The sequence below is a fragment of the Poecile atricapillus genome, chromosome 4 (assembly GCF_030490865.1).
Source record: "Poecile atricapillus isolate bPoeAtr1 chromosome 4, bPoeAtr1.hap1, whole genome shotgun sequence".
Lineage (NCBI taxonomy): Eukaryota > Metazoa > Chordata > Aves > Passeriformes > Paridae > Poecile > Poecile atricapillus.
This window is the reverse complement of record NC_081252.1, coordinates 8521036-8663648: the sequence shown is the minus strand read 5'-3', so window position 1 is coordinate 8663648 and position 142613 is coordinate 8521036. Positions and strand designations below refer to the sequence as shown.

The 142613-nt window shown below is 42.3% G+C and overlaps 3 protein-coding genes and 1 long non-coding RNA gene across 9 annotated transcripts; 3 read left to right on the top strand and 1 right to left on the bottom strand.

The window, feature by feature from the left end:
• Window positions 1–34798: 34798 nt before the first annotated feature.
• On the top strand, window positions 34799–48800 carry QRFPR (pyroglutamylated RFamide peptide receptor). Of its 2 annotated transcripts, none has more exons than XM_058838774.1 (6): window positions 34799–35461; window positions 43477–43635; window positions 44215–44276; window positions 45047–45282; window positions 45579–45676; window positions 46609–48800. In XM_058838774.1, exons 1-6 carry the CDS (start codon window positions 35122–35124, stop codon window positions 47010–47012), a joined length of 1299 nt encoding a protein of 432 aa, XP_058694757.1. In that variant the 5' UTR covers window positions 34799–35121; the 3' UTR covers window positions 47013–48800. The 2 variants fall into 2 exon arrangements, with proteins under 2 accessions (XP_058694757.1, XP_058694758.1); XM_058838775.1 differs by having other exon boundaries at window positions 45632–45676; window positions 46609–46748.
• Window positions 48801–51499: 2699 nt separating this feature from the next.
• LOC131579185 (uncharacterized) lies at window positions 51500–80521 on the bottom strand. Its single transcript, XR_009277659.1, has 3 exons — window positions 80476–80521; window positions 80015–80211; window positions 51500–53396 (listed from the first exon to the last, which is right to left on the bottom strand). It is a non-coding gene; the product is annotated as an uncharacterized LOC131579185 (long non-coding RNA).
• TNIP3 (TNFAIP3 interacting protein 3) lies at window positions 56445–105439 on the top strand. 5 transcript variants are annotated; one of them, XM_058838776.1, is made up of 14 exons: window positions 56445–56998; window positions 70794–70819; window positions 72357–72442; window positions 79180–79312; window positions 85159–85245; window positions 86740–86829; window positions 87399–87464; window positions 88362–88493; window positions 90615–90743; window positions 92973–93089; window positions 95429–95554; window positions 97005–97166; window positions 99705–99765; window positions 104637–105439. In XM_058838776.1, the coding sequence occupies exons 1-14, from the start codon at window positions 56995–56997 to the stop codon at window positions 104666–104668; spliced, it is 1251 nt and encodes a 416-aa protein (XP_058694759.1). In that variant the 5' UTR covers window positions 56445–56994; the 3' UTR covers window positions 104669–105439. The 5 variants fall into 5 exon arrangements, with proteins under 5 accessions (XP_058694759.1, XP_058694760.1, XP_058694761.1 ...); XM_058838777.1 differs by lacking the exon at window positions 70794–70819; XM_058838778.1 differs by lacking the exons at window positions 56445–56998; window positions 70794–70819 and adding an exon at window positions 65153–65539.
• Window positions 105440–136727: 31288 nt separating this feature from the next.
• NDNF (neuron derived neurotrophic factor) lies at window positions 136728–141177 on the top strand. The gene is made up of 3 exons (XM_058839024.1): window positions 136728–137152; window positions 138144–138268; window positions 139118–141177. The coding sequence occupies exons 1-3, from the start codon at window positions 136974–136976 to the stop codon at window positions 140506–140508; spliced, it is 1695 nt and encodes a 564-aa protein (XP_058695007.1). The 5' UTR covers window positions 136728–136973; the 3' UTR covers window positions 140509–141177.
• Window positions 141178–142613: the final 1436 nt, after the last annotated feature.

The following is a 142613-nucleotide window of genomic DNA, read 5'->3' as shown; positions in this document are numbered from 1 at the left end:
CAACTGGTAAGTTTTCAAAAAGATCATTTTCAGAATATTTTTCAACAAAATAAAGTTCATTAATTTTTTACAACAAAGCTGCTGATTCGATGTCAGTTTTTAAGTATGGCGGGCCCAGCTCTACAAGCAGACCTGTGGGAGCTGTGGAACAGCAGCTGAAGATTGTTCCCATTGGATAAACCCAAGAACAAAGGGGTGGCCCATGGGAGCACTTCATCATTCTTAGTTACTCTTTAAAACCTTTCTTGCTTTCTTTGTTACTAGAAAATGTGATATAAATAGCTGTCACTTCAAAGGCTTCAGTTGTGTCTTGCACAAAGTTCAAGTTTCATTCTTACTCTGCACTTTCTTCATTCTTACTCTATGAGTAATATGTAAAATACAGGAAAAATTTAAAATGTTTTCTAATTCACTTTCTATGTTTTACACTGGATTAGTTTTCTTCAGTTACTGGATGGATGGAAAATTATTTCTTAAATTACTTCTAATCAAATTTTACATCTGTAAAATTTAAACCCATGTGGCATAATAAAGCAGAAAAAGAATTTGCTCAGAGAAACACAAAAACTGAGCAAGATAAATATTGATAAATCACTGAAAAACAATTTTTTCATTTAATTATGTGCAAAAGATCACTTTAAATGGAATGTAGAGTTGGTGTATCAGTGTTCTGCTAATAGTGTTTTCAGTTTTAAGAATTTGTCATTCACAACATGAACGTTTTCAGTTTTACAAATGAAACTTAAATAACATGCCAAAATCATGAAATTTTCTTCCTTTAGTGAGGAATAGAATACAAAGCTGAGTGGCCATGATATGTGGATAGAAAAATAACTCTATAACTTGCAGAGTAGTTATAAGAGTAGGTGTGAATTTTATTCAGTGCTGAGGTGCATGGGGATATCTCCTCCAAAAAGCATGCACACTTTTTTGATTTGGTTTTCTCTTTTTGTCTTTTACAAACTAGGGTTACACAATATGCTTAATACATATTCATTTCCTAACCCCACCTGTCCTCACTTCCTATTACAATTAGCTCCATGCCCCTTTCAGTCTTTTATCTATTTTTTGGGGCTTGAAATTTTTCTTTCTGGCTTGAGTCCAAGGAATTCCTTTTATTTTGTGGTGCCTTTGTCTTTGCATCTTGTTTGTGTGTTCTAGCTCCTTGTCTTATCTTGCAGTCTGACCCTATTCCTATTCTTGTGGATCAGGGTGTCAGGGTATGATTTTTGTCAAAACTCTCCTTTTTAGTCAAGCATTTCCTTTATGTTTATTTCCTAACTCTTAATTACTCTGTTTCAGCCATTACCTTTAACTGTGGGTTTCTGTGCCCCTTACAACATAGAATCTGAGAGAGTAATGTACTTTTGAGCAGACACATCATTTTGGGAGCCTATTTTTATCAGTACAGTGAAATGCTATTGTGAGCACATGAAGAGTAAAGTCTGCTAAATCCATGGAGAACTTTCTTCCTGGAATTTTGGAGAGTGTGCAGTAAAATAGGCATCTCTAACAAGAAAAATATCTGAGGAAGTAAAATCAATGAGAGGTAATGTTGAGGATTTCTAGTACTGGAAAGTACTGAATGTTATAAGGCCCTAAAGTTTTCTTTCAGATGAATTTGATAATAAATTAGATCTTGGTTTGCTATGGTCAGAAAGAGAGAAATCAGTGATGGCTGAAGCAGCAGCCAAATTACAGTGTAAGAGCTGCTCTGATGCAAATATATGTATCATCCTTTCCTGGGGTTAGTTTAGTTGGTAGTGTTAATGTTTGCCGTGGTGCCATGTGGACCTGGCCATAAAATGCAGCTATTTCCCATTGATTCCTTTAGTTCTGCCCTGGAGATCCTACCCCCCCAGGACAGCAGCAGGCACAGACTATTTCCTTATTTATATCAACATCCCATTGTCATGTTCAGCATCTCAGTGCTGGCATGAAACAGCTTTAATTGCCCCGACAACTGAACATGCTGAAACTCAGGGCACTGCTGGATGTCACACTTTACCTGCCTGCACTTCACTTGCTGGGGCTGATATGGCTCAGGGCAGCAGCTGAGCGAAAGCTGATAAGCTTTGCTGCTGTCCTGAAGGGATGTGCAGTTAAGGCAGTTGTTTGGTGCGGGATGCTGAGGTAAATTCCTCTGGAGGTCCACATTCTGCACCAGCAAGAGACAAATTGGATCCCGACAGATTTCTTCCTTTTACACTTCAGCTAAAGAAAAATAGCTTTTTATGTGGCGCAGCGTTAGCAGCTTTGGGGAGTGGGATGGGATGGGAGGGAGAGGGGTAGGAGCAGCAAGTAAAGACACAGGGTAAATGTGAGCTCCTGGCTTAGTTTGCAAAGCAAATTGGCATTTGTCGTTACAGATAACGAGTCAGATAACGAGCAGGACTGTGGGCAGGTAGCATAACGAGGAGAAGCAAGCAGGATTATGGAGGAAATGTCTATAGGAATTGACAGCAGGTTTTCCAAGTGGAGACAGGTAAGACTTTTATGATTTGGAGTTATCACTCAGTATGGAATCTAGGCTGGCAGAATAAATGGCTGGAAACGCACAGACAGGAGGGGAAACAGCAACAGTGCACATTAGAAACAGTGAAATCCTATTAGCAATGAGCAACGTCAGTGGGGTTTGTGAAGGTTTCAAACATCTGTGCTCTGAAAAGTCAGACTGGAACATTCAGGGAAACAAATTTTCAGACAAATGTAATAACTTGATTTTTTTCTTTCCTTTGGAAATATTGTAATCAGCCTTTTTCACTCCACAGAGTTTTCTGCTCGTGGGAGAAAGAAGGAACTCCAGAAGAGCAGCATATTGAGTGTGAAATGAGTGAAGCTTCTCTTCACCACTTAAAAGGTAAAGCATTTTGAGCTGGTAAGAACAAAGTCTATTGAGTGCTGACTCTGAAGACTGTGATTACACGCAGAGAGAAAAAATGAAAGGAGGAAAAATCATGCTAAATAAGATGCTTCAGAGGAAACATTTCAGATGATGGATACCTATGCTATTATTTTGCAAGCATCAACTGTTTTCTGTTATTAGTGTTAGATGAATCAACCCTGGAGCAGATTAAAATGTCCACTATCCCAAGTTCAAGTGTGTGCATAAGAATTTCAGAGCACTGTCCTGCACGAGGGCATGCCTTTTGAAATTATAATTAAAATAGATGGTCTTCCTTTCATAATGATCCAGAAACCCAGAAACTACACTAGCAGCTTGCTGGCTCCTCAGCAGCTGCTGAAGCCCCTTCACATGAGCAGGCAATGTGGCTCTGCCAGCACAGAGCTCAGTGCAGGTTAATCTATTTGGCCATATTATTGCTGCAGTCAATCTGCTTCTGGTTACCAGGCTGAAGGCAGCTCAGAGACCTTTATACCCTGACACACACTGCAATATTGCTGTTGGTTTCCAAGAACTCTTTATGAACCTGTTATAGTTGGTAGAGCTGTGACCTTGGCTTGGGAGCTATTTCCTCTGGTACAGCATCAGCCAAATTCTGCACTGTCTCTATATGGACTCTCGTGGTTAGGTTCTTTCTCCTCTTGAACTGAAATTGATAAGGTGGAGGCTGTTTTTTCTTTTGTTCGGACTTGGTTGTTTATTCTTATCAGCATTACATGTATACAAGGTACAAGGAGCTATGTGCACTAAGATAGAAAGGTGCAAAATGGCTAACAAAGTATTTTCTTCAAGGTCTTTTATATGTCCATTTACTCAATTAACAGATGCCAAGTAAATCATTTTTCTTAGTGACCCAATGACCCAACACTTAGGTGCTGCACTGCGGCATTCTCTATCCAATCACCTACTACTAGCCAAAAACTGCTAGAAGATGAAGAAGAATGAGGACAAGAGATAACACCCCAAATCCTCCATCTTGTCTACTACTTTAAACTCCAAACTTTAACTTTTTCACCCAGTGACAAAATAAACTCTTTAATTTACACATTTACACTCCTAGCTTTTCTATTTAACTATAACAGTTGTTTTCAGGATATTATATGACATTCAGTGCTTTCTTGGATGTCAGAGCCAGGTATCAGAGATAAGGGCATACTCTCTGTGCCTCTGACTCCAACACCACACTTTTCTGTTTTGCAAGTCTGTGTGAATGCTCAGAAGGAAGGGAAAAAAAAGTCGTGTTTTTATTCTTTAGCTTTGCTCTTATGGACTCATGGTGGAAAAAGTCTCTTGCCATTAAACCAGAACATCTGAAGTGAAGGTGCTTGGATCAAGTTGTTTGGGAATCAAACTGCATTTTTGATGTGAGATGTGACATGTCACTTCAAAATTTCATTCTAATGATAAGTGGGTCAACTGTCCCAAAAAAGACACTGTAGGTTGTTTGACTGCGAGGAACAAAGATTTGTATTGAACTTTGCTTTAGGTCCTTTCAAAATGTTGGAGACTCAGAACAGTACAAAGGAACCCTGGTGATGGGAAGGTGTTGAGACAACAGGAGGAATGTGTTTAGTGGGTGTGGCTGGGAATGGGGTCAAACTGGTTACTGCTTTCAGCTGACCAGCACATGCTTGGGGTTTTGTTAATTTTCCCTAATTAAGGGAGCCTCTGCAGCTCTGGTCACAGCCACAGGAAAGCAATTGCCAGTTTGCTGATGACTTGCTAAATCTGCTGTGCCTCCAGATGGAGGAAAGCCAAAATCTGAATGTTTAATAAATGCAGGTTATGCACATGAGAGATGGTTGAATGAAACTGTGAGCAATCAGTGTTCCATGCTCTGTGTGCCCCAAGGAGCAAGAGAAATCTCCTCAATGTAATACAGCCTGGAAAATATAAAAAGCATTTGTAAAGCTGAGCTTGAACTTCTGGAGGTTCCTGAACTTATCAGCCATCAAAAACTTTGGCTTCTCTATTGACGCCAAGCCTTTTACAGTTGCTTACCCTGGAGTTGTACAGTCTAGTTTCTGATCCTGACATATGGTTTAGGGGGATGAACATGGGGCAAAAAAAGTTATTAGGAGAGAAGTCACAGCAGGAAAATGTGCTGACAACTATGAAAAAATGGGTCCTGTTTTAGACCTTTTAGTTGCTATTAGCAGTCTGTCAATGACTGCGCAGCTCAAATGAAAGTAAGCCAGGGTAACAGAACTGGTTTTCCAAACAATTTACTTTGATTTTTGCTTGTTTTGGTTACATCCCAAGGAAGTTCTCCTGTTGCTGTGGCTGTGAAAGTCGATATCTGAACGTCAGAGAAACAAATATATTTTCTTATGTAGCTTTGTTAAATAAACAATAGGTATTTAGTAGCCAAAACAGCAGATCAGGGGCAACCTATTTGTGTATTTTAACAATTTGAAAATATCTATTTGAAACAGCTTTTGAGTAGTTGGAGACTCTTAATATAAAGGCATTTGAATAACAGTTAGCATTACTTGTATTATTATATTTAGTTTGGAAAAAGGTGCCAAATAAAAGGTGAGATTTTACCAAATGTTCCCTTCAAAAAGGAAATTCCTGGGACTGATGGATCCGTGAGTCAGCCTCTATAACATTCACTGGCACTGACTCAATTGTACAGACCAGCAGCCAAATCATATTTAGAGAAAAAAAAATATCCAATGTATGCTGGTTGAATTTAGTTGCTTTTCTTCACTTGTGTGCACTTCAATTTTAGGGGCAAAAAGTCTTTTAAAGTGAAGAAGTTGACAGTGTGCAGTCTATGAGAGAAAAGGAAGGAAAGCCAGCAGCACATAGCGAGCCGGAGGTTTTAATTCTTGCCTTCATCTTTACTGGGTTTTCTGGGTATACAGGCAGTACACACATTTTTACTGTTGTCTCCTTCCTGATTGCACCATGCCCTGGTCAGCCCAAAATCTGTGCTTCACAGTCACTTTCTCCAGTTGTTCTGGGACCTTTCTCCTTGACCTTCTGTCTCATGTCTGGCACTACACTACTCTGCAAGTTTGAGTGGGATCTAGGCAAATAAGAGGTCTCTGACCTTCAATTTTTTTTCCATTCTCCATACACTCGCATACATCTATCTGTGTCTCTCTCTTACTTTAAATGACCATATCTCTCCCCTTTGAGAAAAAAGAAATTGGTGCTCTGTTTAATGCTAACTCCCTTATTGTGTTTCAAGCTGATCATTACAAACTTCTTCATTGAGTGACAACCCCTTTGGTAGCCTTTGCAAATTTCACTTTGATGGAGTGTGTTGAGAGCTCTGTTTAACATAGTACAGCTCTCAGGGCATCTAGCAGACTTGAGACTCTAAGTCTGACTCATCTTTATTTGGGCTTCACAGTTTCTCAGACATCTTGCAGTGTTATCAGAGCTAAGGTACTTTCCTTTCAGATGTTTTCTCTCCTTAACCTTATAGATTGTTAAGGTACATTTGGCATCTGTGGTAGAAACGTGATTTTTCCCACTGTGATTTTCCCATGCACCCCACCTTTTCCTTTCCCTGTAAAATGGCCTAACCATACAGCCTTGCTTTGGTTTTCTCCTGAGAAGCTTGTGCCATGGGCTCCCTTCTTGCCCAGCTGACAGCTGGGCCTGTGCTTCACTTGGCCCTAGGCCTGCCTGGGGTGTCTCTCCAGCAGCAGATCATTGGCCTGATTTGTGATTCCGTGTTGAAGCCACAAAGGGCTGGCAACAGGCTTCTGTCTGGTTGGTTGATCTGTGTGTTACAGCTGACTTCTTGTTCCTAGTCAGATGGGAAATGGTGCTGCCTGTCCACTGCTGGAGGGAGCTGCCAAATGGTGCTTTAGACAGCTGCTTCTCCTCACCACAGAAGCAGAGGCATGATAGATAAAATGTGGATGTATCTGATCTGATTTGGAACTTTCTGAAGGGCCTTTATCATTGCCTTGGTGATACCAATACCCTAAAAGGTTGGAAATGGTGCTCTGACACCCCACCTTTCATGGGTGGGCTTCCCAGCTGCTATGGGGCTCACACAGCCATGTCACCCCTTTTCCCCAGTGCCACTGGCAGGAGAGCAGCCAGGCTGTAAAATCCAGGAAATGTCCTCCTCTGTCTCAAGCTCCTGAGAGAAGCCTATTATTCCTTCATTTATTTTGCAGGAATCTCAAGGTTGGATAAAACTCAGTCCCTGTGAGTACTGTGAGTGCTTAAATTATTCTGGGCCATGCCTGCACCTGCTTCTGGCTGCGCACAGAGATTGAGAGTTAACTCCCACTTAAAAATCACTTCGAGGGGCAAAAGCTTTTTCTACTTTGTCCCTGTTACTTTCAATTAATTTCTGAACATCTGTGAGATAACCTTGAGAGAGGCTTAGAGGAATATAAAGATTCTTGACAAACTGTTCTCAGGTGAAATAAAAAAAGTAAGTTTTCTCAGAGATGAGATGCATCTTCATGAGATGCTTTTCTTACTGTTAAACAATGGTCTTCATTGTCACTGACAAGCTAGTTTCTCAAAATAAATGTGTGTTTATCTTTCAGCAATTATTACTGTAACTGCTTTGTATCAGTGATGCATTTTTTTAAATTAAGGAGTTACACAATAAGGCAGCAGCTCAGTAAATGGAATAAAAAGGAGTACAAAAGCTGAAATCATAAAATGCTTGAGAAATGTTGGTTCAGTTGGTTTGGTTTTGGAGGAGCTAAAATATCACTGCTGTTGAGTAATAATGTGCAAAACAAAGCCTTAATTTACATTCCAAATTCCCTATCTGATTATGCATAGGGAAGTTTGAATCTATATGTTCCTTGGTATTACATCTGACTTGTATTAATGATTAGGACAAAGAACTGGAGTTGAATTGAATTGTTCAAATTCTCTGAGCACACCATGTGGAGTAGGTGCCAGAAGCGTGTGGGAGAATGAAAAACTCAGTATTTGTTTGGAATGATCTTTTCAAACAGGAGGAGCAGTTTGAAAAGAAAAAACATACATCAACAGGTCCTAATTCCAAGCACAGTGTTTAGGAATAGCAATGGCATGGGGAGAGCTGGCTGTGGAGTGTTTCTACAGAAATGGATGGCAGTTTTTGGGAAATTCTGTAAAAATAAAAATGCTCTTGAGGCACGTGCATGAGATTGTTAGCCTGGGTGGGAGATGAGTGAGTTGTTCTGCTTAATTAGGGCTTGCCCTAGGGGATGTGGTACCAAAACCTAGAGCATCTGGGTACCAAAATCCAAGCAAGCTGTGCACCAACTGAGGACTGTGTAGACAGAGGAAAAGAGTTGTTGAAAGGGTGAGAATATGACTTATGACAAAGATGAATCAAATTGATGTTCTTCAGCTTGAAGAAGAGAGGATTTAGAGAATCCATCCTTTGCTCCTAATTACAGACTGTTGCAGTGTGGAAGAGAATGGCTTGTTCTGCCTAGCTGCTCTAGGTAAAGCAAGTCATGAACAGGCTTAAATTGAAGGAAATTAGAGGGTGCTTTCTTGGACTTTTCAAGAATACAGAAATGTTAGCAAGGATTGGAATGACTGAGATCTGTCAGGCTCTGAAGCCTTTAAGAACAGGCTGCAGAAATACATGTCAGGAATAATGTGTACAGCTGATCATGCCCCAGGGCACAGAAAAGGAATCCTTCCCAAGCTCACACTTTGGCCCTGAATTCTGGGGGTCTTACTGCCTGTGCAGCTTCCATGTGTTAGGCAACAGTGGTGAGCAGGAGTGTGAGCAGACTGGGTGACGTGTATATGGTAGAATTTATCAGCTCTTGATAGATGATAACTTTCCTATAAGTCACTTATACACATCCTTGGCCCCCTCCCCAAAATCTGTTGCTTTCTCCACCCCCAAATGGCAGTTGCTCTCCTTAAAAATGAAGAATCTACAGTTGCTGAGTTGCTTGTGATCTCAGCAACCACACATCTCAAATGGCCTTTCTCATTCATCTCCCAAACTGAAACGAGATGAAGGTAGGTAGTGAGTTATTAAAAGCTTATTTGGGAAATAAAATCTAACCAGGTGGAGTTGGAGTCCTGCTTGCTCTGTGCTGGTGTGTGCTTGCAAGTCTGCTTCAGGCATGAAGGTTGTGTGCTCCAGAGAACTGAAACTTAAATCAAGTGTAATGGCTACTGCTGGTTTTCAATTTTTATGCCTTCCAAAAATGCTGGCTATTTCCTCTACACCTACCTACCTACCTGTTAGGCAAGCTGGATTTACTCTTCTGTGGGGTGAGTGACTTTTGAAAGGTTCTTTCAGGCAGTAAGAAACTCAACATGAATATTTCCTGGAATAAATGAATGTTAGGCTTTTCTTCCCATTCAAAGGACAAAGTTCTAGTTTTTCAGGCTTTTAGTATTAAGAGACTTTCTTCAGGTACCTTTTTGTATAAACTGAACAATATTTCTAACTTTTCAGTGAAGACTCTGACCTCTTTAAGGTCTCTGGAAGAACTGTGAATCAGATTTTATATTGAAAATTTATTATGAAATGGGTAGGTGGCCATAAAATGCCGTGTTAGATGAACTATTCACTGCAACGCTTGAACAAGTTGCTAACGTTTCACTCTTTTGATCTATTTTATGTGGTAAAGAAGACAATATATTTCATATTTTGATAACTGCATTCTAAATTCATAAAAGTACAAAGAAACAGGACTTTAAAAGCAGAGCCACAGCAATGTGGGCTTCAGAACTCATTAGGAGGGTTATGGGAAATTCAGGCTGCCTTTCACTCTGCAGCTGGCCCAAAGATAAGGAGTAGTTCTGAAATTGCTAATGTGGAGTACGCTGCATCCCATTAACTTGTTTGTTAATGCTGTATTAATTTGGAGCAGGAATCCTCTATAGTTAAATAAAAACTGTTGGGGTTAGGTGAGGAGATCAGCTGCCCAGGGACAGGAATAAACTGAAGATGAAAAGATTCACTTTGTCCTCCTTCTGCAGGTCAGTGATAAAATTGCTCTAAGTTCTTGACTTGCCAAAAGCACCCTCAATTGCCCTGAAGTAAAACCTTAATCTTCACATACCCAGTGGAATGACGGCAGAAGGTGAGTTGAATCTCCATGTGTGATGACACCTTCCGTATTCACTCTCACACTTTCACATCACCTTGTCTCTCTGTGTTTCCTTAGACTTGTGTGAAGTCCATTCATTCTCCTGGCAGTGTCATGGCTCTAAGCAATACACAGGATGCCTTTCATGCTTTCTTTCATGTTTCCTCACAGGGAATGACTAGCATCCTCATCTGTTTCATCACAGAAAAGGTGTTGCTTTACAAAGGAGATGATGTCAGGCTTAGGAAGGGTGTGAGACTCTATTTTAAGAAGCAAGCTAGCTAACTTGATAAATGCATCTCTCACTCCAGGCACACTTAAATTTTTTACTCATTTTTAGGACGAAATTCAGTTGAAATTTCTTCTGAAGTTCTAAAACATGCAGAAAATTTCTTTCTCTGTCTATCAATCTGCTGTTATCAAAGCTGGACAAAGTGGATGGAATGCAGTATTTTGAAAGACTATTAGTCCAAATACTCTTACATCAAAAGTGAAATCTCTGAAATAATGAATATGAAGCTGTCAAGAAGCCTCTAGTCAAATATTACAAACTGAGGCAAGTGTGTGATTTCAAATAAGCAGCTGTGCTTGTCAGCAGTCATTTTTCTGTGAACATTCTTTTGAGATGGGACATTGAAATGATTTCTAATTTTTCCCAGAAGATTTGGAGCAAGTTTTGTTATACCTTTTAAAAAATGTTAGGATTTTAAACATTCAAAAAACCTAAATGACCACTACCTCTTGTCCTGGTCAGAATTACAAATTTGTTGACTGCACATTTTTTCTGGAAAACATTTTGGTCTTCTCAGTGGGTTTTTACTGCCAGTTATACTTTCAGGCTGATCACTGTATCTTCTCCAACAATCTCCCATTTGATGTTGAAACTCAGTATTATGCACACAAATCTGAGGAAGGAAGAATTACTAGTAAGATGATTTTCTATGCTGAAACAGTTTTCTCTCTAGTTGAGCTATAGTTTCATCCCACACACATTTTTCTAGCCACAGTAATGAAACAGAAATACCTATGGTTCAATAACACTACAAATGTGACTGACAGTACTGAACAAATTAGGATAAATGTAGCAATTTTCTAACCATATTTGAATGTCCTTTTTGATAATTAATCAGCAAGAGCCCAAATAATGTGTTTCTGTAGCTTTTATCATCATGGAAAACATGCTCCTATAATTGCCATTTTGATCTGTGCTCTTACTCCTTACTCATTGTTTTGTTGATTCATTATTTAAAAAACCTGAAAAAGCAAAAAACTAATTGCAGCCATCCCTAAAATATAGACTGCTTAAGCACCAGTGGTATTTACAGGATGTACTCAGTGTCTTGTCTCTCCGTTTCTTCCTTTTTAAAATGGATCTTTTGGGCTTTTTGTTTTTTTACAGTCTGAGTGTACTGAGAATCACAACTAAGTTATGACATGGTATGGATAAAGTTGCTCATCCCCCCCGTCTTTTTTGTGAACCTTAGATTTTGGTTTAAAGAATGTGATTGAATCAGTCAAAAACTAGAGGAAGATGGGTGATCACTGGCAAAATAGTTTGAAATTTGCCTTTCTTCCCTGTTAGACTGAAAAAATGACTAAACCTGTTATGGGCATTTCTTTTCATTACCTTGGAGAAGGCAGAAACAGGAGCCTCTTTGGAGGGTTATTCCTGCTCCTCTTGGCAAAGCAATCGGTGATGGGGCTAGAAGTGGAGTATCACTGTCTGGTTTAAAAAATGTAAGAGACATTCAGGACTCTGAAGGAGCTAAAGCTCAGGCAAATACCTCTTTAAAGTCACCAAAGGTAACTATTACATGTTTTTGTACTTCTCTTGTTTTCTACACTCATATTATCCTGAAACAGCAAAAAATTGAAAATCTAATTAAAAATATAACTCAGAGCATAACATTCTGATCAGGTAATATAAATTGCTGCGAGAGCAGAGAAGCACAGCTGTTAATAAATAAGCTAATCATTCATTTAAGACCCCTCTAATCTACACAGAGATTTAATATCAAATCTTGAAGCACAGGATGAAGAACAGTGAGTGTTAACACCTTCTAGAGTATCTTTTTATTGGTCACAGCTGTGCTTTTTGCATCACAATTTTGGAGTCAAGCTCTGAAAACTCCAGCAATTGTTTTTTTATTTGTTTGTTTCAAGACTACAAGGCTCTTATGCTGATGTTACTGAGAAACACTGCATGGTGTTTAAAAGGGAAATTTCTATTGTTTATTTACATAGTTACTGAAAGAAAAAGATGTGTCTTATAGAGTAGCAAACACACTTTAAATTGCTTCTTGAAGAATTTTAACTTACTTGCAATTCCTTCTCAGGCTTTTTGAATGGAATTATTTATTATTCTTGACAGTTGCATGTGTGGGACTATATAGATGTTACTGAGAACACTGCTTGAACAAAATGAACGAAGCTAGCTCATTGAGATGAAGCTTCACAAATCAATTAGGTTTTCGTTGTCAGCAGTGCTAGAGAGGGAAAGCCCCACTTGAGCACGCTTGCTTGGCAACTCTGAAAGCTGTTACCTGGAAATGGTGTGATGATGATTGCTGATTTGCACAGTGCTTCTGCCTGAAGAATTAAATAGCAAGGAGCTGGAGGGGAGAGAGGGCTGAAAGCTGTGTCTTCTCTCCTCAAGAGTGTGCATGTCACAAATTGTTATAAACAGGTCCCTGCTAGTGAGTTTTTTATTTAGATTTAGTATTAAGCAAAACACCTGTGTAAAAGCCCCTAGAGCCACTTTGGCAATAATTAGATTTGCAATTGCTGCCCAGCAGCACAAAGACAAATGTACCAATAAATAAATTCTGCCAGCCAGTGCAGGTGAAAGCACTGATTTAGCCTAGTAGATGAAAATAGAAGAATTTCACCCAAGCCTTTAATTTCCACAGCTGCCCAGGAAAGGGTGTTGAGCCTTTCTGGAGGACTCTGGCTGGGGCTGGTGTGATGTGCATAGCTGTCATCTTTGCTGAAGCCAAGCAACTCATGGGCATCATGTTGTTATGGTCCTTTTCCATCAACCTGTGGAAAGGGATACTACTTTTGAGGCCTGGGAATGGTTGTTTTTTTACCAACAGGATGCTCTTTTACACAGAGTAGAGGGTGAGTTTTTTCTAAGATTCCAAAGGCACAGAAGTTTCAGAAGTCATAGGTGTGTGAGCATTTGTTTTCTTGCCATAAAGAAAAAAGAAGATTATCAGCAGGAAAGAAACATCATTTATGTTCTTAAAATTAACGATATGAGGAAATTCTGGTTTTCTAGAAAAAAACAGAAATAGGCCCTTTAAATTTAATGCCAATTTGAGCAGGATTTTTTTCCTGTTAGTTTCCCTGAGAATTCAGTGTAATCCCTAGTTTATATGCAAGTGGGATATGCATGGGTTGTTTACATGAACTGGAGTATGGATGGAGGTCTGTTTTAAAATATGGAAAGATTAAAAATATATAAACCAATTTTTAGAATGCAAGACATCTTTGAGATGTTTCCTTATAAGTAGAGACCTTGTACTCTGGATGTAAATTGAGGGAGCAGAAGGGGTTGTGTTACACACTGCATGTGTTCATGGCTAAAAGCAAACCTCAGGTAACCGAATTGTCTCAGCCCCTAGTAAAGGAAAAGGAGATAATCTGGATGACATTGTAGCTGCTGAAGGCTGGGAGTGAGTGTGCACAGAGCAAGAGCAAGGAAGGAAATTTCACGAAGAGGTTGCTAGCAAATTGTGTAAACAGTATCCTGTACAGAGCATGCCTGTGCTGGCCCACGAAAAGGCAGCAAGTGTGACAGGGAAAATAGAAAATGATACCTTGAGGGACTTGTATGTGCTTGTGATGCCCCTGAGGAGCTCTGCAGCAGTCATAAAGTAGTGCTGGTTAAATGAATAAATAGTAAATGCTATGTTAGTATGATTTCAATAGGAATTGGCACGTAAGCTACACTTTTTAAACAAAGTATCATTTTGATACATATCACCTGATGATGCAGTAAAATAAGTATCGAGTTCAATGGCTGCTATTTTAAGGTGCATATTTAAAGCTGCCCTCTTGTTTTGAGAAGAGTAGCACTGGTTTCAATACAGTGTTTATGCTCCTGTTTTACTTGCAGATTCCAATGGTTTCTGAGAAAATTGGAAACAACAAATTGCTAAAAAATGCAGATGCAAACTAAGACTGGAATTCATGATTTGAATCAAGCTCTAATGTTCAGCAATTTGAAATCGTGATTACACGAGGTAATTGGAGTTGCTTCCCCTGTTTCTCCTGAGTCACTGTGGGTCTATATTGAGACAAAATCTTGTGGAGGCTCTCCTGTCGTGGCCAGGAACACTTCATTACTCAGCTGTGAGTGGAACAGAATCCATTTTCCTGCCATTCTCTGGCATGCCGGGACTGAACTTAGCTTGAGATGAGGCACAAGATTCCAATGGGACAGACCTTTGAGGTGGCACAAATGGTTATTTTTCTGGTCTTTCCCCGACATTTTTGCTTCATGTATAGGCTCAGCTTTGAGCATCTTCTTTGAGATGAGCTGGAAATGAATTTGCACCACAGGGATCCGTCAGATTTCCACCTTTCTCTGAAGCCTGGGGAGCGGATCTCCTGCAGGAACTGCTAGGGCTTCTGTCACTCAATCACTTCTACACTGCTACTGCCACCTGAGGAATAATTGTCTTGTCCCTGTCTGGGAAACAGGAGCTTCCTGATAGCTGCAGCACTTTAGATCAAGTTCTCTGGGCTTTGTGTAGGTGAGTCTGAGGGAAACCAGAGAGGAAGTGATTTTCTTCCCTTAGATTTTGTTAGAGGATACGAATGAATGGATACATCATAATTTACCAAAGGCAACTTGTGCCCTTATTCTGAACAAAGGCAGCTTGTGCACTTCCCTTTCTCCAGGAACACTTTGTCACAGCTGGGAGCCCCCCTATGGAGCCTCCAGCCCCCTGTGGTCTCTGCAGAGGGTGGTGATGCTGCTGAACTCCAGTGTGGCGGATGAGCACTGTATGCCAATTGCCTTGGATAATAATCCCTGTGAAGGGAGCAAACCACACCTCAGCTGGAGCTGCCACAGCTTTGGGAAGCCAGCGCTGTGCTGCTCACACAGTGGCAGCCATGAGGGGACAGAAATGCCACTGGCTAATGAGTGAGAGCTGTACAATGCAGGCAGCCATTAATGAAGGAAAGCAATTAAGAATCAGTAAGCTTTTCTGAAGCTGCATTTGATGTTTGATTTAATTATTTTTAGCAGACGGTAATTCTTTTGTATGTCTTGATAATTCTGTACCTCTCCTTTATGGTAAAATGAATAGCTGCAGCTGAATTTTAGAAGAACCAAGGCAGCAGGTGGGCTGTATTGAACACCCATCAGTAAAATGTAATTCTAAGCTGTAAGAATAATGGCCTCCAAGAGCAGAACTAACATTCCCTCTTAAAAAAACTTTTAAATGAAATTAAATTCTTAACTAATCTTTCAATTTAAGGAACAAGTGATTTTTTTCCCCCCTTTAATTTAATGGAAGCTTTGATTTTTGTGTGACAGATATGAATGACCCAGAGTAACTATTTCTTTCCTATTTCCTTTTCTTTTGGTCCTTTTCTCTGCATCCAAAGGAGAGCAATGGAGCTGGTGAAGGGTCTGAAGAGCAGTTGAGGAAAATGGGGGTGTTTAAGCCGGAGAAGAGGAGGCTTGGAGGGACCTTATAGCTCTCCACAACTGCCTGAAAGGAGCTTGTAGCCAGGTGGAGGTTGGTCCCTTCTCCCAGGTAACAAGTGACACAGGACAAGGGGAAACGGCCTCAAGTTACGTCAGGGGAGGTTCAGGTTGGATATTATTAGAAAAAATTTCTTCACCCAAAGGGTTGCCAAGCCCTGGCACAGGCTGTCCAGGGAAGTGACGGAGTCACCATCCCAGGTGTTTAAAAGATGTGTAGAAGTGGCATGTAGGGACATGGTTTAGTGCTGTCCTTGGCAGCGCTGGCTGAGTGGATGGTCTTAATTTAAGGGTCTTTTCTGAGGATGAAAATGCCATTCATGACCTTGAAACTAATTGCAAAGCAGTATGGGATCAGCTGGTAATCTCAAACTGTCTCCAGTATTTTTTTCATCATGATTGCTGTCAAGAGACAAAGCAGGGGCATTGTTATGAGTTGCAGCACATGTGGAAGCAGTGTCCTACTGTGTTTTTTGGAAACTTGTAGTTCGGAACTACAAGTATTGGTGAACTGCCTTACTGATGAGACAAGGTGGACTCTAAGTCACATCTATTAAACACTCCTGTGGTGCTTAATAAAAATAAACGTCCAAGAGAAATGTGGGTATTGCAGGTTCTCTGAGCTGGAAAGGGAGTGTTCTACCCAGCATTCCTGTCTGGACCCTGGTGCTGCTGTGAAGTCCCAAAGCCAGGGAAGTGTTCAGTTGTACCAAACAGGGTGCAGCAAAAGCATTGATACATTTCTAAGAACTGAAATAATAGAATGTTTTCACGGGTTATTGCCATTCAACTTTTCTCAGTTGTTCCTGTAAGAAAATGACACCTGCCCTTGCAGATGAAGAAGCTGCTGAATGCCAAGACCATCTCATAGTGTGCCTGTTGGGAAGGGTTCACTCTTTTTTGAATTGTGGGTGACAGCATCAAGTTGCCATCAAGGCTGCTGCTGCCAGAGGTTTGTTTCAGGACAGACTTTCATAGAAGTGCTCAGTAACAAGAATATTTGCAAAAAGATATTAGTATTTCCAGCAATTTAAAGTATTTCCTAATGCTTTATTGATGATTAATGTCAAATATGAGGAGGTGGCTATAAATGTTAAGCAGGATAGCTTTATTAGTTTTTTAAGATTTTATTTTAAGAAAGAGATGCTGTGTTGTCGTGGGACTATATGCTTTTAAAAAACCAGAAATGATTATGCCTTCCTGTGACCAAAGTTTCAAGAATTATCTGATGAAGAGGCTGCCAGTAGCTATAAATTTCAGGCAGAAAGAAAAGCAGTGATTATTCAATTCAGCAGTGGGGAGGACAATGCCTAGTTCAAAATTAATGGAGCCCAGTGTTAAAACAAAAGCATCTTTCAGGGAAAATGAGTCTCTCCTGAAAGCAGTGAGCTTATGGAAGTGAGCATCACTGCAGGAGTCAGCAGTTCCCCAGTTTGTCACAGGTCTGTGACAGCAAACAGTATTTATCTGCTGTCCTTTACCCCGTGTTTACCTAATGACCCAGAGCATTGGAATAGGAGCAGTGCCCTCTTCATGGACAGGATCAGAAATAAATGTTGTCACAAGTATAGACGGTCACATTTCCATCTGGGAACAGTTCTCACTCAGTGGTGTGCCGGAGGGCAGGTGTCTGAGCTCAGCAACTTTTCTGCACCATCACGGCCTCCGGGTGAGTTAGATCACTGTGATCTCACCAAAGGCTTTAAGAGAGCTTTGTAATCTGCGGCTGCACAGACAAAGGAAGAAACGAATCAGAAAGGCAATCACTTTGTAGCCATTCAAGAGAAACACTTCTGAGAAGTGAGCCTGACTTTATGAAATCCCGTGACATTTCAGGTCTAGGAAAAACCCTGTTTGTCAATGCAAGTATTAGTGCATTGCAAGAGAGGTGTTTCTCTGGGGGATAAGTATGAAAGATAAACTACTTAACTCCAACCTAACAGTTCAAAACTTCTTTTACTCATTAAACTGGGGGAAAACTCTGGAAACTTTGATTATAGTTATGCAAACATAATCCTGTAAGGGTTATTCTTGCTCCTCTATGACTGTGTTGACTAATGAAAATGTGTGGAGTTAATGCTTTCAAAATGGATGGTAAGGGTAAGCATGGTACTGTTCTCTTTCCCTGCTCTCAGACTTCATCTCTCTTGGTGGTGCTAATTCCTCTCACTGTCTCCAAAGCATTATTTCCCATGTTCTTTTTGTCTGCTTGACAATGTGTGTTTATATTAGTTTTCATATGCAGACTTTTCAGGTGCCACTCAGATGGCAGCATGGGAGGACACTGCTCTCAGAGGGAATGAGGCAGATTCATTTAAGCAACCCAAAAAGAGGGGCTGCTCTTCACTGGGCTGAGTGATTGAAGATTTAAATGTGGTCAGTCATTTCCTCTTGTATCTTTTCTGTTGCCAAACATAACAGTTTTTAAGGAGAACAAGTTTAGATAAGGTATACCTGTAAAAACACAAGGACAATGTGGAAAAGAAATCTTGCAGTGTAGAACAGGATAGTAATTAGAAGTGGTTCCAGCAGCCAGTTGCCATTGAAATCATACAAGTACATACTGTTTTCTGGGAAAATAATTTCAGCTGAAAACAGACTGCCTGCAGAAATCACTCTTATTGATTTTTTTTTTTATTGTTGTTAGCATTATCAAAAGTTTGGAAAGTTAGAGAAGGAATGAATACTGCCTCAAGCATTTGACTCTTACTTTGCCTCTCGGGATTGGTGACATCTCCTGGGCCAGGCCTATGTGAAGCCTGTAAGGCATTGCCAAACAGCTGCTCTTTTCATTAAGTTGCTGCTGCTGGCAAAGCAAGAGTGATTATCTCTTGAAATTAATGCTCTGTAGATATTTTCTCTATAATTTATTCTGAGCTGCCTTTTCAAAGTAAAAATAATAATTTGAAGTTTGAAAAGGAAGTTATCATAGGAATAAAAAGGTTTCGTGACCAAAACCAAGTTTTCCCAGTTTCCTGGCAGAAATGGCATCTGCATGCATACAAATGTTGAAGCTAGAAGCAGTTGGCAAATGCAAATTTGTGGCCTTTTTTCTCATTTCCCAGTGTGACAGAAGCATTTGCTGATTGTCATTGGAAAACCACTGGAATGCTTGTTGAATTTATTGCTAGCCACAAGTGATCAAAATGCCTGATCCTTCTGCTTTGTGCAAGTCCTCACTGTTTGGACCTAGCAGTGGTCATTCATACCCTGGTCACCTCCAGTTGTGTGATTGGATGTCCTTAGGAAAATGGTACCTTTTGTCCACAGGAACCAAACAAAATGGCCTGACTCTTTCAGAATTTGTTTTCCAAGAATATACTGCTGCTGTGTTCACAGTCCTGCAGATTGTCCTGGCCAACTTCCAAAGCCAGTTTAAGAGTTAAGGTACCAACCTTTAAAAAAATTATTTCATAATTTTATAAGGTAATGGCACCAGCCATTATATACATTATAAACATACAAGGGTATATTCTTGTAATAATTTAAATCCTAATTTAAGTTGCTCTGCTTTGGGTTGCTGTCTCAGTGGTAGGGTTGAAATCCATGAATACACAAAACAACTGTGCAGCAGGGAGGCAAAACCAAGAGTTTGTTAGGCCAGGCTTGCCACCAAAGCAATTGCTTCCTGAATTTCATCTGAAATTTGAAAACAAAGTTGCTTTGAATTCCATGTCAACAATTGTTGCTGAATCAATTTTTGGCATGAAATGAAAAAGCTGTGGGTTGTTTTAAACCTGAGTGCCTGTCAAGCCTCCTCATCTCTCCAAATCCCTCAGTTAAAGGATGGTAACTTAGAGTTCTGAGAAGCATTGGAAACTTGTGTATACCTTTGTTCCTGGTGTTTTTTAATAGGAAAGGTCTTGCAAGGTAAGCCTATAGTTACCTGGCACTTGAAAGTAGGGTGCCTGGAGAGACCAACTTGAGTTACATCTTACAGTTTCACTGCAAATTCCAGTCAAAATTGGATTCCAAGTGCTATTTGGTTGGGGTTTTTTTGTTAAATTTTAATAACTCACCATAAACATAGATGATCCAAAGAAATTGGATGACATTTCCAGCTCTGGTTGGAAGATGCTGTTAAAATTAATCAGTCCTGTCACTGTATATTACCTAGAGCTGAATGTAAAAAGCCTGGAGAGAGAACACAGTCAGTCTTGTACTAGAAATTAGTAATGAACTGTAAGAGAAAGAGAGCATTTTCTGAAGTTTTCAGTCTTGGCAAGAATATTTATTGTTAGCTGCAGCTGTCAAACTATTTACTGAAAATATACTAGCCGTGAGTACAGACTGCGTACCGTAGGCAACGGCACCAGATCCTAATCATTATTCTGGGATAACAAACATGATGACTGAAATAACTTCGCTAATTCAGGGAAAAGCTGCTACCACAGCTCCTTGAAACAAACCATATTCTTTGAGCTGCAATTTTTGGCATGTAGAAATCGGTGAAAAGACACAGTTATATAAATCTAGGCTGACCAAATGAAATCCCATTTTCAGAATCACAGTCACATGGGTTTGCTAAAAGGAAACCTGAGAATTATTTTCCAAAGGTGGTAGGCATTGTGTACAAGGTTAACATGCATTAAAAAAAAAAAAAAAGGTGATTCGGTCCTCCTACCTTTTCTTTTTAAAATCAGACTAATGCATAAACTTGAGTTAAAATGTATAAATATGCATTTTTTAGATATAATGGAAATTTTATTGCCCCAGAACTCAGTTTTATTAGTAAATGGTGGCATTTGTATTTACCACATGACATATTGCAGAATTTAAAGATATTTCCTGTAGTCCTGGTGTCCCAATCTAAGTAGTTTAATAAGGGCTAGCAGATGAATCGTAGGAAGGAATTTCCTTTACTTAGGTACACAACATGGGCCTATTGTTGTATTGTGTATTACCTTGTTTCACAACAGAGAGAGCAACCCCGTGGCTCTTACTGCAACTTTGAATTCAGGCTCAGCCAAAAGAAGCATTCATTGGACAATGTTTTAAGCCTAAAATATTACCTTTTTCTAAATTTTTTTATTTTATTTTAAGGATGTAGTAAATTCAACCCACAGAAAAGGCACGTGTGGAATGGATCTACCTAAGAAGCAAGTACAAAGTAATTCCCACATGCCAGCTAACTAGAACATGTTTTTGACACTACTAGGCTCAGCCTGTGACAGCATGAAGGAACCTTGGTTCAGAGGTGTTTGCCTTGTCTATCATCACAATATTACAGTTTTAATTACCTGTCAGTGTTTCTTAGGAGCTTATTCACGTTTCAGGTGTCCTTTCTTGTGGTACCGCTGTGCCAGCACTCACTTTGGGGCAGCCCTGTGACAAGGAAGGCTCAGCCTGGCTACCGTGGGCTACCTGTGAGAGATGTGAGACAGGACAGGGGAACAACAATTACAGCTACTTATTGATGACAGATTCCCAAAGGGCTGTGGTTCTGGAAAATGATTAGGGCTCTCTCATTCCCAGAGGGTTGAGAGCTGCACTGTGGTCAGAAGAAAGCAAAACGTTGGGGATTTAAGGAACAGAGGGCAAAAAGGGATACCAGGCCAACCTAGCACTTGCTGTGTGACATGCTGTTTATTTATGCTGTATACCTCAGCTCAATGAGTCATGCCTTTAAATAAGAACAAAACAGAACTGACAAATGACACGTGTGAGGTTTCCTCCAGAGTTATTTTTTCCAGTAAATGGCCGACAAAACAGTGTCTGAGGGAGAAGCTGACAGCTCTTTCCAAGCACACTAATAATGCTTGAGAGGATGAGCAGCTACTTGAAGCTGGGAAAAACTAATATGGCTCAGGAGCAGGTGGAACAGGTACCACTTTCTCCTGAAACGTTTCTTAGGTATCTGGTTGCCTGTGGTGTTTCAGGCTTTCAGCTTGTGCCTATAAGAATATTTTCAGTGAACCATATTAAAATGGAAAAGAGGTCCAGTCTTGGGCTCTGTGAGATCGTGAGAGATGGCAAGAAAAAAGTAAGTTTTTTGCAGTGCACTTCTGTAAAAGCTTCACATGATAAGGCAGGGTAATCTCTGGAGTTAGCAGTTTTATGAAGCTAAGAAAAGATGGATGTGACCCTCTCAAATGAAATCTTGACATCTGGCAGATGGTTCTCTGAAGATCTCTAATTTTATCAAGTGTTAAATGCCAAGTGTCTGATTGCCCTGGTACTTATTTTGCCTCTGAATTAAAAAAAAAAAAAATCCATAATAATGTCTTCTGGAAAATAAACTCTTTGTTTTCACATGAAAACTATAAAAAAAGGACCTCAATGATACATTCCTGAAAAGTCAAAAGATAAGACTGAACAATGAAGATTGATGTAAATCAGTGTAATTTAAAGCAACAGGAAGCAATGATGTTTTCATACCCAAATTTCCTGTCATTTAGCATTCATACTTAATTGGTTTGCAAAGAGCAGCTGAGCTGCACTGAATAATAACTTTTGTGGTAAGCTGATTTGCAGGGAAGCCGAGTCTACAGGACCTATTCATAACAGTTGACTTGGACAGCTATCAAAAAACCCTGTTACCAATTCCTCAGGCAGTGATTTTCCTCATCCAGTGGTTTTCATTCTTTACAATGTTACTGCTTAATTACCAATTCTAAAAATTCTATTTTATATTTAAAAAACGTAATTATTTCAAATGCTATTTTAGGTAGAAAATGTATTTAGGCATAACTCTACAAAAAGCTGCAGGCTTTTTATTCAAAAGAAGTAACTTCAAAAATCTTTTGTGCACTGAAATAGCTTGTCTGTCATAAACTTGAGGATGTGGAAGTCAGAGATATTAGAAAATACTATTTTCCTGAACACAGGTAAAGTTCAGCTGTATCATTTAAAACCAGTGGTAAGTGAAAATGCCATTTCCATGTCCAGTAACCACTTCCTGCTCCCTCTCTGCTCAATCCCATGTTTATTCGTCCGTGTCCCACCAGCATGAGGTGAAGCAGGTTCCTGCCATTTGTGAACATAACTCATAAATGGGACCTTGGCCAGAGGGCTTGGGGTTCTAGACAGGAAGTCAGCTGGAGCCGTGCACAAGGGAGAAGACTCCTGCAGGCATCCTGCTTTTCCTTCAGTCTTCCTTGAGCCTCAGTTCCTCTGGTTATTGTGTCCTCCTGATCTGTTTTTCCCGAGCAGATCAGAAGCTGTTTTGCAGCACTGGCCCCAGCTCAGCTGTCACCCATCACACAGCTCCTACTCCATTTCTTGTGCCAGGGCTCAGACTGAAGCAGCAGCTGATGTCAGGTAGGCTGGATAGTGACACAGAAGGGACACTTCATAGTTGGACTTGGTTATGTCTTAAAAGTTTTTCTTTCTTATATTTAATGACCCTTGTAGGTTTAGGATGATTTTTATTTTTTCTGAATAACAGTAAAGGAAGGGCAATTTCCAAAGCTTGTCAAGTGTTGTCAGCCTAGAACCTGAAGTTAGCAATGAACAAAAACGTCAGACATTGAGATTTGGCAGCTTGCTGGAGCTGGGAATGACAAGGTATGATGTTTATTAATGAACATCTCAAGTTTTTGGTCTGGGTCAAATAATTATTTTTTTTTCTTTCCTTCATATTTCTTTAATGTTTCAACATAATAGACTTAACAATGATCTGGAAGCCTAAACATTATTTGGCTTCTCAGAATTATGGGTTTAATATTTTATGCTGTAGTCAGCTTGAAAAGAGAGAACATAACCAGGGAAGTTAATTTGGTTTTGGGCTTGTTTTGTTTGTTTGTATTAAAGAAACAGCCATGCTCACTTCACCAGCCTCTGTCACTCAGTGTTATTCTTAGACTCTTGTTTTCTCCCACCTTTAGTCATGCATTTCCAACCTGAAGAGTTTTGGACATGGGAAAACTTGGTCTCATTAACCATCCCTCTCCACACCTTTTCCAGCTTGGCTTGATTGTCTTTAAACTGAGTAATCAGAACTGCATTTCACGTTCAACATCTTGATATTGCATAGGCTGATGCATTGATAAGGTTTTGTAAAAATGTTGACTTTTCCTGACTTTAGAATGATTCCACACATGTGTTTGTCCCAGATGAGTTTTTCAGCTTGCCAGCATGGGATATGGGGCATGGTGTTAGGAAAAGGAGCTCATTAGGTGAGAACCCTTTTCCCCCACACTGATTAGGGGCACACACTTTATCTTATGCAAGAGCTGATAAAAGAAGAGCAAACCTATGCAATGAATTTCTCATGATGGGGGATTTGGAATCTAGTGGAAAAAGCACTGGTCTAATGCCCAGGTGCCAAGCCTGCTTTTGTTTATGGAATAACCTTTAGGAAATCATCTCTCTATGTCTCAGCTTCCCCCTTAACAGCATTTACTGCTCTCCTTGTCAAGCCTTTGAATGTCAATCGATGACAGTCTGTGAGCCTGCCAGGTTGCATTCCAGAGGCATCACAAGCATTGCCTTTAACTGTTGTCATTATTCTGTCCTTTCTAAGGTAAGGAAGAATTCCTTGTAAAAACCTGTCTTTGTTCACCAGTGTTACGCCTGGGACTGCAGCCCTGAGTTTGTTCTGGATATGGGAGAAATGGGAAAGCTCACAATTTAGGAAGACATTTCTAGGAATTTGCTGAAGAGAAGTTAATGCACTTACCTCATCTGTGGCCCCCTCAAACACAAAAGCTTGTCCAAGACTTACTTGTCCAAACAAATCAGCTGTTTTGGAAAACTCCTTGCACTGCTAGGGAAGCATGGATGGGGTTCTTAATATGAAGGTTGTTTAACTTCTGAGAATTTGGGAAACCTCTAACTGGTGTGCTGGCCTAAGACTTTTTGATTTACTGGATTTTTTTGCAAAATGTCTTTGCCTATTTCAACTAAATAATTTGTTTACCCAGTAAATGACTTGGAAGCATTCATGGAGCCATGGTCAAAACATTCCTTGAAAAAATATGGAGTTCTCTGCCACTGATTCCTTAATAGGCTGAATATTTTCTGAACCTTTTTCCCTATAAAATTATCTAGAAGTTCATGGTGAGCAGTGTACAACATAACAATAGCTATGAAATATTAAATGGCAAAGATTTGATTCATAGTTCTGTTTTTCTTGTCTCTGTTACATTCAGGAGAAAACTCCTTAGATTTATTTCCTGGTGTTCACTTTGTAAACCACTCACATTCGTACAAAACAAAGACCACAGTGGCCCTGAATTCATTCCTGTAATGTGAAAAGTAAATGGTGCCAAAAATGCTCATTGATACTGACACCATTTAAAGATCAGATTGTTCCATTGTACTTCATTAAATTTAAGATTCTCAGGATATTTTACACAATTTAACCCTCAATGCTGCTTTTTACTTCCTCGTCTTTTTTTTATCCTTGGAATACTCTGAAGAAGTTGTTACCTGTGCAAATTACTCTTAGGGATAGTTTAGGTACCTACAAAAGCTTCCTGATTTTTAATACCACAAAATTAAAATAAAATTGTCCAAAATCCAGGTCCTTGGTGGTTGCATCTACCTAGGAGAGCGTTTTTTTGCAGTTTCAGCCTTAGACTGAAATTCTGTGATAGACGATGAAAATCCTACACGTCTTTTTCTAGTTGATGATGACATTTGCTTATTCAATGCTTGAATATTTTTAATTCTTTTGTAACTAGATTCACTTTTAACCTGTTATTCAAAAGCAAGATATAACCCAGTGGTGCTTGAAGGGGGAGATAAACTCTTGTTTTGCCCACAGGGACTGTGAGAGTGAGATCCTATCCCTTCCTACTCCTGTTCTTTCCCCTCAGTCTTCTACCTGCCAATGCTTTTGCCAGCCCAGTGACTACCTCGTTAATCTGCTGTGACTGTGTGACAAATTGTACCTCTTCCTACTGGTAACCTTATGTGGTGTTATGTGACATTTGATTCATGGAGATGTGTTAACTTTAAATTATCCAACCTGTCCCCGAAGCCATCACCATAATCTTTAGCCAAGTGGAAAACAACCCCCAAACCCTTAAAAGCACAAAATTCAATTGCTTCTGTATGCTGTTGATCCTATAATTTTAAATATCCTTTCAGTTAAATGTCCTAAAATATATATTTATAATTACGCCCTGGAATCTGTCTGTGCTTTGAAATCTGTGTTTTTGCACATACATCCCCTTCTTTAAATTTTAGTTTTGGGGATAGCAGGTGGTAACAGCAACACAAGCAGCAGAAATGTGCTAGCAAAAGCCTCTTGCTGTGTAGCACATGATACCACCCTGCCTAGCTGATGTTATGCAAAATATTAGAAAGGAAGAAGAATGTTTTAATATTCTAATTGAAAGAAAGGAATTGTTCATTCAGAGCAAGCTGATCTAATTTAGAATAACATAGGCTATATGAAATTAATCACATCTAACTAAACCATGGTGCAATAGCATCACAGGAAGGTCACCAGTCACAACAGTACTAAAGAATGCTGAAATGATACCCAGCTTACAGCCAAAGAGCCTCATTAGCACTCACATGAGCCCCATATTGCTGGGCCTGGGATTTATCCTTGAATACCATGTGGATTGTTCGAAGTAGAGTGGTGCACAGGGTGTTCATTTCAAGAACTGATTTTGTTTTAATCCTTTCTGAAATACTGTGATTATCTTTTAATTAGGAAAGTGCTGCCAATCAGACCAAACGTGAGGGGGATAGAATGTTCTTGGGTGTAATGAAACCCTCTGGAGTTTAGAGAAACAAATTCAGCTGCTCTCAAATCATGGCAAAGTAGCAAACTCCCAGATCAAAAGAGTAGGAGTAGCCACTTCCTGCTAGTTTCCTAAGTGGTGGTGCCTTTCACTGGGGCTAGTACTTGTTAAGCCATCAGATGGTTTTTGAAAATCTTTCATAGAAGAGGTTTTAATTACCTTGTCAGAGAAAGTGCAGATTAATCACAGTAGGAAGACTCTTACATGAAAACAAGCCTGAGAGTCTAATTCTGATTTCATCAAAAAGGATAAGAAATATTTTATCTCCCTGTGCGCTGTCTTCATTCACTCTACTCTGAAAGCTCTTTTGTGGAAGGGAATTATGAGGCCAAACAATACTACCAAATTTTATTAATGCTTTTATGTTGATCTTCCCTAGCTGTTTCTGTTGCAGTCTGTATTTCCAAGGTTTCTTATTCTGTTCGTCAGATTTTTTCCCCCAAGTAATTTCTCAGCAGCACTCTCTTGCATTTGAAGTGGTTATTTTTCCTTTATAAATCTATTGTAAGTTGTAAAAGGACTTCTGAAGGGTTGCAAATACTAATATAACATAGAAAAAATCATGACATGGAAGTGAACATGGCATCTTCTGTTTACCTGCTACTGCTTGCATTTGGTCCAACAGGGGTTGTGATTTTTAAGTGTTTATGTAAGACAAGGGTAAAAATGGAGTCAGTCAATTGTTTTGCTCCACAGTGTGGAATATGAGGCCTTTAAAGCTTGTAAAATTTCAGAATACACATGGACTACTTAGCAGTACCTTTCCAGAAAGCAAAAGCCATTCTTGGAGATGCAGCAGCTATAAAGCATGAAATCCACTATCCTGAAGCAAAATATGGATCGTTGCCATGAAATTGCCAGCGGTGAACTCTGCTGCATATCTCGAGCTCTCTTGGTGAGCATTTCAAAAGATTTTTGGTGAATAATAAAGTCTTGACTTGGCCAGAAGGTAGGATTCTGCTATCTTGCCTGCAGAAGTTTAATGAGCTCATTTCACCTTTTAAAGTATATTTTCTAACAGGGATTTCTTCTTCAGAAATAATTTAGGGTCAATTATATTACTGAGTACCTGAAATACAGAACTGCAGTATTATATTCACTACAAAAGAACCTTCCCCGAGGTGTTTTTGGTATGTGAAAATGAGAGACTGAAATTCTGTCACACAGTTATAGGTGAAAATAGCTTAAATCTCTACTTGACAATATGAAATTAATGATTTTAAATAGAAACATTTAAAATTATTGACAGCATTACAGCATGATAATCTTCATACCATAGTATTTTAATAAGAATACACCAAATCACAACTGTAACTTAAATTTAAAATGCTAGTAACATTTCTCATAAGTGCTTTTTTTTTTTCCAAAATCCCTTTTCAATCCCTCTAGCACCATATTCTTCACGTCCCTGTGGAGGCTCAGATCCAAAGGATCTCTCACTTTTGACACCTAGAACTGAATCAGTTTTTTTGTGATAAGAAAGTCTTTTACCTGAGAAGCAAAAGATCCAGGTCACTGCAGTACAGACATTTAACACTGCATTTTGCAAATGACAAAGCTGGGTACTAGCATCAATAGAGAGGAAGAAAATGAGAATTGGACTAGCAGAAAATGAAATTACTGTTACATTTTGTATTTCTTGAATGAAAATGTGGAAATCACTGTGTCTGCTCTTAGATGGAGAATTAATCTGGTGCAAGATAAATAGCATCCTAACAGCTAAAAGCTGTGCCAGGTAATTGGCCTTTTACAATTAGGTAAGGTTTCATGTGACAGTCAACCGAAGTCTTAAAAAATACTACAAAAATACTTACTTAAAGTGACAGAACAAGCAAAGGGTATTCAGACTTTCAAATATATTTTCAGCTGAAAGATTTTAGATGAAAGAAAAGAGTTGCTTTTGCAAACCTTTCTCAGTAAGTGCAAATGAGATTAACAGGAGGTTTAGAACAGATTTTTGGGTACATGTCATCTGGAAGTCATTGAAAGAAGTTAAAATTACATAAGGGCCACAAGGAGTGAGGATATTTGGTGCTGTTACCATTGTCTCCTGGTGCTCTGGGAACAGAAAAAGATTTGTGGTTGGCCAGGGAGAACACTGCTTCCTGTGGGATCTGTGACTATTCCTAACAAATGGGACTGGGCCAGGGTTTAGACTTGGTATTAAATCAGAAGATGAGGAAATTTAATTTCATATCTAGGCAAACTGTGGCAGTTGTTAACTGGTGTCAAAAAATTGCTGGTTTTCTGTGTATGTGGATAAAAGAGAATACCAATTGGAATTGTCTATAGAAATGGAAAAATTTAGTGAATTGAGGATGGATGAACTTCTGGTCAGCACAAGGAAGGTACTTGAAAACCTAATCAATATATGGCTTAGTATTTTGGCATGTATACATGTATATCAAATGCTACTTGCACATCATCACTGGCTATTTTTTTAAAAATTAAACTCACTCTTCAAAAAAACCACAAACCCTCACAAGTTAAATATTTTGTATATGTTATTTTTTTTTTAAGTTGTGAAACTGTTGACTGTTTTATTTAATTTTTTTTTACTTCATTTGCATGAGGAAAGGGAATAGGGGAGAAAAGGAAGAAAAATAGAAAAAGCAAGTACATTAAATTATTTCCCTTGAGCATTATGCTTGCTGCAGCTTATTTTTGATTCCACAATTTCACTAAACATTGTTGGCATGACAAATGGCTGGAGGAGTCAGTGTCTGAAAAATAAATCCTAGTCCAGCACAGACTTTGTTAAGAAAAGTATTTCCAGTAGAAAGAAAACTCAAGGAAGGAGCCCAAGGAAAGTTTATCAGAAGGTGAGCTAAGAGCAAGTGGAGGTAAGTGTCACATGCACCAGGAACTATGAGAAATGTGCTTCTTTGGAGGGAAGGGAACAATTTCTCTAGGTGGTTTTAAAAGGCTCTTGCTCAATCAACCAATGCCAGCTGTACAATTTGGGATAGAAACTGTAAATCAAATAACATCAGAACAGCCTGAGCAACAAAGTCTTGGGCTGGGTGAGTAAGAGCCTGCACTGGGCTGGGTGGCTACTTTTTCTCTAGAACGTCAAGTTAGTCTCTGTGTTAATTCTTCACAGCTGTCACAATGGCAGGGTCCCACAGGGAACTGTTGGAGTACCTGCAGCCTGTTGAGGTTGGGCTTCCCAAGCTTAAACAAAGACCAGTTTACACAAGCAGTTCTTTGTAATTGAATTGCTGTATCAATTATGACCAGCAAGCTCTATGGGGCTGTAAGGTTTGTGTTCTCCGCCCCACCATGCACACACTGTGCATTAATATCACTGATAGGAGAGGCTGGGTAATAAAGCTCCGTGGGGATCCCTAAATCTAAAGGTGCAGAGACACGAGGCTTCACAAGAATAAAGATTAGCAGCCAGCAGTGTTTATCAGCACAGCCACGCAGTGGGAGACAAAACATTTGGAGTTAAGCCAATGTGCTAAGTTAACAAAATTTATTTCTTGTTCAGCCACTCCAACGTATTTTGCAGCTGGGTGCTACTCTGCTTTTAGGGATTTACGCTTCCCTTCATAAATATTGTTTAGTGGAAGCTGCCTGTCTCCACAAGTGATGGAAAGTAAAGCATGCATGACGATGAGACAATAGCCAAAATTAAGTATACACTGATAAGACCAACTTTGAGCTGTATCCTTAGATACCAAGTAAAATTCTAGTCCAATTAGTGTCGAGTTTTCCCTTTTCCAAGATAATTTATGGTTTGGCTAAGTGTATTAAAGCATGTAAATCTAAAGTTGAAGCTTTAGGCTCAGTGCTCTCTCCAAACATATATTCTCAACAACAGCAAATGCTTTATCTAAATTTATCTCAGAGGCTGTTTTAAGAATCACTCCACTTCTGACCTAATCTAAAATTACCTAATGATGATGGTAAGCTGTTCCATTGCTTTAAAGATTCATCCTAAAAGCTGTGGTACTGATCTGGATTAGAGGGGAGTTCATCCCCAATGTATCTACCAAAGGATCCAAGGCCAGGAAGGTTAACTAGTCATTAATTGCAGTGGCTGTTTAAAAGTTGGTGACATGGATTTGAATTGTCTCTTGCAAAGTATTTCCAGGGAATGAAAGAGGAGGAGGAAAGAGATTCATTGTTAGTTTTGCCATCTCTTTTGCCTGAACTAGTAGAAGATCGCATGAGTAGAGATTTAGAAGGGGGAAAAAAAGTGTTTTAAAATTTCTGGTTTAGGATTATACAGCAAGTATGTGCTTTTTCAGTGTTCCAAATGCCTGCTGTTCACAGTTTCTACAAACTTCATGCTCAGTCGTCAAAACTTATGCAAAACTATGAAGGCACATTCTTTGTTGTCGTCCCTTTTTTCACAGCAGCCAGACGTGGATCTGTTTGTGTGCAGTTAGAAGGGAAAAGGAGTGCGAGTACAGCTTCTTTCCTCTCTGTGAGAGAAAAGGTTGCTCACTGACTAACAGGATCTCTCAGCCTGCAGAAAATCCACTGTCTCTTTTGAATGAGGAGGAAGTGTCATGCAGATAAATCATGTAGGCAAAAAACAAATGAGCATATGGTGGCACGAAGCAATGAGTGGTTTTGACAGGAGTGCAGTCTGGTACAACACACATTTCACAACTTTCTGTGCTTATCAGCCTGTCTGTTTGTGATCAAAGAATATACAATCCTTCAGAAGCCAAAGGAGAATTACACAATTTTTCATCTGTGTTCAAGTTGCGAGTTTTTTCCACTGGGATTCTAGACACAGAAGTAAAATATTTCTAGCCACTTAATTAGTAGGAGGCTTAATTATTTTTCAGTTAAGAATAATGAGAAATGCATTGTTTCCATGTACTCAATTATTTACTAGATGATTTTGGGCTTTTATAAACCCTGCTTTATTTTTGTAAATGCATCAGTTTAATAATTAATTGTCAAAGGAGCAGAATGGTGCCTTGTAATTTATTATTATTATGTACAGGCTACTAATAGGTTTGTTGGTTTTTTTGTTTTTTTAACAGCACGCTATAGGTTCTCAAAACTTAGAGCAGAGATGAGTTTGTTATTGCAAAGATTATATGAGGGCATGAGCCATGTCAGTTTGATGCAAATATTGGAACTCCAAAGACTTCAGTGGTACCAGGAGTGCATTTTGGAGGTTGCTGATGAGAATTGGGAAAAACCATCATCAAAATCTGAAAGCAGTCATGCAGGACAAAACAAGGTGGGTGGGTGTGTACATATTTTGGTGAGCAAGGCAGCAGGGAAGTTGCTCAAATCTTTGAATTAGGAATGTCAATCAAGGAAAAAAAACTCCTTTTGTTTGACAAAGCAGTTTCATACCTTTTTTGGTTAAGAATACTTGCTCAGCTTCTCTTTCCAGTTCTAGCCAAAGCAAAAGTTTACCTGGCTGGTGATTTCACTGTGTGGGAAGAGTCAGGGCAGCTCCACACAGCTCTGCTTTGTGGCTGCAGGAAGCAGCAGGAGCTGGAGCAGTGGGGTGCAGGATAAAGGCAGAACAGAAGGTGCTGCGCTGAGGAGTAAACACTTTTCACTACCTGCCAATTATTTTGTAGCCCAGGGAAGCAGAGAAGTCATTTCAGTAATTTCAACAGGTTTGAGATGAGGTCACCTTTTCTAACTCAACCCTTTTAACTCCAAATACAATTTCATCCAAGTCAAGGAGCTGAGAAATACAGTTACTAATGATTTGCCCTACAATCTATATGATGTCTCTGCTCTTATTGTTTCAGCTAAAAGGATGGATAATGCTCAAAGAAAAATGAAAGTTTCTGTAAGTCCTATATTTGTCTTCTCCATGTAGGTAAGTATTAACAAGAAAAGTTGTTTTTAAAATGATCTGCTTTTCTTTGCATGTAAAAAACCCAGCTAAATCTGCACTAGATGCAATGGCACCATTCAAATGCCTACAGCTTCAAAATTTGTTTATATTCTGTGGAATAACCACTCAGATGTTGTTCATTTTTAATGCTCTTTGATTACTTGTAATGAGCAATCATAGTAATAAAATGAAGATATATGAAAAAACAAATGTCCATGCTAACCATAAACTCAGATTATATCTGCAGTATTTAGGTGAGGGCTTATTCCCATTTATTTGTTCCTGATACACTTGGATGCATTTTACAGCGAGCAATGCAACACAGCAGTCCACGATGACAGAATGGCCTCCTGCATTGGCACTTTATCTATGATAGGAATGAAATCTGCTGAAACACATCTGGCCTGTTTCTAATAGAAGAGCTCCTAAATGAGGCTTCTGTTACCAGCACAAAGTGGAGGGGGAAGAAGGAAAAGAAACAGAGGTACAGGAAAGGATGTGTGAACAGAGGACATGAAGGTGGCTTCAGGCTGTACCTGCTGTAGTTAATGGATAGTTCAAGGGAAGGTGCTGGGAAAACTGACTTCCAAAGAAATCTGTCTGAGTGATACGGAGCACAAGCTCAGCAGGATCATGATGGGGATAAAAGACTGAGTTCTCTAGCCAACAAGGCAGGCCTAAGGGAATGTGAAAGGGCTGTCAGCATCTAAGTCAGTCTGATGAGTATTTGCCTTCCAGAACAAGGCTTAGATAGCCTGTCAGAGAGGGAGCCTGATGACATTGGTCTCAAGTGAGAAACGCACAGCAATGCTGCGCCAAAGAAAAGTGACACCTCCTCTCACCATGGGATAATAAGCACAGTCTTTGCCATGGACCTGCACCTTAAGAGAGGGTTGTCAACACTTGGAGGACAGAAGCAGCACAAGTTAGTGCAGGCATTGGAACTTCTCCCCACTGATTTCCACTTAACACAAGTTGTTTTTCTTTTTTCTTTTTCAAAGATGACACAAGATATCTTTGGTCTTGTTGAGCATATTTATTCTGCTGAAAAGGAATTGGTGGTGAACTCTTCCTTCTCCAATTTTCCTTGGCAAGCCAGAAACTCTATAAAAAGACATCTTTTGCTAGACTTTTCTTCACTCTTTTCTAGAGTTCCCTTGTACAGGTAAAGTGACGTACCCAGGGCATGGAGCATTTGTTCTACACAAAATCTAATTTTGCAGCATTCTTCCTGGTGATGTGGTTTCCCTATGGAACATCTATCTCTGTGGGAGTGGGAAGTGTTGCCAGAACAGGCTTCCGTATTGTTATTGCCTTCTCTGGATATATTTTGGTAATTTCTTGTGGAACTGATTAAAGCAAGTTGTTTTATAGTATCAATGTATACATTGTATATGATACAAAGGGAATATTACCTGTGCTAGTGAGTAAGCCGTACTGGGCAATTTATGTTAGGCTGGAAAATAAATCAATGCATATTTTCAACTTGGTCCATCTGTTAGACCTTAACTGTCATTATTATTCATATTTAAACTGCAGAGGCATTGTTTTTGCAGACGGTGCAAAAGTAGTGCACCTCAGTAGCCTCCATGACCTTACCTCAGTAGCCTCGCCAGCCAGGTTGTAGGGGATGGAATTCGGTCACATTTCCTCTGGCAAGAGTGGTTGTACTGCTGGGAAAGGGGACTTCAGGAGTCTCTGGTCCTCTCAGTGAAGTTCAGAAAACTATTTTTCTGTTCGAGCTTTGGGGAGGGCCTCTAGTGGCATTGGCACCAAGGGGGCAGGAAAGGCAGATAAAATCCCTGTGCTGTCTGGTTTGGGCTGGGCATGAACTAGCGGCAGTCTGCCCTGCTGTGGGTGGCATGAGCCTCCCCTCACGCAGGAGGCCGTGTTCCCCACACTGTCATCTCTTTCTTTTCCCTCTCAGCCTGATCCCAACGTGAGGAGAGGTTGGTTTGGGAGTTTCAGCACCCACCTTGGGCATTTCGAGCCTGAGCATCACCAGTGAGTGATGTGCAATGCTGTGAGGGAGGGCAGCGATGGGAGGGGCAGCTATGAGGGGGTCCCAGTGCAGTGGGAGGTTGGGGGGCCCAGCACGGTGAGGGGACAGCTGTGTGAGGATCGGTGAGAGGAACCTGTGAGGATGTCCTGGAGCTGTGAGGGAAGGGAGGGTCCCAGAGCTGTGAGGGGCAGCTCTGAGGGGTTCCCAGAGCTGTGAGGGGCTGTGAGAGAGTAGCGCGCTGTGAGGAGCGTTCCCAGAGCTGTGAGGGGTTGTGAGCGGGGTTCCCAGAGCTGTGAGGGGTTGTGAGCGGGGTTCCCAGAGTTGTGAGGGGTTGTGAGCGGGGTTCCCAGAGCTGTGAGGGGTTGTGAGCGGGGTTCCCAGAGCTGTGAGGGGTTGTGAGGGGTTGTGAGGGAGCAGCGGCGCTGTGAGGCGGCGGGGGGGGGGAGGGGAGGTCTGAGGGGAGTCCCCGCGCGCCCCTTCCACACAGGAGCCGCCTCGCGCCCATCCCGCTCCGCCGCTCTCGGGTGGGGGGAGCGGGCGCGCGCCCGGCGCTGATTGGCTGCCGCCCTCCGTGGCCGCACGGCGGGCTGCTCCCGGCTCTACGCGCTCTCCTCTCCGCCTTCACCTCCGGGCTGCTCCCGGCTCTACGCGCTCTCTTCTCCGCCTTCACCCGCGGGCTGCTCCCGGCTCTACGCGCTCTCTTCTCCGCCTTCACCTCCGGGCTGCTCCCGGCTCTACGCGCTCTCTTCTCCGCCTTCGCCCGCGGGCTGCTCCGGGCTCTACGCGCTCTCTTCTCCGCCGCCGCACCGCGGGGTCCGACCCGGAGGCACAGTGGTCCGGCCATGGCGGGGCGCGGGTGGCGGCGCTGAGGAGGTTGAGGGGAGTGTGACGGGGGGCGGGTGTCGGTCCCCGAGCGGGCGCCATGCAGTCCCTGAACATCACCCCGGAGCAGTTCGCGCAGCTCCTGCGGGACAACAACGTGACGCGGGAGCAGTTCATTGCTCTCTACGGGCTGCAGCCTCTGGTGTACATCCCGGAGCTGCCGGGGCACACCAAGGTGGCCTTCGTCCTCATCTGCGTTCTCATCTTCGTCCTGGCGCTCTTCGGCAACTGTCTGGTGCTCTACGTGGTGACCCGCAGCAAAGCCATGAGGACCGTCACCAACATCTTCATCTGTTCCCTGGCGCTCAGCGACCTCCTCATCGCCTTCTTCTGCGTGCCCTTTACCATGCTGCAGAACATCTCCTCCAACTGGCTCGGCGGTGGGTGCCGGGGTCGGGCCGGGCTGCAGCGGGGGGCAGCGGGCAGGACGATGAGGGGCAGCGCCGCCGCCGAGACCTCCGTTTCCCCCGTCTCTGAGGGAGCCTTCCTGCCCTCAGTGAGGGAACCTAACCCTTCCCGTCCCCTGCGAGGGATGCCCTCTCCATCCCTCCCTCAGGTTCTCTTAAAATAACCCAGTGCGCTTTCCGGCTTGTATTCCTTAAAAGTTGCTGTGTGCGTGTGGGAAGCGGTTCGTTGTGTGGAGCTGGCCAGGAAGCCTTGCAGTACTACTTTTTCCTTTTTTTTTTTTTTTTTTTTTTTTTTTTGTTTTTGTTTTCTTTTCTCTCTAGTTAATGGAATATGTCTGGCAAATGAGATATCAGTCTTTATACAGCTTAAGTTCCTCCGACAGCTGTCTGCTCGGAGACAGACCTCATTAACCTTTTGTGAGGAAAATAATATCTGTAGAGGAACAGGTGACTGAGAGAATATTTAGAATTTATGCTGAAATAACACATCTTTTTAATTTTTTTTTAAGTTCTTGTTTTCTTGGGGGCTATGCTGTATTCCTGTTGATGTGAACAACCTTTTGGCAAAGCTTCCTTGATGCATAGAAAGAAGGAATTTCCGCCTCACCCCTTTTCTATGCATCCCATTTCCAGCTAGTAAAGAGTAAGCAGAAACAGGTGCAGTAGAACTGCATATGGTATTTATCTTCCTTTTTTTTGTTCTTAAAACAGTGCTTGACAACTATAAGTGGAAAAATAAAAGGCATGGTTTTGTGGCAAGTAGCAGACAACACCTTGTACAACCACAAATTGAAATATTTTTCAGAATATTTCAGAATGATCAGGAAAGATGTTGATGAAGTGACACATTTATGTTTCAGTTTCCAAGGCTGTTTGTTTCTGTTGTTTGGAGACAGTGAAGGTTATTGTCAGAACATGAATTCCAGAACTTCTTCCAGACAAGATTGCTGGGTGGGAATTGACAGGTCAGAGGAGACTTGGCGCACTTGTGAGAAATGGGCTTTATTACAGAAACTTCAGTGAGAAGTGATGAATCCAAAGCTCTTGGGACTACTGATAGTAAGGACAACTGTGCTGTTTTCTTATGAGCTGTTTTGCCGAAGATAACCTTTGTAATTCTTCTTTCTCCTAAGGAAGGCTCTGATCTGTCAGCTTGACCAAACACCTGATTAGAATCAACTGAAGCCTCCATGTGGGGTGAATTACAGGAGATAGGGCATGGGCATGTGGAACAGTGTGGGGAAAATGTGTGTCTTTATTTACACTCTGTTACTGAGGGTGCCTGATAAAAATCTAGAGGTAGTGAATGTTAAAAGGTCTTGCAGAGTTAAAACAAATCTCAGGTATTCAGTATTTGGGTAGCTAAAGTACACTGTTCTCTGGGGATTACTGTATTTTTTGCCTGCCCTCTTTGCTGCGCTAGAGCATTTTTGGTACAAGTGAATCCGCAGGTCTTCTGATCTGGTGAGATCATTACCTTGAACTGACACAGTGTTGGGAGGACATAGTATCATTGCTGGGTGTTAACCCTTTACTCTGGGGGATAGGGGGTGTGAAGTAAAATTGAGGAAAACAAATACGTGATGGTATCCCAAGGGTATCTGGTTCCTGATGGTTACATGGTGAAGCGTGAGTGGTGGTTACAGTTGTGCTGCAAATCACAGCCTGCCAGTCCTGGAGGAGTCTTTTCCTTTCTGGCTTAACTGGTTTAATTTGCCTTTAGGCTTTCATTTTGGAGTCTGAAAAAAATCTTGTTCTCACCCACTGTAATGCAACATCACTGAGTAGTGCAAGATTCAACTCTGTTATAAAAAAGGTGATTTGACTTGTGATATATCCTTGGTGGACAAAGTGGCGCATCCTGAGACACTTGATGCTAGAAATTTATTTGGGATTCTGAGCCTTTAGTCACTTCATATCTTGATTTACTTGCATCACTAAAACAAGCATCTGTATTAGGCGGTGTAAACTGAGATGTGTATGTTTTGTATTTGGCTTTAATTTAGAACTGGGTCTTTATACACATTTCGTATAGGTGTGTTTGTGTTTCTTCCCTTCAGAAACCCACAGAAGAATGGGAGAGGGGAAGAGGGAGCTGCAGACACTGTAATGCAAACAAAAGAACAGCCACAGTTTGAGTAACTGAAGCTGTGACTTCTTCTGTGGTATTTCATATATTATTTTTATTATAATACACTCTTAACTTCACCTGCAGTTAAAAATCTCAGTGTGCCTCACTTTGCCTGATGATGGAGCAGCATTAACATAGACCCTTTAATTATATATGGGTAGCAACTGGAAGCAGCACCATATTGACTAAAAATTAGGTTTGAATTGGTCCTGCTTCTGATTCTCTGATCTCTTTAAGAATCTGTGTAGCTGTGTGAGTGTAATAGTGACAGTATATGATTTAATTCCAAATTTAAACTTTGCAGCTGAAATGGCTGTGATTTCTAGGGGAGCTTGGAATGAAAACCCAGCACGCTCACCTCTCTGTAATGCAGAAGAAAATGAAGATTGTTGCTTTGTCATAAATGATCTCTGGGATCATATTTATTGATAAGAAGGGTGAAATGGGAGCTCAAGTGGCAGTAAATAGATGCATACAGCAATAGCGTGTCTTGGTGCAAGTTGAAGCAGTTGAGGACTTGCTCTCATATAGTCCTAGGTGTGAGGCAGCAGCAGTGGTCCTGTCATACTGATGACAGCACTATTGAAGATAAATTTGGGCTTTTATCTCTGAGTCAAATATTACAACAGTTGCTTTGTTTCCTGACACTGCTTAGTTAGCAGAGTGTTGTCTTTACAGAGCTGCCTGGGGTGACGAGAGGATTAATTTAATGTTGTGTAATGTAACAGTTCTGGAGAAAGATAAGGGCACCACTTGAGCTTACAACACAGCCAGCACCATGCTACATTTTTGTGAATTTTGCATCTTATCAGTTGGAATGGGTATTCTCATGACAGGTGTCAGAGGGTGACTTTTACCTGTCACTTTGAGAGCAGTGAGTCATCTGACACACTCCTGAATACTGAAGTGCCCTCGTGTATCTTGTCTGGCCTCCAGCTGCCACTCAGGAGAGGGGTGGGTCTTCTGTATGCTGCCTCTCGATGTGACAGCTTCCTCTTCTCTAAAGGCTTGGTGAAAAATCAAACCTTCTACCCAGCTGAGTCTTTAAGGTGCTGTTACCAACTGCATTGTGTCAAGCAGTGTGTTGTTACCTTTTAGAACTTAGGTGTGTGAGAACACAAACATTCCTTGCTGAGGGATGAGAGGTGAATCTTGCATCTATACCGAGAGCTGATGTAAAGCGATGCATTGCCCGGGTATGCAACACCCTTAGGGGTATCATCTGTGTGATGATGAGTGATGTGTACTGCTCCAAGTTACAAAATGTGAGGAGAATCAACTTGCTTGCTTCAAGTGAGGTGGAGAGAGCTCATTACCAGCTGTGATAGAAATTCCAGTGCAAGGGCTTGATCAACAGCATTTTATCAGAGGAAGGAGCAATTTTACTTTTATCAGAGAATCGTTTCAGGCTTTTACTTTTGTTACCCTGATGAAAAAGTGATATTTGAAATGACTAAATCACAGTTCCAGGCACAATGTCCGATAAAAGGAATAAAACATTGCTTAAGGGAATGCAAGTTATAGTTGCAGTCTCTGAATATGTTATTATTGGGAAAACTAATCATTGCTTGAATAATCTATGCAGTTTTTAGCAAGCAGTGAATAAGGAATACTTTCAGCCCCTTGAAAAAGAGAAGCAATTAGTTATTTTCACTCCCAGTGTTCTGCTGCAAATGATTTTCTTTCCCAGTTGGAAGTGGTCAGTATTAGATGCTGCAGAGCTGTCTTGACTGCCAGTCTGTTGGAAGTATTCTCTGAAAGCCTAACACTGTGGAAGTTTAAACATTCTGGTACATAACTAAGATATTAATTAAAGTGTTATCATTATTTAAACTATTCAGAAGAGTCAACACTTTCCTGTACTGCCACCAGTGCAGAAATTACCACAATTCCAGTGATTTTGAGGTGATCCCAGCACTTTAGGCTTTAACCCAGCACTGGAAAACCTATGGAGTGAGATTTCAATAACCTTGACTGAACCTCACTAAAGAGGACTTATGTTCTTAGTGTTTGTTTGTTAGTCATATAATCACCAAACCACGTTCCAAACAGCCACATTTTTACCAGCTGGATTATAACAAAGGTTTAAGCAAGTATATTCCTTTAAAATTATCTGTTACTCTGAGCCTGAACACAAATGTGAAAATTCGCTTGAAATGGTTTTAATGTATGTGTTTGACACAGCTGGTTCTTTGCCTGTCTCAGTCTCATTTTAATTTCACTGTATTTTCTACAATGTAGTAGCATAATTAGTATTTTTTCCTCAAAACTTACCATGTCTTCCTTATAGTAAAATGTTGGCACTTTTTTCTCAGTTTTACCATAAGGAACTTTCAACCAACAGACACATAAGAATGGGGTTGTATCAATTTCTTCTTGCTGCAGGTCAAGTTTGTTCTACACAAATGGATTAAATATTAAGTGAAAGGTTCATGTATTATTCTGAAATAATCTCCTTGTTTTAACAGTAGATTTAATTTTCCATGGGTAAAGGCCTGTTAATGTTTGTAGTTTGAAAACATAAGTTATATAATTTAAAGCATTGAAAGATCTGGAGAAAGTCCTTAGTAATTATCTAAGCAGTTGGGAATGGCTGCTGTATTTTATAAAAAAAACCCAAACAACTAAAAACTAAAAAAACCCCACAAAATAAATAAAATAAAACTAAGAAGAGGCTTGATGTGAAAAACGTTCTTCACTATTCTGCTAAGTACAAAGACTCCTTGTATCTCAGGATTAAATCCCATTCAAACACGGATGGGGGAGCTGGATCTCAGGTGTGTTGATGTCAGAATTCCATTGAAATTGGCCATTGATTCCATTGAAGTCTTCAGTTGGCCCTGACATTCTCAACAGTTTATTTCTTTCCCTTTTTCACCCAAGCAAATCTGTTTTAAATACTTTTGTGAAGGAGAGTTGACTTCCTTGCCAGCAGTCTCTCAATGTTGGTGGAGGTTTGAATTTGAAGTCACTTGAGGGTCTCTGATTTCAGAAAGTGGGAAGCATTTGTGTAGTGAGTGACAATTCAGGGCAAGCACAAGAGCCCTGAAGTGTTACTGTGTTGTTGTTTATAACACTGATGCTCAAGAGACTCTCTAAGTGGTGGGATCAAAATCTTCAGGGAAGCTGAATTTTATTCTGTTTTTACTTTTGGTACACAGATGCTTTGTGAGTAGCTTTTGCCTACTATTCATTTGAAAATGTCATTGTGTTCGTTGCTTGTGAAAAAAAACCTTGTGGCTGTTTTGTTGTGGCCTTCAAATCCACAAAGTGTGTGCCTCAGAGAAGGTGTTTCTGTTCCAGCCTGCTGTGTCTAATGGAAAATATCCTTTCGCTTCCCATTTCTTGGAAGTGCTGATGTCACTCCTTGTCCAGCTCAGTAGGCTCAACCTGCAGGCATTATGTAGACTTTTATTTTTAGCTACTTTCATATAGCGTAAGTGCTTACTTTTTGTTTGTTTGTCTGTCTTCAAAAAGTTGAAGTAGAGGGTTTTTGGAGCCTTTTCTCCTGGGAGCTGATCTAAAGGCGTAGTGAGTGGTAGTCTCTGCTCCTTGACAGTGTGGTTACTTGGGAGAAAATGAGAAGACATCTATAAAAAAACAAATGGGACTTCTCTCCCAAATGTGGAATATATAGTTTTGGGAATTCTCTTTGTTCTTTGAATAATTGGGTGGCAGCTGGAAATTCCACCAGACTGATGGTGAAAGTCTTTTCTCATTTTGTTCTTTGAGTAACAGTGATACTTCCTTTGCATCCCTGAATGCGGGGGCTTCAGTAGAGTACTGCATTACAGGAAAATAAATCTTTGTAAGGCAAGTATAGTTCAAGTGGACTTAAATTAAGTTTGGCCTTTTTCAAACTGTCAGAAATAGCCTGTGGTGAAAGTTTGGGTTGTTTTTATAAGTTTTGTTTTTTGTTTGCTTGTTTTCCATTTTCCCCCAGTGGCAGCATACAGCCTTGAACTCATTTCCTCATTTTAAACAGGAGCTTAAACATTTCATTAGCAAGTTTTGCTTTTCTGTTTGTTATTTGTAGCAGGAGTGCCTTCTAACTTAGTGAAGCAAAAAATTAAACCAACTCTTTGGTCGCATTCACTGTTTGCCAAGTGCAGAGTAGGTAGGATTTGGGCTTGCTTTTGGTTTTATCTCCCAACAGAAGTTTAATCCCACTGGGTGAAGGATGTGAATTTGATGGAGTGGGTCTTGTATGTACAGCACTTTCTATACTGGGTGTAGCCAGAAACTGATGAGATCTGAGTTACTAAAATATTGGCTGTGTTTGATGAGGTGTTTCCTTGATGCATTACTGAAGTCAAGGAGGAAGCAGGGGGAATTTTATTTTATAAACTGCAGTTGATACAGGGATATGAGGATGTCTTGCCTTGCTCTTCCTGATGCCCTGGAAAAATACATACCAGGTGAAAAACAGGCTTGCAGGCCAGCTCAGCCACGCAGTTCCTACTGGCCACACTAAGATTTCATTCAAGGAGCTTGAAACTGGGCTTCATGGTGTGGTTTTATTCTGGTTTAAGCCAGATCTCTGTGCACATCTACCCTGTTGCTGGTGTTGAATATGTGCTTGAAAGGTGCTTGATTTCCCCCCCTTGCTGCTTGTCCTCTCCTTCCCTTTGTGGAGGCACAGAAAAAGGGATGTTTTGGCAACTAGAATTGGTAAAACCAGTAGCAAACCAGTTGCATCTTGTAAGCTGGAGTGGCTTTTAGCTTGGCCTAGCAAGTAGAAGTTTCTCTGTTCCTTGTTCCCTTCATGGAAGGTAGGATTAAGTTTTCAGAGTTTGTTTTCTGTCTCTTTTCTGTGCTGTTTCTGCTTAAGGTGTCTGCAGCATCTTAAAGCTTAACTGAAAATTGGATCAGATGGTTCTTAGGCTGTTTTGAATTGATGGATTATATCTGAGTAAGGTAAAAATAATGGTCTAGTAAGAAAAATAACCCTGTCTGTTGCTGAAATGAGTAGCTGATACTGAACTGTAAGAGTGTGAGGGAACTGTGGAAATATGAACAGAGAAAATTATCTCAGGTCAGAAAATGGGTAAATGAGAAGAAGATTGGGAAGGGCATTAAGGTAAGATTTTTTTACAGAGTAATTTATACCTCTTTCTAAGATGGCTAGGGCTGGAGAATGGATAATGGAGAATGAGAAATGTTAAGAATTGAATGTGGACTTTGGAAAGCTGTTACAGCAACAAAACTTGAAGTTGCATAAACACAATAGGAATCTGTATTACTTAGAAATTGCAGGCAGGAAATTGCATTTGATTTGGACAGGGGCACTAACATAATTTGATAATCAGCAGAGGGGGAGATTTGGAGAAGGATGATGGAGAGGTTGAATTTTTCCTCTTATGCCTCCTCCTCTATACATCTCACTTGACAGGATGATGCATTAAATGCCAAAGTGTACAAATAGAGTGATACCTAAAAGAGCTTAAGGAATGTGATAGCAACAACAGAAAAGGGAAACTTTTAAACAGGTACCACTCAGACCTTCATCAACCAGAGAGTAAGCTGCCAAAATGAAAAAATAAGAGATGTCTCTGAAAAAATAATAAATGTCTCTGTAACTTGACATGTTTGAAAACAGATGATGGAAGACTTGGACAGAAGTGAAATAGGAGTGAGTGTCAGACTGATAACAGATCAAGTGAATATGTCCTTAGAAATCCTGCCTTTGCCCATGTGTACAATGGCTGTGGAGAGAGAGCTGCATTTGACAAATGGCTTAAATAGGTGACTTAGCAGTTCAGATGTTACAATAAATCTAAGAATCTTGGTCTGTTATTTTTAGTAGTGGAGTCCAGTGTTAATAGCTGTTGTATGCCTTACTTTGTGATTATTGCAGGTGCCTTCGCTTGCAAGATGGTGCCGTTTGTTCAGTCCACTGCTATTGTAACTGAGATTCTTACAATGACCTGCATTGCTGTGGAAAGACACCAGGGAATTGTGCATCCCCTAAAAATGAAGTGGCAGTACACCAATAAAAGAGCTTTCACAATGCTTGGTAAGGTTTTAAGCGTCTCCAGTAACTGTGTGTGAGAAATGATCTTCGGTGTAGGTGGCATGGCAGAAGAGAAGGCGCTGATATGACCAGTGATTCAGAGTTAATTGACCTTTATAAAATAGCTCAAGGATAGTGCCTACAAGTAAAGTATTTACTAGCCAAAAGTCTAACAAGGGATTTAGCATCTGAAGTCAAAAATGTACTTAACAAAGATAAACCTTTAGCAGCCATTCTTTTTTCTTTTTTCAAGAAAGGTTTAAAATGTACAAGTGCTGCTTAAGCAATGTCAAAGGGAAATGGTCCTCCCATTGTTACACGAAGAGATTTACTTCATGCTCCTTATGCAGATTAAGTGGCTTTTCCTGTGGAATATCAATAAATGGGGGTAATTTGAGAGACAGAAAGCTGATGTCAAAAGAGCATGTTGTTATTGATGTGAATGTTGACTGATATATACCTCATAGAAAACTTTGTTCTTTGCTACAATTTTCTGCCTTGCCTGACTTTTCAAAGCTGTTGAACTGTTCATACCAAATCATGCTTGTTGGACAAATTATTAAAAAAAGTATTTTTTTACAGGCGTAGTCTGGTTGCTGGCTCTTATCGTTGGGTCGCCCATGTGGTACGTGCAACGGCTTGAGGTAGGTTAGGTTAAATGGGGATTTGCCTATTAAACTCAGTCCTTGCTGGATCTTCTTGTACCTTCAGGTGAAATTGAATCAACTCCTGTGAAATTAGAGGGTGATAAGGGAGGTGGACCTTTGGTTCTGTGTGCCAGCCTGTGAAAGGCTTAGGATTAGAATTTATATGCACTGAAAGAAAGAATACCAACAAGGACTAGTCATGCCGACTCTCCCTAATTATGTCAAAGAACAGCAATTACATCTGTGACTTCCACTGTGGCTTTATTCTGGTTTATAGGTGCACTGGCACACAGCAATAGAGGACTTAGATTGGTGTTTCAGGATGACATAGTGCTCCCCAAGATCTGGGAGAACTGTGCTTAGTTTAAAATTAATTAGCTGCTCATTATATTTGATGAGTTTCCACACTTGTGTGGAGGTTAAACAGGAGGCTTGGCAGAATCTGCTGCTTGTGAGTCTGAATGTTAATAATTTTCTTTTTTTTTAAGGTGGCTAACGTGTAAGGTTTCTCTACATCCATCTTTACTTACAAGATGTGTAGCCAAGGTCTCCTTTGAAGGGCAAATCAGAGCATCTCCCGGCCTCTCTTTGTCAATTCAGATCAAACCCAGCACTTGATGTGGAAAAGTGCTTGAAGGAATTTTGTCTCCTTGAAAAATCTGTTGAATTTTCGTTGTTCCATGAAGAGAAATGAGTATCTGAATGTGCTTGGGTTTTTCACTTGGGATAAATGCCTCAGTGACTCATCTTCTTTGCATTTGTTACAGGTTAAATATGACTTTCTATATGAAAAAGTGCATGTTTGTTGCTTGGAAGAATGGGCCAGTCCCATTTATCAGAAGATCTACACAACCTTCATTCTTGTTATACTCTTCCTTCTTCCACTGATGCTGATGCTTTTATTGTACACTAAAATTGGCTATGAACTCTGGATTAAGAAACGAGTGGGAGACGCTTCAGTTCTTCAAACCATTCATGGGAGCGAAATGTCTAAAATATCAAGGTTTGTAAGCAAAATGCACTTGGAACTTTGACCTCTAGAAAGCTTTTTTCCTGATTTTTTTATTTCTCTTGAATAGAGTTGAAAATGCCTTGCAAGACATGCTAATGTCATGCTGCAAAGTCCTCTGCTGTCCCAAAAAAGAGCAATAAAGTCCTAGATTTATATGATGCATTCCTTGAGGGTTTTATTTGCATCTGCAGCCATCAGAACACAGTCACAGATGTAACTTGAAGAGAGATATGTAACTGCCAGCCAGTTCCCAGTGATTCAGTGTGGAATTCTTGGTGCAATTTCAGGAAGAAGAAGCGAGCAATTGTTATGATGGTGACAGTGGTGTTTCTCTTTGCAGTCTGTTGGGCCCCTTTCCATGTGATTCACATGATGATGGAATACAGTGAGTACCTGCCATATCTCATAGAATAAAGTCTATGGGTTTTTTGGGGGGGATTTTTGGTAATGGAACTTCAGGTTGTGAAAAGCTAATGATGCTACAGCATTCAGGTCTAGAATACCTTCTGCTAGCAAAGGTTGATGTCCTGCTTATAAGAAAGACTTAAGGAAAACAGGACTATTAGAGCGGTGAGCATCTCTGCGTAGATTCTTTTTCCTACCGTGTCTGTTTTGCTGCCCTCATTTGCTGAAAGGTCAAAAGTATTTGGCTGGCAGGTAAAAGTTATTTCTGAGCATAAAAATCTCTAGAAGTTTTTAATTATATTTAATTTAACTTAACTGTTTTGAGTTCAACTGAAAATGAAACATCCCTTTTATTTAGCTAGGTGTATTGAAAATATAAATACTGGCCATCACAGTGATGATACCCAGTGAATCCAGCTGGAGTTTTTCAGTGCTCTTTACTGAAAACTGGCTTGGAAATGCCCTCAGTGCTTGTTTTGTTGGCTTTTTTGCTCTTTTCTGTACTCTCTGGGGTCTTCCACTGTTCTTTTCCCACCTCCTCCATAGACACTGGAGCAGCCTGTGTGCAGGAACAAGAGGAAATTTCAGTAGTTGTAAAGGCAGGAGCTGTTTCTTTGTCTCCTATCACAAATAAGATTGTAGCAGATAAATCAATAGTTCAGCCAGCTTTTTTGCCTCAGAAATTTTCTCTTACAATTGATTCTGTTGCTACCTACATACAAAGCAGGACTGTGTGATAGATCTTGATTTTATCTTGTTGGTGAAACTCAACTGTTAATGTTAAGAACTTCCAGCATGGGTTTTTATTGATTTTAAACAAAAGCATTTAATGCCAAACTGGATAGAAATAGGCAAAGTAATAAGCATTTATGATATTCTGTGCTTACAGCATATTTCTTTTCTCCTCTCCAGGTAATTTTGAGGAGAAGTATGATGATGTGACAATCAAAATGATCTTTGCAATTGTCCAGATCATAGGGTTCTTCAATTCTATTTGCAACCCTATTGTGTACGCTTTCATGAATGAGAACTTCAAGAAAAATTTTCTGTCTGCCCTCTGCTTCTGCATTGTGAAAGACAGCACATCCCCAAACAGGCAACTTGGGAACTCAGGAATTACCATGAGGAGGCAAAAGCCAAGTGCATCTCAGAGAGATCCCCTGGATTCGGATGAAGGCAGGAGGGAGGCATTCAGTGATGGCAACATCGAGGTCAAGTTCTGTGATCAGCCAGCTTCCAAAAGGAATTTGAAAAGGCACCTGGTCCTGTTCAGCTCTGAGCTTACTGTGCACTCTGCAGTAGGAAATGGACAGTAGCATCACAAGGGTTTTGGGAATGGAGAAGTCTTTTCAATAAGCCATTTAAAAGAGTTAAAAGAGTTTGCTACTTTGCATGCTGAAATGAAGGGAGAAAATGTGCGGACTCTGATAATGTTGCGATAGTGGCTGAGAAAATGTAAAATTAATTTTATAATAATGAGGAGTAAAACTTTGGAAAACAACATTACTGTATGATTTTCAGGAGAAAAAATTAATTTCTTCCTGAGCTAATTTATGGCTTGGTTGCCCTGTGCTTTGGGTAAACAAAACAACTGCGGCTTGCTCCATTTATTCTGTGTCTGGACTGTACGCAGAAGACAGGAACTATGGAGGGCATGTACCCCTTTTTTGGGACAACTTGGAAGTCTGACATGGGGCTGACCTTCTAAGATCTGCTCTCTGGATCTTTGAGGACAGAGGAGAGCTTTAGATCTGAGTTCAGGAAAGATGATGGACACTGAGATGCAATTCTCTTTTAGAAAAAAGAAAGGGAATATGAGAGAGCTATCCAGAACATTACTCTGAAGAGATTTAAGATTTAAACATTGTGTGCATGTTCAGATTTTGTTAACAGGAAGCATATAAGTAATTAACAGTGCATGCATAATTACTGTACTGTTTCTATAGGTTAATTCTTGGGTACAAATTTAAATGCCATTGTACTGCCCTGCAAACTGCATTGTTCTGCTGGAAAATGGAGAAGCTGAAAAAGTGCTCTACAGGAGAGTGCAGATGCAGGAGGTCTGGTCTGTAGAGTGAGCACTGAATTGGATTTCCAGTCATGCTTGGACATGTGACTCTCAGGTTGAAAGGGTGGTGTTACCATTTTCTGGAGGGTTATAAGGGCCTGATCCAGAGCCTGTTGGGACTTCACATAAGGCTTTCAATGGAATATCGTGGTCTTTTGACTGGAAGCTCTGAAGCCATGCTTGCATTTTTCTGTGTGTCCATCATCCTGAAATGGGATTAATTGCTGTCTGAGAACTGGGCCAGTGCTTTGCCATTTTAGGCTTCACAGTAAATTGTTGATATCCATGTAAATTCTAAATGTTTTTGCTCTCAGTGGGCCAGACTGAAAAATTGCAAAGGTATGGTTGCAAGTGTGGGACTGGGGTAGAGGTATGATCTGGAGTGGTGCAGTGGGATCTGATCCCATAAATGAGGCCTTGAAATACAGAATTTGCCACTCCAGCTGAGGTTAGATTGGGTCTTTTAAGAGCCTGTAAAATGTCAGTGCTCTCTTCTGTCACCCCTTGCCTCACCTTACAGGACCTTGGTGCTGCCTTGGCAGTCAACTAAAGATTCTTTCACATTGCTACTTTACACTTCATTGTAAAGGAAAACTTAGGATAAAATTGTCCTTGTATAATTTGGAAGTAATCTGCTCCTTCTCTAATGTCTGCAGATTGCAATGGGTTTGTGACACACTTTATTTACATATATATATTTTTTATATTCTGTATGATACACTCCTGTGCACTGACAGAAAGTTCCTGACTTGTTCTGAGGGCCAGGAATTAAGAGCTTAATGGGTTATTATCATAGTTTTCGTCAGCAGATGTAAACTTTAACTGCCTGATGGTGAGAACTATGTGTTTGGATAGAATCTGTGCCTGAAAACTAATTTATTTTAATCTATTTATGTATTTGCACAGCTAATTTCAGTAACAGATTTTAACAATCATTTAACCAAAATGTCCAAGTATCTTATGTTTTTGTTTTGTCTTACCTGCTTCTTCTGTTGTCTCATAAAACTGTGTCAATGAGTAACTGTTGTAGTATTAATTTTCTTTTCATTAAAGTTCCTTTATGGCTTTGTTGGTGCTGTTTTGCACTAGGGGATATGTGCTGTAAACTTCCCTTTGAGTCTCTCTTTGTTTAAAGATTCATGTGAGCTTATCTGTGCCTAATTAGTGATTAAATTCCAGTCCTGTTACAGGTGCCAGCTGCTCCTGTAATCCTGAGAGCTGTGGTTTAAAGGACTTTACAGAATGAGGTGAGAAAAGGGAAGAGAAGTCCAGTCTCTTGGCTGGAGAGAAGTAATAAATGTTTCAGCACAGATTTGTGGGGCTATGGTTAGATTAAATATAAACCAAAATACAAAAGACAGTTCTCATACTGTTCTTAATGCTAATTATATTATCTGTGCATTTTTGACCGGGTAGTTATCTTGAAGCCAGACAATCTTGTCCTGGCTGCAGGGAATTAAAGATCTATTATTGCAGTAAGCACCACCAGGATTTTGCCCATGTTTTTTAAATCCGTCAGAGCTTCAGCTTTGATTTAGCCACCAAAACCAGTTGTTCTGTTGAGGTGTGTCAGTTTTGAGTCCAGGCTCGTAGCCTGTCTCTTGCAGTGGCTTGTACCCTGTGTGTGGTTGTAACTGAGTGCTACAAACCAGGAAAAGCCCTGCTGTCCCTCAGCCTGCCTGTGCTTATTTCCATCTTCCAGTAACATAATTGCATAGTTCACCTGCATACAAAAATGTTCTTGGCTAATGAATTTATCAGAGAACAGAAAAAAAATAACCACACTCATTTCCTTAAACTGAGAATATTTATCAAAGCTGTTGTGTTCTATGAGGAGAAATGTTTGTTCAAGTTTTTTACTATCTTGGTTATGAAATTCTTATAATTTCTTTGATAAAATTAAAGAGAAGCTTCTTTTATTCTCAGCTGCAAGGGGCTAAGACTTTAGGTTGCAGGGAGATGATGCCAGGAACTGACAGGCTGATGAAGACAGAAGCCTAAAAGGACAAATTCAACTGAACAGAGACTCTGGAAATGGAATGGATGAGGAAAAAGTGTCAGATTTGTCAGCTTGTTCAATTGATACCAAAGCATTAACAAGGAAAACAGTGAGTAGAAGGGAGTGAACCTTCTCAGTAACTGTAGCAATTAAAAAATATCCAATATCACCCTGTTCCAAGAAATAACCAATTGCCAGTGATTGCCAAAGCAGCAGAGGTGTGTGATGTGCCTGCATCCAGGGAGTAAGTACATAAATTGTCAGCCTGGAGATGTGTTAGCCCTGTCTGTGTGCTCATTTACAGGATTAGCTCATGTGCAGTGGTTGGATGTGCTGCTTTCAGCGTGGCAGAAGCTGTTGAAACGTGATCCAGCAGAGTGAAAGGGACACCTGAGAGATCAGAGAAATACACTGAAGAGGAGACCTAGATTATTATTGCCCAGGGGAAAAAAAAAAGGAGTAAGTAGAGGAAAGGATTTAGTAGAGCTGTTGACTTGGAGAGATGGGAGAGGAGGATAATCATGGCAAGCTGTATTTTTATATAGATTAGAGTTGGTCTGAGTGTTAGAAAAGTTGGGAAAGTTTAGGAACTGTATTCAGAGAGTAGTTTTGTGAACAGAGCAGCATCTCAGTGCACAGGGCAAAAGGCTGGGAAACGTGGAAGCTGTCCTGGTTCCTCTCCAGGTGGGAGCAGTGGAATGGAGCTGGAACTTCGCCAGCCCGAGGAGGAGAAGAGAGGTAAATGTGGATTTAATGCACACTAAAGATTGTGTATATCCCTTCAGAAACATTGACATAACAATATCTTTATTTCTGTCTGTACTCGAAGTCCTGCTTTGACCCCTAAAACTGGCTTCCAGGAGTACTGCTGGACATTGAAACCATCATTAGCTTCCTCTGTTGAAGCTCCGGTGAGGCTGATGGATTATGAAGTTATTTTAAAAGCTCTGGTGTGGTTTGAGATGAAGGGTCATGTGCTGGTTTATTATGAGTTTAATCTCCCCCCAACTCCTCATCCACATCAGTACAACAAAACCTCCTCAGTCAAAAGCAGTAAAACCTGGTTCCTTTCATTCCATCAAATACAAACTCACAGTCCTACAAGTTAGGCTCACACAATGTTTGTTTTGCTACAAAAGTGCTATCCTACAAGCCAGGGTTGTTTTTGAGAAGGTTAAAGGGTATTTACCTGTACCTTACGCATTCATAAAAGAAGAAATCTAGTAGAGATACAAACAAACTCCTACAAATTGCATCTGTGCCCTGTAGGGTGCTTAAAATGCCAACCAAGACTTGAAAAGATGTCCTGCTGATTGAAAAAGGTTGAATTTTATTTCTCAGCCTCCTGTGGAGTAATACAAAGCTTTATATGAAAAGCTCTTATTTCCTAGCATTTTCCATTTTTTTTCCACAAAACAGTAACTTCTGCTTATTTCTTATTCTTTTGAGAAATAATCATTATACCTTTTCCCCAAATATATTGTGGAATATGTTTAGTTTATGAAAGGGATTCTGTCCTAAAATGACATAATGTGCTTGCATTGAAAAACTTTTTTACATTAGCACTTCTAAGAGGAAAATGTCTTTTTTTTTTTTTTTTTAAGTTTCTGTTGAATTCTCTTTACAGTCTTCTAATTTTTATTTGCTCTTTTCAATGCCACTGATTTTTTCTAAATTAATTTCACCGGGGTCTCTCAGGACTCATTTTCATCAGGTAAATTTACTGTTCCCTTGGATATGGTCCTTTTTTTCTCTATCTCTCATCTTTTCCGTGCTTTCTTAAATTTTATGATCTTATACCATCTTTCCCCATGCTCCTGAGCAAAGCCTTAATTAAATGATTTAAAATTTATGGCATGGTCTCCACAAATCTCTTGTTTCATCTTGGAAAGTCATGAGAAAGCTTTTAGGCTTTTTCAGTGCTCTGGCATCTGATTTGTAAATCCATTTCATTTTCCCAACTGAAATACACATCCTTGCTATTTGCATTTATGCCATCTTGATAAGTATTCTAATGTATGGATATAGAACTGTTGCAAGATCAGGGATAGTTCTCCTATGGTATGACAGGTGCAGTCTTTTAATTTCATTTTCTGCTTCAACAGTTTGCTCAAGCAGAAATTAGTCAGGGTTGAACTGTATTTTCCAGTGTTGACAAATAAATTCTTGACTGACTTAATAAAGCAGAAGTGCACTGACTTAGAGATCCATCACACTGGAGGGGGAAAAAAAATATCCTTAAATATTCTTTCTACTTGTATAAGAAAAAGATCAGCATGTTTAGGGTTTTTAAAAATTTTTATTCTTAATTACTTTTTAAGGTGTCCTTCCCAGACACCTTAGATAGTGCCCAGATTTGGCTGTGCAGGGTGAGAAAGCTGCTGACAGGAGTGTGTGGGAAGAGGCTGAATTATAGTTCTCAATTTGTATCAGGGCTGCTCTGTGCTCTGTTTGTTGGCATCCCTGTGAACTTTTTGTCTTCGTGGTGTCACTGAACTCTGCAGCTGCCTTTGCTTAAGATCCCTCTTTTCCTAACAACTAAACTTTGTTTAGTAGGAGGTTGAGTTTTGACTTCTGCCTTTTGCCTTGCTCCTTTTTTTTTTTTTTCTCTCATTGGTTTGTTTTGCTTTCTCACTTAGTGTCTGTCCTTTTTTTTTCTCCCTTTTGCTTTCCCTGAAGCAACTCCTTGAGTTCCTTGTGACCTTATCTCTTTTATACAGATTAGAATAACCAGGCAATGAATTTTGACAACGAAGTGAAGCAGCCCTGTGGTTCAGAATTTTTATTCCATCAAGTCTGATTATCAGATTACAAACTGCATTTCCAGTCCTTATTTCAGGCACCCTTGGAAAGACCTTGCCCACTCTACTGCCTACATTAGGCTTGCATGTGTATATTTTGTTTCTGAGTTGACTTTATATATTGACATTTTATGTCTCAGGCTGCTTATTGACATGTTTCCACTTTAATATTTTTTTTCTTTGATGTTACAGACTTGTAATTCTTAGGAAGTGAGGCTTCTCAGTAACGGGCCAGCTGCACTGGGAGAGTTGGGTTTTTTTGCTTTAAATAACAAGTATAGATGTCTTTATTGTACAGATGACAGCTAAACTATGGCTTATAAAAAGGTCCAGTGACTTCTGGTAGTCTGTAAAATACACTCAGTGCAGTGCCTTTTGTGTGTGTGTGACAGCAGAAATGTAATGTTCTTCTGCTTCTTGCCTCTAACACATGGTTTCCATAGATACATCTGCTAAACACCCAATTTAGCTATTAGTGAGTTCAGTTCATAACTGAAGAACCTTAAAGACAGTGCAACAGGTAGAAAATATTGAATGTCTCCATGGGTAAAGTATAAAATATATCCTACTAAAGATCAGTATTAAATATCATATGAAAGTTTCGTCCTCAGGCAGAGCTGCATTTTAGAAGAGCAGACGTGTGGCAGAAGCAACAGCTGAAAACTTTCCAGTGGCTCGGTGAGGTTGTTGTGGCCTCGCTCGGGCTGTAGATGGCACCGTTGCTGCACATGAGAAGCTGAGCTCTTCCTCCCAAGGGAATTATCCTACAGGCGTTTGGAAGCATGTATTTCATGGTAGGACTTGGTAAGGGTTTGATAGAGCTCTTCTTTCGCTAGGATTAGAGAGAAACATGGAGAGAAGGGTTGGTTGTTTTTTGGTTTTTTTCCTTTGTGGAATAGTGCTTGGAAAAGCAGTTGGAGCTCATGACTGAGTGAGGACCCATGGTATAAACAAGCCAGTCAAAACTGGTTTTATTGTATCTCAAATGTTTAAATTTTCATCTAGAAGTCATCCCTTTTGCTTTGAAAACTTGTTTTCCAAAACAAATAAATACCACTCTTAAGCCTCTCTTATTTTTGAAGCTGAGCATTTGAAATACAAATTAGTGAATGGATCTATGAAAAAAATAATAGAGATCAAGGCTCTCTGAAATCCTTCAGAGACAAATAGTTTCCAGATTCTTCCCCTGAGTGTACTAAAAAGCCTGTAGCTGTAGGCATCCCCCTTCTCAAATCTGGGGATATAGTGGAGGGAAGCCAAAGGGGAGAGAATAAAGTGTTATTTATTAACAATCAGGAGAAATCTCAGTTCCTAAATGGTGAACTTAAAAATATAAAGGGTCTCAGAAAGTGATCTGTTTTTGTTGCAGATATTCACATACATATTTTTGTTATTCACAGATACTAGTTTAAACGTTTTATGCACGCTAAAAAAAATACAACCTCTAAATTCTCAAAGGGAGTGGAAGAACTTTGCTATTAAAGTTTAAAAACAGCAAAAAATACCCTTGTGCAGGCAAATAAATGTAGCAGCCTGTCAAGATCAGCTGTAAAATACAAGTCTTGCCATAGTGATTTAAGTTAATGTTCCACAAATACTAGGGCAAATGAAGATTATTTATTATTTGAACTTGCTAAGAATGTAAATGGAGGAGAAGACTACTGGCTATGCAAGGTAACACAAACCATGAGAAAAAGAGGAAAGTATTTGTCATAATTTGCTCATGGAATGATAATATTTTTCAGTGAGGTATTGATGGCTGTTCATAAAGTCTGAAATAGAATAAACCCACTTTACTGATGTGGGGGGAGGAGCAGAGAAGGACGTAGCCACAAAAGTGGTTTGTTTGTTTGCAAAGTAACCTGAACAGGCAAAGGAACTTTCTGAATTTACAGTAATCAGCTCTTTTGAATGGAAATATTTGACAAGCTTGTTAAAAAAAATAAATAAAAAAGGCCAACACTGGCTTCCTTTTTTATTGTTTTTATTTTAAGGAAAATATTAATGTTAGTATTCTTAGCATGTGATATTTTCCTCTCTGAAGTAAACTTACAGAATAGCCATGTTATTCCTTCCTGATTTTTTTTTAAAATATATTTTGGAGATCCCAAATACTCCTGGAACTTCTTTCTTTGTTCACTCCTGTGCTGCAGCTGTGTGTCTGCCAGGCAATAGGCAAAGTAAGTCCTTTCACCTGGTGTACTTGGGGCATCTTGGAGCAGGTGAGTGCTGGGTCAGCTGTGCTTCTGTTCACCTGTGAGTAATTATGTCATCATCTAAGGCTCCAGCTCCTATTGATTCTTTAGAGATTATGAAAAATTAGATACTGGATTGTAATTTTTCCCTAAGAGCTGTGTCAGAGATGGTTTTCAAATGTTAAGCAACCCTTCTCTCAAGTGAGATCTGTTTTTTGGTTTTTTTTTTTTCCAAGAGAGGGAAATACAGGGTGTTGGTAGAAGGGGAACTATAAGAGGGTATATTCATTTTAAATCCATCACAGTAGTTTTGAATTCATGCTGTGTTCACACAGTGTTCATTAGAAAAGGCCTTAAGTGATAACTGTAAATGAGGATCAAGCACACCATTATATCTGATAGATTTTTCCAAGGCGTCTGTGTAGCTTTCAGGGTTAGGTGTGAAATATGGGCATGAAACCGAATGATCAAAATCAAATGAGACAAACCATCTTTCCTAGCATTAGCGTGGAACTGAGGCAGAGCTGACGATTGATTTTATTTCTTTTTCTGTATTAGGGTCACTTTTTCAAGGTAGTTCATTAAAAGCTGATGCCTGAAATTGTTTGCTTTTCCCATTGATCTGTGTGTACTCGGTTCATTTACTGTTCAAATCATCGCCTTGCTGCTTACAGCTGAAAGGCGCCTGCTGCACCAGGACTGCTCAGCCATCAACTCTTTGTGATCCCGTTCCAAAGCTGTCTAACGTGTTTCCAAGGAAGGGGGAGCAAAGGATAGGGAAGGGCGTTCGAGGAGTGTTTTGGCTGATGCATCTCTAGCGACACCTTGTGGGATGTTTCACAGAATCGCCTTCAACTTTTTTGGGGAAGGAAGCAAGGTTTGTTGTACAAAAAGCTGCTTAAATACTGGGATACACTTAAACCTTTTCACTCGCTTATAATTAAACTATAGAGATAAACCTTCTCATGTTAAAGTTGTTCTTCCTTAGTCCACTGAGGTGTTAAACACTTCACCCATTGTGGGTATATCAATAATATTACTTAGAAAAAAAATTTATCTCTTAGAAATGAAACAGATTTACTTTCAAGTGAAACAATGAGAAATGGCAATGTTGCAAATCAGCTGGCATTATTTAGGTGTAGTCACTACAGAGCTCATTTTCTTGCCTGGTAAAGGTTTGATATTCTGAGGAAAAAGTGGCCAGGAAAATTATCTCAAACCATTAAAAAAAAATGAGTATTTAGAGAACTTGAATCGATATTTCATTATGCAATAATTTGTTTTTAGAACATTCTGGTGATTTTCACCTTCTTGTAAGATCTCTTTTTCCTATTGAGTGATATTGGATTTAACTGTTTTAGCTAGGTATGTTGAAAGATTTGTTTCCTGTTGCTTGCTCTCATTTTGTGGACATGCTCAAGACTGTGGGTAACCAAAATCTCCTGTAGAAAATGTAAAAAATGGTTCTTTTTTATGTTCTTAAAGTTTTATGCTGGTTGCAGCTTCACCCATCTGGCATTTGAAAATGCTTGCTGCCTTGTGCTGCTCAGAAGATGAATCCCAGCTAACCCCGGGGGAACAGAGCAAATTTTTTTTTGAGACAGATCAGTTTTTTAGAAAATTTTGAACCAAACTGAATTCAAACCAAATAAAAATTTGAATTTTTATTGCTGAGCCTATGGGTGTGGAGATTATTTCAGGGGAGATGGGAGATGTAGCAAGATAAATTGCTACATGAAGATAATTTGGGAAAGAGAACTGAAGAGAGATTTGAACAATTGCTTGCTCAGAAGAATATTTCATCTGCCTGTACTTAAGTACAATGAATGGAAATTTAGCTTGATCCTTTATTGAGAAGAAGAAATTGGAGACTTCTAGAAAATGCTGTGGGTTTTCTTCCAGCACAGCCCAGCTGGACTGATTTTTTTTTTTTTTTTTTGTCCAAACACTCATCCTTTCCTTCCCTTGCATGCCTGGTGCCTCTGGCTTCTACCCTTCCCTTAGCCATTGTAGGCTTCTGTGGAGTTGTGTGATTTATCCTTTAATTGGTGGCCTTGATTCCATTGAGAGTGTTCTTCGCTTCCATCTTTTCCCTAGATGGAAGCACTGGGCCAGCTGAGCCTGAGAAAAGTAAAAAGGGGTCTCTAACGCCTGAATCCACTAATCAGTCCAGAGGACCTCTTCTATTCAAAGACTTCCCACAAAACCCTGCTGTGAAAGAAAGCAGCTCTACAAATGGGTGAGTTTGATCTCTAATTTATATAGTAATTAATAATACATAAACAAGTTGGAGGAGGTTTTAGCCAGGTCTTCTTCTGCAGTTCATGCAGAGAAATGAAGCTGTTTTATACCCCTTACATTGTTTTCCTTTTAATTTATGTATATTGATACTGCCTGCTTACTTCTTGCTTTCCATGCCTGGTATTTGAAAGTGAGATGTTTGACTTGTTGCTTAGTTTTGTGGTGTTTTCTTTGCATGCAGATAGCACAGGTAGAGGGCAGAGGCAGAAGACAGATTGACCTGTTGGTGTTGCCTCCATTTTCCATCTCTCTGTAGTGAAGAATTAGAACTTTTGTAGCCACACTTAGTACAAAGCTGATACCTAAAGAAGCTCTTGTTGGGGGGCTGAGTGCAGAAGGGCCATGGAGCTCTGCAGTTTTCATTCTCTCCTGGACTGAAGCAGACAGGAGTTGTGACTTGGTGAGGTACCACTGTGGTCCAGTAGCAGAACATCCCTGGGTTCAGGCTCTGCCTGCTGATTTTCCCCCAAAAACGTGATGCCACAGTGAACTTCCTGGCATGCCAGTGCTCTGAGAGCCTCACCCACTGGGCAAACACGCAGTTACTAAAAATCCTAATTGCTGGCATCTGTATTCAAGGCAGGAGGCAGCCCCTTCTATGAACAGCCTACGTATGAAACAGCCCACGTAGTTTGCAACCACTCTCCTGCCTTCACTGTGCAGGGGAGTTTATCTTTACTTAGAAACAGTAACTTAAAAGGTGACCTTCATACTTGGTGAAAGCAGCAGAGTGCTTGGCTGTGACTCATGGAAGGAGCCCAGGTATTGGGGAATGGTAGCATTTCTCTCTACTGCCTGGTTCAGCAGTTCAAGCAAGCCTAGTTCTGTGTCAGGTACCATATTGCAGATGATGTGTATGGTGGCTCTGTCCCTGCTGGAATCCAGAATGAATCAAAAGCTCCAAAACCACTGCTGGCTGCTGAAATCAACTCTGTGGTGGCTCAGCCGGGCTTCAGAGTGAAGCCTCACTCTCTGGTGTGTGTCTGGTTTCAGCTTTAGAATAACAAATCCAGTTTGGATCATAAGCCTCCAGCTGAAATAAAAGCCATTTTTTTCTGTAGTTGTATCACCTCCCTAAGGAATTCTTGGTCTCCCTCTTCACTGTGATCTTTGCTGATTTTTGCCTTCTTTGATATTCATTGGTGCTTTACTTCAGTAGGAAATCCCCTTTTTTTCAAATGCCTTGTGATGACTCAGTGCTGCTGTTTGCTTCAAACTGAAGGGGATTCCAACTATGAAATTGTATTATTGCTAAAATAGAATCCTGTTCCATTGCGTAGGTTGCAGTTGAAAGCAGAGAAAGGTCTGGGGGAGTTGTAGGGTGAGCAAGCAGTGTTGCTGCTAGTTTGTTTACTCGGGGCTTAATAGCAATTCCAGTAACAGGATCACAGAATCACTGGGTTGGAAGAGGCCTCCAAGCTCATTGAGTCCAACCCAGCCCTAACACCTCAACTAAACCATGGCACCAAGTACCACATCCAGTCTTTTTAAAAACACATCCAGGGATGGTGACTCCACCACCTCCCTGGGCAAACCATTCCAATACTTTATCACCCTTTCTGTAAAAAGCTTTTATCTAATATCCAACCTATATTTTCCTTTGGTGCAGCTTAATATTATTAAGAATTTCAAGGGAAGAACATGAAGAATTTAAGAACATCAAGAATGTCTTCTGCCTTCCTTAGCAGACAACTGTCTTTTCAAACCAAGACTCCAGCTTAGTGTTGTTTGCAAATTTAGTAATGAAAGACTCAATACCCTCATCCATGTTGTCAATAAAAATATTGAGCAGTAAGCAGCTTAGAAATCTAGTAGATCAAAACCAATCTCTAGCTGTAAAGCAGTTCTGTATCTCTGAAACTGAACATAGAGAACCAAAAAACAAACCCCAAACCATAATAGTTTGTGTGTTTCGAGCAATGGATAATTAAATCAGTTCAGCAAGAAACATAGTTTGGTTTGGGCTTTTTTGTGTGTCTGTGTGTGTTCATTAAGGATTCAAAATTGAATTGCTTCAAGAATGGTTCTTTCAGACATGGAAGATTGCTTTCAATTTTCTTTCTTCATTATAAATCTGATGATCCTCATATTTTTATTGCTGTTGGTTTAGCCCTGCTGCTTTAAGCTGCAATGTTCTGAAACTATCGTCTCTCACTTTATTTCATCTGAAGTAACTGCTGCAGTGCTCTGTCATGCCTGAGTTTTGACCAATTTCCAAATCCCTGTTTGTGCATACAGGAGATGGAGGTTGTAGTTTGAAGTAGGCTTTGGTCCTGTCAGGGATACAGGCAATCCAGGTCTATCCTCTGAACACTGACTTTGCACCCTCTTTCAGCTCTAGATTTCTGTCCTTATTTTTAGAGTTCACCTGAGAACTTCTACAGGCTACAGCAAAACAACCCCCCAAACCACAAAAGGCACCATTTAAAGGCATTTTGTATCAATGTGTTCAGTATTAAGATCTTGAAGGCTGTGGTTATTGAGCATTGAAAAGGACCATGAGGGTGCTGATTGCCACAGTAACACTCTAGTTGAAAAAGAGTCTCACTACTGGTTTTACAGCATATTGCTGGAAAGGAAATAAGTTAATAAAAGCCACAAAGATGTACAATTTCCCATAGCCTTTGACTAATGCTGTAAGAAAGAGAGCAGTTAAAAAAACCACTCTGAGCTGAAGGTGGGAGGATTTCCTTAGAAGAGTGCTTGGAAAGGGCCTTCCTGACAGGAATGCCTGTGCTGAATGAGAGGACGCAACTCCATCCCTCAAACCCCAAAATGCTTTTGGGTTTGCATCTCTTCAAAGGTATTTAATGCTGGAGACTCAGAATCCCATAGCAATGCCCTATAATGCCTGATTGGCTTAGCTGCAATCTCCTCAGGTAACTGGACCAAAGGCTGAATATGCTTTTTAAGGAGTTTAGGTTGAGCTAACCTTGAATGCTTGCAAACATTTAGAAGACTTACAATTAGTAATCAAAGACTCACTGGCACTCTGCTGTAGTTTAAGGCTTCCTTCAAAATAGGATGCACAGAGAACTGCAGAAGCTTTGAGTAAGGTCATTGATAGGTGGATAAATATCCCTACATTATAAAACACTCCTCAGTGTTTAATGTTTTTTTCTAAGTTATAATTGCTGGGGAAATACATAAGAGAAGTAGAACTTTGTTGGCCACAACATTTCAGCGCTCCAAGAACTTGTTTTTTTTTTTTTTTTTCTTTTTTTTTATCTTAGAGGAAAACAGAAAAGAAAATCCTTATCTCCAATCCAGCAAATGGCTTTTCCTTACATCATTTATAAAAATGAATCATTTTAACAACTTTTTTCTTTACTGTTCAAAGAAATTTTACGTTTTTCTTGATTGTTCCCCAATGCCTATACACTGCCTCTGTCTATGTTTTATGAGTAAAATCTAAATAACACAAGGGTACAGTTTCCATAAAATTGAGGTCATATGAGGTGGAAATAGCAGCCTAAGATCAGGAGTTCCTTCATTTTTATAGTCCTTTCTTTTGGTAACAGGAAACAGCTCTAAGGCAGCTTGCTTGTAGGATATATAGGAGTGTTTGCCTTTATAGATTTCTGTGTGTGTGTCTGCATGCTTATGTGATGGAGAGCTGCCTTAGGAATATTTGGATCTGGCTTCTAACAGCCAGAGAGCTCTCTCTTGTGTGGTTATTAGCTTTACCACACACTTGGAGAACAATATTGCTGAGTTGTAAGCAGATATTACTCTTGATTTCACAAAAAGGGAAAATGAGATTCATATGCTTCATGGGGAAGGTGGGGCGAACAACTTCTGCTTCAGCATTATGATGAATGCTGGTGGTTATGGAAAGGTCATCAGATGGTCCAAAGAAGCTGGGAAAGAGTACTGTTCTCATCTGAAATGTAGATATGTCACCTGTCCCCACCTTCCTCTCCTCCAAAGTGCCTTTCCTCCTGTCCATCAACAGCCAGGATATGTCCTCTGAGATACCCTCACTTCTCTTTGCCCTGCCAGCTGCAAACCCAGGTGGAGGCATCTTCTGTTCAGCCACCTGTACTCAGGGCAAACACCACCTCTCACTGGGTACATCAGAGTTATTTCTTCCTTTTCTTACTTTGCTTCCTTCTTCCTTTCACTTTTAACCCAGACCCATGTTGTTGTCAATCACCTTACTCCATTCTCAGCCCTGTCTCTGAAGGTATGCACTGTTCTGGGTGAACATAGTAGCTGGTTGCACTCCTTGCTGCTGAGATAAAATCAGAGACCAGAAAAACTTAGTTTTGTGGTAGATCAACTTGTTGAGAAAATTCTAAGTCCCCTGGGATTTGTCTGATTTGATTTTTGTAGCTCAGACAAGAAATTGCAAAAGGCAGGAAAGTGTCTGCAACTTGCAAGTTTTGGCAGTCCCTGAATCTGGGTGAAAATGCTTGCTTCCTGCAAAAATACTGTGTCTCCATGAGGTAAAGGTCACTTTTCTGTCAAACCACTGAATGTTGCTTTAAGATTTCATTGACGTAGAGAGTAGTAAATTTAGTATAGCTCCAGGGTTGACTTTTTTCTCTTGGTAATTGGCAAGCAGGTGAAAGTGCTTATGGACAGGGATGAAATCTCACAGAAGCTGGTGCAGAAAGAGAAAATGCTTTCTTGGAGGGTTTAGACACTGCTTAAAATTAGGCATAATTCCAATTAATGTAAACACTGCAGTAATTCAGTAAAAAATGTAGTGGTAGAGACCAGTGGGTGGGCAGTCAGCTGGAGAACAGGATGGCCTTACTGCCAAGAAAAAAGGTTTGTAGTGAAACCTCCCTGACACTAAGCTGCATGCTTAAAGTTTGTGGGATTGTCAAATGTGATGGAAGGGATGTTCCGCTGGAACCTGCTGCTGGTCTGATGTAAAGCCTGTTTTCATAGTTGATGTTGTATCAAACTTCATGAACATCTTTAGGAAAACCCAGTGAAATAGCATAATATATTTGAATAAACGTAAAGAATTCATAGAATCACCATCTAAGACCTCATAAAGGAGCTGTGGCATTTCCAATTTTTCCATAAGGAAGAGAGATTTTGTTGTGGGTGGTCTTCTGTTCATGGCTAAGCAGGAAAGCCACACAGTGAGCAGGAAAAAAATGGGTGGGAAGTGCCTTGACTTTTAATACATCTCAGGCAAAAGCTGTTTTAGTCCAAACTAAAATCAGAGCAGTTCACTAAAATTTAGGGTAGAGCTGGACAGCAGCATCTCCCACCCTCAGAATGCCACTTCTGTGAGCACAAAAATATATTTTAATAGTATATCAAGAGTGGATAAGAGATAACCTCACCTTTAAGTGTTTAGTTCACCTCAAAAACCTGACAGGCTGGGACTGGCTGTCTCACTGCTACTTCTTGATCTGGGGCATGTGAACCTGTTCAAGACATATGCAACTAAAAAAGAGCAGTCAGCCTGCTTGTGAGTGAAGCAGAAGAGAGTATTTTACCTTGAGAAAGCCCTCAGTGCGTGGGAGCAGTTCTCATGTGCGCACCAGAGAGAGAGGAGGACAGCTGCAGACAGCCAGGGAGAAAGTAAGCCTTGGGTGGAGGACAGCAGGCTGCCTTGTTTCAGCAGAACAAACTCCTAATGCCCTAAGTGTGGTATCAAAGTGTCAGCTTCAAGCTAAATCTTGGAACATTTCTGTGCAGCAAATCTGTCTTAAGCTGCCTCTCCAGAATACTGGAGTCCCAAAGTGTTTTGAGCACTTTTGAAATTGCTTTTTCCCCCCCATTCTTCTTTCCTCTTTGTAGTGGTCTTTTCTCTCCTGAATAATACTTATGTGTCAATTAAGCCTTTTACAAGTCACCGAGGATCTGGTACTTTAAGCTGTTGTCTTTGCATTATATTAAATTTTCTCTAACTCATTTCCTTATTTTTCCCCTATGGGAAGCCCCTAAACAAGCAGTTCTTCAGTGGACTATAAAATAATTTGAATGGCAGCCATCCAGCCTGGCCTTTTTCTAGATAAAGAGTTTGAGTATGCATAAGAAGCAATGAAATTTTTATTATCCACTTGTGAGTGGTGTAGCCAAAGGGGTTTTCTTCTTCTGAATGGGGGCAGTGGGAAAGTCAGGTAAAAAGGTGATTTCTGCTGTACCCCCACAATTTTCCACTGGACATTAAAAGAAAGTGTTCCCCCTTCAAATTTTCCATTGACTGCTTTTCTCTGCCTCCACAAAACACTTTGCTGTGCCTGCCTTGCTGTGCTGAAAATGTCAATACTTTCATATCACCAATGTTTACAGGAGTTAAAAAAGAAAACCCTCTAATTGTTTGAGTCAGGAGGGCTGTGAAGCTGCTGTTAACAGGAAAGGAATGGCCCATGTGTTCCTCCCCTCCTCTCTGGAAGCAGGAAGGATGCTGTGCCCTGTTAACCTCTTCTGCCCAGATGGAGCATCCCATCCCTGCCTGTGCCTGCCTTGGGCATGGCTGGTGCTTGGAGTAGCCCAGCAGAACAGGAAATGTCCAGGCTCTGAAGGACTCCAGTTAAAATATTTTTAAGTGTTTTGTATTTTATTCAGGGAATGCTTCCCAGAATCAATTCTCATCTTTGGTCACTTCTCTTAGCTCGTGGGATGGCATAAGAGGGCACCTGACCTTAAAGCCTTAACAGTCCTGGCTTTGCCTTGTCCTGCATGAGGAGAAAAGCAGCTATTCCTGGCAGAAATCACATTGGTTTGGTTGAACAGGTGATGGATGATAAACTCAGGAGCTACACATATACAAAGTTTTAATTTGGTCCCATCATTGTTGAGCTTACAGATGATGACAAAATGACAGTGCCCTGAGCTATTTTCAGTCCCATTGCAATTAAGCATGTTGGTCAGTCCAAAGGTGAAAGCTGTGTTCGAGTGCAGTGAAAGGCAAAAACACAGAAGGCAAAATTCACTGTATTCTGTGTGAATGCATTGCTGAGTAATATTTAATGCTATTCCCTTCTTATTCATCCAGTGGGAAAAGCATTTCCCCTCAGAGGATTACCTCTTGGCTTTGATTTCTTTTGCTGCTTGGATTTGAGTATGTGTCACTCGTCTCCCATGACACTGCTCCAGCACTTTGCTACTGAGCCTTTGCTGGGTTTCAAACGTCCCCTGTTGAGGCTGTTCAACTTTTTATAAATTCTTATATAAAATTAAACGAGGGATCAGGGTAAGAACAAGTGGCTGATGTGGAGCTGGGAGTATAGGATGCTGTTCTGAGAAGTGGAAGATGTTGATGCTGTTGCTTTTTTTTGAATTTATTTTAAGCAGGCAGCCAGTAAATCTGAACTCTTGTTGGTAAATGTGTGAACCATCAAACTGAAGTCATTAACATTTTGTATGAGAAAGTGACAGTAAATGCCTCATATGGAGTGGAACACTATTATTGCAAAATACTGGAGAAATCACCCTGCATCTCCAGCAGTTAAAACAGTCATCCAGGAGGTACAAACACAGTGAAACTCCCTTCAGAGAAAGGCAGGAGAAAGAACTGGACCTTGGTTTCCCACTCCTGATCCTGACCCTGGTCTGTTGTTTCCTCTATTATAACTGCAAATGCCTCCAGAATAGTTTTGTTTGAACAAACCTTCAGTGAATTGAGCATGATTTCGCAAATGACTGTTCTCTGTGTGTACATGAGGAGCTGGGTGTAAGTGCTTGGACAGAAAAAGATTTGCCCTGCTCTCCTGAGCAGCTGAGATATTTCTGCTAAGAGGATGGGAATGCTCTCAGGGCAGTTAGATCATGAGTGATGAGAAGGAATCATTATAACAGGAATCTCCTAAAAATCTCAGCAGGGCTTTTAGTCCTTGGTGCAGAACTGCACAGGTTTTGTTGTCGTCAAAACCGAAACCGATACAACAATTAGACTCACAGATGAGTGTTTTTCTGAGCTTACCTATGGTGAATCTTTCACTTTTAGGTGACAGCATGATAATGTTCATTTTTATCATCTGTGAAACTTGATTAATCAACTGTATGCAGTGGGCTATAGCCTGAAATGAATAGTAGATTCTTGAAAATGCTGCATCATTTCTTATCTGGTGAAGGGGAGGCATTTCTGCAGCCTTTGCCTCTATAAACCCTCTTCCTCAGAATGAAAATCAGATATGATAGGGTGGTGTTTCTGGTCAGGGGCAGAGCTGAATGCTCACTCCTCCTCACTGCTGATGAGGAGACTGCAGCTGGTCAAACTGAGCACTGATTCTGTAAGGGAAACCTTTAGAATAAATTCTAATTAAAATGCATTCCTAGAAATGGCCCCCTGATCTCTTCGCCCCTTACAGTAAATGATTCTGCTTCTAGATTGATATTTGTGTTCTATTCAATTTGAGTTGATGCAGCTTTTCCACCATGCTAGACCACCACTTTTCCCACAGAGCAGCTCTTGCTGGTGCGTGGGTGAAGCGTTGTGTCACTGTTCCGTGCTAATCTGAAGAATGAGAGGGAATCCTCTGTGGTCTCTTACAAGCAGTGCTTTCAAGTAGGTCTGTGTGGGCTGTGTTTGTTTGAGAGAGATGAATGTGCTCTCAATGGTAGAATGACTTTAGGAAAGGGGTTTCCCTTAAGCCTGGGGTGTGGGTTAAACCTTGAGATATATATACACAGATACATTTTTGCCTCCAAACCACTTAGTTCTCATTTGATTCAGAGAGCCTTTATTTGAGGCTGGGATGTCCTAACCCGGCAGTACAGAGACGGACACCTTCCCTAAATATGGTGAGTAACATCTGCATTCGCTGGAAATTTGTACTGGTGGGTCTCTTCCTAGCCTCAGAGTGAAGTCGTGTGCCTCTTTTCCCTACTCATCTACCAAAAAGTCCTCAAATCCAAAACCTGATCTTTTAAAGGTGTGGTTTTTTGGTTTTTTTTTTGTTTTTTCCTAAGTGGCTTTTAAAATTCTTCCTAATGTTTATCTAGAACTTTATATAGGAATGTTCTTATATTTACTTTTCCTGAATAAATTTGGACAATGAAGAGAACAGCAGTAGTAAACGATATGTTGCCATATATATTGCTGACTATATGATACTCTTATTTTGGGGTAAATTTAGTGATATAAAGATGCAGTGCACCTATGCTGGGTTTGACCAAAATCCCTGTTTTTGGATAAGGTTTCTGCTGAGAACTTCGGCAGTTTCATCTGTTCTGTGGAGTTTGGGATGTTCCCTGAGCTACTGACTCTGCCTGGAGCAGACATAGAATTCCCTTAGGTAGTTCTGTCACTAGGAATCTACTACAAATTATTTTCTACACCCACATAGCATTTGAGAATGGGCTAGGTGTGATATTTTGCTTGCCTTGTGGCTGTAAATTGGCATCAAAATTGCACCTCAGAAGTTTTGATGCATCCTAACCTTGAGTAAGGAATACTTGGAGCTGCAGTATCACAACCTCCTTTTTCCAGGGATGGTGGTGTTTGCTGCCAGAGGGCACATTCCTGTTTGTGCTGGGGCAGCTGTAGGAGCTCTAGACTGTTCTACCTCCCTCCCAAAGTGAAGCAAAAGTTCTCATCTTCCCTTGACTTGGTTCTGGATCCTCAGGACATCGTGTTATGCTGCTGGCAGAGTCCAAATTTCTAGCAGCAGTGCCACATATCCAGAAGTGCGGGAGTGCAGGAATGTGTGGAAAGCCACATACACTTCTGAATTGTTTAGGACTGGTGTTCCTACCAGCCAAGCAATGCCAGTGATTTCTTGCAACTGGCTGGTTGGATTATTCCCACCTTTCTGTGGGCTCTTCTTTTGCCTTCATTTTTTTTTGTCCTGGGATTTTAAAGCTTGTTTGCAGGGCATGAATCTTACAAAGAACAGAGCTGCATTCCTCTTCTAAATCAACCCTTCTTGTCTTCTTGCTGTTAAACTTCCCTTCTTTTCAAGGGCTGCCTGCGCCTTTTTTTACAGCCACGTGGCTCCTGTACTTGGACCTATTTCCTTTCTGTTACTTTTTTATATTCTACCTCCTTATACTGCAGAGATTTGATTCCAAAGTCATGGATTTGATGCATCCTAACTTTTATCTCTTGCTTTGGATTGTACGAGAAAGTTTTGTCCTTTCTTGTCACGATATCACAGTTTCACTGCAGAGACATCTATATTAAAAATTGTTCTGCAAAAACCTCACATTTTGGGTGCTATCAGTGAATGTCATAGTTATTAATCTTGCTTTTATCCTGCAGCATTTTTCCTTTTCACGTCTGTATTTTATCTTTTGGAAAGCTTCCTATCCATGCTTTGGCAGTGAATAATAATAAAATACCTTTTTTTTTACTGCATAATTTACAGTTGACATTTAACAAATAACTAAATACTTCCTTCCCATCTCATCCACCTCCAAATAATTTGTTGACAAAATTAAAGTTGGACACAGATAATGAGCAAATAGCATTGAAAAGATATTAACTGTTAAGGGCTTTATTTTATCAACACTTTTTATGGTTTTTTAAAAATTAATTCATATTCTATTAATAATTTGCTTCCACAGAAATTGTGTACAGTAAGTGTGTTCAAAGTATCATGGACTTTGCATCCAAACCTCTGTACACTAATTGACTTTAGCTGAACTGAACGTTTGCCATGAAGAAAAGATTTCTTCTAAATGTATTAAAAATGAGGAGTCTCATTTTTAACAGCAGTACTGAGGGTGTTTTGAGGTAGGCTGTGTGTGACTTTGATAGCTTGGTGAGATGATATTTGCAACTTCCTCTGGTCACTTCTTATGTGACTCTTTTGCATGTTGGAAGTGTGGTCATGATATTTTTGGCACTGAGCTTGTTTTGTGGCCTTTCAAACGAGTCCGTGTGCTTTAAACTTGCTTCTGCAGATGCCTGTGTGGAGTCATGGGAAGCCCAAAAGTAAAATGTGTGTCACCCCAGGCTGAGCACAACTGTGGTGGCTTTTTGGTGACATTTGTGCAACTGACTGCTGCTTGAAGAAGGGATTTATACTCATGTGCGAATCATCTTCTGACTTTTAGAATTTGTCGAGTTTTTCAGTCCCAAGATGTTTGGAAATTTGCTGGTTGGGAGAAGGGAGAAACATGCCTGTAAATTGGTTTTATCTCCCTTTCAATTCAAGAAACAAGTCTTGTACTGATTTGGGATAAAGTCCTGTAGTTTAAAGCAGTGCTTTGCACTCACCACTGACACGAATTTGTATATGTCAAGAGGAGCATTTTCACACACCCGGTATGGGGGACTGTAGCCCACATTGTTTATCAAGTTGTGGATATCACAGTTCCATGGGGAGGGCATTTGGGAATTAAATTCTTCGAGGGGATTACTGCTCAAAACCTACTGTTACCTTAATCATGGGGAATTGTACTTAATATTGAGATCAGCTTAAGGTATTCAGCATTCAATCTTCCTGCATCACACAGGGCAGGTACCAGTTTCATTTTGTCCAAATGAAATTGGGCAAGACAGAACAGAGGAAGCTATCTACTCTTTATTTTTGGCTAAAATCAAGCTTCAGATTTAAAATTTTGGCTAGAAACTGTCGTATATTGAAGTTTCAGCACTTTGTCAGGAAGTAACAGGGAGAGGAGACAGCTGACAGATCTTGCTGTTTGTGGCTTTTTCTAGGCAGCATTTGTGTGTATGAAGCTGCATTTTCAGCAAAGGGCAGGCAGTGTTGTGGCTAGTTCAGGTGCTACTCTGAGAACCTGGGAATATCTAGGTAGGGGGAGATGGCTTTTTGAAGGCTCCATTCCTTTCTTTCCATTTCATTCCTAAGTTTTAGATTAGTTTCAGTGAGTGTTGCTTAGGCTCTTTCACCAAATGCTCTTTTATTTCTCTGGTTGTTCTTCCATTTTGATCACATTTACTGTAATAATGCATTTCTCCCTCCCACTCCTCCTACACGACAGATACACACAAATAATGTGTAACCTGCTGGCTTGTTTATCAACAGCATTGATAAATGCATGATGGTGTTTGTTCCACTTTGTTTTGGAGCTGTTTTGCAATATGGGTAATGCTTAAATGAGGTGAGTTTACTCAGCCTGGCTGTGACAGGCCCTGCAGCTTGCACAACAGAAAAATGTGTATTACTGGAAAGGTAATTTATGAGTGGGTTTATTCCTTATGTGAATTTTGTTAGCATGTACTTTAATTTATTTGGTACATTGTTTCTTTTCTGTTCTCTCTACTGGGACAGTGTCTGGTGATGGTGGTGGTCTGTAAAACTGAACCATTGAGTTGACCTAGGCAGGAAAACCAAACCAAATATCTCCTGTCCCTTTTTCTGTATTATTAGTCCGGCTCATTTCTGGCATTCATTCAACGTTGCATTCCCACAAAATATTGCTTTGGTACAAATGAAATACAAGTGAATTACTGAGCAAGTTTGGGTAAAATGAGCAAGGATTTGCTAACATCAGATGCTCTTAAGCTAGAACTAGACTTGGGGAAAGAAAAAGAGAATGGGACAAGAGCAGTGCAGGATTTAACATTTACAATAAGAATGTTTGTGAAAAGCATTTTGGAAAATATTTTGAAACACCAGTGTGATGAGTGCCTCTCTGGCTGTAATCAATTTCAGAGTTAAGATTTCATTAGAATTAGTGAATCTCATTGTCTTTCTTGAACAATGTGTTTCTTTTCCCCTCCAAATAAGTTTTTTCTATGTGGGAAACTTGTTTTTAATGCAAATTAATACTCCAGCCAAAAAAGTGCCTTTTTGACCTATTCTGGATGTATTTAGGAAATACTTAGGGCTTGGAGCTGGTGGGTGAGCACCAAGGAAATTCTGCACACTTTTTAACAAACATTTCCAATTATTGCAAAACCCCATAAATCTGTGAGCAGAACTGATTCTGTTTTACTTCAGGGTGTTCCTGTTCTTAAAAGCCCTGACAGAAAGCAGAAAATTTATGTAATTCTGAGCAATCCTTTACATGACCATTACAACCCTCTCTTTTACAGAGCCTTAATTCTTTGAAGTAGCTGAATTTTATCCATCTTGGCTTCAGTCTGCCAGATCTAATAAAAACCTACAGCATTACACTGCATATTATGGTTGTAAAAACTTCTGGTTGTTCTAATAACAAACACTTGCAGGGGGCACAGCGAGTGGGTTGTCTCTTTTTGTTCAGGTTCTCAAGTGGAGATTTGGATTTTAGCTGCAAAATCTGCATATGACTAAGAGTCAGGAGACCTGCACAATGTCCCCCACCGCAGCAGCGTGAGCAGCAGGGCTTCTGGAGAAATGCATGTTTATGCTGCCTGGGTGTGCAGCTGGGCCATGCAGGGATGTAGGACTTTATCAGCTTTTAGCACCTTTTTTTGTTTCCCTGGCTCAGCAGAGCAGGGACACAGAAAACCCAAAGTGCCCGCACTGCAGCCCCAGAGATCTCCTCAGCAGGGCCCCCAAATCTGGCTCACACTGCGCAACCAGGAGAGAACACATCTAATAACTAAATCAATATATTTTTGTTCATTCACCACTACTTTTTTCCTTTCCAGTTTTTCAGAATGTTGCTTGCTTCTTACATGACTCTTACCGACATCAGGGTGTCATATTTTCGGTAACATTTAACCTGCATCCCTTTAATGTGGGCTGCAGTATTGTGCCCAGCTTGGTAAATACATCTGAAACTGGTGAAATGTCAAAGCTCATTGGGACAAATTACAGCTGGAGTAGCAGTCTGAATTCTGTGATGTTCTGGGTCAGCTTTGGGGTTTTTTCATTCTGATATCTTTTAGTCATTTTGCTTTATTTTTGTTTTTGTTGTTTCAGTGGCAGTAAGAGAGTGTTTATTCCAGGTCAGTGTTTTTCAAATTTGATATTTTTAAGTTAGTCACATGCAGGCCAAGTTCAGACACTCCAAAATAAGGCTTAATCCTCATTAGTCCCCAGTGTCTGCTGCTCCAATTGAAATCAATCAAATGCAGCTTTCCATACTTCAGTGTGATTGTGTTATGATTAAACAGACACTCATAAAACTTGAGACAAGCTGGAATCAAGTTTCACATGAAACTGAATTGACTTTTTTTTTTCTTAATAGGATCCTTGTAATTAGTGATTACCAGATGCATTTAGAACGTGTGAAATGCCTGCAGGAATTGGAATTAAGAAGGGGGAGGGATGCCAAACACCTCAGATCTTCTGCTGGCAACCTTTCATTTAAATTTCTGCCCTGTACATAGAGCATGAAGCAGCATGGTTTCTATAAAATGTTCAGCTGTGGTTTCACATTAAGTTGATGTTACCAATAAAGAGAGTGAGTTGTAATTGAAAACTTATTTGCTTATAAATAGCAGATTTAGCTCTGGATGGCTCCCCACTTCATTTCAGTGGTCACCTTGCTGTCCTTAAGATAGGTCTTATGAAACCTGTCAATTTGCAGTTCTAGTAAATGCCATAATGATATTGTTTGATCAAAAGAGAAGAGTAAGGCTTCTGGCTCCTTTTCTGGGGAACTAGAGGTGTCTTAGGAAACATACTCAGCGCCATCACCAGCCTGCAGCACAGGAGCAGAATGATTCCTCTGGATGAGGTGATGTTGGCTCACTTTTCATACAATCCCTTCTCCCACTTGAGATGGCGAGGTGGTGCTTGTTTTTTTTCATGTTTGGAGTTTTAATTCAAAACCTCCATTTTCAAGGGATTATCTTAATGTGGACTGCTTTCTGTTACCCTGTAGCAGCCTTTTTCTCTGGGAGTTTGGTTTGGGATTTATTTGTGTCCCTTTGGAAATGCAACTTGCCTGACAAGAGGGAATCTTGTTAGGAGCTTGTGGAGTACTTGAACAACACACTCATGCTCAATAACTTACATGTGGCTCCTCACACTCTCAAAGTGATTTAGATCAGAGACATTACTCAAATTCTCTTAATTTTGGAGCAGTAGTTTTACTGGGCACTTCCATGAAGCATAGGAATTTTTTGAACAATGTGAGGACACACTTGAATTCTAGAGTGTGAAAAATAATTGATTCTTTTAGGATGATTAATAAAAGCCCTTTTTGCAACTCTTCCAATGTTCCTGCGACTGGTGGCAGCTTTGTTCCTTGGGTAGATTTTTGTCACCATAGCCAGAGATTGTTGTTGCTCCTGCCCTTGCAGAACTGTCCCTGACACAGTGGTGAACTTAATAGAGGATGGTGCTGGGAAGGGGGAAGTAGATTCCTGGCTTGCTTGTCAACCATTTGTAGTTTATGAAGAATAAAATAGAAATACAAGACACTGTTATCTGTTCTCATTGTAATTGGATACTTAACTTTTTCTTCTTAAATTGTTAATATTTTTACTTCCCCTTAAAAATGCCTTTTTTTTTTTTTTTCTTCTCTGCTCCTAATAGATTCACTGTGAGGAGCTCAAAATGAAGAAGAAAGATGAAGAGGGTTGCATGGAACTGTGCCCCCATCAGTGTGTTGAGATGGAAAGGTACTGTGTTAATGTTACATGGAAAAACTCATTTGTTAAAAAATTTTTGGGCAGCTGCAGTTTCACAAGGTAGTCTTAGTTCTACTGATAGTACTGAGAGTATTAAATACAATGCACTGAGCGTCCTCTGCCTTTCACTGAGGCTGCCTGGCAGCCACAACATGCAAGGAGCTGGCCTGACTTAAAGAGCTGGTTGTCCCCTGTCAGCTACTGTATGTTACATTTCCTGGCTGCATTTCCAAATGGTTTTCATCTGTCTGTCCTGCTCGTGCTGTTAGTAGATGACTGCAAATACTTCAGCTCTGTGTGGGCAACACAGACTCAAATGAATCAAATAAGGACTTATTTTCCTCCAAAGGTTCAGCCCAGTTGTGAGCCCAGCTCAGCAGGGTGTTGATGAAGCATCCTCATCCTGGCCCAGGCTGAAGTAGGAGGCAGAATGGGCTGCTTGTGATGATGCCTGATTCGAAAAGAGAGTAGTTTTGTCAAGTACCAGTTAAAAATGTCAGCTCTGTGAAATTGCAGTGCATCAGAATTACAGCTTTCCACAGGAACAGGCACATGTAAGACCTGAACAGACTTGTGGGGCTTCAGCTGAATCTGCAGGGCAAGCAGCCAGTCCAGAAGGGGCTGTGGGAGGGATACCATCCCAAAAAGGCATGCCCTGAGGCCAGGAAAGTGCCCTGAAAGGGGCACAAGCTTTTCTAGGCATTGATCTCCACAGAAAAAGAGTGAGCGCTTGAAAATACCGAGATTTGCCTCACTTTGTGTCCTTTTTCAGTTCTTTTAGCATGTTCCTGCCATCTCCCCACAGCTTTCTGCATGTATGCCTCAGTGGGGGCATTCATCTGCTCAGGCAGCACGTGCTGCTTGGTGGCTCTGCTTGGCCAAACTTTCCAGCTGATGTATTTTGATGACAAGAATCAATTCCCTTTCCACTGGTGATCCCTATGCAGCCACGTGAGGCCTTGGGGGTGAGTCTGGGTGACAGTGCCCCATTGCTGCCTCTGCAACTCACGGCTCATTCGAAACCTGAGAAAGTCGGTGGAAATAATTTAATTTGCTTTCCTGAGGTTTGAATGCAGATAAAATGCTATCCATCAGGAAGACAATCAATGTCTTGGTGGTATAAATAAGTAGAAGATGCAAGTGAAAGGGGCATGATGCTCTCTTCCTGATGTACGAGCTGTATAGGGGGCAGGAGTGAGGCAGCAGCATGGACACTTCCCAAGGGATGGGAATACCCAGGCATAGAGGGAACAGCACCGTGTGATAGGTAACATCACTGAATGCAAACCAAACAGCCATGGTCTTCTTGCATGTTGCAAATTTCCTGAGGGGAGTAGTCAAACACTGAGAGACACTGAGTGCCTGTATATCAGTAGCTGTCCTTCTCCTCACTGACCAGGGATGGATTATAGGTGCAGCTTCACTTAATCACTGTCCCCTCCTCTTTTTTCTTTTTTTTTGGCTTTTTTTCAGAGAAAACCAGATGTGTTTCCATTAAGAACATGCCCCCCTCTAGTTGTCATTTGTGTAATTCTTAAAATTAAACAAAAGTATTAAGGAATAATTGTTTCTGCTCACATTAACAGCACACAGCTTCTCCAGATGTGGCATTTGACAGCCCAACAGCTGCTGGCTGTTAAATGTGCCTTAAAAGGCCCATTCCTTTGTCGTAAAGGGAACAGAAGTGTAGGGACGTTTATGGGGTGAGAGGCAGATGTTTTGGCTACATCAGATTTGAGGGAAAGTTTTAAGTGGTTTCTCTGCTATGGTCACAGTGCATGATTTAACCCCTATCATACACCTTATGGAGCTCTCTTCTTGGCACTGGGGTGAGGTTATTCCTAATGCCACACTGACCTGTGGGACATCTCACTGTGAAGACCTGTTGAAGATGCAGTTCTGCCAGGTAGATCTCAGCTGATGCTTGGCTGGCTTTCCAGCTATACTCTTGAAATACTGGATAACTTTTGGAAGGTGAAAGTCAGGTTAGAATATTAAGCTAGGAGCAATTTGAAATAACGTGTTGCCTTCACCCCCCCCGCCCCACCTCTCTTTTTAAGTATCTACTCATAATCATCAAAGGCAGGTGTTCTTTTTGTGTTTGTCCCAGCACAGTATGCTTTATGCCCAATAAACTATTTTTTATGGTGGTACATGTGAGGTGGAACATGCAATGACTGGAGCTCAATTTCAAGAGTTCTGTCTCAAATTCCCGAGCCTAAACTTCTAGTGGGGTGTTGAGTACTGGAATAGCACCATTGGTCCTTAGGGAGTTGCACCACATTTTAACTATTCTCTATCAGCTCAGAGTCTGCTAAACTTCTAAGAGCTTTCAGGGCTGCAAAATGTTTTTTCTGTAACAAAAGTATTTTTGTCTTCTTGGCAAAATTTTATTCTTCCTATTGCTTATTGGACTGGAAATTCTTTGCTATTCTTTAGTCTTAACTGGAGAAAATTTTAATAGAAAAATCCCAATGTATTTGCATAAAAAAAAATCTAAGAGTTCTACAAAAGTGAATTAAGAGAGAAAAAATTCTGTAAAATCACTTGGAACATAAGAGAATAGGCTCATTCTACAGATAAATGGTCATTTTAAAGAATTATATATCTATTTTTATTCCTATTTTAAGCCTATTTCTTGTACAAGTTAGATCTAGTACAAGTTGAATATTCTGTAATTCAATTTGATTCTCCCCCTTATTCTACTTTTTTTCTGACATGAAGTATATTATCATAAATAGGGGAAATATTAGCTGAAACAATTTGTCTTGAAATTTGCCACATTTGTAATTTATCTGACAGGTTCATTCCCCATAATCCAAATGCAGAAATTTCTTTCTTTCCATGAATTTACTCCCTAGGCTTAGCCAAGCAAGAATCCTACGTCCCAAATGCCCACCCAAGGGGATGAAGCACGTTTTACCATTAAACTCTGGAATTCATTTCCCATCAAAATATGACTCCATGGTGTTTGCGTCTGGCTGTAAATCCTGGCTTAAAGCCTTTTTTCATAATTGTTTATGGTTTGTATTTGTGCTTTCACCACCACAAGAGAATGACCCTGGCACACCAGCCTTGAAATTAATATTTTAAATAGAATTATATGGCTTTGGTATTCATATTGTGCAATAAATGCATTGGAACGTGTTGCAGGTACGTCCATTGTTGCCATGGAACTGCAATGAGTAAGGAATTATGCCAATTTCCAGTGGAAAACAGGGAAAGCCAAGAGATTGAAAACTGGAACTCTTATGGGGCTTCTACCTTCTTATTTGAGAAACTTCTATTTTTCAGCCTTCAGTCTATGCTGCTCAAGCCCAAAGCATGGGGCTGATCCTGTTCTGGCTCTCAGCTTAAAAATGGAATTGCTGTAAAAAGTATGCAACCATTTATAAACAAACGATCATTATTACTTAGAGCATTATACTATTTTAAATAATACCAATAATTATAAATAGATAGGCCAGTGGAGCCTAGAAACTGAAGTGGTGCAAAGATGTACCATGGGGAAAGAAGTGAAAACCATTTTAAAGGCAGCCAGTTGAACACGTGGGAGAAATGAAAACATCTTTAATGGAGTGCACAGTGAAGTTCTGCATGGATATGATAACTTGAAAACCAAAGGGAACACGCCTAGATTTTTATTCTTAGAGGACATGGCTTTTTGGATATGACATGGAAATTGTGAGGAAGGTTGGGCTTTCTTCTTTCCCTGCAAGCTGCTAAAACTTGTGCTGAGAGGCCAACTTCCTTCATTACATCTGTACCTTCTGCTTCCATGTAATATAGCTTAATCTTTCAAAAAAAGGAGGAAATTTTGCAACTAACTCAAAGTTTACAAAGAAGAGTTAACATTCTAGCCTTTTATTGTCTCCTGCAGTAATCAGAGCTTGCTCTGTGCAGTTTTTATATCTTTGTTATATACTTTAGAAAACTTTAGCACATAGAAGGGATATACTTTGTCTTGTATGACCACAGAAAAATGCTTTTAATATTTTGTGAAAAGTTTCAATGCAGGTGCAGAGGTGTACCTATGAACTCCAGGAAACCAAAAGCAGTTTTGGAAATTAATCTGAATCTGAATACTTTATGCCCTCTAGAGCTCTCTGGGTGAAGCTCTGGTAGTCAGCTTGTCTTGGTCTGGGGTAGCTCCTAATCCCGGGTGCCTTGATCTATTCAAGCACTCAGAAAGTCCACATTCTAAATTAGATCTACACAGCAGATATAATTAATGTTCTAGCTCACCATAAATGTATCCTTTTGATTGTCAAAGGGGCTGATAATAAAATGCAGATAAATGCAATAATAGTATCTCAGTCTGAAAATGAAGTAACTTTCTGACTTTCATGATAATCGTCAAACATATGGATATTACAGAGCAGAAATTGGTTTGCAGAGATCTGAGCCTTTTGTAGTTCTCTTTCTTTTACCCAGGCACAGCTGCGTCCTGCTCTTGCCCAGATAAGTCCAAAAAGAATGCAGAGAGAGGCAAGGGTAGGAGCAGCCAGAGGTGAATATAATTTACAGCTACATCATCAAGCTGTGGGGAGCAGGGCAAAGGAATGAACACTTCCTGCTGAAAAAAGATATTAAAAGCCAACCCCCCATGTTTATGGGGTATTTCTCAGCTTGGTTCATTCTCTGACCTCAGGAGGTTGTGGTCACATATCTCCACTTGCTGTGGCTGAACCAGCAGCAGAGCTGAGTGCAGCCCACCTAAGCATTTGCTGCTGCACTTCTGCCAGATTGCTGCTCATCTTTTACTGTCCCCAGGGATGCACTTAGGCAGTGCTCCTTTATTCTGAGTATTTTTTTCTTAGGCTAAGCTGCTTTATTTGAATTAAAAGAGTCTAAGAAGCGCAGGATACTTCGCCCGAGCTGAGGGGAGTAGGCTGTGCTGGCAGCTGGGGGTGGTAAATAGCAGCAGTGAGTGGCTGCTTCCGTGCTGTGGCTTTTCAGTTCTTCTGAGCAGCCTCAGAAGCAGCCAGGGCTCTGCACAGGGTATGTGCACCTCTCTTACACAAAGGTGTCTCAGACAGCATCAGGAACTGGAGTCCAAATGGGCTGAAGGTGCTGTTGTCCAGCGAAGTGCACATGAGAGTGCAGGGTGCTTGCTCTGGCTGCTGCCTGAGGTCTGGGGACCTCAGCACAGAATTGCTTAGAAAAAATGCCACTTGCCCTGGCTTATCCAGGATTTTGCAACATTTAGGCAGACAGAGAAGGGCTGGATTTCTTTCACAAGGTTTGTTGCTTCCCTCCTGCATTTTTCCCCTTGAGCTGCTGCTGGGGCTCACCTGCCACCCACGCACAGCTGAGGCTTTGGAAACTGCCACCAGCCCTCAGAGCAGCTGCAGCCTCCTGCACCACCATGGAGTTCATGAAAATGTGCCCTGGGAAGGTCTTGCTTTTAATCCTCAAGGCTGTGAAAGTACAGTTTATCTAACTACCAGCAGCGAGTTAAAAAAAAAAACAAAACCAAAAAAAACTCTAGAATTTTACTAGCCCTGATTTGCTACTGTTGGTATTTTATTTCCTCCTGGAAATGATTTTGTATCCATGCTTAGTGAAAATGTATTTCTGCTACAGTCTCTGTGTTTTAAATATGGAGCGTTAAATGAATCATTCTATGCTGTCAGCATGAAATTCACCACACTTATTTACTCTTATGATTAAGATAGATGAGTTTATTTATTGGGTAATTTTATCAATTTCGCTTCAAGAGTTTCTTCAGAACCTGCGGTGCAATCCCTGAGGATTGCCTGTCTAAACTTCAGGAAGTAAAATTGATAAACTCCTACAGCTTTCAGTTTTTCTGGTGGTTCAAATAAAGGATTTTGTATTTTGTGCCTAAATTAAGAAGTAATCTTGCTGTAACAGGTTGGTGATATTTTTGAGCCTTGCAATTTGCTTTCTGGTCACGCATTACTTATATTTAGAATTGGTTCAAGTTGATTAGTCCATGAAGTCTTAAGCTTGCAAAAGAGATCAATCTTTCGTGATAACTTGGGTTAATATACAAGATTTAGGGGCTTGTATTAATTATATCTCAGTTAATTATCTGGAAGCCACGTTCCACCATTACACTGTATCAAGTGAATCAGCCCTAGCTGCAAGTTTGTTCTGTGAATTTGGAACAAGCCCTATGTGCACCTAAGTCCTGTATGTCCTTAGCAGAGAGACTGAAAGAAAAGAATTTTCCCATTAAAAAAAAAGGAGTTTTAAATGTTCTCAACAGACCAGTTTTTTATAAGATACATATGTTTTTAAAAGGAACCTTTAAGGAAAAAAAAATTTGAAAATGCATGTCAGGTGTCTCCTACAAAGTGTTAGAGAAAACAAAATGTGCCATCAAAAGGCTTTGTGAACTGAGCACCTAGTTTTGCAGTTCTAAACCTATTCACCTATTTCTGATTGCATTTTTAAATTCAATTCTGATTGAATTTAAAACTCCTGAAACTGTGAGTGGGTGAGGTTGAGGGCACATGGCAGTCTTCAGATTTGGATTTTGTAGGTGAAGAGTGGTATAATTCATAAAGGCTTTTGTGTAAGTATTTTAAATTAATTTCTGCCACAAAGCACTTAGAGACTGTGTGTCACTGCCCTGGTGCTCTCTGCTTTTGTTACCAGGAAGGAAGGGAGCTAGAGTGGTGCAGGACCAGCATTCTCACATTCAGAAGAAAGCCTAAATTTCTGATGTAAAGTTTAACATTGCTTTTTCTCCCTATCAGGTGTGAAAGTAAAGAGCTGGATGTTGAAATAAGAAACCTAATAGGGAAGAGCAACACTTTTGAGTCATGTGAGGACCCCAAAATTCTTGCCCAAAAGAGGCTGTGCCCTCAGAGGACTTCATGTTCCCTTAAGGTAATCACAGTGTGCTTTTGCAATGTTTATCTTCCAGGAAAGAACGTTCAAGGGGTGTTCTCTGCGGGACTTGACTATGCATGAAACTTCAGGATTTCTGAAATGATGCAATGAACTTGCTACACTTTTTTTTTTTTCCCCTGATGTAGCTACTTCCTACTATGAGGGAGAGTGACTGAGAAGGTATATGTTATAGTGCTTTAAAAGCTAAACCCACTGATTATTATCCTAAGTGTCAGCTGTATCCAGATGTGCCTTGTGGATAACACAGGTCCTTGGAACTGTGTAACCCCCAAAATGCCGTCATTTTTGATGCATTTGGAAGTTCTGATTTAACTGGGAACGAGCAGAGGTGTGGGACACAAAGACCTATGGAAGTGGCAGAAAGGCTTTTAGATGAATAGGAGGAGAGGAGAAGGAAAATGATGACGATTCAAACCCACGCTTCTGTGGTATTGCAAACAGAAAATCGCAAGCCACCTGCTAAGGCGGCTGTCTTTGCCTGCAGTCAAGCAGTGGTTAACAAGCTTGACAGAAACTTGTTCTGGGTTTACCTCTCAGTTTCACTCCTCTCTCCTGAAATAGCGAGAAGAGAAGGAATTTCCCCGTTTTCCACAAACTGGGAACAGGAGGAGGGTGGGGTACGGAGGAGAGGAGTGATTAAACCGTGAGTGATTCACCTGCAAGGGATGACGCTCTTACCTGTGTCACTCCAGCACGGGATGGGGAAAGGCAGACTCTGAAGGCTGCAGCCCGAGGCACGATGCAGGAAATTGGCGAGGAGGTAAAAGGGAGATGACTCCCTTCTACGAAATCCGAAATTACACACGGCTCCTTTCACATGCAAACCGCCATCTCCAGAATGACTCATGACCTCGGGGCATGAAGCTGAGCCCAGCCTAAGGAGACACCGCAGGGTCAGACCAGTGGGATTAGAAACGGTGATAGAGAAGCCACAGGGAGAGATGGGGATTCCCGGAGGCAGGGAAGAAATAAGCGTGGTGAAGCAGAAGTCAGGGCAGAACCAAGCCTTGAAATTCTAAGCCACAAATGATCCGTGGAAACACCGGGTTCTACACTTTAGCCTGTCTCCAGCAGGAGACATAGGAAGGGAATTGGGGGATATGAGGAATGGGAGGAGGAAAGAGAAGGGATGTGCTCACCTGGACTCTTTCTGAGAGTGCTGCAGTGCTTCACACAGGAGACCGTGGCAGTGTTTAATCTGTGGTGCTTTTATGCTCTTTGCATTTATAGCACTTCTTGCCTGTGAAGTGTGCATGTGTGGTTTTCAGAGCTTAGAGGGACACTTCATGATATTTCTGCACTAGATGCACGCTCTCTGTTTTTTATTTATACTTTTAAGTCAAGCAGCTTTTCACTTGGCTGGTTATTGAGCTGGGCTTCAAGTGAGTGACAGCTTGGCAGTTCTGATGAGCTTCAGCAACCTCAGTGTGAGGTGCTAGGAATACCTGTCTTGGATTGTGTGTTTTGGGAAAGGAGGGCATATCTTTAACACCTGGTAGACTCTGTGAAGATTATGACACAATAGTAAAAAAACCCCAACCCACTCCAGAAAATATCCATTTGTGAAATTATGCTGTTTTGGACTTAAAATGAGGGGGAAATTATATGTTTAAGAGTTAAGAAAAAGTTAATAATGAAACAAATGTGTACCCTTCCCTATCGTGTCAGTCATTCATCAGGAAGTTATTTGTCAGAGCCAGCAGGTCATTTTCATTCTGTAACTTTTTTTCTGGAGTGAAGAGTACAAATGGCACTCTGCAAAATGTCAATTCCATCTGACCTTAAGTCACTTTCAAGGCTGATCTGTAAATGTTTGTAAACAAATTCCCTTTTTTGCTGGGATTTTTTTTCCATAAAAACTTATGGTATTAATATGGTTTTAAATGCAAATATTTGAGAGAGAGAAAATATAGGTCTGCAAAATGAACTTCTCAGCACATCCTTCAGTGTTTGATTCCTTCAGTTGCAGCTTGCCCTGATGTTGCATTCTCCACTCCAGGAAAGGGAATAGATTTGCATTTTTTAGATTTGCAAATTGTCATCCAATTATTTTCACGTGAAACTTGGATTTTCATCAGCAGGCCTGAGTTTGCAAATGCTTAGGTACCTGTGAGGCCATTCCCTTATGGTTAGTGGATAAAGGAAATCCTGAAGCAGGAGCCTGTGCTCAAATATTTTGATTTACACTGAAACCACGTCTTGCTCTAATTTTATCTGGTTCTCACATATTAAGACACAAATTTGCATCTGCACCTATATTTCTGTCAGAGGGAGCATGTAACTGAGCAGCACAAAAGGCTGAGGCTGACACACTTACTGAAGGGAAAATCCCTTTCTAGTACACCTCTCTGGTGAGACACCGGGGCCAGGTTGAGGTAGGAAGAGGCAGATTCTTCTTCTGGTTCAAAAGCCAATTTTATTATTCAGATAAAATCTCTTTTTTTTTTTTTCCATTTCACCACATGCCTCAGAATGGGAAAATGGATATTGTGGCAAAAACTGCTGGCAAAACAGCTTCAGCAATAAAGCTAAAAACAAAGCTCAGGTGAAACGTAAGTGAAGTGAAGGCTCCCCAAAAGCCACCAAATTTTAACCCAAGTAATCTCAGAGTTAATCTAGCGTTTACAAGTCTGTAACTGAACAATACATTTTAAAAAAATTTTAAAAAAAATTCCCAACAAACCTCACAGCAGACACATAATCAGCTAGAAAAAAGAACCCAAAACTTTGTAATTTTTAACCATTTTTTTATCATCAAGGATAGCCTCACAGTTGTTTTCATTAAGCCTTTTAGTGGTTCTTGGTTTCACTGCAGTTACTGAACAGACAGAATTTTCAGAAGTGAGAAATGTTTTTCATTATCTGAATTTGAGTGATATTTTGTAATACTGTGATACAAGTTGTTCCCAGAATTAAGATCCAGCACTCTGAAAATGAGAACTTTTATCTTCCTGTGGTGCTGAGGCTTGTGAGAGGATTCAGTGCTGACCACAGCTCCAAGGCTCTGATTTTTCTGCCACTGCAAGATCCCCAAAGATACCTAAAAGGCCTTTGTACTCAGGAAGCTCAGGTCATCCTAGAATACAAACTGAAATATTTCTCATTTTTTACAAAAGAAAACAAACCAACAATTTCAAAGCTGCTACTAATAGAAATTACAGATTATCATGGAAATGAAATAGAATTTAATAAGAGGCTTCTAAGTTGTTGTAAGATGCATCTTGGGAGTTAACTTAAGGAGTGTGAGGGGCAGCAAATTCTCCCATTTACTTCCTGAGAAGCTTTTTCCATACCTGGCAGATTTTTAGGTTTGTGACTGCATTTACAGTCCGGTTGTCAACTGGAATTTTCCAAGCAATTTAAAATTGTGTGTTTTGTTCAATAGCTTCAAACCAAGTATAAATGCTTTAAAATATTTGTGGGGCTTTTTGAATTCTGAAACCTGATAGGTCTCCAAGTGTCCTTCTTTCATGGATTTCTGTATATCTCAGGTTTCTGTAGTGCTGTTGTACAACTAAGACTCTCTTGACAGCAGTAGACATAAACAAACGTAGTGTCTTTATCACTATGATATCAATGAAAATGTATGTTGTCATTTGTCTTTCTTTTTGGGGCTATTCACTGTTTTCACAAAGACAGGCAATGATTTTACTTCAACCTCCCAGTTTCTGCTGGAAGAATACCACCAACTCTGAACAGCTTTTTGTTCCCTACTCATTGGCATTTCTTCTATTTGTACAGATTTCAGACATACTCTTCTCTCTCCAATCTGTTTTTTACGTGGCAACCAGTTATTCCTATGACTGCTAAGCTGGATGAGACAGGCACTGAAAAGTACTTTAGTCTTAGCTCTATCTTGTCCAATTTCATGTAAAATCATTCACTTTAAGTAGTTAAATTATTGCAGTCATGGAGAAATCACCAACAAAGGACTCCGTGTTCTAATGTCCAAGTAGCTTTCCAGGAAACTACTCAGCTCTCCAGGAAACTGTTGTGACCTAAATTACAGTATCAGCCAAGGTCTCAGCCTCATCCTCTCTTCAAAGTAATTTGAGCATTAATATCTTTTGAGTGGGAACTGTGATTCATGAGTGAGGCTCAGTTTGCTCTTCTGTCCCCACTGCGGGGACTGCTCAGTGCCTCCCTCACCACATCCCCCTGCTCTTGTGAGGAAACAGACACTGGGGCTGCTTTACCTTTGCAGGCCAGACCATAAAATGCAGCTGTTGAACCCGAGCTTTATCCAGAAGTGAGCGTGCTGCTGGAGTGGGGATGAGACTGGTGAGAGTGGGAGCTGGGGAAGGGACAGTGTCTGGGCTTGAGAGGCATCACCCTCAAGAGCAGATGTGCAATGTGGAAGGTTTGAGATTGTATTTTTATTAATCAGATGGTCAGTGTGGGTCCTTTGGACTCTTGCCATGAGTTCATAATCTTCAGTGTTGTACCTGATATGCTCAAAGACTAGTTTTGATGTAGGTACAGATGAAATTCTTCTGACTTGGTGAGTAGGATGACTGCTATGTAGAGTCTGAAATATCTTCATTAAAATAACCTTTGTTTTTTAATTTTTCTCTTGATACACCACAAGTTTTTCAGCTTCTCTATAAACCAGGAGAAAAATGGAAAGAACCTCAGGGTAGCAGGACACATTCCATATGCAAATATTATAAAATATTAGCTTTCTTCCAAATTGGGGTTTGTATCTTGCAGTAGAGAAGTTGCTTAGTCACACATTGTGAACCAGAGATCTGGAATGTGGCTGCAAAATTCCAGCATTTTGCAGGATTGCTTTACTTTGTCTTAATTCATTTTTGGAAATTGAAAGAGGGGTTTCTATTATTTTCTGTCAAATTTCACAGGCTAGCTTTCATTTCATTCCCTGAAAATGGAATAAGCAATCTCTGCTGACGCTGCACAAGCCATAGACCCAGAGGTCTCTCCAAAATAAGGAGCAGGATTTTTCTTTCATGCCTCCCTCTGAAATCCATTATTATTCAGAATTCCAAGACTGAAGATGTAAACACTTTGCACTTTTCTGTTTCATTCTGACTTTGTATAGAAAGTCTGTGGAAGTTTGTTAATCTTTTCTGTGAGTTTAACTTGGTAAAGTTAACATCTTCCTCCAAATGGGAAACTGAGGCACAGTTTTGGAGTGTTGAGTACCTTTGAGTACCCAAGTCTGGAACAGCTTGAAGCTGGATCCGTGCTCAGGTAAGGCAAGTGGCAGAAGTGCAAATAAAATATCGGTCACTCTTCATCTTTGTGCAGCTTTTATTTGGGGAAAAAAGTAAGTTTTCCAATTTTGGTTTTCCCCTAAACATCTTGGTATTTTTGTATGGGGGTGCTCTTCCTCCCCGTAGTTGTTAATAGACTTTGCTCTTGCTCCTTTAGAAAAATGACTCACTCATTTTTCTGTTCTGATAGGTCACTCCTAGTGTCAATAATTGCTGTAATTACTCAAGTCCTTTTTTATAACTGGAAGCAGGGATGGAAAAGCCTGTCCTTTTATTTACTGAAAAATCAAATACCCTTCCTTCCCTTATACATGCAACTTCCTCTCTGTGGAGGAACTGGCCAGGCAATTGTGATTTCCATGCACACAAAGCAGAGAGCTGCCTTGCCTGGCACATTAGTCATAGGCATTGTGCTTCATCCATTCTGGGAAGCCCCAGCCAGGAAGGAGGAAAAGGTTAAAATCAGAATTCCACCACTTCTTTCTGGACCTTGGCTGCTTCCACAGGCAGCACTTCTGGATCTTGTGGGTCTGAAAGCAATTCTCCTGCTCCTACATAAAATCTTTCTTTGTTCTTCTTCCTCCCAAGACCCACAGTGAAGGAAACGCTCCAGGCCAGCTTGGATGCACCTGGGCAGGTGGGAGTGACATGGAAGCTCCAGCAGAACCATTGGAAGTAAGTGACCACGTTGGCTGTTCTCTGAAGTGTTTTCTGATTAACAGGAGCTGGTACAGGTCACTTTATAGATTGACAACTATGAGCTGATCTTTGTATTCTAATAGATTTTTTTGAATGGTTTAAACTGTGTAAGAGTGGAAGGGAACATTAGAAATATTTTTGCAGATGGCATTCTTAGAAAGAAGCCCTTTCCTGATGGGGTTTTTTTGCCCTCCAGAAGTTGCAGCAAGGGTGCAATGTGGTTCATTGGAGTGACCCCACAACTTCTGTGAGCAGTGTTTGGGCTAGTTGGTGCCAAGTGTATGTGTAGTTGTTAGATTTGTGAGTTGTCCTATTCACTTTGTTATTATTCTTAAACATTCTCTTCAATGTATTATGCCTAAGGCCCAGATGCTGAAAGCAGTTCAGCATGGGAATAACTCCATTAGCTGCCAGGTATTGCTTCAGATAGTCTAAATTAAACATGTCTGTGAACTACAAGAAGAGGGATTAAGTGTTTTCTGGCTTGGAAGTCAAGAGTTCCACATCAGAGTTCAGCAGGACTGGCCATGGGGCAAATATGTGGTTGGGATTTTTGCCTTTGAAAAGACACAGCAAAACTGTCCTTTGATCTTCATTGGTATTCAGCATTAAATTCTCTATCTACAGAAAATTTGTTCCAGACCTCAGAAGTGCTCACTCTATTATTCTTGTTTTTCATATATTGGTTGAGAATTTAGGGAGGGAAACAAAAATCCCTGAGCATGTATCTGAACAGAGCATGTTCTATTTTTATGAGGCTGTCTCTTTTTTTCCAGTACAGTTCTCTCTTTCTCTCTAATAGATCACATGTTTGTTTTCATGACAATCCATAGAAACTTCCTGGAAATTATGATATACAACACTGCCATTATAAAAATGAGGGTCTAGCTGCTGTTTTCCTGCATGGGTGAAACTCCACACTTTTAGAAAAAGAATGGAACAATTACAGACTGATCTCCTAAATTTTCCCAAATGGCCTATTTGTTTTATGTATTGCTTGTTTTGAGCCCATTGTGCTAAAGTTTATCACCTTGGGCCTGCAAGCACTTGCCAGGAGCAATCCTACTAATTATTCTGGCTCTTGTAAATGAGGGAAATTACTTACGCCCACTCCAAGTCACGCTCAACTTTTGTGGCTTGTACTACTTGTTTGTATTGTCATCTGCAAGATAATTAAAATCCTATTTTGTGTTCTGTGTCTCAGATGGTACAAATAGATACAATTTTGGTTATTTCAGTGGCTATTTGCATAATGCCTTAATTAAAACACAGCCTGAGAGGGTTTAAAGCAGATGTACGCTCCAGATTCAGCTGTCAGCAGGTGTGAAGGTATTTAGATACAAATTTGGTGCAAGAAAATGTTTGTTTCAGTTTCTTTGTGTGCACCTGTCAGGATGGGAGCTTTACATGAGAATCTTGAAGAGAGCAGGCCAGAAGCTTTAATTTTTTTTGTACATTCCTTTTTCCCAGTCAAGGCACATATTACTGAACAAAAAGAAGCCTTTATCATCCAATTCTCTGGAGCAACAGATCCTTACACTGGAAAGACAGAAACGAGAGGTAATCCTAAATGTACCCTTAACCACATCATGACTGGCTGTACCATACCTATGAATCTGGAAGAGCAGAGGTTTATTTAGCTCGAAGGGAAAATTTTATTAATGATCATTGCTAAAGGCCAAGGAACAGCAAGCAGGGTTTGCCCCCCGTAGTATTCCAGTCAGTAGGAGTCTTCCATTCATTTGTTTGAAGTCAAAGGCCTTCAGATTGGAAATATGTTTGTGGAACTTGTAGCAAACTAGCAGGAAAGTCCTTGGCCATTTAGGAGTTGCAGCTTGGGATTTATGCAGCATGGCAAATGATCCACCTGTAGCTTATCGTGTATTTGCATGTTTCCTGAGTGCTGCTTCCTGAATGTTCATGTGCTTTAACCAAAATACCAAAGCACTGGCAGATGGGCTGCAAGGCTTGCCAAACCTTAAACTTGCTTCTTCTCAAATAATTCATCTGGCCAGATGATGAGGAGGTTGGGAACACTCACTGACAGAGGATTAGAATGCCAGTCTGTTTTTGATTTGCTGAAAATGTTGAAATAAGGGTTATTTACTGTGCCTTCCTGGTAATTACAGCTTCTGGAGGTGAACAAGCAGTGGGATCATCAATTTAGAAGTATGAAACAGCTTTATGAAAAGCAGGTAACAATGCTAACAACTTCTGTTGCAATATGTGTGCCACCTGCTGACAGTTAAGTCTGTGCTCAAGTACCAGCCAGCCACAGCCAGGGCAAATCTCTTACTTTGTCTTGAGCTCATAAATTGAAAAAGCTTCATCATATAAAAGTGAAGCCAATGTGTGTGTCACTCTTCAGTAGGACAAACTAACCAGAGATGGAAAGTGTCCCTAAAATAGTAGGGCTCAGTGTGGACATGACAGCAGAGATCTTCGTGCTCTCCACACTGTAATAAAAATTGCACATAACTGAGAGCACAATTAACTGAAAATCAGCCTGGTGTGCCCAGCCCCTGATCCACATCATTTCATATATGCTGGCTCTTGTCCCATCTCTGTGAAGCCTGAGAGCTCCCTGGTAAATTCTTCGTGAAAGTTGCCCTCTCTAAGCAGAGAATTTCAAAATTACTTGTAAATAAATATTTTGGTTCCCCCTTTTTTTTTTTTTTCCATCCAAGATCCAATTGACGTAGCTCTTATTCCTTGCTTGTGGCTGTGTGGCATGATTGCTGCATCATCAGCTGCTTAGTGAAGTTCAGTGCTTACAATTTTCTCTGGTATTCCAGAACCCAAGTTGGTTCATTGACTGACACTTCTCATCTGCTGTTTCTTGCTATGAAAAGGAAGTTTATAGAATGATTTAATGTGCTTATCAGGAAAATTTTCTCTCTAATATTTTCCAGAAAGCTTTACTGAGATCTGAATCATTAATTTTCTTTTTGCCCCAAAGAGAAGAGGAATCCAAATGGCTCTTCCTCATTTAATCTGGAACTGTTTTATGCCTCTGGCACCTTCTGACCTGAAGGTGCTGTACCTTGCAGAATCCCCAGTGAGCTCAGCATGGTCTGTCACTTGCTTTTCAGCTGACAGAGATGAAGGCAAAGCTGGATGTGTCAGAGAGGAGAGTGAGCGAGCTGGAGCAAGAGAGACACCGGCAGCATCCAGAGGAGGAGAGGTGGCGAGCGCTGGGCAGAGAGAGGCTGTTGCAGGAAAAGGTAGGAGGGTGGTGCCCTCTGGCACCCCTTTTGTGCTCTGTGGTGAGCTCTCTCTTGCCTTTCATCTTTCTCCCCTTGTGTGAGGCAGAGCATGGGTTGTGCACAGCCCAGAGGTGAGACTGTGGCTTCTCAATATCCTACCCAAGGCAGTGGCTGCTGAGCTGCCTCATCACAGAACTGTGTACAGGGAAAGAGTCAATTCAATAGGACTGCAGACAGCACAGCATTAGTGTGTGGAGGGGGGGAGTAAAGAGCAGGTTGTTATCTACATTGCACAGATTTCCCTCCTCACAGTTCAGTTTAGGGTGAATGTCTTTGTGAAGGAAAATGCTGCAGTTATTTCAAATGGAAGAGGAGCACCAGTGCAGATGTTACATAAAGTGCTTGGCAAGAAATACTTGAGGAGTGATTGCAGCTCCAGTCTCTCAGGTTTTGGTATTGACAATACAGGCTCTCATACATGTGCTAGCTATCTCAGCTTCCTGCAAATACTGGTGACACTGTCAGTGCAGTTATTGGGGCTGAAAGTGTTTGGGCTGATCAGCTGCTCCAGTGTGGTGTTCACCTCACCCTCAGAGTGGTTGGGCTGCTCTCTCAGGACTCTGTGGGCACTGGCTCTTGTGGTGGGCTTTTGCATCTAAGATCCCTGAGCTGGATTCCCACCTCAGTAAAACCACCAGCCTGAATGATGGGCACCTACACAAAACTTTGTGCTCCACTTTAGAAACCCCACAGAGTGATGCTTCCTGTTCTCATTCTGCTTCATGGTATCGTGTACTTCATGACCTCTAGTGAGAGTTTCTGGATGGTGATGATGGCTGAAGCTGGGCTTCTCTATTCACGTGGTAACCTGAAACAAGTGGCAATTGCATCATTTCCAGGCTCAGATAAGATGTGAGTTAGCTGCTGCAAGAAAAGAAATGCAACCCCCTTAGCTTACATGTGCATGAGCAGAACATTGATCTTACTTGCTTATCAATTAGTCTTAGCTAAGCACGTACTTGATTCCAAATCCATAGTGCAATTTACATGTTCTAAGACAAACCATGCCATGAACTTGCTGAATCTCTGCCTATGTTTGCTCTGAGTGTTGATTCAATGTGAGACAGTCCATATTTCTCTTCATGTTACTGCCTGCCTTTTAATGTATGATGCCTGGGAAAATAGCTACGATTTTATAAAAATAAGGATGAGTAGTACATTCTCTCAGATTTTTTTACTGCATACATGAGTAATGAACTAAATGACAATATAGTCCAAAACTTTTTTTGGGGGGACAGGTTAACCAGTATGGAACTTTGGTCTTAAATCTGCAATTTCTGGAAAGTTACACGCTCAGCCAGTAAGTGCTCATCAGCTTGAGCTAGCTGCTGGATGAGTTCCTATACTTATTGCAGATACCCTGCTAATCTTGCCTAGTTTTTGGAGAAAATGAAATGTCCCAGCTAACTTAGAACACAGCAGAATCAAGCTTCCTCATGTGTAAGCAACAGTTACTCAGGGGTGTTTTTCACTGGCTCATTTAACACATAGTGATGAACTTCTGGTGAGCCCAAACTGTGACTGGCCGCACAGAGATGTGACTTTTATGCAGAAAAAAACCTATTCCTGTGGTCTGCTGTGCCTGTGATTGTTGGATCTCACTTTTTTATTCACATAAAGCAGCTGCAGAAAATATTTGAAATACTTTTTTTTTTTTTTTCTGTTTTTGTCTTCAATCTTGTGTGGCACTGGGAATGGCTGGGACTCCACCAGCATTTAGCCCTGGTCTTATTCTCTGAGTACACAAGATAAAAGCAGGTCTGGGGTAACTGTGGGTGTGATTTTGATCTGCTTGGCCTGCCAGCATTCCCATGCCTTTGTGCAACTGCAGAGAGCAGTGATTTAGTCTGTTATGTTGTCTCTGTCTCATCATATGGTGAGTGGTCAAAACAATTTCTACAGACTTTATCATATCTGGGTGTACTAATGATCTGCCTTCCTACTGCCTCCCTTCCCAGCTGTGTTTGGGACAACAAAAATGCAGCACATCTGTCAGACAGAAGATTATTCTGAAAATTGCTCTTGAAAAATGTTTCCATCTGCATTTCTTCAGCATCTCTTTGTATTTTTGCATCCCAGAAAGATACAGAAGTCCTTAGTGAAGCTCTCCATGAAATGAAGGAAGAGAACAGACTCCTGAAGCAGAAGAACGCCTCAATGACCAGAAAGAGAGAACATTATGAGAGCGAAATAAGTCGTCTCAACAAGGTAGGAACACGAGGGAGCTACTGATTCCTGTAATTCTGGGATCTCTGTTGTCAGTGACCTACCAGATAGCATCTTCTCAGTCCTGGGTGAACAACTTGGTGGCAAACACATGATCACCATTTGGGAGCTGGGGAAACAAGCAGGAACTCACTTCAGCTCAGACCTGTGCATGCTGCTCTTGGCAGGTAGTAGGCTTGCACTACAAGGATTAAAATTCAGAGAGTATTTGGCTTCTCCTGTAAAACCTTCCTACAAATCATGTCTAAGCCCTTTCTCCATCTTCCCTCCTCAGAGCAAAAGGGAAATGGCACAAAGATGCTTCTGTATGCACCTGGTGAAAGACTGGTTGAAAATCAAGGTCACGCAGTTTAAAAACTGTTGTGCATTTTATTCTGTGTTTGAGAATGATGGCTTCTCTTCACAAGACATGGTCCTGCCTTACTGTTTATATCCATAGACACACACACATATTTATACCTATAATATTATATGTATCTCTCACCAAGGAAATTGTCATTAAATAGCTAAATGGGATTTTTTTTTAACTGAGGGAAAGTAATAAATGTAATTTTGTTTAATCAAAAGATCACATAAAGCAGTGGGTGTTTTCTAACAATTTTGTATTTCATGGTGAACCACAAACACTTCCTGAGGAAATGCACTGCAATAACCATTGCTGTGTAACTTTAATAAATGCTTTAATAAGCTAAAGAGCCATGATGTGCAGAAGTCAAGCCAAGAAATAATAATAATGTTTCCATAAGAAAAAATCTGACAGAACTCATGGCCTATAGCTCTTTTTGAAATGCAATGACAAGACTTGCTCAAAGGTCCTGTCTAACTTTAATTCAAGGCCTTGTTTGTTAAACAAAAACAACTTATTTCAATGTTTTATTTTACTGTCTTATGATGTGGCTATAATAAGACAGACCATTCTTTTAAATGAAGCATCAATTTCATATACACTTTCCCAACAGTAATTTACTGATTTTTCTCTGTATTTACATCCTTCAAATCTTATGTCATGAATACACATGAGACAGGAAGGGACCCTCTGTGCCCTTTTAACTTTAGTCCCCTGCTATTTCAGGTTCAGCCACTCCAAGTTATGACAAATTCTCTGAAATCAAACAACTTTTTCTTCTTTTTATGTGAACGGATAAAGCAGGGTCTCTCAGTATTGTTTCCAAATGCAGTTTAAAAATAATCTTCACCTTATCGCTAACCTTTTGGAGATGGAATTTTCTGGATTTTTCTTTTTTTTTTTTCCCCTTCATAATTCTGAGTTGTAGAACCTCCTCAAAAAAGTATTAAAGGGGGGTTCAAAGGGGCAGAAAAAGTGTTAATCAGTAATCAGGGTAACTGTATTTTCACCCTCCCAGTTTAAGTTCAACCTTCTTTATGTATAGGTATGGAACACAAGCTTTGCCACTCTTACACCAGTCTCACTTCTGCACAGTTCTTAGGGACAGACAAAAAGCTTTCCCTCATCAGATAAAAAGCTTTCCTTTTCTGTGCCTTCCATGGAAAGTGCTTGGTTTTCACTGGGCCTTGGATAATTAATCCCAATCCTTGGATTACTTTGGATACTGGTTCTCCTGCTTGGCCACTTCTTCCCCCTTTGCCTCTTCCTCCTCCAAATACCTTCCATCCTTCCCACTTGGAGTGTGGGCAGCAAGGGAGAGCTGAGGATCACCAGCGTGAATTCAACTTCAAAAAGGGCTGAAGTTAGGGATCATATCTTATGTGAGAGAATTTGAAAAATACTGAATGGTATTTGTGCTTGAGTAAAGAAAATAAGAGAGAATTACAGTGTGTGGTTATAGACAGAGAGATGTAGGAGTAATTTTTATTCCAGTCCGAGGAAGAGCTGTGTAGTACTGTTACAAATAAACAAAATCAGCAAAGAACTGTGGCAGAATTTCAGTACAAAACAGGGTTAAGAGTGGTACCAATGTTGTGTGTATTCGTAACTCCCTCTAGTGACAAGCTATCGAGACTACACAACTTCCTCTCAGGAAGGTTTACTTTGTTCCATGTGAAGAAATCTCTACTTTTAGTGCAAAAAAATATTTCAGTCAGGCTTTGCTGTAATAAAGTGGGTTTGTTATCCAATGTATGTAATTGAGGCAAGCACAAGTGAAGGGGAAACCTCTTTCTAATAATTTTAAAGAATCTTTTTTCTTGTTCATGTAGTGAATTTAGTAATTCTGCTGTTTGATGTTGCAGGCCCTTCTGGAGGCATTGAAAAAGCAGCACCCGCCTGCTGTTGGGACTCCTCCAGGGAAGGGTGACAGGAACAGCACTGAGGAGATGAGAACCCAACTTGAAGTTCTTAAACAGCAGGTAAGAACAGCTCAAGTGAGCCTGGGTGGATTTCACACAGCATTCTTTGCCTTCTCTCCCAGGGATTGTGCTTGGTAGACTTGCTGTGTAGAGCTTTTGAAAGGAAGAGTCAGTTTAGCCACAGCCCTTTGGAATGATGTTTCCTCAGATGCTGTCATCACAGCGGTGTCCACAAAGTGAAACTGAGTCCTGGCAAAGGACTGAACCAAGGACTTGTGGAGGACTCAAAGCAGCAGAATGGCTCTCCTGACTCCTGGAGGTGTTCTGCCAGCTCTCTGTTAGGGGATGAATGTCATCCAGAGGGAATGCTAAATTTCATTAATTACTGGTTGTGTTTTCTGCTCCTTTTATCTTAGAAGTTGCCAGTGTAGAGAATTATCCAAAGATCCTGGTCTTGGAAAACTAGAGCATTGGCACTGCAGTTTTTCTGAGTATGAGGCAAACCATTTGCATCCATAACCTGCATCCCAAGGACTATAGACTTGTACTTATTTATTTTTTCATCTTTGTTCTGGGCAACTCAAGTGCTTTATGCTCTGTATTTCTTTCCATAAGAATCTGTTTAAAAGCAATATAGTTTTCAGATAATTTTAACACTTCAGGTCTGTTGTCCTGGATAGTGTCAGGGTTAATGTTATTGACACACAAATGGATGTGATCAGAATGGGAATTTTATTCAATGGGAATAAAATACTTGTTTCTGTCACGTTTGACAGCAGAGCCAGATTTTGCTCTCTAATGTAATGCTTGCCACATGCTGGAGAACAAAATCCTGCACTTGATTGTACAGTAATGAGTTATTTCATTCTACACAATAAAATAGAGTAAACCGATTTTTTTCCAAAATTCTCATGGGGTATCCATTTTATGAATGTGTTTTTCTAGTTGTATAAATCTGTACAGTGAGTCCAGACTTCCTTCTACATGAAATGGAGCAGAAGGCTCTAACTGGATGGAGGAGAGGGACTCTTGGGACAAAGAGTGAACTGGCAGAGTCCCATGGGAGCTTGGCTCTCATCAGCCCATCCCTGGCCACAGCAGCAGAGATGAAGGCATTCATTCCTTGGGAGGTGTCCTCTCTTTCTCAGGGCAACAGAATAAATGGCAAAACTGTGCCAAATATGTTCCCTTGCAGCTCCAGCAGATTGTACAGCTGGGGAGAGGGAGATGGGACAGCAAAAATGGAATTGGGAGAGAAAAAATGAGCCTGTAGTGAGGACAAGTGTGTGGATGGACAAGGAATGCAGGGATTTCTGCAAGGGACAGCTTTGTCTCTGCTTTGGAGGGTCAGGAAAAGAATTTATAGAGCCCTGTGTTAACCTTTTTCTTCCCCTGAGATATTGACATTTTTCTAGCATTCTGTGAAGTCATAGCACTGCTTCCAGCAAAAAGAAAACTGGATCTGTCCAATGGGCAGGGCATGAGCCACAGCAAGCAAGTTTTTTGGGAAGGGACTGTCAGCAGGCTTTAGTGAGCAACCAAGAGGACATGAAAGAGCTTCTGAAAGTTCTGGTGGCAGTTCCCACCCAAACATGCCTTTGCTGTTATTTGTCAGCAGAAGTGCCACCAGCCTCCAGCTTCTCACCAGGTGGATGCCTGCCCATTAGCTGAAACATTAAGGCAGTCATCTTAACACCAAATAATTTCTGGGTTTGTGTTTTGTTTCCGAATCTGTGCGCTCGCTGCCTATGCCTGGGGTGGTCAGATATTTTTTAATGGGATGAAGCTCTGTTGTTCCTGACCACATAAAAAAGGAACAAGCCACTGCATCCTTCAGCATTTGCAAGGCAGCTTATTTTCTAGGAACAGGGTCAAACATCTGCATTTCCACTGGGAATTGTGTACATTCCATTCCATTTGGAATTGTGTGCATTATACTCCCGTCTGCCTCTACACTGGGGTGGGGAGGTTCTTCTCTAACTCCTTGCACCTGAGATACAGGAGGGAGTTAAAGTGCCCATAACTGAAGAGAAAACTGGAAAAATGTTGATAAAATGTTTGTCCTGCTACTGCTAATCCCTTAAAAAGATCGATACTAGTATTTTCTATCTCGTTTATAATATTTGAAACTGGTATTTGCCAGTCAGCTTTTTGAATTGCAAGGTTGTACAAAAACTGGTACTGGGAACTGTTTCAATTGATGTGTGCCACTGGACAATGGCCATTGCTTGTCACTTTGTATTGGTCACAAGAAAAGTCCAGGGGAACTTTTATTTGGAGGACTGTATGGAGCAGGGGTCCCCTTGGAATTCACCCTTCTGCTTGAGCAGTGTTTAGAAAGCAACCAAACCACAAAAGTGGCTCTGCTGAAGTTCACACACCATTCATGACTATTGCAGGTCCAAATATACGAGGAAGACTTCAGAAAGGAGAGATCTGACCGAGAGAGGCTTAATGAGGAGAAAGAAGCACTGCAGAAAATTAATGAGAGATTACAATCTCAACTGAGTAAACTCAGCTCTCAGGTATGAGTCAAAAGAAAGCTCCCATTGCCAGCACATGTGTATTTTATTTTATTTTTTTTTCTCACTTTCCACACAACTCAAGGCTTTCTGGCTTCCATTAATTGACATTGGATTTTATATGAGGTCACCACCTGGGATGAAATCATTCTGAAGTAATGCAGTAAGAAGATGAGAAACGATTAGAGAAGACTTACAAAATAAGTAGATGAAGGGAGTATTTATTGCAAAAACTTTTCAGACATATCTGAAAATGGAGGAGGGGGAGGGTGGACACAACCAAAAACAAATCCAGAGGACTTTGATTGTTTCACTGGCACTTGATATAAGAGTTGTAAGATCAAACCAACTTTTGAAATAGCAAGCTTCTGTAGTTAATCCTGACCTCTGCAATTGAATTACAGAGTGATGTTAATATCACTGAGGAAAAAATGGTCTCCATACAAATTAGCTGAGCAGCCTCTGCAATAATTTTTTCTTGCAACATCCTTTTTATCTCTTCAAAGTAGTGTCAGTAGGATGCCATAGTAAAATCATGGCATGCAAAACTCTGAGCTTTCTCAATCCCCATTTAAGAATGACGAAATTCCGAGGTTTCCTGTCTTGACAAAATTGTGCAATGCTTTAAAAGAACGGCTGATTGCCAAAATGCTCTGTGGTGATTTATTGTCCTCCCCAACATTGTTGTGACACAGAAGCTTCAGGATTGTCTTCTTCTCAACCAAGCCATGCATGAGTGCTGGTAGGGTCTTGCTGAAGTGTCAGAGGCTGGGTACTGCTCAGTGCCCCTCGCTCTGGCCGATTTCAGCAGTGTTGTGCTTGACTGTCCCTGCAGTGCACCAAGAGTTCACACTGGAGATCTTCCTGTTTGTCTCTTCCTGCCTCAGGATTTGATTAAACAGAGCTTGTGGAGGATTTTAAAGATGAGAGCAAGCATATAAAATATTTATTGGTTTGTTTTCTGAAGTCAAATTATTTAGTTGTGACTCACAAAGTCACAGAATATTAATCATCTTTTGCCCCTCCTTGCTCTGTCCGTAGGCAAATTCCTGTTGACTCTACTGGAATGCAGAGGGCCTAAGGAAAGGCAGACCCAAATCTGAGGCCAACAACTTTGGTCCTATACCAAAATTATTTACTTATCTTGTCATGCAAGCAACTGTCTGTGTAGTTCTGCTTCAATCTATTGAAAGCTACTGTGTGTAATGAAAATACAGAATTGTTTTGGAATATAAAAGACACACAGAAATGTGCTTGTCATATCTTGAAACCAATATTTCCCTCACATAAAAGGCATCAGGACTCTGGTGTGGCACAATTCAGCTGTCTTTAATAATTTTTTTAGTGTCTGAAGGATCTGAACAAGCAGCATTGCAGCCCACTTGTACCTGAATGTTCTGTTGGTTGTATTCCACTGCTAATGCATTTCTTCTTGCTCTTATTTTCTTGACAGACAAAAGACCTCCCAGTACAGCCTGAGAGGCCCAATTATCCAGCTCCACTCTTCCTTCCTCCATGTGTCAGTTATGGGGGTTGTGGGATGGTTCTTCACTACCCAGATCCTCAGGTGCATCCAGTGCCTCACAGAGCACAGAAGCAGCAGCAGCAGCGCTCGGTAAGCGCTTGTCACATCAGCTGTGTGACAAGGACACTGATTTTCTCACAGCATGGTGACCACAGATGCCATCACCCTGCCTTCCTCAGCAGCAACTGAATCTGTGCTTTCCTAGCATGTTGTTTAGTCCAGACCAAGATCGAATTTACTTTGGCAAATACTCTTTATCTGTAACGGCACTAAGAAGAAAAACAGGATTCTTTTGCATTTGTTTGTTAATTAAAAAAATAAGGTTGTTTGATTGGAGTCTTGCTGATTTCTTAGGTTAATTTATTTCCATGACACACATTCATGACATCCTTTCTAGCTGTATAATTACCCCACTTCAGAAGTAGGGATCTGCTCTGAGCTTTCAACATAAGATAAAAAACCAAATCAGCAGAAGTGGAAGTTCTATCTGAGTGTGGCTAACACAATGGGAAATGTGCCTTTTTTCCTGGAACACAACAGGGTCCTGTCTTCCTCAGCATGAAGAAGAATAGCTTTGCACTGGAGCAGGTTCTATGAGTGGGAGTTATTTATTCCAAGGAAAATACTGCTTCAAAGAAGATTTTTGAAGTGCTTTTGATTATCTAAGTGGGCTGGCTTGTTCCAATCTAGTGAGAATGCATTTAAACATGGTGAATGTCATTTTAAATATACAATATCTGTTTCTGGCTATAAAGCTGTCACATATGGAAAGATGCTCATTATTTGAGAAATTATAGCTGAATTGTTGCAAAATGCATGTAAGGCTTTCAGGCTGTAGAAAGCCAGTGGAAAAGCTGTGGTCGGACAAGTAATTTCTGTGCTTCAGGAGTATGCTTATCTGCCTATTTATCAAAGTTGGAAGTATTGCAGAATGTTTTTCCCTGCAATTTGGAAACTAGCCCAGATTATTTTGGCTCTTTTCCCTGAACTTTCATCATCTGGGTTTCTAATTCTGTGAGGGATCACTGGGTTTACAACTTTGTCATTCCTGCTGGAGCGCCGGTGTCAGTCTGACTGGTTGCTTTGTAACTCCCAGTTTCTTTCTGACCCTTTTTTTTCCAATTCTTTGCCTGTGTGAGTTGCTGCTCTGAGCTTTGTGTACCTCCCTGAGCAATTTGTTAGCAATGAAGAAAGGTGTTAGAATTTAATGGGTGTTCTGATACGTAATCCTGCATGTTGAGGCTGTGCTTTTGCTTTTTTGTTCATTTTCAGTTCTTGCACTTTTTCTTTCCCTTTTACACTCTAGTAGAAAAAACTTGGTCAGTCTGATGTGAAAGACACATCTTGTTCCTGAAATTCATTCAAATTTGGGGGGTATAGGTACACAGAAAGGGAAGAATTGATCAGAGAACATAAAATTTGCCAGAAACTCAAGAAAGCAATGCAAATGAGTGTCATTTGAGCCATTGGTGAAAAACCACCTGTGCTTAAAGCTTTGTATCAAAGTCTACTTTGTTTGCCCACATGCACAGAGTTAGTTAATAATTTCTGTGACTGGTACAATGTAAATTAAAATACAAATAGCTCCTTTTTTTCCTGACAGTGTATGAGAGTGATTACTGCTGTATAAACATGAATGACAGCAAAACATAAAAGTTAAATCTGTTTTCTCTGTCTACAGCTTCATCCTGCCATCTTAGTTCAGGCAAAACTTATGTAGGAGTCTTTGAAATTTGTTCCCTGCAAATTGAAATCTGCAAGATTCCCTTTGGGACTACTCAATGATTTTGTCAGAGTAATTTCTGCAAAACAAGAATCATTTTTCCAGTGTAACTAATTTGAAGCAGCAGTTACCTAGAATTTGACAAGCTTGCATGGACTACTTATTCCAGACAGCCTAACAGAGCTTCAGCTGAAATGGTTGGTCCCAGAGTTGTTTTCTGTAGTGGTAATTTGCTGCTCATTTACCACAGTGGGTGGTATAAACGATGATGCAGTATTTCTTCCAAGATTTCCCTGGACAAAACTATGTCTGCATGGACATAACCTTCCCAGTACTTCCTCTTACGAGAGAGATGGGAATTTTCCCTAGCCCACGGTGTTTGCAGGAAGTTATTTGATAATAGCTAATGTTGTAGTAACAGCAGTGCTAACCTGTGAGGAAAGGGAGGAGGGGAAAGAACTTGATTCTATGGTTAATTCCTGTCACACTGGAGCATTTTACAGCTGTTACAGATGCATTCAAACTGGAGCAGTTTCACCTGTCAGGTGGGCCAGGTTTCTCTGGGGTTCTTTGGTAGAGGGAGATGCCTGCTGGTATCTTCTGCTGCCCTTTATTCCTTAGCCCTTTCACAATCTGCTTTGGTTCTCTCAAGGTTTCGTTGTGATTTGTGGGATCTAGGAAGGTTTACACCAATTTTTCTAATGCTGCAGGAGAGGAAGCAAGCTGGAAGACTGGGATCGGTGGAAACAAACCTAAATATAAGATTTTTTTTAGTAAAAAATAGCTTTTGTATGGCTAATGAGAAGCTTCACAGCGCAATTATGTTTTTATCATGTCACTGTGCTTTTGTTTGAAGTGCCTGTGAAGTCCATATTGCTGCAATAATGTTTTATTGTTCTGTGCAGCCAGACTATCAGTGGTATGTTCCTGACCAGCTTCCGCCAGATGTGCAGCACAAGGCAAATGGTAAGACAACAGCTGTACAGAGTATGTATTAAATGTACTTTTTTTTCAAATGGAGGCCTTTGAGGGATGTAGAGTAAACTTTTCTGTCTATCTGTTGAGTGCTTATGTGACAGCTTTGCCTTGGAGAGTCAAGGTTGGTGCGTGTGCAGCACAGGTGAGGTTTCTGATGTAACACCATCTATGTTACAGCTTTGTTGCAATTCATAAAATGTCTCTATTACACATTATGGGATCACACATTTGCCTCATTAAACACCTAGTAATAGTCCTAAAGAAAATATACCCTCAGAATTCTCCTCAGAGCTTCTGTTGCTCCAGCAAAGACTGAATTTAATGATGTGCCAAAACTGGGGGCCAGCATGGGACAGGTTTAGGCGTCCTTGCTAACAAAGTGCAGGCTTTAGGATGTTGTTTCACCTTAAAAGCAAAATGCCCATTGCTCTTCCTGATCTGTTCTGGTAGTTCAGGGTGCCAGGTCTGAAAATAGAGCCATGCAAGGGAACAGAGTTAAATACCTGCCCAAGAGTCAGTACAAACTATTTCTTGGAAACGGGGATGAGTAATTAATATTTTTATCTGTATTTGAAATCATTCCTGGGTGTTTTGAGTTCTTGGTTCTTTCAGACCACTCAAAAGATGCACACCACCTATTCTGGGCAGAAATCTGCCATCCCATGGTGCCAGTGGGGTTGCAGGGACTGCTGAGTCCAGAAGCTGTTTTATTACATCTGGAGGAAGAAGAAGATGGCTACAGAGGAACTGTTCCATTATTTGCTGTTGTTCACATTTGCTCAGAAGAGAGGGGAGGGCAGGAATGTAGCTCCCCAAAATGGCTGATGGGCATCCCATAATTACATGGCAGCTCTTTGGAGGGTTCTGATGTGGTTGCAGGGAAAGTAGTGCTGTGCCTGCACAACAGAACAAGAGATTAGTTTTGCCATTACTCCCACTCAAACTCCAAGTGATTTACTGCACCAGAAGATAGAGGGAGGATGTTTATAACAGGGAATGAAACCAGTCCAGCCACCAACTGCAGCTGTAGTCCAGGGAAGTGCACTTGGAGATCTGAAGAAAGAAAATTCTTTTTCTACCGTGCTTGACTATGTGACTTGACTTCTCACTCCCTGAAAAAAAACTTCTTCAAAATCTGGGCTTTTTCTATTGCTGTTCCTTGCCCAGAATATTCAAACATCTCCTCAATTGGACAGGGATTAGCATATTTGGAGACTTTTCCCTTCCCTTTTTGCTTTAAAGAGGATTTCTTAATAGTCCCATCATGGTGCTGTGTAGGAGGTCTGCTTTAACACCTTCTCTGGGCTCTTATTCTTTTTATCCTGGTGGCTAAAACAGATGATTTTGATAATTTATCCATTGATCACACAGAGGTCAAAATATTGAGTCACTAGCCTGGCTTTATGTATTATATATAATTGTCTATATTAAATCTGCCTGTAAGTATTTTGAGAAGAGTTTCCAAGATAGAAGCTCCAAGAATATGTGATGAGCAAGAGTTCTTGATGTTCCCATTTCTTTGCTCCATTTTGTCCAAGTGCTAATTGCACTGGTGGGTCTAAATGAGCCAGCATGTGCAGCAGCATTCCTGATTCTCAGTTCTCATCCTTCATTTTCTCAGTAGATTATGAATGGACCAATAAATCTTCTCTCTGCTGAGCTAGGTCTTCATTATAGGAAACAAATCAGCAGTGCAGCAACTTTTAGGCATGAAACAGTTTCCTTTAGGAATGTCGTTTCAGTAGATTGATGTTTCTGGAGAAAACCTTGAAATTTCCCTTAACAAATTTTCCTTTGACACTGGGCATTTTTTCTTAAGTAGTAATTATGAAACACAAGTGAAATTAATTGAGAAAATGGATATTTTAGACAATATTCCATTAAAATGCCTGGTTTAGAGATATCTGAAATCTGTGAGAGTCTCATAATGTGATTGGGACTTCAAAGGTCACTAAGCAGTAACTACTAATTTTTGCTGTAGTTTTGAATAGATGCACCTTCATTGTGTTTTCCTTCCACTCTTATGAGGGAGGAAGGTGTTTGGACCCAGATACTCTGGAACTTCACTTGGATTCTGTAGGTGCTTCTGTAACCAGCTGTAATCTCATGTTTTCTGTTTCTCCTGTAACCATATCTGTACTTTTCTTCTGACTGGCACCACTTTCCTCATCTGCTCCCATGGTAAGAGGAGGCTGTCTCAAAGGATTGTTGCCTTTGTTAAGGCCAGTTTGTCCTTCTATTTAGTTTAAGAAACATTTTTTTCTGGCATCTCTAAATATAGGATTATCTCTGAAGAATTAATTTAAATTAAGGAAAAGCCCAATCCTTTGCTACAGACATTTGATGAACATGATTAGGTGCCATTTTCTAAAGTTTGCTCTCCAGACTGTTATTTTCCCCAGAGATGCGTTGTGGTAGTTGGAAGAGGGTCACTTAAGGAATGTTGTGTCCAGCACTGAGCTCTGGTAGCTGTGTGATGGTTTGGATCTGGCACTTTTGGATTTTTTCTAATAAACTGGCAATAAATTAGTTAGAAGGTGGGAAAGGATGGGGGGAATAGGGTAGGCAAAATGAGAGGAAATAAAAACTCCCACCCTCAGAAAACTGCTTAGAACCTCTGGTAACTCATAGCAGAGTTTAGCTTGTCTTCCAAAAAAGCAAAGGTGTTTCCTTTAAAGAACCAATAAAGAAGGAGAAGCAAAGTGGAAATGTAAGTGATACAAGACAGAGATTAAGACAGATGATATTTCCTTACTCCACTGGCAATAGATTTCCAAGAGAATAACTCTTCTTTCCCACCACTGGACTGATCCCTCCCCAGGTACCTTGCTGTGCAGGAAGTCTTAGTCCTAAATTGTGCTTAAATTCTCCCAGCCATGCCTTGTTGGACCAGCAGTGCTGCCTTAGGTGGAACTTTAGCTCCTATGTCTGTGCTCTGCCACACTCCTGATGTCTGACCTTTTTGTTCTTGGTTATGTGGTTCTGTTTGGTTGTTATGGTTGATTAGGTTTTTTTTTTTCATTTTTGAGAAGCAAGGCAAAAAGATTTCCAGCAAATGTACTTAATGTCACTTTATTTGGCAAGCAGTGTTGACTTCCTTCATTATCCCACTGTGCAAAATTGAAAAGACAGTTGTAAAAAAGAGCTTGATCTTGGAGATTTTCCCTGGACCCAAATTTTTCATGCAAAATTCTCTGGAAAAAAGGTTTATTGCTCAAAAGCCTACTCAGAGCAAGAACCCTTTTGCATGCTGCAACTGCTGGCATGTCCTGCCTTTTTCACTTCCACAATTAATCCTACTGCCTTTCTTTCCTTGGCAGAAAGATTCCTAGCAGATACATTTAAGGACCCCAATTACCCATTCAGAACATCAGATACAACCAGTGGGTTTCTCCAGCCTGAACTGGATGTTTTCATGTTGGACCCAGAGATGCCAGGCACAGGGAGAAGCCCAAATGGAGTCTTTTGCTTCCCTCTCCAGGAGTAGCTCTGGAGGCTTGTGGGAGCAGCTGGTCACTTCCTCATCTTGGCATGCTCAGGGAAAGCAGAGCTCAACCTGCAAAGCCCTGTGGGTGCCCAGATGAGCACATGGATGTTCCTGCTTACTTCCATTATAATCTCATCTCCTCTTCCTTTCCACACTCTGCTGCTTCCCAGATTTTTGCCCTCGAGGCACCTAATTTGCCGCTAATGTTGTTATAATTACAGCTAATTGGAAGAAGAGGAGGGAGAAGTGTGGGGTTTGCCACTGAAAATAATGACATCTGTAGGGAGAGAGGGGAAAATATGAAAACCTGAAAAAAATAGATTTGTGGAGGTCTTCAATAAAAACCAGACGGGGGGAAAAAAAAAGTCAATTAATTGACATCTTAATTTTCCTGGAAAAAATCCCAGACCCTTAACATTTTTGGTATTAGCCTGTCCTCAGTGCATACATTACATGAGAAATTATCAGTGCTTCCAAGTAGTCAAGACAGATTTAATTAGCAGCTTGCCATCCCCATTGGGAATGAAAATGTGATTATTTCCAGCATTTTTTATTGATACGACTTGATTTCTGCTACCACAGAAAGGCCATTAGCACACTTCTGATTCCTAACTCCAGAACACGTGAAGTTAAAATGTTTTTAAAAGTCAGCTTGAGCTGAAGATCACAGAACAGTGATCTTCAGAGTACCAGGCAGAAAAGTCTCATGGGAAGAGGAACAGGATATGTGATTTAAACAGCTGCAGGATTTGTTCATTTTATTTCTGTGAGCCAACAGATCAGGGTTCATCATTCCTAGTGTTTCTCTTCAAGTGAAATACTAAGTGCACTTGTGCTTGTGATACTAGAGATGTGTTTAGAGCATTTCCAAAACCTTTTTTCAATTTTGTTTTATTTTCCTGGCTAGAGTGACTTGCTATCAAACACATTTTTGGACCACAGACACCTGCTTTGCCATGGGTCCTACCACCTAATTATCCCTCTGTCAGATTTAGCTCCTCTCTTGGGTGCACCTAGTGCCAATGTACAACTCTGAGCACTACTGAATGCCAGCTGATCTTTTTAGAAGTCTGGAAAGATTTTACAGAGGGACTTTAATCCATTAGACCCTACTGTTTGCTGTCTATCAACCAGCAGGATGAGAGGAAAGCTGAGACAGAGACTCCTGGAGCACTCTGTGATATCCCCACTCTCTTTTGCTTCTTCGCTCCTACTGCCACTTGTGTTGGTTTGATTACAGTCTTGTAATGAAGTACAGGGTTGGCTTTTAGGGGGTGTGGGTGTGAAAGTGTTACAAAATAGAGGAAAATGACTCCTAAGTGAGTTGTATTTCTCAATGTCACAATAATTCCCATTGGTTTTGCTTTTGCAGATTCCTCCCAGGAGAAGAGATCCCATCGCTGACAGCCTCCGGCCTGGAGAAGTGTGAACCAAAGGCTGCGAGGGACTCTTGCAGCTTCATTATTCTGTTTTCTTCTGGGTTTTATTTCGCCCCTAGCTCCTTATCTCTTCAGTGCATGTGATTTATGGCTGGTAAAATCCCTGTGAGGACAATAGAAAAGCAGCTCATACAGGCTGGTGATCCTCAGGATCCAGTTAAACTCTGCTGGGAAGCGTTACTGCCCTTTGTTCTGAAGATGCTGTTTGTGCTGCCTTGTGAGAATCTCTTTAAAAGCCTGATGAGAAGAGATGCAGTTCTTGCTGGGGATTCAGACTGTCACATCTGGTTTGAATTCAAGAGCTTACAAGCCCAATAGTGGTGTGTTTGTTGTCGTTGTTGTTTGGGAATTATGAGGGTTTTTATTTGATTCCAGGGAATGATTGGTTGATAAGAGCACCTTGAATTCTGTCCTCTCCTTCTTGGCTGGTAAAAGGGAAATCTGCTTCACTGTTTAAACCCCTCTGTGTAATTGTAATCAGGGTACCACCAATGCCAGGCCAGGGAGAAGGTGCCCACTTCCCCATTTTGAGTCCAGGTCAGATCTCCTTTTGTTTTGGCTCTAGAATTACATGTAAAAGATAATCACAAGGGGTGGTTTTCTGTGTGTCCTTACTTGTATTGCAAGAATTTTAGTAGAAATATTGAATGGGCTTAACTTCTCAGTGAATATGGCTTTATATTTCCAAATTATTCATGTAATGAATCCGAATCGTCATGTAACCTCTAACCAAGAATAAAACCTGGCTTTTTAAGTGAAATTGTATTTAGACAATTAATTTTTTCACAAAATTTTGGTGGATGAGTGTCCAGCAAGCATTACTTGATAATCTGTGTGCAAGATTGTCTCTTCCCTTCAGGCTTTTAAGGAGGCTCCTGTTGAGAAACAGGTATCCAACCCTGCTGGGACCCCACCTGAAAGAAGAAACAGATTTTTGCAGGACGTGAGACGTCCTGCCTGCTTTCCTGGGTACCTCAGGAGTATTTAAGTTCTGACACAAACAGTTTTTTGAGCTGTGCAAAGGCAGAGTCATGGGCTACAGGACTGCCTGAATGTGTCATTTCTGCTTCAGAACAGGTATTTCCATTCCTTTCAATATACAAAGGCCTGTGCATAGAAATAATAACCTCAGGGGATTAAACATGTCCAGTATTTGATTCTGAACTCAATGGGGAACAGCCCATGGGAAAGGACTCTTCTGCTTTTACATGATGGAGCGATGCTGCTTCTGCCAACAGGGATGAAAGCACTGACATTCCTGACTTAAACTACGAACTCAGGAAGAGCAGGAGCGAAGCGCTGAGTGAGTCAGCCTCTGGAGAGTTGTTGTTTTTTTGGTGAACTATTGAAAATTAGAATTTGACTGCAACCTTAGCTCCATAATAGATTCCCGAGCCTCTGCTAGAGAGAGAGAGAGGAGTTTTTATCTCCGCCTGAATTTGGAGCTGGCTTGCAGACGCTGCGGCAGCAGATAATGTAACCAGCGCACAATATAACCGCGCTCCTCCTGATTAGCGATTTGGCTAATAAGGGTGAGATCATGGAAAATGCTAATGCACTGCCTTCGGAAAATCCAATTAGAATGTAACCTCATTCAATGGGAGCTCCCAGCAGGTGACCAGCGCTGCGGGCAGAGCACCCCGCGCTCAAAGCCGCCGGGAATCCCCCGAACAGACGCGCTCTGTGTGCTCGGTGTGGGGGCAGCCACCCCGCTCCATTCACTGCCGCTGTTTCCACCAAGCATCCTCCAAGGTTTTGCTCCGGCCATTCGTGGTGCTTTACTCATTATCTGACAGCATTAGCCGGCCCAAAAGGACGATTGAAGGCGAGCTATTCACAGGGAGAAAATGGTGTTTGCAGGGCTATCTTTATAGTCACAGGCTTTTAATGTTTGTCAGGCTTGGGCACAAGACTGTCAACTTTGGCTCGCACGAATCTTAATCACGCCAAAATTCCTGGTGTTGTGTGATGGAGAGTTTGTATCTTTTAAAACGCACATAAAATGCCTGGAAGTTGCTTTTCCGCTTGATTTTCTCGGAATGATGTATTTTCCCCCAATGCAGGTGCTGTCATCTGTCTGAATTAGCATTGTCAGGCTCAAACACCCCCAAAGGAAACGCTTTCTGCAGTGACCCAGGCAACTCTGAGGGGGTAAGTTATTTTAGTTAAAATCAACCATAGTGTTCTTAACAGGGATTTTTTTCTTCCTTGAGCTGTGCCAAAACTGGATATCAACACTCCCAGTTCTCCCTTAAAAAAACTTGGGGTCTTTGGGGATTTTTTTTTCCTGTGGAGAAAAATGTTTTGTTTTTATACATAGTCTCATGAATTATAGCAAGAACACATCATCCATGAAAATATTTTGTTCTCAGATGAAACGAATTGTATAAACAGTAGATCTAGAAATGCATGGTGAATGCTGTGGGTGAAATAATGATCTGTACCCTTTGGCTCTGGGTCCTCACACCCAAAGACTTGCACTTCATTACCTTCACATCATCCTCCCAGCCTCCCACCAGAGTCAGCAGTTTCTGGGTAATCAGGATTATGGGGTGCCCAACATTCCTGATCTTCATCCCTCTCTTTCAGCAGTCTGCAATAGAATGAGAAAAAGCAGGTAGTGTGTGACCATGCCTTTTGGTCAAGCAATCTCAACTTCCCACTATAATGGATAGGGAATATACCCTGGAAATTCTACCTCACCCATAGCACCCTGTGCTGACCTGAGAGGGTAATTCTAATCAGGTTAAATTTCTCTCTTTTATTTAAAAAACCCGTAATCCTGAAGTCTAATAATGGTATCTGTATTTTAAACTATTGTGAGAATGACAGAAGAATTTCTCTGATTTGTGCAGATGCAAGTTTAAAGGTCTGCAAGACACCACGGGGTGGAAAGCATTTTTCTGATTAATAAAACACTTTCCCCCCAGGAGCCAGGATGCTGGTTAATGCTGTGTTTTCACTTAGAGCTGCAATAGCCCTGCTTCCACCCCACCTGCCCTATAAAAGGGCAGCACCCAGGTGCTTCCTGTCCAAGGGTTGTTTTTGTGAGAGCCAAAGGCCCACGCTGGCCATGGGCTGGCAGTGCTGGGAGCAGGGCTGGGGCAGCCAGGGAAGGGGGACCTGGTGGGTTCCTCATAGTAGGTCAGTGCAGGAGTTGAGAGCTCACAACAGTGAGACTGCAGATTGCAGCTTTGGTCTAATGGGAGATATCAGGCCAAGGTAGGGGTCTGAGGCACTTCCCTTGGCCAAGGGAAAGGATTTGGAGAAGGGAAGTCTGGTGGAGCAGGATGTGTGCTGCTCATGTTTGTAGCACATGACCTGATAGAGAGAGAAGTGACAGCTCTGGTGAATGGTAAAGCCCCTTTGTTGGCCTTTCTGTCATCTGGGTGGTTCCTTTCATTTAGTTGCTTGGTTTAGCTGGGAGAAGAGAGGGAGATGTTTTCATTTTCTTGGAGGAAGTTTTTGTGTTGTGCCTTCCTGTGTTCAGGCATCCTGTGTGTCAGATGTTGGTCGTGTTAATCCCACGTTAATCCATTTAAGACAACGGCGTTACCCGGCAGGGCTGGCACATGCAGAGACTCTTTGCAAGTTATTCACCAAACCAGCTCTGTTTGATTAAATATAGCAGTCACTTAAAACTCTCACTTAAGGTAAGGTACAAAGCACCAGCCAGATTATTTCCCTATGCTAAAAATTAGGAAAAACTGCACTTTTCTGAAGGTTAAAATGAGAGCTGGTCTTTTTGTAATTCTTATTCTTCTTCCTTCTCTCTCCTCAGTGCCAGATTTGCAGCCTGTCCTTTATAGTCATGCCCCAGCATGGAATCTGTAGAAATAATGTCAGGAGAAACAATCCTAGTTATGGAATGGAGGGGATTAGTGATGATACCAGAAAAACACGATCATCGACACCAGGATATTTGAAAGAAAATTCTTTCTGTGTAAGTGACCTGTTCAGACATTAAAGCAGCTTTGGAGGGGCAGTCAGTCTCCCCATATTTCCAGCTTTCTTTTAGGAAAGAAAAACTTAACAGGAGAAAAGCTGATCTCTTCTGAACTGGAATAACAGTACTGTCTTATGTTGGCAGTAGCAAGAGAGAGATTAGTTTATTCTCTGTTAAAATTCCCCTGTGGTCAAGAATTAAGTGAGGGTGGGGATGCCAAAGAGGAGACTTGGAGCCTCCAGTGATGTACTTGCTCCAGCAGGGAAGGCAACTCGCTAAAATCAGGTTTGAGGCATGAATACTGCATTGCAGTTAACTGAAAGCAGGCTTGAGTCTGGCTTAGTAATGCCAGCAAAACTGGTTGCCCACAGGGATTGTTCCTAATCCTTAATAGTGATAATTAAAATTCAAAGTGTGTGTGTGATGTTGTTATCTCACTGTCCATGACTTCTGAAGAGACATCTGACTTCCCTGAGGATTTGGGTGTAGTTGGGTCAGAGCACTGGAGCTGCTTTTCTATTCCTGGGTGATAAATTAATAACACAGGGCTTGGAAAGACAGCTCATAAAGAGCGGCAAAACCAGAAAACCTCCCCACCAAATCAAACCCACTGCATTACAAGATACCTGTTGGGCAACTGAAAAAAAAATAAATTAAAATCCCCAGAAAAAAAAATAAAGGCAATTAATCTCAATGTGCTGTTAATTTAATAGTATTCCCATGTGGAGTCTTAGTGCTACTGTCACAAGCTGGCCATAACTTCCTGCTGTTCCACAGATTCTTGTGACAGGTTCTGCTTTTCATGCTCATTTCTTTGCAGTCCAGCTCTTTGGAAAAGAACTTAGAAAGGTGGTGCTGTACTTCCAGAAACTTTTTTCCAAATAATTGAATTCTTATTAATAGGAATTTTCACTTTGATGAATGCAAACATTCAAGCTACGGCATGCTGTGTGGCTTTCTGAGTCTGAAAGCACAGATAAGAGATGTGGGAAATGCAAACAAATACCCTGAGTAGTACCAGGGAGGGGGAGGATATTAATAAGGAAGGGATATCCCTTAAGAGTTCCTTCTTTGTTCATATTCATTCAGCCTGTTCTTCCCAAATTTGTTTAGTTGCTGTATGGAAACACCGCTACTGTTTATGAGCAGTGTTTCATTTTGGTTTGCAACAGATTGAGCTAATGACAACTGTCAGCCTTTCTTCTTCTGAGAAGAAAATGATGCAGGCATTGCACCTCAATTTTGTGTGCTGGGAGGGTGTGACACTGGCAGGATGTTTCATGACTCCTGAGCAGATGCCATTCATCTCAGTCAACTGTTCTCAGAAATGCTACATTTCAGTTGCAGGCATCTAAATCCCCATTAAATTCTTCAGGCTACTTAAACCTTTGACATATTAGCCCCTGAAACTGTGCAGACATTCTGCCTCTGAGGTCCCCAGAGGGAGGGCTCTGCAGAGCCCAGACTGAGTCTGGCTTTGCTAAACTGCATGGCTTTTCCTTGCTCTGTAGGAAAAATGTATGTGGAAAACTCGGGCTCTTCCAGGTGGTCTAGGGCCTGTATGTGCAGGTGATGATGTTTGTGCACAGTCTGTGCTCCTGTGTGTACTTGCATATTTCTATTTCTATTATATACATAGAAAACAAGTGTTCACTTTTGAAGGTTTGAGTGTAAGAGCTAAATAAATCCCTACACACGCTCTTCCCTCTAGGAGAGAATTCTCCAAGAGGTTTAGCAAGGCTGCTAAAACTTTTAACCTGGCCACATAACAAGAGTCAGTGTCCCCAGGGAAGAGTGTGGTAGAAAATGAAGGTTTCTCTTCAGCCTGGAGTTCAAACTTCACCAGGGTCTGATTTTTAAAGTCTTCCCAGGCTGAGCAGCTTTGCCTGTGGTAGTTGTTGGATGTGCTGCACTCAGGGCTGGCAGAGCCCACTCCCTGCCACCCGGCTTGTTTTCTCAGTGCAGGCTTTATGTTTATCCTCTGCTGAGGGAGACATCGTGTTTCCATCAGGTTTTATTTACTCTTTTATAAGACTACTCCCAGTTTACTGGAAGAGTTTAATTGGGCTCCAAAGCAGTTTGTCCTGCTCACAAAACCATGCTGTTGCTCTGCTTCTGTTTTTCCTTTGGTGATGAGGGGCCTCTGGAGCTGAACCACCATCTCCTCCCTGCCTGTGGGCTGCGGAAAGGCTCGTGGTGCATCTCTGGAATGGGAATGGGCATGGACACCTCTGCTCTCCTCAGCCTCCACCACCCAGCGGCGTGTGGGGTTTCACCAGGATGGAGAAGGTCAGTGTCTCTCCAGCAGAGCTGTGCTCACAGCTGAGAGTAAGGATTTGTACAAAATGATGTGATTTTAGTACAGCCTGAAAAATCATTCCTTATTTAAGCACTTCCCAATTTAAACACTTCTCTTTTGTAGAGACAAAGTACAGTATAAAAACTGACTTCCCCAAAGACTCCCTGGGCCATTTCCCCAGCTCACAGAGCTGATTTCCTTCTGCAAGGAAGGAAACTCTTCCTTGAGGCACAAACTCTTCATTACAGGGAACAGAATATTTTTAGGAGCTCTGGGGAAGGGACCCAGGCAGAGCAGGTCCACGATTTTTGTCTGGTTTCCTACAGAGCAGTGTTTAGGAGCTGTGCTGGCTCTGTGCAGGCCACATGTCTGGCAGGCCTTCCCAGTGACTTTGCATCATCTGTGAAATGTCCAGTTTGCTACAAATACAGCAGGTTCCAAGGATGTTGGCTTCCTCGAGGTGGGCAGGTGGAAGACAGAGGAACCTTTTAGCTCAAGGAAATCTCAGGGCTTCGTAGACATCAGAAAATGCAAACAGGACCTCAGCCAGGTGGGACCTGTCCCCAGGAGATGCAACTTCAGTGGGGCAGGGCCACACTGCCTGTTTGATCCTCATCCCTGCCTCTGCAGGGTGCAGGCTGGCAAGGTTTTTCTGAGGGGGAGAGGCAGGCCATAACACACAACACATAAACGTGGGATGTGTGTTACGCACTGACAAAGTGTCAGTGATACCATGTACATGTTTGTGTGTGTGTTTAAGTAAAAATCTGTGTGTTCAGAAGATGGAATCCAACCATTTTAATCAGTGGGAACTTTGTCTTTGGAGATCTTAAAGTTCTTCCAACAACCACGTGTGTGACTTTGCACAGGGAAGGATCTTCACCGGGGGAACGAGCACGTAAATTGTGGGACATTTGTAATCCAGATCCAGGCCAATCCAGAGGAAATCTGCAAAGCTGTCAATAAAGCAGGAGAACATTATGAATTAGTGCATGATAAATGAGCTGATGGGCTGGCAGCTGATCTTGTCGATACATTGAAATGTCATTGCTGATGCCAAGCTGAAGTGCTGTGATGCTGGTCTTCCTTGATTTGGCAACGGGGTTTTTGTGGAGATGGTCATCATCATCATCATCTTGATGGCTAAACAAAGGAACCACTCTTCCTTCTCTGGAAAAGTGGGATGTATTTAGGAAGCACCTGGTGCTAAAGCCATGTCTCTCCTTAGTGCTCCATCTTTCTTCTTTAGCAGGAGTAAAATGCCACTTGCAAACAAATGTACTGCATCTTCCCTTGCTTTCAAAGGTTGTGATGGTGGTGGGGGAAATTAGTGGCTTCTAAGCTGTGTGTTTCCTATTTGGCTTTTGCCTGGTTTTAAAATGCTCTCCTTTCCTTTTCTACTTGTTGAGCCAACCCTAGCAAATCTTAGAAAGGAGCCCTGTAACACCCATTTTCTCAGCAACACTGGGGATATCGCACGGCCTTATTCTCTGGGACTTGTCCTTAGGGTAGATGTAACAGATTTTTGGGGTGTTTACAGACAATAAATGCCAGTTCTGTGTGGAGAAGTGGGAGAAGAAACTGGGGCTAGGGGAAATATTTCATCGGCTTGTATGAAAAAACTTAAAGCTGGGGCTGAGAAAAATAATTATCTTTAAGCAAACAATTCCACTTGGAATAAGAACACCCCAAGAGCATTTCCAGCCTTAGTTCAGGGGTGCTCTTTCCACACTCTCTCATTCAGTGGATTCCCTGCGCTCCTCCAGCTGAAGTTATAAAAGTGACAGGAAAGATTAATTAAATATATCCCATCAGTTCCTCCTTGGCCCTTTGGTAGCCAGCTCTTCTGTATAGATCTCTTGATGTCTTAAGCCAAGCTGTCCCATGGGCTTTCCTGGGGACCACACAGACACTCAGCTTCTTCTGGCATTTTTCTCTGTTAATTACCCACCTTCTAACAAGCAGTTTCTCCAGAGTGGGAAACAACTTCCTTTGAATAGCTCGGATGTGCTCAGCTACCGGGGAATGGCGAATCAATAGAAGCGTCTCTGTTGTGCCTTTTGCTCCTCACAACATATGAATGCTATGAAAAAACAGACCCACCAGTGGGGCTTGTTGCCTCCACACACACGTCTGAAGTTGTATCCATATGAATCCTGCTCCCCTGCCCAGTTTGGGGAGGCTCTGACCAGGAGCGAGCGCTTCCGAAGGCAAACCGGTTACGTGCGTTCCCACACGCCGTGTTCTTGAGGCAGAGACAAACTCCCGCAGTTACATAAGATGTTGGGCTTGAAGCTTTGCATAATTGTGTTCTTTATCTTTTCAATCTTGTGTGTTCTTAAATTTTGCTTTCCTGGCCAATGCAATTTATTACAATTAACTTGTAATCTGCTGCATTGGGCTTTATCATCTCTTCACTTGAGACGGGAAGCAATTATAGATTTCTAAAAGAGATGTCCTACTTAGACACAGCAAAATGTCTTTCACAGGACACCGTGTTTTATAACAGGAGAGAGGATTTAAAACTGTGATAACATCCTGGAGTGCAAACTTGGGAGCTTTGTCCTTCCTGAGCTGTGCTGTCTGCCATTGATGAAGCTCTGCACAGTGGCTGGAGCGGCTGCTGAGGGATTGCTGCTGCTGCCCCATGTGCCACACCTGGCTCACTTCGCCATCTAAAAGCAGTCACCCAGTGCCATCTGAGATGCCACGGGGTGACTGTAACATCTGCAGACATGTTTTTGGCAGTGGGAGGTTTTTCCCTTCAGTACAGGGAGCTGTGGCAGAACAGGACCCCCAGAGATGTCTCAGAGGGTGTTGGGCGCTTTCTTCGGGAAACTGAAGCAGCTTTAACTTCCAAAGCAAGACCAGCTCTGTGGCAAAGGGCTTGGATGGTCGGTCCTCTGAGCTCTCCTTGGAACTGTTTGTGCCTCTGGGTTTGACCCCGAGGACCAAAATCAATCCCCTGAAGCAAGTTATGGCTGGAATTCCCATGCTGGGGCACGTGTGTTTGGCCCTGGGGAGGGCTGGATGGATGCTCCGACTTTTTGGGAAAGCCCACCAGGTGGAGCTCGTGTTTGAGGGATCAAACTCTAGCGAGAAGCTGGGAAAATAGGACATAGACCTGTTTTTTATTGGATTGTTTCAGTAATAGGGGTGAGTTGAGCAAGCCTGGCTTCCCAAGCTCTTGCTTGTAACAGGAAACGTTCAGTGCTAAAGATGCGGAAAGAGGAAATGTTTTTGCAGCTAGAAGTGCTTGGAGCTTTCACTGATGTTTAAATTTTCTTGTCGCTGTCTTATTTTGCAGAACTGTTTTAGCACTCATTCTCTCAAATATATTTGTCCCTTCGTGTGTCTCTCATATTTAATTATAATAACTACACCCCTTAGTTATTAAATACATGTAAAATCAAAGCAGTGGAAAACTTTCCTAGTAGTTTAAAAGGGAAAAAAAACCCCAAACATTTGGGGAGTGGAAAGAAAAAGTATTCAGCCTTAAACTTAGTTACCTAAAAGACAGCTAATAAAACTTTGGAGTGTGGCAAAGAAAGCAGAATTAAGCATGTCTTAGTCTGCAAAGGTGTAATCCATGAATTCAGAGGCCCAGCTACACGTCATTGCCGCGCTAATTTTGGTGTGCATGTCACCTCTCAGCTTCAAAAGCTTTTAAAACACACATTTTTAGAAGCCCATTTGTTATTCGTGCAATCAAAGTGCTCCAGCAATACATCAGGGAGCAGTGTAAACACTCTGCCTATGAGGACATGGTGCTTATCTTCCACATGGGTGGTGCAGGCACCGCTGGGGTTCGGCCCCTGCTCCGCTCACAGCCCGACGCAGCCACAAGTCACGTTCTGCATGGAAAACACAGCAACTGGATGCCACTGATTTCACCTCCTGATGAGACAGGTGAGCCCTTGCAGCACACCTCTGTTCCCTGCCACCCATCCTGCTGGCACTGGGGACATCCTGGGGGTGAGGTGAGGCTGAGTTGGACTCGCTATCAGATTTATTTTAAGCTCCACTGACCGGCCAAAAGCTGTGTTCATACTGAACAGCCTTTAATTTCAGCCAGCATGAAGCAGGCCCTCCTGCCTCATGCCATGGGATTTCTCACTTTGTGAGACAAAAACCAGTCAGATGAGCTTTTATTCTAAATCTTATAGGATGAGCTTGCCTTCAGTAATGCCTTTAGAAGAACCATTCTGTAGCTGGCCATAGCACTCTGCCACTGCCTGGAGCTCTCCTGTGCTGTGTGCATGTGAATGCCAGCACACCAAACATCCCTGCTAATTGCTGAGTGCTGCTGGATGCACTTGGGTAGGAAAAAAAGAGCATATGTGCTTTAGCAGAGCTGGATGTGTGCTCTGAGTGCTGGCTGTAGTTCTGCAGTAGCCAGATGTGGCACCATGCTTAATTTAACCTCTCTTTGTGTTGTTACAGCCTGTAGTGCAGACCTTGAAAATGGACAAAGTTGGAACCTGGGGCTCCTCAGAGGAGAAAGGTTTGCTCCTTGACAGTAATGACAGAGAATCAAATCTTAGCTCTGTTGTGTTTCAGGTTCTGCCAGTAATGGTATCACTGGTCAATGAGTGATAATTTCCCTTTTCTCTTTCTCGGTGTTTGCTGTATATTCAGTAAATCGCATATTCCGATTTCCTGGGAATCCTGTGTGCCACTGGTTAACCAGGAGGGAAGAAGTCTCGGTCTTGAAATGGGACCTGAGGATGTCGAAGGCTGGCCCTCACTTTGAGAGAGGAAGGAGAAGTAGAGGAAGTTGATGCTGTGGATTTCTCAGCAGCCTGGAAGGAATTAGGACATTGCAGACTTCCCTTGTCTGTCCTGAGTAAAGGTAAATCCTTCTCGATCAGTTGCCATCACATAAACCCAAAATCAGTTCTTCAAACCCATTCCAGTTTTTTGCATTTCACAGGCAACCACTTACAGAGTCCTCAAATTTGCCCTAAAAATTGCAATTACTGCTCTTGCACTGAGGATTTATGAGCAGCAGAGCATCTTATTTGCCCACATGTGTGCAGAGCTGAAGGTAAGGGCACGTGAAGCATTAAATGTAAAAAAAAAAATAATAAAAAATTAGCATTTAGTTTCAAGTGCCATTTTTGAACAGCTGATTCTTGTTGCTCCATTGTGTGTGTGTGTGTAAATTGTGGTGGGAAAACAGTGACTTAAATCAACACTTTGCTGTGACATGTCTGAAACAATTATTCTTTGAAGACAGGAATATAACAAGAACTCGGGTCTGGGCTGTGTCTGTGGGAACACCTTCACACAAGAATTAAAGGGTGCGTGTTCTAGATCAAAGTAGCCTATACTTCATAATATGTCTAATTACCATACCAGTCATCTTTATTAAGTTCATTTGTTTTAATTAAAAGAATAGATATTTGGCATCAGAGTTTACAGGGTCTGTTGGGCACTTGAGATTAAATCAATGGTTTGTTAACAATTTTATCTGGAAAGCAGATTAGATTATTTCAATTATGCAAAGTAGCACCGTTTTTCTTTCTCAGTAGAATGAAGTTATGATTAAGAAATAATGCTTGGAGCATGAAAGCTCTGCTTGTCATTATTTTTCACATTCATATTTGGGATTTTAGAATGAAGTTGTTCATCTTTAAACTGGTTTTATAATATTATATCGGATTTGGCAAAATAAAGCAAGTGCTGCAGTGGTGCCTAACAGCAGATGTTTTCCAATAGTGATATGGAAAAGCCAGTGCTGGATTCTTGATTCAACTGGACCATATTAAAGATTTGTATTGTATTTTTGTGCTGTTGGAGCATTAAGTCTTGTTAATCAGTTCATAAAACGGTAGGATTAAAAAAAATGCACTGAAGGTGTAAAACAGTCAACGCCAGGAGAGTTTGCAGAGTAGCTTAATAAATAAAACATAATTGGATAAAATGGGCAAGTAATGAGTTGAGGGCAGCCCAAATGTGTAATTTCTTGGGGTCAGTGGCAATGCATCAGCTAGCAGTGCCTCTGGGTGAAGCCTGGAGGTGTTGTGGTGTTGTCTTAACAGGGCTGTGCTGTTGGGGTGCCTCGCTTTATCCTGCTCCCCCAGCACTTCCAGGGGACGCAGGACAAACGCTGGCTTCAGTCGCCAGTGGCGCTCCAGCCACGGCACGTGCTTTTGATTTCCCTCAGGAGAGGGGGAGGAAAATGCCTCTTATTAGGAAAAGAAACCGGGGCTGGGGTTAGCAGGGAGGGAGCCATGAGTGCTGGGCACGGTGTTCCCTGCCTGGCTGTGCTCATGGAGCAGCAGCACACGAGGGATGGTGTTGGCTCCGGCCCCACAAGGCCATCACAGCTTCAAGCAGCACCCACCTGCTCCCTAAAGGGCAGCAAACCCCCTCTTCCTCAGATGAAACCTGTAGGCAACATCAGTATTCCTGCTGGAAGTAGGAGCACGATCTCTATGCTCGCAGCATTCGGTTTTAGCCCTTCCTGGGCGCTGCCGCTGCTCGGGTTCCACCTGGGCACTCGTGTGTGGCTCCTCTGGGGAAGGCAGTGGCAGCTCCCAAGCCTGAGGCTTCCAAGATGCCCCTGGAGGCCCCTGCTGTCCCGCCCATCCCTCTTCTGGGAGAGTGAGCTCTGTGTGATGCTGCATAACTAAAACCCATCACAGCCTGGCTTATCAGGCAGCATCGATCGGTAAGGCTGGTTTAGCACCTCAGTTGATGATGTTAAAAAATAGCAATACCCTCTCCCTAGTAACAAATGCTAATCCATGGGCTAGTGATAACAGATCTTCAGACCTGCACCACAATGAGAACCATATAATTGGGCAAAAAAATTGTGTATCCACAAAATTAAGCACACACGCGAGCACTCCCAGTGTCATCTGTCTTCCATACCAAATGCACGGCAGCGCCGGCTGCTAAAACTTGCAATGAATTATTTATATGATGAATTATCCTTCTTTCTCCCCTCCTAGAATATCCAATTGCCCGTTTCCATTTTTGTTTTGGAAAGATTTATTATTCAGGATTTTTTTTGTTCACTGGATAACTTATTAAACATTTCCTGCTCTTTTTTCTCCACCGTACATAACACGCATCTTGTTTCCTGGTAGCACCTATCTATCCGCTCTAACGGGGCCCCCCAGTGTGGGGAAACTGGGAGAAGTGCAGTTTTTACCCAGACAGTTTACAGCCCTCCTTGGGATCCAATTAGAGATGTTCAAAATTTGAGATATTTATTTGCTCACTGCAATCAAAGCTGTTTCAGCCCCCAAGGAAGCGATCCACGGCTACAGACTGCATGTGGATGAGTAATTTGGTTACTCAGTTCCATGGAAGCCTCTGAGAGGGTGGGAGGAGAAGGTGAGTGCCCAGAGAGAAATCATTTAGAGGTTTGCTGCTCTTCTGCCCCTTTAGTTTCTCGGTTTTGCCCCAAAGGCATAAGGAACAGCATTTTACACATGAGGACTTCTTGCCTTGGGTGTTGTACGTGACCATGCCTGGGACCTGTTCCTGTAAATGATTGTGAATAATTTCTGGTTCCAGGGAGGAATGTTTCAATGCCAATTTTCTGGGAGCTGGGATAGCAGCTGGGACTATCCCAGCTCCTATTTAATGGATTTCAAAGGAATCACCTACACGGCAGAATTTTCTGTGTTTGGCTTTCATTGCTTGGTTTCCGTTTAGGAGGCTGCCCCAGTATTCCTTTCAGACATTCCCGTAGTTTCCAGCATCTAAATCCCAAATCTGCTTCCTCTATCTGCACTGAATGTTTTTGTACCTTGTAAATTTTGGGAGAGGCGAATCTTATTGTGGAAGTGCTTTAACTGTGCCTCTGGCTGGGAGTCTCGCTCTGTGCTGGGCTTTAAATCACTACGGAGATTTACAGCAGCGATAGAGGTGGAACCGCAGGCATCCAAAACAAGAGTGATCTGTGCAGAGGAGCTGGTGTACACACACCCCTGCAAATAATATCCCAGGGATGTCACATTGCTTCCCCTGGAACCACAGACAGTGATACCCCCTAAGAACAATAGCACTAAAACTGTCCTTGGCTTCAAAATAATCGGTTTGCCTGTGTGTGAAGCGCACGGACGCCAGAGCTCTTTGGCTGGGTAGCAATATTTTACCTCTAATGACCTCAAACCCGAGCCAGCCGTTTCTGCAGGCTCTACAAAACCCTGTTGTGCCATGAACTGCACCCGGAGGTAGCTGCTGCCTTCACCTGAGCACATCCCTCCCTGCTGCCTCCTGCATGCTCCGAAGGCTTGGGGGGAAGCCCGTCAGAATGTACCAGGTTTTCTTCACTAATTTTGGCTTTCTCATTTAGTCAGCTTCTCCCATTTCTGGATGATTGAATCTCCGTGTCTTCTGCATCACAAGAGGAGCACATGTAGTTGGCTGAGATTTTTCTATTGAGGTGTTGCAGTTGGAAGGAAACAGTCCTCTAGGAAGAGAGAAGTCGGGATGCTGTGTGTGGATACCAGGTATTTTTTGGTTCTCTTTAAACATGCATAACTTAATCTTAAACTCGTGTCTTTCTCCCTTCCCTAAACTCCTACCCTTAAAACCTATTTGAAAACGATGAATAGGGTTGTTAAATATGTAAAAATAGGGATGTGAGAACAGAAGGATAACTGGACAGGGGCTCCCACGGGGCTCTTTTCCTTAATCCTGGGTTTCTTTTGGTGAACTTGTATTTCTGAGCAGACCCTTGAGCAGAATACTGGCTGGCTGGACCCTGCTGCTCTGTGAGTTGACAGAGTGGGAGGTAAGTGGCAGTAACTAATGGCAATTAGCAGAGGTCTGGATGGCTCTGTGTCCCTGAAGGCATGAGCTCTTCTGGGGGTTGTGTCTTCACAGAGTGGAGCTGTTTGTCACCCTACAGAATATGACAATTTGCATCCCTCCACTGAGGCTTTGCTGTCAGATTTGCTCAGCTGTCTTGCAAGGAGGGGGAAAAAAAAAGAAATAAATGTTTATTTAATTTTTGCTCCCCAAATCTGTTGAAATAATAGGGCAGGAATGATTAGCTTCTGGGAATTACCCATCAGCTGCTATCAGTAATAACTTGTTTAATGCTTATGTAGCACTTGACGTTTTTATGACTGATGTGCCAGAAGGGAAACAAAAAGAGATGGGTTTGTTTTTAAATGGCAAAGGATAGTTTTTGTCTTTTTGCTGCAGCTCTCAGGTAACAGTAAGAAAATTGTCCCTCGGTCGCCAAACCTGAAAGCTGCCTCTGACCAAAACGTGAGGAGGGAGAAGGTGAGAGGCTGAACATGCAGCTTCGAGACCCGTTTGCTCAGTTGCAGGAGTGTTTCATAAATCCCATTTCTCACGCATCCTTGACGGTCTCTCCCGCCTCCATCGCTGTCGGGATGTTCCGCAGCGTTCCCGCAGCCCCGACAGATTCAAGCAGCGGCTGCGTGAAAGGAGAAGAGCGGGAGCGCCGCGTCCCCCGTCCCCCCCGCATCCCCCCGTCCGGGCTTTGCTTTCGGGCAGGATCCAACCCTCCAAGATGGATGTTGAGTAGGCTCTGGCAGCGCAGCCGGGCGCGGCACAAAGCCGGGCGCTGCCCCTGCGCGGCTCTGCCGGGGGCGGCGGGCCGGGCCGTGCTCCCCGCGGTGCCGCGGGCTCCCCCCGGGCCCGCCCCTGCGGTGGCGGAGCGGTGGCGGTGGCGGGGCGGGGCGGGGCGGCCGCGGGGCACCCCCTGCCCGCCCGGCCCGGCGGCAGCAGCGAGACGCGCCGGGCGCCGCCGCTCCGCGCCCCCTCCGCCAAACTTTTGCCGGAGCTCGGCCGCCCCGCGGCTCCTCCCGGGAGGCGAAGCCGGAGCCGTGCCCTAGCCCCGGGCGGCGGCGGGTGCCCGGGGGGGGCTCCCGGCTTCTTTCCCCAGCTTTTTATTGTTTTTCCTGGTTGTTTTTTTTTTTTTTTTTTTTTCCCTCCCTTCCCCGCGGGGAGGGGTGGGGAAGGGAAGGGGCTATAAAGCGCGAAGGGACGTGCGTGACACAGTCCCCGCTGCAGCCCGTCTCCGCCGGAGCGGGGGGCTAGGTCAACACCCGCCCCCCTAAAAAACAAGCCGAGCCTCCCCCGCCGCGGGAGGGACAGCCCGGGACGCGACGGGACCGGACGCCGCAAGGTAAGGCACCGGCAGCGGGGCGAGGAGCGGCGCCGCCCGCGCAGCCCCCTCCGGTTGCCCCGGGGCGAGCGGGGGCTCGGTGCCCCGAGCCGGCTGCGGGACCCTCGGCCGGAGCGGGGCCGTGGCCGCGGCCACCCTGGCGCCGTCCCTGCAGCCGCGGCTGCGGCGCTGAGCCCGCGTCCCGGCAGCGCTCCGCCGCGGCTTTTGCGGGATGCTGCCGGGAGAAACCTCGGCACCCTCTCGGATCCCTCCCTCGCCTTCGAGGTTTGTTTTTCCCTCCCCGTTTTTGCCCTCTCGCAGCCCGCGGAGGCCGGTGCCCCACAGCCCGTGCGGCTGCCGGGGAGCCCGGCTCGTCCTCCGGCGCTGCCGCGGAGCGGGTCTGTGCCAGGCAGGCGGCGGCTCCGGCTTCGCCAGAATCCTGCGTTGTTCTCGGGGAAGAAAAAGTGGCTACCAAAAAAATGCAGACAGAAAACTCTACGGTGGGATGTAAGTGCCGAGGTTTGCTACGCGCTGCCTTGGTTCTGTTTTTATTTCGACAGCGCAGAGACAATGGCTACAAAGCGTTGTTTAATCACTTGCAGATAGAACTTTTATGTATCTAAACCTTCGCAGTTAAAGGCTAGCGCAGATTTTTTAAAAGCTGTGATGCTCTGAGCGTGTTTTTTTCTGGACGAATTTAACACTTGAGTGCGGTAGCATGCCCTGGTTCCCCGGACGGGTTAGCGTGGTGCCAGGGATGAGCGTGATCCTGTCTGTGCCTCGCTGCCCGGGGCTGCTCTGGAAATCATCCCGGTGGACACCGACGTGGACTAGGCAGCCTCTGCAAGGCTGGTTTCAGACAGCGGGTCGTGAAGCTTGTAGCTCCCCTTGGACTCCCCCTTCCCACTGAAGGAGCTGGTTAGCATCTAGTTACAGTGTTAATTAGAACAATTAAGCAGTATCGCTGTTCTTGTGGCTCGCCTGAGCGGCAGGAGGCGAGCTCAGAGGGGAGGCAAAGTCCCTGCCGTAAATTCGCGGACCTCCCTGTCCTGGCTGTTTGAGAGCAGCCATAGACAGCGGGAGATGTTGAGTGGCACAAGTGTGGCACTGTCTCCGCCAGAGCATCCCGCAGTCAGGCTACTCCGGCACTGAGCTCGGGCTCCCAGCCTCGATGCACCCATTTCACGCTTGGTGGAGACGGCGGAGTTGTGTCTGTGAAAGTGGAAGGGGCGAGAGCGGTGTGAGGGTGAATTCCTCCCTGGGAGGTTGGCGGCGAGTGATTTATGGCATCGGTGACCCTGGGCAGGCTCTGCTGGCTTGGCCATAACCTGGTTTCCATAAAAACAGCGCTTGGGTGTTAGACACCATCAGCACCCTTGGCTGTGCCGTGAGGGAGCAGGGGGGAAAAAACTTTGTGTTTCTGCTCAGCCTACTTTGAAAATCGCTGAATCTGAGCTATTTTAGGAATGGCATTTCGGATTGCTTCTTGTCAGGAATGCCTCATCCTCCCTGCCGCGCTCTCCTACCTCATAGCGAAACACGTACCTGCAGGAGAGCTGCCCAGGTCAGCTTTCTAGTGCCACTACAACTCTCTGAAGTACTCAGAGCAATGTCTAGAATTTAAAACTTGCTGATGTTTGAAGCAGGAGAGGACTTTGTAAAGCACTGAGAGATTTTTAGTTTCTAGTTTGACCATTAGCAATGTGGTGAGATGTGCAGTAGCGCATCACGTGCGGGTACCGTGTGGATGTATCCAGGCTCCTGCGGCTTGACCCTGTTGTGAGCAAAGTGATAGCTGTTCCTCGTGGGCTTTCTGTGCCAGCAGATAAGGAGCCCTTCTTAATTTTGAAAGAGCTTTATAATACGTCTGCAAAATTCCTTGTCACGTTTCCACGATGAGGACTGTGGATGCATCCCACTCTCCTTGTCTCCGTGCGGCCCTGGACAGAAATCCCATTGATTTCTGTGCCGTGGAGGGTGGGCTCCACAGTGTGTCATTGCAGCCCAACCAGTGAAGGGACAAAATATGCATGTCCCACTCCTGAGCGGGGACATGCCAGGCTCTGCCTGCAGCTCCCTGGCACCAGCCACACCTGGCAGGCGGTGGCACACATGTGTGACGTGCTGCTGGCGTCATGGGCCAGCAGGTCACCTCACACCCCGGCTGCCCTGGGGAAAGTCAGGATCTGGTGGTCAGATGAGAGGGAATTTGAGCACTGTGTGGGATGCTGATCACCCCGAGATGACTACGGGCCCCTTTATTTAACCGTGAGAAGTTTGTCACCGAGGCGAGGCAGAGCTGCGTAGGATCGCCCCGCGCGCCTGTGTTCTTGTGGGTGAGCGCTTCGGAAATGCTCGGAGGAAAAAGCTCTGAGGTTTCCCCAATGTTTATAAATACAATCTGGTGCAAACTGTCAAGCAAGCTGTTCAAAATCACGTCACGCCTGCGCTGCCTTCCCAGCTCGGCTTAAATGCCTTCGCCACAGAGCCGGTGTTCATCTGTCCTTTGGAGCTCCCGGCACGCAGCTCAGGCCCATCTGCGGGGCTTTCCCAGCACCCCTCTCCTCCTCCTGTGAGCCAGGCTGGGGATCCTGAGCTGTGTGCAGGGGCAGAAAGGGCATCTTCAAGTCCCCTTTGTCCTCCTTAGAAGGTTTGCCTACCTTAGATGTCCCCTAAAAACGACGGGATAAACCCTTTGCTGAAAGCTCCATCCATGCAGTGGCCTTCTGCTCCATCCCATGCCCTCAGCAGGAACATCATTTTGCAGGATGTTTCCCTCTGAAGTGTGCCAGGGTCTTCTGCCTTAATATATATATATAAAAAGATGAGATGTTTATTAAACTCAGGCCCTGCTTTTTCTTCCATGATTTATGTCCCGAGAGGCTGGCGATAAACAGTTTATTAAAAAGAAATCCTGATTTATTTCTGCGAACGGTTACATTTCAAGCTGGTACCAAACGGTTTCGTAGGAGACCACCTTTTATGCTTCCCATGGCAGTTGAAAGGATTGCTAGAAAAACAATCCAGAATCTAAGGAGGTTTGGATAAAGGCAAGCCGGGACTGTACGTCAGGGTATGTGGCGCTTTTATGCAGCGAGGTGGTGGATTTTACCACGGAACATCTGGGCACTGGCTTCAGTTACAGCACAGATTTTAGTGGGATAACAAGTCTTGCTTGGCTTCGCGTTCATTTTGAAGTCACTAAACTTTATACGAATAATAAAACTCTAAGCCCATTACTTCACCGTTTGCAAGGGGCTGTTTCAGTCCCCCTTCGGGCTCTCGCATCTTTCTGAGGCTGGTTTTATTTTGCTGCGCTAAGTGGGTATTTATCTTCTCAGTGCCTGGCTGGCTTTCGCGGGAGGCAGCTTCGCTAATTTGTAGCGATGGCCACTCCGGGGAGGGCGGGCGCGTTTCCATCCGCCCCTGCCGAACGCGCACGTTTTCTGCATTAGGGGCAGCCTGGTGAAAGCCGCAGGTTTCTCCTTCACGGCGCTCGAAGGAGCTGAGGTTGGTGACCTGGAGGGCGACAGAGCTGCTCTGGGCTACCAGCTCAGCCACTGGTGAGAGTTAAAGTAACGGGGGAGGGGTTGCTTTATTTTCCTGTTTGATTACAAAATGCAGAGGAGAAGAGTAGAACAGAGTGAAGGAGGGCAGGGCTGCCTCTTTTATACGAGAAAACAAGTTTGCAGGCCCTTACAGATGGGAATGCCCCAGCCTCAGGGAGGATAACCCCAGCTAGTCAGATCTCAAGGAATATGTATTTGGAATGTAAGTTCCATGTGAGAGCGTAGAGACAGGCCATGAGACTGACGTTTAAGTTGGTCATGGAGCTCCCAGTGTGGTACTGAATGCTGGGGAGCTCTGTGTTTTGGTGGCACTGACTGTACGGGCAGGCATAAACCAGAAGAAATCAGAATTGCATCCAAGGAAGGAGAATATCCCAGGTAAGACCAGTGAGAAGGGACTTAGGTACTGCTTGAGCTCGGCTAACTCATGAGCGGAGCAGTGAGTGAGCGAGCATCGCTTTGGGGAACAGGCAGAGTGCAGAAAGTGTTCTGTTTCGCATCACGACTGAGATGAACTTGTGTGGCAAAAGTCCTCATTAGATCCAACAGGGATAGCTTCTGCCTGAGAAGACGACTGAAATAAGCTTGTGGATGGATGGATGGAGCTTTGAAGGCTGAGGAGATGTTATGTTTGAAAACTTTAACAAGATATCATCAGAGGAAGTATTTGCCCTTAGATTGGGAAACAGGTCAGGATAATAAATCGTAACTCCAGGAGAAAGTGCTTAAAGCTGGAACTACGTTAAGAGGGGAGAGAAAGAGAGTAAATATTAGAAAGAAGTTTGTTCTTTCAGAATTAATTTTCTCATTTGCTGCCTGCAAGGACACCCACCGAAGAGCAGAAGGATAAATGTTAACACAGAGCTGTGACAGGAACCAGCTGAAAACCTCATGACTGTGTGGATGGCTTTGATTGCTCTGCAGGGAGCACGTCGGTCATGTGGGACATGTCAGAAACAGGCAGCATCATGTCACCTCATGTGTGAGGTAGCCGATAGTCCAGCTTTACCAAAAACCTGATGGGGGGCGTTTTACAGGATGGGTTTTAAATGACAATGGAGTAATCGGCAACACGAGTGGCCTGAGAAGCCAGCCCCACTCCAGGACTGCTTCACCAAACACAAACATACCTGAGTTACCAGAGGGGTGCAGCAGATCCTGCACAGAGCGTCTCGCAGTGGGCTCTGGCCTTCCACCTAGGCAGATATTTTCAGCATTTCCCACCGATTTCTCAGGCTTCTTCAGGTTTGGCCTGACCTGGGACTGCTCTGGCTTCAGGGTAATTAAACTCAGCAGTTAGAGAGATGTTTGTTGCTTGTGTGACAGCTGAGATAGGAAGCAGTGGGTACTTGCTGCGAGCACCTGGAAAACAGAAAAGCAAAAGGCAATAATTTATCTCTCTTGCCTCATTCCCTGCTCCAAAGGGCCGGATATGAGTGCCCCTCCAGTGTGACCCTCGCACGCTCCCAAGGTGACACAGCACCGAGGCCGACACTTCCCCTGTGATTTACAGGGGAAAAGCATTGTTTGCCTAATTGAGTCTATTTCTTTTTTTTTTTTTTTTCTTCTTCCCTGTATTATTTGAGAAAACACAACTTTGTTGAAACTTTATTAGGGGGTGAGAAAAATGATGCTTTTCATCTTTCTCACCTTCAGCTTGCTCAGTACCAAGACAGGCAGACCAGGCGCGGCGCGGCGGGATCGCGGGTTCCTCACACACGTTTTCAGGGATGATTGAACAGGGAAGATGTTTGTAAAAAGCAGCCAGAATATCGTGAAGAAGCCAGTTCTCCCTCTCTTTCTCTCTGTCTCTTCGTTTAGGTGCAGCAGCAGATTTACTGTTGATTTGTTTCTAGTCAAACAGTGTAAGTGTGCCTCAGCGTCTGAAATCCAGAATCCTGATGGAAATTAAGCAGTTTACAGATTGGGATGATGATGGTGTGGGAAAGCCAAGTGTCTTGGAGCTGCCAGCTGGTCTCTGGATGCAAAGGGTAACATGAGTGAGCAGCATTAGCAGTTTCTAGTCCCCATTCCTTCCCTTCTTTTGGCTACTAAATCTCTGTTTAATTCCCTGGGGGTTTTCTCTCCTGGGTAAGAATTACTTATTTGAGTATGATTTGTACGACTAATAGGATCTTATCCTTACTTGGGGAAGACTCTAGGGGCTCTTTCAAACTGATTTTTCAGTAATGAGAAATAATGAATAAAAGTCTAATAGTCCTAGGGGGTATTAAAGTTACAATTTTGCAGGGAAGATTTAATATCAGTTGATTAAAACTTTTATAATCCTGTTATAGTACAATAGTCAGAAAAAAAATAATAAGAGGGAGAATAAGTAGGTTTTAAGACCCTCTCACATCATGTGAACAAGTCTAAATTTAATGTTTGAATTAAGCAGGTATTTTAAAGCAAGAGTCTAAGACATCCCTTGCAAGTGTGTGATAGCAGGGTGGCAGGCTCAGGGAAAGAAACGTGCTGTGTTAATTTATGGAGCACGTTCTAATTCCCACTCATCTACGAAAAAGCAGTTGCAAGGTGTTTATGAGAAAATCCAGGCAATTACGGCTTAAACTAGAAAATGCAAAATTCATAGACCTCAGCAAGGTGTGTTTCCAGTAGCCCCAAACACGCTCTGGCTCAGCCTGTTGCTCTCGGGGTACGTGAGCACTGGGCAGAGCCCAGCAGACTCCTGGCCCTCGGTGAAATGTGTGGGAGCAAAGCGGGACCCGCGGGCATCATCCCCCACACGGCTCCAGCCCAAGCCTCTGCTGAGATGCTTTGAGGGGACAAAGCACCAAGGAGCAGACACTGTTTTATGAATTTACAGCTTTTTGGATTTAACAATGATCAGCAGTGATGCTGGTATTACTCCTTTAGCAGTAACTTTCGTCCAAGAGTGTTGTAGCCACTTCCAGTCGCTGGCAAAGGGACATCCCCAGAAGGCAGCGCCCACACCACAGCTCTCACCATGTCTTCCCCTTTGGGAAAAGGAATGGCCTTGGTGTGCATTTCAGTCATCTCTGAATGCAGACACTCCTCCCTTCTTCTCCCTTCTTTCCTCCTGTGGAAGCCCTGTGGGATGTATGGCTGCCATAAGAGGGCCGGAGGTTTTGGGGCTGTTTGGATGTTCGCTCACCCATGACAGCCTGGCCTCCCCGCTCGCATGGGTTCCCTCCGCTTTTGTTGGCAGCCAGCACATAAAGGGCTAACCTTTCCCCTGCCAGCCTGCACAAATAAACACTGGCCCAGCACTAAAGTGGAGCTGAAATCAACCCTTGCAATAATCTGATTTTTCAGACCCCTTCCCACAGCTCTGCGGGTGACCCTGGTAGGTTTGAACCTCTGGTACCACATCCCTTTGGAGTCCCCATCCCTTTTGCACTTGGGAACGACTTTCCAACTCAGAAATGCACAATTCCACTGCTTAGGAAACACAACAAGTGCTAGAAGGAAAACTGACAGCTCCCAAATGTGCTCTTATCCCGCTTTGGTGTGACAGGCTGGTGGCTGGTGCGCTGCAGTTGAACTCATGGGGTCTCACAGCCTCTGCAGACAGCTGTGCCTGGGTCAGCTCTGACCAAGGCCATCTCCATGGCTCTGCCTCACTGTCTCCCCATCATTTTGCCTTTTGGAGTGAAATCCTTGCTCTGTGACATGGCTGACATGTGCTGGAGGGGTTGAGTGATGCTGGGGGAAGTTCTCTGGAAGCACCAGGAAGTGTCAGGCACCATGGTGGGGACAGCAGGCAGCTATGCCAAGAAATTTGGAGCAGCTCATGCCCTCCACTAACAACTTTAACTAATTTATTGAGCTAATTCACTAATTTATCTGTGGAAATCTGTGTCTTTTTCTAAAGCAGGATGCTGGGGAAGTAAATACTAAAATTTAGGCAGTGTGAGCATTCCTGCTCCTTCTCATACCTCCCCATGCAAAGGGGGAATTTGCTGCGTGTCACCCAGGAGCGGTGCCGAGGCTGATTGAGCTGGGATGTGATTCATCCAGGATGAGCCATCCTGTGCTCTCAGCCACTGCAGCCCCTGAGGAACCAGAGCTAAGAAATGGTGTGTGCTGCTTCCTGGGGATGGTGAGGATCAGTGTGGGGGACAATATCCATGCTGGATCTTGGAGTCTTTGCTGCTGTAACTGTGGCTGAGATCTGCCAGCTCTAACACTAAGGGTTCCTGGTAGAAATATGTAAATATCAACAGCTTCAGCACTACATTTGATACTTTCCATTTTCAAACACTTGACAAATGTTTACATATTTTCAGCAGCCTTCTTCCAGCTGGGGAAAATGAGACACAGCATCTGTGAATTACTCTGATATGCAACAAATCATTAGGAGAGAGCACCTTAAGGGTTCATTAAGGACTTGCCAGGGCCTGACGTTTCCTTTCCACACTTTTAAAGCTGAAGGCAGAAAATACTAAAACTAAATACAGTTTTGGATAGTAAGCGCAATCAGAAAGATTTGGATTCTGACTGATAATTCAGGGATTGGAAATTTTGAGGGATCAGCTATCAATATATATATAAAATAGTATATTACTGTGGTCATAAGTAATATGGTCTCAGAGGGCTTTTCCAACCTAAACAGTTCTCAAATGGGCCAAACTCTGAATTCAGCAGAAGAACTCATCATTCCTTTGGAGTCAGCAGCACAGCAGGACACCATTCTGGTGGCAGCACAGGGATGCAGTCTCTTCCCCAGGCATTGCAGATAAGCAATGGGTTGTTACTGCTGCTGTTTTGCTCTGCTTTTCCAGCTTTCTGGAAAGCTGCTGCTGTTCCTCTCCACTATGGCAGGTGGGAAACTCTCAGTGGTAACAAGGGCGGTGTGGTAACACGGCAAGGAGAATTCCTGAGTCACTGTCGTGGGAAAACTGCGTGTGCAGAGGTAGGGAAGTGAGTGGGAATTGCAATGCCTGTGGGCTGGCTGTGGTTTGTAATCCTGTGTACGTGTGGTGGTGCTCCTGATGCTGAAGGAAACTGTCTGATGGAAGCTGTGGGAATCAGCCCCCCTGCACTTGACAGGTTTTCCAAGCAGTATTCCCTTTATTAATCACCAACCAAAAAGTGGAAGGGGAGAAGCACACAAAGAATTCCAGTGCGCTCATGGCACAGCTTTCCACAGAATGTGAGTGCTCTGGTTGTTGCTGGAGCTGCTGGAGCTCTGCTTCACCTGCTCCTGCTCTGGGAGTCACTCTGGAGACCTGCAGCTCCTTGAGTTCTCCCCTTTAGCAAACACCTTGGTGGCCAGGAGCAGCTGCCATGCCAGAAGTATTCCCTAGGAATGGCTCAAGCAACCTTAACTCCTTTGGTAGTTAATGAAGTTCAGGACTTTGGGCTTGTGTTGTAGCACTTTTCCAAGTCCTCCCGCCCCCGGTGGTTTGAGGATGCGACAGCAGGATGCAGATGCTGGTTGTGTCCCTGCTCTGTATCACGCCCTGACATTTCATCTCAGTCCCTGGAGGATTTTGGCGAGGGCACTCGCTCATAATGTCATCCTGAAGTATTCCAGAGGAACAGTGGGAAACTCTGTAGCTGGTGTTGGTTGTAATTTGTAATTGTTCGTGTGTTCCTCCCCGCTAATCCCCTTGCTGAAATTCATTAGAGAGAGCGAGCAACCTACACCCGGCAAGCTGTGCTGAAGGCAGAATGACTTGGCCGAGGAAAGTAGCTATTGTTTTATGATTAAAGGAAAGGATTATATTGGGATTTCCTTGAACAAGGAAAGTCTCTGCCCTACTTTTATTGCTTGTAACAAGGGGATAATAATTACTTTCCATTATAAAACACCCCCAGTGCTTGCGCTGAAAGATTTGTGGTAGAGCTGCGTGGCATTCAGGGCTGGTTATCTTAAATGGCCTGGAGTTGTGCAAACTGAGATTTCTCTGCCTTATTTCTCTTACTGGGGCTCAGCCCCTGCTGAGATTATGGAAAAAATTCCTCTACTCTGAGTTGGGTCAGACTCTCCAAGTGTGACATATTTTTCCCCTGGAGGAGCTGGTACCACTCACCTATCCCACGCCGCCTGCCCTCTCCAGGAGCGACATCCAGCCACCTGGAGGCTTTGTACGGGCTTGGGAGGGTGAGCAGGGACAGCAGCAGGGATCCAGGAGTGGCCAGGGGAGGTAACATCTGTCCTGGGAAGAGGGCTGTGCCAGCTGGCTGCCACCCCTGCTCCAGCGCATCCCTGCTTCCCGTGCCACTGCCACCCCTTCGCAGGGAGAGTCACGGAACAACCGAGCATTGTAACAGGGGCCGCGCTGTTTGTTTGGGTTTGACACTCGGCGCTGAGTCTGGTGGGCAGAGGTGGCTGGGAGAGAGAGAGAAGCGCTGGTATGTGGTCTCTGATGGAAAAAAGGAAAACTATGAGGCATTTCCTCGAGTGTCCCAAATGGCATCTCCCGGCTCAGCTGGTTTTTGAAGCGTCCAGCTGCCACCAGCTCCAGGGTGACGATTTTTGATGTGATCGGGGTTGAATCTGTTTCCACTAAAAGTGGAAAAATAAATAAATCTCAGTTTAGAAACAAAATAGTCCATGTAAAATTTGATTTTTTGATAGCGTATCTCCCTGGGTATAATTGCTTTTCAACATGTCTCATTTGAGACAGCTCTGCATTTTCTAATGATGCCCCTTTGGAGTTCACCTCTCCCCTAAGCTGTAGCTCACTGCCATTGTCCATCAAGATTTGGTAGAAATGTACCCTTATTTCTTCATACCTTCCTATTTTTACGTGGCTGTATTTTTTTTCTCTGGAATGCTACAGTGATTTGCTTGGCTAAAACAATATTCCCAGCAAAGGAAAATCGTGGGTTGAACTGGAATTGCAAGAGGTGCTTGGTTAATCCACAGATTATTGACACGGTGGACCCTCTGTGCTTCAAAGGCATCGTTATAGTCCATCGTGTCCCCAGTACTTAGGGAGCTTTTATCCATGGATTACAGGTCCCTGAGAGCTCCTGCCCTCCCAGTTACAGCTGGTCCTGCCAATGGGAGCTGCCATGTCAAGCTGGCTGTGGCACTACACAAAAAATTGGTCTTTAAAATCCAAGGAGACAGTGGAGCACCCTTGCATCCCCCCTGTCAGGGCTGCATTCTTTGTCCCAAGCCCCTGGAGAGGTCCCAGAGCCTTGCCTGGTCAATGCTTTTCCCCAGGCACCAGGCAGGACCAGACAACAAATTTTCAAAAGCGATGCTTTAAAAAAAATAAATAAAAAGGAGCCGCAAAAAAGCCCAAATGAAAAGCATACCAAACGTTTTCCACATCCTTCAGGGAATAGTCAGCATTAAACAGCAGGCCTTCACTTCTCCCCTCTGGTCTCTCCCTAAACAAACAAACTGAGCAGCTCCCAGTAAATGCTTAAATTGCAAAGGAGTTATTTTTTCCTTGTTTGCACATTAAAAATAACTAATTGCGTTGCAATTCAAATTTATAAGCGCTTTTAAAGTCCTCTGTTGTTCAGGTGATAACTGTGTGTGCTGAGGTGCATGTATTTGTGGCATATATCTCTGGAAATGGAGTGTATCATGGAAAAGCTCACAGCCTCTTTACTTGCAGCATTCCTATAATAAGTCAAAGAAGTCACACAGGGCCCTTTTATTTCCAAAGCTGGACTTGAATCATGTCAATAAATCTGCAGCCTTACTATGAGATGCAGCATGGGTAATGTAAACAGAAAAAAAATAAACCCCACCCCCAGCACACCAGAGTTTAAAAATAGGATGTAAGGAGGAAAAAAAAGTTAAGCATCCATACAATAAAAAGAGAAGAAATGCAACACAAGAGCGCTGTGTCAGGCAGTGCCTTGAAATTATCCTCACTAAATTACAGTTGTCCCCTTCCCACTCTCTGTAATTAACGGGAGGGTTTGGTTATTCCAGATGCATTTGCTCCAGGTAAACCCAGATCCTTTTTGTTTTGGTGCTGTAATTCCTTTACAGGTCTGGGTGACAGTTGAGGAGTAAAGCAAATTACTTCCACAGATGAGGGAAGATGACTGTGAGCAGGTACCAGTGTTGGATTTGGTGAATCCAACGCTTTGCTCCCTTTTTCCACAGTGTAGATGTGTTTGGTGACATTGAGCCTTCCTGGGAGCACAAAATGAATGCACAGTGAAGCCCAAACAGGAGGACACAACTGCTTGGATCCCCAACAGCCAAACAAAATGGATTCTTGGCTTGCTGGGTGGGACTTCTGTGGTGGGATATAGGCAGGGAGCCTCTGATCCATTACAGAGTGGATCCTGCACCGATGCATTTCAGTGCTGGAAAAAGAGGTCAGTCAGAAAATACCGTAGGCTTGAGCAGGGAAATCAAAAATGGGGTGATTTCATTTGTCCCCAAGGCCACCCAGGCTTGGCTTGAGGATGTGCCCACCCTGCTGAGCCTGTGGGAAAACCCCATGAGGTGCTCCAGCTAATTTATCCCTCAGCTCAGAACCTGAGCCAGCTGCAGATCCCATTATCCTCTCCATTTCTGGTCGTAATTGCAGTTTACCTGGAGATTTGCAGATGGAGTTTGTTACCTGGAGGTCTGTGTAGGGCTTTTGTAGGTGGGATTTTGGAAAGGTTGGGTAAGGAATTGATAAAAAAAAAAGGAATTAATTATAATTGTCATAAAACCCATGACCTGACTTAACAATTATTTTCATGTATGTGCTTATAACTCAAGTTTCTAAAATGCCATTTATAAAATGGTTATCTCTGGCAAGGCGGTGAATTTTGAAGCGTTTAAAATCATGTATCTCCCTCTCCAATGTACAGCATGTATTTTTCATCTGTTGATCTTTCTAGGTAAATACAGCTGGGCTCATTAAGCAAACCTCTCCTGAGGTGTGGCTCCTGCTACCGGAGTGTTTGTGTAGCCTGGGAGCTGCTCACCTGGGGACGGCACTGCTGCATTCCGGGTTCAAATCCAAGGAAACCCTGGCCACCTGCCCTGGCATCCCTCACCTGCTCAGGTTCAGTGTCTGGTGACTGGAAGGCAAAATCGAGTGGCCTTGTCCCCTGGGAGCAGCCCTGCCTGGGAGCAGATGGAACCCTCTGGATGCTCCGTGCTCAGTCTGACTCCCAAGGTCGGTCGGCCAGCAGGACTTTTCCCTCTGGCTTTAAGGCTCAGCTGAAACAGAGTTTGGAGAAAAAGTGAGAGGTAAAGTTGGGCCATTAGAGGGCACTTTTGCAATCCTGGAGAAGGAAAAGGGTGCTTATTATTTCACTTAGGACTGTTTGTTTTGGCACTCTCTTAAATTCAGTGATAAACAGCAGGCAAATCCCTCCAGTCAGCAGGAATATATCAATAAAATATTGACTCAGAGTTTAAAAGAAAAAAAAAGCCAAGACAAACTTGTAGAAAACAGAATAAAAGACATTTGAGGAGGCGGCACAGCCTAGAGAACAGAAAATCACACAACGTATTTCCTGTAATTTGTGTGGCTTAGCAGCGCAGCACTTAGTCCTCAGCTTGTACCTGGCTCCTAAAAACAAATCCAAGACAAGAAAATGGTTTGTTGGGAATTTCTGAGGGTGGCAGAGCACAAATTCACAGGCTCACATCTAGCAAGTGGATTTTCTGAGGGACACTGTCAAAGTCATTGGTGATCTTTCCCAGAAGCAAAGATGGGATGTAAAAATGGGCTTTTTGCTTTGCTCTTGATGTTTTGCATGAGTGAACTGTGGAGGGTTTAGCTTGAAACCCTGCCAAATTATAATGAGTGTGTTGCAAAAACTAAAATCTGTTTATTAACTGCTGTGAAAGGGTGGTGTAACACTGACAGCACAGCTTCCCAAAACTGTGAGCGAGGTTTGGATGCTGCTTTGCTGTTGTCCCGCTTTTGGAAGTGTCGTGTGTGAAAATTGTGCCCATTTTAAGCCTCTGAGGTTAAATATGTGAAAATGAAAGCACTCAAAATTCTATTAATTTGTCAAAGAACAGAGATTATAGAAGTTTCCTTTTTGGAAACAGTTGACAACTTTGCAAGGTATTTCATGTGTGGGATGGGCAGGGATCACAGAACTAAATTTAATTTGTCTTTTTGGAGTTATTTTTAATCTGAAATGCTTTTACAATTAGATAAAGAAATTGGAGAGAAATCTGTACCTTGTCACTGCTCTGTAGCTGTTAAGGGGGGCAGAAACACTGTTTATGGGAGTTTTTAAAGTGCATTAGCTAGTGAAATTATTTAAGAAGTGAAGCTTAGCCTATAATCAAAATGGTTTATTTTAGTAGAGGTTACATTGCGCTATAACTGACTATGGGAATACACAGGATTGCAATTTCAGGGGGTTCATGTGGAGGACGCTCTCTGCAGAAAGCATCAGAATTTCTTACCTAACCAAATAATCTGCTGTAACTGTTGTGATTAAGTTGGAAGGAATCTCATCCCTGTTGGCCAACAATAATACTCGAAAAATCAATAAACAGCGTGATAGAGCACACGAAACTCATTGTGCTTTGTGTGAGGGGAGCTTTCTGCCGGCTTGGGTGACTCAAGCCAGCAAATATTTTGACTTATGATCTTTGCTCCAAAAGGTCAAATGTCTTTAACTTTGCTGGTAAGTATCAACACTTCGGTCTGAAATTGAGCAACTGTAGCCACTGTCATCAAAAGCTAACCCAGGACCTGGTTGGGATAGATTTTGACAAAGGCTGGGAAAGCTAAATCAGGATTTACCTGTAGGTAGCAGTTGCATGTGTTAGGTAAAGCCCTGGACTCCTTTCCCTTCTGTAGGGCAGAGCACTGCAGTAAGCTGGCATTAAACCATCCCAAATGATAGCAGAGCACACCGTTTGAGACCTAAAATTGCATCCTGTGAGGGAGCGCTCAGTGCACGTCACTCCTGGCTTGTGGATACTGCTGAGTTTGCCACGTGTTCTCCCTCTCCCATCACCAATTTCAATGGGAAAATAGAAAGATGAAGGGACTGAGCTGGACAGCAGGAGTTGGAGAAAACAGTAGGAAGGGAGGAGGGAACGAGCTGGTATCAGGGGATTGGCGGAGATGGGACCTTCATGTTGGTGGAAGGAATGATTAAATAACAATGTCAGAGGCAGAGTAAGCAAAATGAGGGTGAAAATAGCCCTCCCACAGCCTTGCTGGTGTCAGAAACCCTGCTGTGCAGCATGTGGGTGGCTGTGTTTAGCTCTCATGAGAGCAGGACAGGCAGAAGGGGACCTGGAGGCAGCAGGGAGAGGGATTTTGGAAGAGCAGTTTTAGTATGGCTTGGACTACAGTGTGCCAATTCTCAAGGAGCTTTATGTTTGCTATTTTTACGTAAAATATTTGGGGTGGTGGGAAAAAGAACTGTCTCAGCAACAGATTCGATCTTAAAGGTAAAAGGAAGAGTTTGCTGTAAAGTAGTAATTACTTCACAGTGCAGTACCCAGAGCAGTGCATGACTGCACACTCAGCCAAGGGACAAGATAAAACTGTTCTTGCCAGCTCAGCTTTTTACCAGGTTTCTCCCCAAAATCAGTGCTAACACAGTTTGGGTAATGGCCTAAATGGTTTTTGGTTTTTGGTTTGGTTTTTCTTTTTTTTTTCTCTCCTAATTAAAAATGGTTATCCTTTAACAATTTAAACTTGATACACTTGTACATAAATGGGCTGTTTCCCCTTTCCCCCCATCCCAGAGCCATTATATATGAGATCATCTACTGTACTTGAAAGGAGATTTCCAGCCTGTCCCACTGTATCTGTTAGGGTAGTCATTTCTGACCTAGTTATAGACATAATAATGAAAGGCTGAGATTATGAATTATTATGCCTAATTTGTAAAGGATTCTTTGCTTTTGTGTTTTGCAATTCCCATCAGGCTTGAGGACTAAGCCCTGCTGAATTGCATGCTAATACCAATGTGCTTTGAATATGTGTGGGTTTGTGTCACATGTTTTCCTAATTCGCTATTTTTGTAAAGAACAGTTTCACTGGAAATATTTACTTTCCAGAGGATTGTTGGAAGCCCAACCAAAATCTCTTAGGGGAAGCAAAATCGATGTCCCCTCTGTCTGCTCTGGAGCTCCCAAAGCCAGCGAGCTCCGTTTCTGCTGTGGCAAAACATCAAAGTGTAACTCACCCAAGCATGTGGAAGCCTTTTGCTCTTTGGTAGCAATTCCAATTTGCAAGCAGTCATAGTTCAGGATGGGTAAATCTCGGTGACACCCTTTATCTGAGCGCTGTGACAGTGAGAGCTGAGTCCTTACCGTGAGTTTTCCTGGTCTTTGCGTGGCAGTGAAGGTTCCTGCACAGCACAAAGCTCCCGTGAGGTTCTTGTTGGTGTGCCCACGTTCCAGCACAGACCAGCTGTGCGTGGTGCCCCTCCTGAGGTGGCACTCCCTGTCGTTGCTGCAGGATGCTCCTGCTACTGCTGCTGCTGCTGCTGCCGCTCGGCTCCAGGCCCCAGAAGTTGCCCACCAGGGATGAGGAGCTCTTCCAGATGCAGATCCGGGACAAGGCGTTTTTCCACGACTCGTCAGTCATCCCCGACGGAGCGGAAATCAGCAGCTACCTCTTCCGAGACACCCCCAAAAGGTATTTCTGCCTGGCCCAAGTGAGGAAGCCGAATTTTGAAGACAGCAGCTCTGGTTGCTGGGTGCTTTGAGATAAAAATTGGATCCCAACCAGAAAAACACAAATGCCAGTGTTCTGTTTGGTGAAGTAAATATGTGAGCCTCCATCCTGATCTGGCCTCCCCAGCTGAGGGTCTGCCCAATTTATTTGATTTATGAGATAAGCCCAGAGCTCCCCCAGACTGCAGAATTTCCCTGAAGTGGGGCCACTGTCCCTGTCCGGAGGCAATGGGAGCGGGAAGGAAATTAGAAACTACAGGCTTGACCCACCACACTTGTCCCTCTTCACTGTTCCCTCCTGTGCTTTAAAGAAGCAGGATAAGGCAGCCTGGTCTGAACTCCCCACTTCCCAAACTCCACCCTATGGGTCAGAAAATACTGAGAGTTAGGCTGGGGGAGAACCTGAGGCTCCAGAGAGTTCAGGGAAGAGCTGCTTTGCCTCATATCACACACCTCCTCCAGCCCTCATTACTGAGGAACATTTTACAGTGGGTGATGTGTGGTGCCTGGAGGGCTGTGGGAGGGCAGCTGGGTGTATGTGTACCTCTGTGTGCTTGCCTGGATACAATGTAAAATGTGTGTCCTGCTTGGAAGAGCACATTCCAGGAGAGATCCCCTTTCCCTCATTTATATCTCTGTGATTATTTGTATCTAGGTAGTATAGGGTAAGTAAAGCTGGTGGAGGGGAGGGCAGGAGGCCAGGAACCCCTCTGCTCTGCCTTGACACACAAGTGTGAACTCTCCTCCCTAGCTCTGCCCTCCATTTCCATTTCCATTTCCATTTCCATTTCCATTTCCATTTCCATTTCCATTTCCATTCTCCCTCTGCCTGCTGGTAACACTTTTGACTCTGTGGCCCCACCAAGACCATCCCTGGTGCTGTCAAGTCAATCCCTGCCAGCTGGCTGCTGTCAGGGGTTCCTGACACATGGGTCTGTTTAACCTCCCTCTAGGTATTTCTTCGTGGTTGAAGAGGACAACACTCCCTTAGCAGTGACAGTGACACCGTGTGATGCCCCTCTGGAGTGGAAACTGAGTGTGCAGGAGCTCCCAGAGGAAGCCAGCGGGGAAGGATCAGGTAACAAACCATCAGAGACTTCCCCTGTCCCCTTCTCTGCTTTTCTCCTGGATTTTGGGTTCCTCAAACACTGAGTCTCACAGCAGGGCTGTCTTTATCATCTCCTGCTGTTTCTGTCTACCAGGGCAGGAGACTGACAACAGGCAGCAACATGAAAAGGAAAAGGACTACAAAGTAAAAGCTGAGGTTACAGTCACAGGGGTCTGGATGCTGCCAGAGCAAACTGTGTTAGCCCAGAGCCATCAGTTGGATGGGGGCTTTGCTGTGAGGTGTTTACACAAGATAAGAACTGGAGAGACAGGGCTGGCACTGCAGCAGGACTGAGCTCACCCCTTGGAGGGCTCACCCCCAGACACGGAGCCCTGCAGCTGCTGCTCAGGAGAGAAAAGGGCTGCCAGAACCTCTGACATGTGTGCTGAGCTGTCACACACCACATGGTATGGCCACTGGTCCCCACCGTGTTTAGCAACAAAATTTTAGTGTGACTCAGATGGCCAAAGCCAAGGGTCCACATCCAGGTGGAACAGGCAGGTAAGTGAGTTTCCTCTGGGGAAAACTGCATGGCAGCTCCAAGTGTGATGCCTGACACTCCAGTGGAAGGTGTTAGCTACCACTCATGAAACTCCATTAATGCTTGTCCGGTGGAATTTCTGTTGTGTTTGGGTTTAACCCGAGTGCCAAACCAGTTTTCCTCTCTGATTTGACACAATTGTTGATCAATTACATCTTCCTCAGAGGACAAAACCTTCCATCTCACGTTTGTATTTTATCAATGTGCCTGTTAGAGCTCTGTTTTCTCACATTTGCAGAGTGTGTCTGTACAAATGTTTCCTTTTGCTCATATTCCAGGTGACCCAGAGCCCCTTGAGCAACAGAAACAGCAGATTACCAATGAGGAAGGCACGGAGCTCTTCTCCTACAAAGGCAACGATGTGGAGTACTTTGTGTCCTCCAGTTCCCCATCTGGGCTGTACCAGCTGGATCTGCTGTCCACAGAGAAAGACACCCATTTTAAAGTGTATGCAACCACCACTCCAGAGTCAGACCAGCCTTATCCCGAGCTACCTTACGATCCCAGAGTGGATGTCACCTCCCTGGGACGCACAACGGTGACGCTGGCATGGAAACCAAGCCCCACGGCCTCCTTGCTGAGACAGCCCATCCAGTACTGCATAGTCATCAACAAAGAGCACAACTTCAAAAGCCTCTGTGCTGTCGAAGCCAAGCTCAGCTCTGACGACGCCTTCATGATGGCTCCAAAGCCGGGCCTGGATTTCAGTCCCTTTGACTTTGCCCATTTTGGCTTCCCTGCAGACAGCAACTCTGGCAAAGAACGTGGTTTCCTAAAATCGTCCAAGTTTGGCCGGCAAACATCCCCAAAGCCGAGAGTTGACCTGCATAGAGTCTGCATTGGGAATAAGAACATCTTCACCGTGTCTGACCTGAAGCCAGACACGCAGTACTACTTTGACATGTTTGCAGTGAACACCAACACCAACATGAGCACCGCCTATGTCGGCACCTTTGCCAGGACCAAGGAGGAGGCGAAGCAGAAGACAATCGAGCTGAAGGATGGCAAAGTTACAGATGTGTTCATCAAAAGAAAGGGAGTCAAATTTCTACGTTTTGCCCCTGTTTCATCTCACCAAAAAGTCACTTTTTCCGTTCACTCCTGCCTGGATGCTGTTCAGATCCAAGTTAGGAGGGATGGAAAACTTCTCTTGTCTCAAAGCGTGGAGGGCGTGCGGCAGTTCCAGCTCCGGGGGAAAGCAAAAGCTAAATACCTTATCAGGCTGAAGGGCAGCAAGAAAGGCGCTTCCATGCTGAAGATCCTGGCCACAACGAGGCCTAACAAGCAGTCATTCCCTTCCCTTCCCGAAGATACGCGGATCAAAGCCTTCGACAAGCTCCGCACGTGTTCCTCGGTCACGGTGGCGTGGCTGGGCACGCAGGAGAGGAACAAATTCTGCATCTACAAGAGGGAAGTGGATGACAATTACAACGAAGAGCAGAAGAAAAGAGAGCAGAACCAGTGCTTGGGTCCAGACACGAGGAAGAAGTCGGAAAAGGTTCTCTGTAAATACTTCCACAGCCAGAACATCCAGAAAGCAGTGACCACAGAGACAATCAGAGGCCTGCAGCCCGGCAAGTCCTACCTGCTGGATGTTTACGTGATAGGGCACGGCGGGCACTCGGTGAAATACCAGAGCAAACTGGTGAAAACAAGGAAGTTCTGTTAGTGCCCCTGGACAGAGGAACACAGGGAACTCCGGACTGAGCGTTATCCTGCTTCCGAGTATAGGGATTGACTACTTGCACAGCTGAGAAGTTGTGACCTGTATTTGTACTGTGTAGAAAAGATATCAACTTGTATATTTATGTTTACATAAGTCATTGTCTGGAGGAGCTGAGGCTGGTGCTGCCTGGTAGCAGCTGGCAGCGGTGTTACCACGAGTCCAGTGACCCACATGTGATGCTCAGTAGATGTCCAAGGCAGCAGAAAACCTCGGAGGAACTGGCACGCCTTTGCTTCCATATTGCATGAACTGCTTCTAAATTATTTTATATTTTAAAAGGCTGAGGTACATCATTTGTCCACCTTGTTACTCACACACACAACTCACAGACATATGCCCCTTCTCTCAGTGTAGATGGTAGGGTTTCTGTAAATTATTTTATAGAGTCTTGTTTTAAATGTTTATGTTTCTATGATTGTAAACTATTAAAATCTCCCCCCAATAAAATACAGATCTAAACTAAGTATTAACTGGGCTGCACATGAAGCAGTTTCATTGCTAATGTAAATTCTTACCTAGCTGATTTTCTTGTTTAAATACTGTATGTATTTCATGTACAAAGTTGCCATAACGTTATATTCCTGTACATAAAATTAAAAATATTAGATTATATATTGCTGACTTTTTGTTGGGATTTTTTTTGACATTCTAAGTGGGCAGACAGACGTGGGGATGAAAGAGACATGCTGAAACTTAAACTGAATTCAGTTTTGCTGTTTCATCGTGGCTTGGAGCCTGAGTTAGAGAGGCCATGGGAGTCTTTTGTATGGTCTTTTGTTATTTTTTGTCAGATTGTCATTGGAAGCATTTGCTTTCTGGGTGCTGCTGGGTCTGACCACAGCAGTAATAAGCTAAAAAGATTGTATTTTTTCCATTGACAAGAATGGAAGTGCTACCAAAACCCAGGATAGTTTCATTTAATTTGCAATAATTTCCATGGTGTAGATTTCTTTAAGATAGTGTATTTCTAGATATCATATTTTCTAAATTGTCTTCTTTGTTTTTCCACATCACCTCCATTGACTCAAGAGCCTATAGAGAGCTGCTTAATAGAAAACACTCCTCAGAGAAGCAGCTAGACCAGCCCCATTTGAAGCAGTGAGGGTAGGAGGGAAAGGGACCAAAATCCATATAAAGCCTGAAAGCAGGTTCCTCTTATGCTGCTGACAGGGAAAACCAGAAGTTTTGATCTTCCTGTCCTTCCCTGCAGAGGTGAGCTCCAGTTTTCCTTGGCCCCACAGTGTTGAGCTCCTCACATTTTCCTTTCTGCTGCCCCCAGCACGTTGCAGGTTGCAGATTGGCGGGTGACAGTAGGGTTTTGTGTCTGCACAAGCTCCTGTGCCATTCCATGTGCCAAATTTGTTGTGATTCTCCCCCCTCAACCCCGAAAGAAAATAGGTACCATATGAAGATTGATCAGAAGACACCTACTGTGTTTAATGTGGTTATATAACAAATGGAATAATGGGAATTCAGATTTCTCTGGAGACTATTCAGATCTCTCTGATTCCTTAAAGGAAGGCAGAAGCACACACTTGCTGGATTACCATTCCAGGGTGTCCAGGAGCAGTAGGTGACTCCAGCTGGGAATCCTCAAGAACAGGACACTGGTCCCAAGGTTAGATCACTGGTTGCCAGGGAGATGCTTTCCCTATATTTCATAGTCTGGAAAGCTACCGAATCCTTCAGCTAAAGACAAATTTTTAAGCATTTCTCTCTTTACTGCTGCCAGTAGTGTGGGGATCAGTACCTCTTCCACTGGCCTAGTATGTTTACTTCAAAACACATGTTTTACCACAATTCCAGCTCTGCTTGTTCCCTGCAGCCAGATTTCTCTGAGTTTGGATACTCACCCAGTTCACTTGGCTTTCCTGCCTGCTAACCCCTTATGTTTGCAGCATGTCACAAAATTAAAAAAACTCCCCAAGATGTGTGCAGCTTCTATTTCTGAGCACGCTGATTTCGAAGAAAAATGTCACAAGAGTTGTCTTTATTTCCCATTGGAATTCTTCTCTTCCTGAACAGCCAGCTCTGTTTATTCTTCTGGA

What these genes read in the sequence shown, in the direction of transcription:
- QRFPR (XM_058838774.1), top strand. Translation starts at nt 35,122, where the DNA reads ATGCAGTCCCTGAACATCACCCCGGAGCAGTTCGCGCAGCTCCTGCGG. An exon ending in CTCCTCCAACTGGCTCGGCG is followed by an intron (nt 35,462 to 43,476) that starts GTGGGTGCCGGG and finishes TGATTATTGCAG; the next exon opens with GTGCCTTCGCTTGCAAGATG. An exon ending in GAAATGTCTAAAATATCAAG is followed by an intron (nt 45,283 to 45,578) that starts GTTTGTAAGCAA and finishes GTGCAATTTCAG; the next exon opens with GAAGAAGAAGCGAGCAATTG.
- TNIP3 (XM_058838776.1), top strand. An exon ending in TGGAAAGACAGAAACGAGAG is followed by an intron (nt 86,830 to 87,398) that starts GTAATCCTAAAT and finishes TGGTAATTACAG; the next exon opens with CTTCTGGAGGTGAACAAGCA. An exon ending in TGAGTAAACTCAGCTCTCAG is followed by an intron (nt 95,555 to 97,004) that starts GTATGAGTCAAA and finishes TTTTCTTGACAG; the next exon opens with ACAAAAGACCTCCCAGTACA.
- NDNF (XM_058839024.1), top strand. Translation starts at nt 136,974, where the DNA reads ATGCTCCTGCTACTGCTGCTGCTGCTGCTGCCGCTCGGCTCCAGGCCC. An exon ending in TTCCGAGACACCCCCAAAAG is followed by an intron (nt 137,153 to 138,143) that starts GTATTTCTGCCT and finishes ACCTCCCTCTAG; the next exon opens with GTATTTCTTCGTGGTTGAAG. An exon ending in AGCCAGCGGGGAAGGATCAG is followed by an intron (nt 138,269 to 139,117) that starts GTAACAAACCAT and finishes CTCATATTCCAG; the next exon opens with GTGACCCAGAGCCCCTTGAG.